This window comes from Dermacentor variabilis, chromosome 3, assembly GCF_050947875.1.
Source record: "Dermacentor variabilis isolate Ectoservices chromosome 3, ASM5094787v1, whole genome shotgun sequence".
Lineage (NCBI taxonomy): Eukaryota > Metazoa > Arthropoda > Arachnida > Ixodida > Ixodidae > Dermacentor > Dermacentor variabilis.
The window spans coordinates 137969989-138114167 of record NC_134570.1 but is presented as its reverse complement, the minus strand read 5'-3'; the positions used below and the strand labels follow the sequence as shown (position 1 = coordinate 138114167).

Below are 144179 nucleotides of genomic sequence, written 5' to 3'. Positions count from 1 at the left end.
ACCCCACTCTAATAGACGTTGGAGCGTACACGCCTTCCTGAGTGTGTGTTACACACTTTCAAGGCATCTCTCATGCTCGACTCGATCGTTTATATGTTTCGACAAATCTTTGGTCTCACATTCACTACTCCATGAAGCCTGTATTTGTCACAGGCCACTCTTTAGTAGCTGTTTTATACAGTCGCCGAATGTTGCGCAGGCTTTCTCTAAACTGGGAATAGTGGAACCTTAACACACAAGTTTTACGAGAGGAAGATATTGTAAACAAAGTGAAAGAATTATTACTCGAGGTAAAACAAAGTCGATCGCTTGCACTGTTTGCTCAACCGGAAATGTTAAAAGGAGAGTAAAACATGAGGCGCGTGCTATTTCATGCGAGTTGTCTAAAAGAAAAAAAAATCCTGCAGAACATTAGCTTTATGATTTGCTTCACAAGCTGCAGGCTTTCGAAAGGCAGAAGCCAGAGTTCTATAGCTATGAGTTAAATACAGTTCGAGCACAAATAGAGAAATATGAGACTGAAGTGTAGAGGAGCAGTGGTGCGTTTACGCCCAACTCGTCTCATAGATGAGAAACCCACAAAAAGGGCTCTCAGGGAGAAAAAGCGGTACGCATTTCGAAGCAAATATTACAAATAAATCTGGTGGTTCAGTATAGACAGAAACGTCGTAAATAGTAGCCAGATTTGAAGATCATTATAAAAAATCTTTTCGCTGCAGTTAAGCTTTAGAATGGTTACGAAGAGAAAGCTGATCAATTTATTTCCGCTATGCAACACACGCAAGATTATGATCGAGTCATAGTTGATGGGTCAATAGCTCGCGAAGAAATTGTTTCCAATTGAAACTCAGCAGAAAAACAAAACGTCTGGCCCTGATGGCATTAGTGCTGAAGTGTATATGCAATTTCAGAAATACCTGTGTCCTTTTTCTTGAGCAACTTTTCAGGGAGGCTCATAAACATGGTGAGCTCCCTCCGTTTGTCTATCAGAGCAGCACAACCTTAATCCCAAAAAGCACTGATAATGAAGCAATAAAGTGAGTAAATGGATATAGGCCGATATCATTATGTACCATCCATTATAAGATATTTGCAAAAGTACTTGCAGATAGTTTACTGAGAGTTGTAGCTAAATTAGTAGGTGACCCTCAAACATGAGGAATTCGAGGACGGTGTATGCAGACACTCATATCGAACGTTCAGTCTCTGAGTACAAAGAGCTTGAGTACATAGAGCTATTAGCATGGATCAAGTAGTTTAGCGTTGATAGAACTTAGCTAAATATATCACTTGTGCATAACCTTTTCCCTGAATCTATGTGCCGAAAGCTGTATCTTTCTCTATTTAGCCAAGATGTCCTTTGCTGTGTCCACAGAACGTGTAAAACAACAGCAGCGAAAACATTTTCCTTTAAGCGGCACGCTCCCAACCTGCTCCGAACAAAAGGACTGCAAAGTGTAGACTTTGCTACCAACCTGAAATAACATAAGATTGCTTTATTCTTTGTCGTAACACATTTTCTTCTTGAGACATTTTACAAAGAACTATCAAATCAGCGCATGCGCAGCCAGTCTCCCCTCCACCCTTCCCCCACTTCTCGCCTCTTGGTTCCACAGAGCCTTCCTCCTGCGCTTTCCTCCTCACTCTTCGTTATTGCCTTTATTTCATCTGCCACTGCACTCTGCGTTCTCGTTCATTCTTAGCGGCGCTCGTTCGCTCGGTTACGCCGACGCCGCCTGTACTCGCCGAAGGCACGGGCTATTGAGAGCTATACTCTGAAAAAACTTCCCTCAAATCTTAACAGTATCCGGTGCCATCATTTCAAAACGCAATCAGTAATGTACCTTGTGATTTGTTTATGTTATTAGGACTCTGTTATCGCGGAGAATCCGCGTGATCGACAGACAAGCGACAGACAGGGTCTGTCTTTCGAGAAGAACCTTCTCAAGTGCGTAGTGTGGTCGGAGCCTTTTATTCCGTTCCTGAGTGGACTTCGAATCTGGACACATGTGCTCGCTCGCCCGATTTTCGTACTTTCATTGGCCTGCGCAGAGTGTGTACATTTGTTTTTCCACTGTGTGAAAATATAATGTGACTGATTTTATTTACACACTACTCATAATTCAATGTAATAAAGCCAAAAGCTGTGGCTGGTTAGCCTAGTAGGCAAGACACTAGGCTTTGGAGCGAGGGGTAATCGGTTCGAAGCGTACCACAGCGAACATTCTTCCTTTCGAATTTCTTGTGTTGATACATGAATTTGCTCATAGGGATTAGTCTGTCGTGTCAGACCGACGGAGGAATGGGTTTCGTTGTTGGGTCGGCCTAGCAATGCTTACGTACTTCAAAATTCTGAGCCTCAGCATGAACGTTCCTGCGTCGCTTCCGTTAGGAGCTTGTACGGTCTGCTATAGCCATCGCAATGTTTACATGTATGTATATGAATGCTATCACCCTGGACTGACCCCACTTACCTTCGTATAAGTTAATTGGGTTTTGTTTTTATATTTAACGTATTTCATTTTACATTTCCAAGATGTATTAAAACCGTCTGAAAGTGAAATAACGCGGATTTTTCCAAAATATCGGTTTTCTTAATGTCTGTGATGCATTTTCTGCAAACCATCCGACTTGGCCGATCTCCACAGTTCTGCGTCTACCGCATCAACTCAAAACAAGTCAGATCAGATCATTTCGTTTGTGGGAAGGAAAGAGCAATAGCAAGAAGGGCAGCAGCAACAACAACTACGGTGAAGACTATACACACGAGATACACATTTGAAACAAGAAAAACAAGATAAGTAAGCTTTAACGTATTTACAAAGGAATTTTAATTTCATTAAGTTATTTCTCAACGCTGAGACGTTACATAAATAAGTCGATAGCGTTGAAACAAAACAAAATACATTAGAATAGCTTAGCAACGTTACAATAAACTGTTAGCAAGGGCTTTCTTGAATTCTTTGGTATCGACCATCGAAACGATCAAAGCGGGAAGGTTGTTTCAGTAGGCGCTTTCTTGTGGGAAAGAAAGATTTGAAATGCAGATTAGTGTGGCAATGTGGGAAAATTAACGCTTAACTGATATGATTGTTTGTTGAAGAAATGTAAAATAGGGGTAACAAATGAGTTGCCTAAAACAGGATTATACTTATACATTCAATAACAGGCACGAAGACGCAAGATCTTTAGACAAAGTGATAGGCTAGGCAAATCAAGGTTGGATTCAATTAATGTGGCACTTGCTGTGAGCAAGTAGTTGGATAAAATAAATGTGCTGCACGGTTGATAATGGCTCCTATTCTGAGATTAAACGAACTGACACGAGAAGAACAAGTTTATTGACTGGAAAACTTGGGCCACTAAGTGCGTGGCGCTGGGTGTGTGCCGCACCTCAAAGAACGTCTTTTGTGCCAACTATGATGGATGTGTATATGCAACTGTGTATGTGCACCTCTTCAACGAATATCTTTGACGCCAACTTGGATCCCAAGGTAAGTTCCAATGGATGTGTGCCGCTTATCAATGACAAAACATTTTGAAATGTCACCGGCCCTGGGCAGCGTTGAACTCGCGTCATGTACAATTACACAATCTCGACTGAATATATATCTACGCCCGCACCACGAGCGGATTTTGCCGCGGCGCCAATAGATGGCGCAGCGTGTTGAATGTAGCAAAGATTAGTGCATATCGATAACCATGGATGTACATGAAAAATATCACCTAGGCGGCGATCACAAACGCATAACCTTAACGCTAGGGAAGATTGCGATGCAAGATAGAAACCAATAGCAACATAATGCTTAAAAATTACGCAGTGGCGTCTAATTTGACGTTTTTTACAATTCTGCAGTATCCAGGTAACCACAGAAAAATGATTATGTGACGTTCACTCGTCTCACTTGTGTGTGGTGCGTTCATTTCTTATACTAGTTGAGTGCGCTTATTTGAGCTCGTTTTGGGGATCTCAAGAGATGAGCGCCAGTGTGTGAAAATTACTCTTTTTTTTTTGCTGCAGGCTGATAATATACATGTTGCAATGCCATCCGCATGGCTGTCAGCTCTGTTGCAGAGGGCGACGTCTTATGTCAGAGCTTCTGTTTGACGAGTAGCCCAGTAGATGGTACTCGTATGCCTATGGCTAATGATCCATGGTTCACAGAGCCGTCTGTCTAAATTTGAATGCTATAGCTATAGTGCAATATCATGTCTTCTATTGTAAAGAACAGGAGGGCAGGAGTAAGCATTGTGGGCATTTTGCAACTCCTGGGACTGTTGTTGATACGTCCGACGGAGAGAACTGGCACGCAGAAAGTTCTGCTTGAGCAAGGCCCTGAACGATTTTCCTCGAGGTGAACGATTACCCGAGCGAGCAGGATCCCTGCCAAAGAATGTCAATAGCATGAGATTACTAGCGAAAAAAATAATTTGTAGATGTTGTTGCGTCCCAATAGGGGGGGCTGGCCGACATAGAACTACATAAAACGTTCCCATTGGAGATTTGCATTCCGAGAGTCCCAGACATGTTTCTAGGGATGCAGCTTGCATTCACTTGATATGCTTCTGGTTAGTTTAAGGCAGTGGCCGCTGTTCTGGAAGACTGTGGCATGGCCCTCTGTTCAAAAGAGCGGTAGGACGCACGAGGCTGAACAGCCTCGCGTGTTGCCTGTCGGCACACGCAGAATGTCCAGGAGAGATGAAAGCTTACTTTCAGTCGAACACGTGGGATCTCATGCATGCACAGACTGAATTTTAGTCCCAAGAACGTATTGTCTAGGCGTAGGGAGCATGCAATGGACTCCAGACAGATATACGCATTGACTGCGCTTTGCAAACACATCCTTAGCACAGAGTTATCGGAAGTCGCAAGATTAAGAAAGCGCTGATTTGCTCGGAATTAAAGATCTGTCCATTTCGGTTATCAATCTAGAGTAAGAAATATGGCAGCCCTGAAAGAAATCTCACAGCCGTCAGCGGCGTTCCTATAAATTTGTTTCTTTTCTTCGCGTTTAAGAACCGCCCTAGTTATACTGGCAGCGCGGAAACATTATTGTTTCAGAGTGAGCACATTGCAATGCGTACCGCATATTTTTCTACCCCGATTCCTGCCAGGTATTACCTTGAAAGCGAAACGAATTCATGCTTCGTTCATGTATATATTTATAAACAATCTTAGTACTGACGCTATGAATGTACTCATTGTGCTGGGTTCGAGCTCAGCGCGCGAAATATTCGTATCTTCCTCGTAAGATTGAGAAACTGAGTTTCTGAGTTTTATGGATGCTACTTCCAACTCGTAATGCGCGTCTAAGCATGGTTATCAATTCGCCGCCATACACAAACAACTTGCTTAATACCGCATTGCACATATCGTTAAGAAATACCTTTTACTGCAGTAGAATTGTAGAGAACAGTCACAGCCCTTCCTACTCTGGTGAAAGAAGGTCGATTAATTATTGCATGTTTGACATTTTAAAGGAATGCGAACGCATACTAATATAAATTCTGGAGTATTTTACGTGCCGAAAGCATGCTATTATTTCGAGGTGCGCCGTAGTGGAGGTCTCTGAATTTTTTTTTTACCAACCGGCGTTCTTTAACGCACACCTAAGCGTACGTACACGAGCGGTCCTGCATTTCGCCTTCGTCGAAAAACGGTCGCCGTGGCCAGGGATCGAACCCGTGACCTCGAGCTCAACAGCGCAACACAATAGCCACTAAGCCACTAAGCCACCGCGACGAGTTTTCGAATGCGTATTCTGAGACACTTCGCATTTTCTCTTAGGTATAAGAGACTACGACAGAATAGAAAATGATCGATAATGTTAGCAGTACCGGTTCGCGACAACGCACTATAGCGAAAAAGAAGAAGTGCCACAAAATTTTTTTTGCATCGTGGCCAGGTGTCGATGCGCAGAATAATTGGCTTATGAAGGGTTCAAAATGTCAAGTATGGTTGTGCACCTAGACCTAGGGGCTGATATGTAAGCTGACGGAGGTAGCATCAAGAGGATAGTGTCGCTAATCGACGCTCTCGCCATGCTAGCTGCCCCTTTTTCTACGGTTGCAGCCCTTGTGGCAAGGTACGCTGAATAATATAAGTTTTAATCATACGGCACTAGTAGGTTAATTGTACATGAAAGGAGTGGACCTATACTTTTGGTGAGAGATGACCACAACGACAAAAGTGCCCATAGCAATGGCAACTGAAAACATTGGTGAATAAAATTTTCATCGTGCTGAAGAAGTCACCAGGAATTCTCGTAAATGAAGAGGAAACCAGTAATTATAAGGTGCAGGCAAACGATGGAGTGGACAGGAAGATCGCTTGTGCTTTCTACTTGAGGGTTTATCCTGTCCTTTTCCTTCCTTGTGCACGAATTATTTTTACTGGTTTCTAGCTGATTTAAAGTATGAGCCAAATCGCTCCACAAGAGACCCTGCTGAACCGTCACAAATTCTGCGGCAAGTATGGGGTTAAAATAAGAAAATTCAATCTATAAGGGCCAGTCAAGCGCAGGATAGAAGTGAATGTAATACAGCGCGGAAAAGCGCAGACTGATTGCTGGAAGTAAAGAAATAGGAATTGGCGAACCGGTGCACGCCAAAAAAGAAAGCGCAACCCCACTTTATTTAAACATTCATTAGCCACAACATGAAATATGTGTAGGCGTAGGTACAGGAACACTGGAATGTTGGAAGATCAGTGCAAGAGACATGCACGTTTCATTTCGTTAACTACCCTTCTCAATATTCAAAGATATGTAGACTTAGTTGATGTGTTTAATGATCTGCGAGGATGTGAGAACCAGCGTATGCGCAGAGAACCATCTGTGCAGCACAGCTGTAAATTCTGGAGCGGAGTGCCTCATGGTAATATGCAAGAAGAAAGGGGGCTAAGTGAGGGACCTGATTTTTATTGGTCATATCATAAGAAGTCAACAAACACAGACACCAAGGACAACATAGGGGAAATTACTTGTGTTTAGTAAATGAAGAAAAGAAACGATAAATTAGTGGAAATTAAAGTGGATGAAAAACAACTTGCCGCACGTGGGGAACGATCCCACAACCTTCGCATTTCGCATGCGATTTTCTACCAATTGAGATATGGCGGCGCCGTTTCCCCACCCGCTTTCTTGGATATGCATGTTTCCTAGTAGAACCCTGTGAGTGTTAGCCAGCGCCCCCACTCACAGACCTTGGTGGCGGACGTGGAACATTCTTTCCGCCGCAGGCGTCACGAGAACGTGATTAATGAATAATGAACGAATAAATTAACGTGAACGTGGTCCTTTATTACGCACAAGTAATTTTCCCTATGTTGTCCTCGATGTCAGTGTTTGTTGGCTTCTTATGTCATGGTAATATGAGTATCACGGGGTCAAGGTTAGTGCATCCAAGTATAGTATCTGGCTTCTGTACCACTGTCCTATCGTTATCACCCATTCGTCTTCGTTTAGTGCAGATAGTATTCAGTGCAAATCGAGAAATGCTGCACGTCACCTTCGTGAGCTTCATTTTGATCCGGCTGTATTAAACCATGCTTCCTAATTCTATCATTAGTTGTCGAAAAGATTATTGTGGACCAGAGTGAATCGGATTGAAAACTGGTTGTAATACAACGGTATTAGTGCATCTCACTCAACATTGAGATGGTTCTACAGTTTCCAATTATTACTTATGGCGTCTCACTGATGTTTTGCCTGATGCGCTATCATTGTGATGGTACAATTTCAATGGCGCAACGATAGCGGTTAAGCAGGCAAAGATAGTGAAATTCCCCTGGCAAAATGCAGCAGTGCCATCCCAACTCAGGCTTGCTTGGTGATTTATGCTTTTGTTTCGGAACATTAAAAGAAAAAGATGACCTCTCAAATTTCAGTTTGGCGTAGCAGAGGGTGGACTCCCTAACAAACGAAGGCGTTGTTTTGGTGCGCTGTAACTCCATCGGGACAAAAGTGCCTTGTGCTTGTTGAGACCAATGCGCGTAGATCGATTTGCGAAAATATGGAAAGTGGATTGCTGGCGAACCACTTACAGTAGCTGAACACATTCTTTTGACAGCCATAGTTTAGATGACTTGAAAGCGCTGTATCGCATATCTTTTCTCGACTGAAAAGACACAAACTCTACCTGTCGATGTCCTCCTGTGATCTTTTTTCCTTTTGTTTTGGTTTTGTGTACTGAGCTTGTATAACCTAGTATTCCGGCTCCCTCATCCTTGCCTGTATCCTACTCTATCTTTGTTTTTGTTTTGGTTCTTGTGTACTGAGCTTTTGCTATGTTGTATCCCTGGTCCCACTCCTGCCTACGACTTTAAGAATAGACCGGAAGTATATAATAAATAAATAAATAAATAAATAAATAAATAAATAAATAAATAAATAAATAAATAAATAAATATCGACAATAACGTTGAGTGGCATCACGTGGAATGTTACAGCAAACGTCTCACAGTGTGAGGTAGTCATAGGTGCTTTATTCTTTTGTTTAGTTAGCACAAGGTATAAATAAACTTTAGCTAACATCATAAATGAAAGTGCTCATCATGCGTAACTATTATCGAGACAGAGAGAGAAGAAAAGGATAAATGAAATGCAGGGAGTCTAACCAAGATGGAGCTCGGCTGGCTATCAAGTTCGCCGATATTGCGATTTATATAAAATAATATCCTGGCAACACATTTAGTTATTCGGCTTGAAAGCGCAAAACGATTCCTCGCGGCATATAGCGGGCAGTTCTGTGTCGTCTCCATGATAATGAATTTACTGTTCAATTAGGATCGACAATTTGTAGTATCACGATTCAGATTGCATAAAGATTTGATCAAATAAAACCACGATGAGTTGTACCTCTCACTGATATATCGCTTCTAGATATAATCGACCAAGTGTAGGTCTTGTTCTTGCCGATGAGCGACAACTGCTCGAAATTAAACACTGAAATTCGCCACAACCTCGCATGTGGCGGTGTGGGCCTTTCGCGTGACCGGTAAGAACCACAATTCATGAAAGAGCTTCACCGCTATGTTTCTTATGTTTCACGTTAGATATATGAGCGAAGGCAGCAAAATGGTACGGGGGCAAAAATAGTTGTCGACACAGATAGAAAAGTCAGACCGCCCTTTCTAACGTAACGCAACTAGTAAACGATGCCAAAATGCATATATTACAGCTGTTGGTTTTGAAAACTTCATCATTGGCCTATACCTAGAGATGTTTCCAACTGTTAAAACAATTGGCGACAAACTGCCATCAAATATTGGACATTTATCTAAAGCCGATATTATCAGGTCAATTTTACATGCAGTTAAAAACACCATGTCCATCATAACAGCTTCAGAACTGTAGACGGTGGAATATCTCTTCCATCATAGGAGTAAAGTGCACTCAAGGAAGTCTTTGCTTTGTGATCGCTTTGTTGTTCCTGCATCATGTTCACCGTGGTCCATTCCGGAGTGCCGGCATCTTCCTGTCGCTGGATCAAAGTCGTCTCCACGAGACTCCATAACGATCATCGAACTTGCACGATGATAGGAGATGGCTCGTCGTTAATTACAATCACTGGAAGGGAAAATAACGGTGCCATGGTCTTATAAGTGACTCATATAGAACTTGGGAAGGGAGGCTATTCTCTCTTTCCTTGAGGAAAGGAGAAAATATAAATATAAAAATGATTCCTCCTTATTATTTGCCGTCTGAAGCGCAGCTTAATGTATAAACGCAACTTGTGCAGCAGGTGAGGCCAACGAGGAAAATGCCACGCTTGCGCTTAAAAACTGAATTCTGAGGTGAAATAGCCACTCACTATGTATGCTACTTTTGATTGATACCTACGGAACACATTTGTACACTTCCGCCTGCAACAAGGCGCACGAAATTAGAAGTGGCCTGTGTTTTGCAACATATACAAAGAGCTTATGAATGTGAGAATGATGCTTTGTTGCACTCTACTACGCAAGTCGCGTGTAATGGTACGCGAAATGTAGTTCTATCAATATTTTTTTTTTGATTCCTGGGTTGCCACAGTGCATAATGTTGGAATGAAACAATATATAAGAATCATGCATAGACAGGTTCATGAAGAGCCGCAATATCAAATTATGAACTGTCTTGTCGATGAGTCATTCTTATTAACCTTCAGGTTCGTTACGTTGAAACTTCTCACCCCTACGTAGACTTTCGCGGACGGACTCTGTCCCAGGTCACGTACAGAGTAGATGACGGTCATTTACTGCAGACACGGGAACGATGCACTTGTGACACTGGACATTCTCTTCATATGGTTGACCCCAGGTACAAGCAATAGATGTTGTAAAGGCTGCTTCGGCCCTCGAAGTCTTCCTTCCTCCTTTCTCCGAATGAATTGGACAATGTGTGTGACGGCTACTTGTCAGAAGGTACTTGTGACAAACAGTGTACTTTTTTTATTTGAACATCTTTTCAAAAAAGCTCACAAACTTGCGCGCATCACGATGTAATGATGGAAAGATATAGCGCAAGAAATCAGGAAAAAAGCAAGGACAAAGGACAGAGCGCAACGTTATCAATGCCTGCAGACCAATCCGCCCGGCAATGCATGTTACCCGAATCACTTCCCGGTATACAGAATAATTATCGGCCCAGGCGGATAACATTTGCAAGGAAAAGCAAAGCAGTCGATCCATTAATGAACTATTTGGCCATAGTGAAATTCTTAGCTATAAACTTCAGGGCAGAAATTTATAATAGAAAGTTGAAGAGGCTTGTCATAAAACCTAGTTCTGTGTTTAGAGACTGAAAAAACAAAAACAAGAAACATACATAATTATCGTCAAATTGTTCGTTTAACTTACCTGATTACGCACGCGACAAGCGGAGCGCGGCTAGCGGTGAAAATCCCCATGTGAGGCAACAGAGTGGCATAAACTGAACCTCGGCTATACGGCGTGGTAAGGCGGTCCATCTCGCCCATGCTGCTTATGGGACTCTGCATTGCAGCGGCAGGTATGCAGAGCGCAATGCAGCCTCAGATTGTGGGAAGAAGGGGAAGGCGACATCAGTTTCATTTACGTCAGCTTTTTACGTCACAGAGAGGTTTGATGGGGCCACCTGTGTTCTTTTTGAATTTAAAAGATAAACACTTGCCGTAAATTGCATGATGAGGGAGGTAATGAATGCACTTAGATTAGTTGGTAAAGAAATAGCTTTGTTTTTTCGTTGCAAATCATGTCCGCTTGGGCAGGCTGTAATTTAGGCTGTATTAAAGCAGGCTGTAATAAATTTAGACGTGTATAAGCAATTTCTTTTATGCAAAAAATAATAAACACACTGCGCACCTATAAAAATCACCTTCTTCTCGACAAAGGACAAGTCGTGTGCTGCCAATTTCGCGTAACTCTGCGAGGACAAGGGAAAAGCGATTGCTAAAATGGGTAGCTAAATACCTTTCGGTGGCTCTTTTTTGATGACAATTGTGGACGCAGAGCCTGATGATGGGACTATTACATTCGTTGAATCCGATGATCCCGTTTGAACAACTATAGTTTCACCTGGTATACAAAGAGTCAGAATATAGAGGCACCAATTAGCGGAAAGTTAAATAATGCTTCTAAACTGGCGATTGAACAAAGATCAGGAATTTAGACTTGTCCCTCAAACACGAGTGACAGCAAGGCATTCACAATATTGAGCATTCTTAAGGCAGCGAATCGTAACGCCTGTGAGTTACGAAACGTCGCCTACACGAGGGGCTCTAGGTGCTCCGAGGCCACTGTAGTGGTCTGCCTCGGCCTATCCGCCTCCAGCCACATGTACACACGCACTCACCCACGGAAACGGGCCAGATATTTCGACTGTGCATATCCACGGAAACGGGCCACATTTTTAGACTGCACATACCCACGGAAACGGTTTACATTTTTAGACTGCACATATCCATGGAAACGGGATACATTTTCAGACCCACGGATACGGACCAGATATTCAGACTGTACACATCCACAAAAACGGGCCACATATTTAGGCCGCACATACCCACAGAAACGGGCCACATCTTTAAGCTGCACATACCCACGGGAAAGTGCCACATTAATTTAGACAATACATACCCACGGGAACGGGCCACATGTTTAGACTGTACATGCCCACAGAAACGGGCCACATGTTTAGAATTTAGACTGTACATGCCTACGGGAACGGGCCACATTTTTAGACTGTACATGTCCACAGGAGCGGACCACATTTTTAGACTGCACATATCAAACGGAAACGGGCCACCTTTTTAGACTGCACTATCCCACGGAAACGGGCCACATTTCCAGACTACATATCCATGGAAACGGACCACATTTATAGACCCACGTAAACGGGCCAGATATTTAGACAGTACATATCCACGGAAAGGATCAACATATTTAGACTGCATATACCTACGGAAACGGGCCACATCTTGAGGCCCTACCTACCCAAAGAAACGGGCCACATTTTTGAAGCTGCGCATACCCACGGGAATGGGCCCCATCTTGAGACTACATGGCCGCGGAAACGGGCCACGCTTATATATTGTAGATACCCACTGAAACTGGCCGCATTTTAGACTGTACATACCCACGGAAATGGGCCTCATTTTTAGACTGCACATACCCACGGAAACGAGCCACATTTCTAGACTACATACCCGCGGAAGCGGGCGGCATTTTTGGACTACATTCCCATGGAAACGGGCGACATTTTTAAGCTTTACATAGCGACGGAGACGGGCCACATTTTTAAGCGGATCATACCGAGGGGAACGGCCCCCATTTTTAGACTGTACATACCCATGGGAACGGGCCCCATTTTTAGACTGTACATTCCCACGGAAACGGGCCACATTTTTAAGCTGCACATATCAACGGAAACGGGCCACATTTTTAGACTGTAAATTCCAAGGTAAATGAGCCACATTTTTAGACTGTACATTGCCACGGAAACGGGCCACATTTTTAAGTTGTACATATCCACGGAAACGGGCCACATTTTTAAACTGTAGATTTCCACGAAAACGGGTCACATTTTTAAGCGGCACATACCCACAGAAACGGGTCACATTTTTAGACTGTACATACCCACGGAAACGGGCCACATCTTTAGACTGTACATTCCCACGGAAACGGGCCACATTTTTAAGCTGTACATATCCCCGGAAACGGGCCACGTTTTTAATCGGCACATATCCACGGAAACGGGCCACGTTCTTAAGCGGCACATACCCACAGAAACGGGCCACATTTTTAGACTGCACATACCCACGGCAACGAGTAACATTTTTAGACTGTACATTCTCACGGAATTCGGGCCACATTTTTAATCTGTACATATCTACGGAAACGGGCCACATTTTTGGACTGTACATTCCCACGGAAACGGGCCACATTTTTAGACTGTACATTCCCACGGAAACGGGCCATATTTTTAAGCTGTACATTCCCACGGAAACGTGCCACATTTTAAAGCTGTACATATCCACGAAAATGGGCCACATTTTTAAGCGGCACATAACCACGGGTACAGCCCACATTTTTAGACTGTACATACCCATGGGAAAGGGCCACATTTTCAGACTGCACATTCCCACGGAAACGGCCACATTTTTAAGCTGTACATATCCAGGGAAACGGGCCACATTTTGAGGCGGCACATACCCACAGAAACGGGCCACATTCTTAAGCGGCACATACCCGCAGGAACGGCCCACATTTTTACACTGAACATACCCACGCGAACGGGCCTCATTTTAGACTGCACATTCTCACAGAAACGGGCCACATTTTTAAGCTGTACAATCCACGCAAACGGACCACTTTTTATGCGTCACATACCCACGGGCACGGCCCACATTTTTAGACTGAACATACCCACGGGAACGGGCCACATTATTAGACTGCACATTCCCATGGAAACAGGCCACATTTTGAGCTGCACATATCCATGGAAACGGGCCACATTTTTAGACTGTACATTCCCACGTAAATGGGCCACATTTTTAGACTACATTCCCATGGAAACGGGCAACATTTTTCGACTGTACATTCCCACGGAAACGGGCCACATGTTTAAGCTGTACATATCCATAGAAACTGGCCACATTTTTAGATTGTACATTCGCACGGAAACGGGCCGAATTTTGAAGCTGTACATACCCACGGGAACGGGCCGCATTTTAGGCTCTACATTCCCACAGAATTCAGGCCACATTTTAAGCTGTACGTATCTACGAAAACGGGCCAAATCTTTAGACTGTACATTGCCACGGAAACGGGCCACATTTGTACCCATATTTTTAAGCTGTACATATCCACGGAAACGGGCCCCATTTTTAAGCGGCACATACCCAAGGGAACGGCCCACATTTTTAGACTCTACATACCCACAGGAAAGGGCCACATCTTTAGACTGTACATTCCCATGGAAACGGGCCACATTTTAACGCGATAGCGTTAAGGAGCTCGTGTCGCAGAAAAGCCGGTGTCGTCGGCGTCGGTGTCGGGTGTCGGCGTCGGCGTCCGCGGCGTTGGCCGTGAGCGATAAATCATGGCAGGCACTTCTTAAATAAAAAGCAACTTCCAAGATGGGCTGGGTGGGAATCGAACCAGAGTCTCCGGAGTGTGAGACGGAGACGCTACCACTCAGCCACGAGTTCGATGCTTGAAATCGGTACAAATGCGCTTTTAGTGAACGCGGTGTTGCCTTAAAAACGTGCCGTAGAATGTTATACTGCGGTGTATATCGGTAATTATGAGCACGTAACTTACAGAAGTCGCATTTACACGAATAGCGAAGTACGTTTCCGCTACATTTCTTCTGCGCTTACCGCACACGCAGAGCCATCTTGCGGCAAACACAGAAGACCCCTCCTCTTAATGTACGGCGCTGCCCTGACAGGTGGCGCGCCATGCGCGCATTGGGGCTGTGCTGTGCGCGGACCGGTGCCAGGCGCGTTGCGGCCCCGACTCCCTCTCCCCTGGCGACGCTTCGCCGTGCTCCCACGCGGGTTGCAGAATCAAGCGCCGTTCCTTTCTTTAGATTACTATCTGTCTATCTCTCTGCCCGTGCCGATCACGACGTTTAGCTGGCGTAGATCGTTTCCCCCTCCGAGACACCGAGTTCTTTAGTTCGTTCCGTTTGCTCAGGCGCACGTTTCGTTGCCACGCAGAACGCTGCGTTGCTCGACGCTCTCCGTGTGATAGGTGGGCGCAAAGTCCGATGCCATCCCTGCGCCGTAGCGCTTTGTCTTACACCCCTTGGCGGGTCGATGGGAACGCTGTCGCGTTCCACTCTTGAAGGCGAAGCTTAAGCGTCCTCCAATTTTGAAGCTTTACATATCCACGGAAACAGGCCACATTTTTAAGCGGCACATACCCCGGGAACGGCCCCAATTTTTAGACTGTACACACCCACGGGAACGGGCCACATTTTGAGGCGGCACATACCCACAGAAACGGGCCACATTCTTAAGCGGCGCATACCCACAGGAATGGGCCACATTTTTAGACTGTACCTTCCCACGGAAATGGGCCACCTCTTTAAGCTGTACATATCAACGGAAAGGGGCCACATTTTCAGAGAGCACATACCCATGGAAACGGGCCACAATTTTAGACCCACGGAAATGGGCCACATATTTAGACTGTACATATCCACGGAAACAGGCCACATCTTTAGCTTGCATATATCTACGGAAACGGGCCACATGTTTAGGCCGTACATAGCCACAGAAACGGGCCACAGTTTTAAGCTGCACATACTCACGGGAACGGGCCACATTTTTGGACGGCACATACCCATGGAAACGGGACACATTTTTAGACTGTACATATTCACTGAAAAGGGTGACATTTTTAGACTGTACATGCCCACGGAAACGGGCCACATTTTTAGACTATACATAGCGAGGGAAAGGGGCCAGATATTTAGACTGTACATAGCCACGGAAACGGGCGACATTTTTGGATTGTACATGACCCCGGAAACATGCCCCATTTTTAGACTGTACATACCCACGGGAACGGGCCAAGTTTTTAGACTTTACATACCTACGGACACGGGCCACATCTTTGGACTGCGCACATCTATGGAAACGGGCCACATTTATAGACCCACCGAAACGGGCCAGATTTTTAGACTACACATATCCCTAGAAACGGGCCACATTTTGAGGCGGCACATACCCACAGAAACGGGCCAAATTTTTAGACTGTACATATCGACGGGAACGGGCCAGATTTTTAGGCTGTACATTGCCACACAAAGGGGCCACATCTTAAGCTTTACACACCCACTGAAACTGGCCACATTTTTGGACTGTACATATCCACGGATACGGGCCATATTTTTAGACATCCCATACCCACGGAAACGGGCCAGATTGTAAGACTGCATATCCATGGATATGGGCCAGATATTAAGACTGTACATATCTGCGGAAACGGGCCACACTTTTAGACTGCATATAACTATGGTCATGGGCAACACTTTTCGGCTGTACATACCCAAAGACACGGGCCACATTTTTAACCTGCACATACTCACGGGAACGGGCCACATTTTTAAACTGTGAATGCCCACGGAAAGGGGCCGCGCTTTTAGACTGTACATACCCACTGAAATTGGACATATGTTTAGACTGTACATACCCATGGAAACGGGCCACATATTTAGACTGTACATGTCCACGGAAACGGGCCACCTTTTTATACTGTAGATATCCATGTAAACGAGCCACATCTTTAGACCCACGGAAACGAGCCAGATTTTTAGATTTTGCATATCCGCGGAAACAGGCCACATTTTTAGATTGCACGTACCAACAGAAATGGGCCGCATATTTAAGCTGCACATACCCACGGGAACGGGCCACATTTTTAGACTGCGCATATCGACGGGAACGGGCCATGCTTTTAAACTGTACATGCTCACGGAAACGGGCCACGCTTCTAAACTGTACATACCCACTGAAACTGGCTACATTTATAGAGTGTACATACCCACGTTAACAGGCCACACTTTTTACTGCACATGCCTACGGAAACGGTCCACATTTCTAGACTGTACATACCCACGGAAACGCGCGACATTTTCAACCTGTACATGACCACGGAAATTCGCCACATTTTTATACTGCACATACCCACAGGAACGGGACATATTTTTTCATTCCACATACTCACGGGAACGGGGGACATTTTTAGACTTTACATACCCACAGAAACGGGCGACATTTTTAGACTGCGCATGCCGACGAGAACGGGCCACATTTTTTGACTGGACATACCCACGGACATGGTCCACATTTTTAGAGTGCAGATATCCATAAAAACGGGCCACATTTAGAGACCCACGGAAACGGGCCAGATTTTTAGACTGTACATAGCCATGGAAATGGACCACATTTTAAGACTGTGAAACCAACTGAAACGGGGCACATTTTTAGACTGTGCAACCCACGGAAACGGGCCGTATTTTAAAACTGTACATACCAACGAAAATTACACACATTTTCAGACGGTATAAGCGAATGGCTTTAGGGTGCTCAACCTTCGGGATCAGCCTATGAAGGAGGCTACGAATGGTAACACGGTGGCATGCCGTATCCGGAAAATTGGGGGTAACTCACAAAGAAAAACGCCGTCTATAAAGAAAGCACGACAAAGTATAATCATGATATGCACAGGGGGAGAATGCTGATGTTATCGTCGTAAATCGGTAAGAGCTTGTCGACAAAACCAGCGGCACGAAAAAGGAATATGAATATTACAGCTCACCTGTCCACGCTAGTTACAAGGAGGATCGAATCGCTCGCTATTTCTTATTTTTTGTGGTGGCAAAGACTGACCAATTCTCACGAGCTTCTGCGTACGTACTAATGGCGTTTGGTAAAATGTGAGAAAAATGCCAGAGCTGACAGGTGATAGCAGTTCATTTGGCCCCGTGGACGTTACTCTGCTGCTTTGCACTTTATACAAGCTGCTAACACCTAAGTCAGGCTAAATCTGCTGTCGCACTCACTGTAATGGCAACTGCAAAGAAAGCAGTCCCGTGCTACACAGTGACGATAAATTGTAATTGCGTTGTGCGACTTTTATAGGCTTTACGTTTAAATGCTCGAGGCTATTTGACCATACTTGTACAAAGCTTTTGTTAAGCTCCTATAACGCCCTTTGGCATGTATGGGAAACTTACCCAGTGCAGTGACAAGCATTGCTGTGAGGATTAGAAGCAGGGATCCCCAAATCATGTTCAATCCAGCGCCTTTCTCCTTATGCTGATTGGCAGCAGAGAAAAAAAATATGTTAACACGCTTGACGTACAGTAATGTGTTTGCGGCAGCGTGAATAAACGAAGAAGCTGATGCCATGGCAAAAATGTGCTTGGAGTGTGCGTGTTATTGTTATCGCAATAAACGAAGAGGTCATGGTGAGCTAAGGGCACCACCCTCCCCATGGAAGAAGTGTCACTCTTGTCGCACTCATGACGGTGTGGTAAAGATCAGATAAAATTAGCCGCAAGAGCTCTACGGCCAGTGCATTTGAACTGCGCGGTTCTCAGAGCTAGCTAGTTTGTTCTCCAGTGAAGCAACCTGAAAATTTGTTGGTTACTGTTGCTACCCCGTTGGACAACGTCTTCTGGAAAAGAAAAACAAGAGTGCTTCGGGAGGAACATAAACATACTTATCGAAAGTATTTTCAAAACTGATGAGAGATAACAAAGCCTGAGCTCACGGTTACCATGACACCAACACAGTCGCACAACCCGAGCACTGAAATGTCACGCTTAGCGCACAACTTCGCACTATATGGCTCACTAACAACGTGTACACAAGTGAAAAGCACTCTTACATACGGTGGTCGTAAGGTATTCCGGTCTACCGGAGGAACAATGCGCCGTTCATATGACGCACAGTCATCGCCGGTCTCTAGAGTCAGCTCCCCATGACTGTACATTTGGCTCTCTCACGCACACAGAAAGTTTTCCGTTGCTTGTCCACTTGGTATTTTCATAACGAAGGCATGGTGAAAACAGTGTACTGTCGGCGAAAAAAGTAAACGGACCACGGCTAAGATGACCAGAGCGGCTGCTGGGCCACGCCGGGGCACTGCTATCTCGCCCCGCGCGCTGACGGCGAGAGTGGCCCGAGTAACACCAGACTTCGCCCTTACTTTCACGCGGGGCCTTGTCACGCTTGATGAATTTCTGGTGCGCCGTTCGGTTGCTCTGGTGCTGACGGTCGCGACGAAGGGGACCGTGCGTTGCCGGTAGTCTAGCACATGGCGTTGCCGCACAGTAGCGGATGGCAGTCGGGCATCAAACCGTGGCACTGAGAAGGAACGAAGACCCATTCTGATTGTTGTTTTGCTTATATACACCTTATCTTTCATATTAGTGCATGTCACCGGCGTCCACCATTTGCGTCCTTCCCACGATGCATGATCTGCGTCACTGCTGATCGCGCTGTATCCGTATTTGAGTATTCCGTCTTTCCGTGCTCGCAGTCAGCAGCCCCGTAGTACCGTAGTTGCGTAGGTGCGTCTAGCTGTAGGCGGAACGCGTGCGCTATCATGCTTGCGTCTTTTAGCAACTTTTCGAATGCCTCTTCATGCACTCTCAAGTGGCGAAGGCCTCTAAGTTACGAAGCGACCAGTTGGCGTACCTGGATCCTTATCGGTGCTTGAAGAAAATTGTAGATTCTTTTTCTTTTGTGAACCGCGCCTTAGAGATTTGAAGGAAGCATTGCCGGACCGCATCATACAGAAGGAAAGGCGCAGCAAGGCTGGCGCTTTTATTCAAGCAACAGTTTTCAATGATTTATTCTACTTGAGGCTAATAATAAGCTGATGCATGGCTGGCTTATCAGAAATGAATGCATGCCAGGAATGTGTGCTTATTAGATGCCTATCCTTGTGCCACTTCTCATGTGCATCGGACTTACAACCATCGTGATTGTTACGAATTGCATATTTGTGAGAGGATCCCTAAACGCTGCACTGTAAACGAAAGCTTGTTCCCTAGATGCTCCCGAAGCGCTGGACTGTGAACGAGACTACGTGACGGATGTGCAACCAACATTGAGTTGAGCTGTAGAATTTTCTTTCAAATGGTTTCTCATTTTTGCACGGGGAATTATCCAGATTTCTATTCACACTAATAATTGATACACTCTTAGCGACGTCTCCAGAATGTACGGGTTGCGGCCGTAGCTGTTCTGTTGCACACACAGGCGAGAAAACAGGATCACATTGCAAACGTTATTTGCAATCTATCCATTCACTATGAAAGAGAAAGGGTGAGGAAAGGCTCGAGAAATCAGACTAACGGAGGAGAAACCTTCGTTGCCGAGAGGAACGAGTCCATTTGCATATTTGACTGACTATATATATATACATACATATATATATATATATATATATATATATATATATATTTGGATACAATGATGAGAGGAGTGAGAATAACTGCGTAGATGAGCGCGAGAAAAACATGTTAGAACTGTGCACTTGCCTAAGGCTAGCCGACAAATAAAGTCCCACAGAACTAAAGAGTCCTACGCCACGGTAAAGATTGTTTGTGAGCATTGACCCAGTTAGCGCCGATGTACTGGCGGGGAATCGGTAGATCCGGCTTCACGATGACGGCAGCAACGAGCGTGGAACGTGTGGAGGGGTCATGGACGGTCGAGGAGAGAACGGCAGGGTAGGCTCGGTGCAGTCTGGCCCCGGATAACCAACAAAATGCGCAGGGCTGCAACTCGTCACGGCCCAGGTAAAGCGGACCGTTGTCTGCAGAGGAAGCAACAGGCACGTGGAGTAGCCCGGCAGAAGGTGGACTTTGGGACCAGAACCCGACGAGCTCTCGCGGCCTGCCACTATTTGTTTCAGTGCCGCTGATGCCACTGATTATGATGATCATGACGTGGGCAGATGTCCTTGGTGCATACTCACGGGGACTGCCCAAGATTCGGGCAGATTTTACGTATGTCCTAAGGAAATAAATTTCTATGTTTGGTGCTTCTCCACGACGAGCTTCTCTCAGCGCTTTTCCCTTTTCCTCATCCTTCGCGTGTAATTTGGCTATTGGCCGAACATGTTCGTTTTTCTTTCCGGTTTTCTCCTTTTTATTTATATCCAGTCCACCAGATGCCAGTTGCATTTTCTCTTTGCGTTCTTCCTCACCTTCGACTAATTTCGCCGACGCACCGCGCAGCACCTCGCGGACCACGCACCACGTGATGAAATCGCGCACAACATGACAGTATTGTACAAAGCGCAATCAGGTTAGATTGGCGTGCAGGGCGAACCCTGCAATTTGGGGCAACCTTACTGACACATCTCCTTGTTTCTTTTATTGAAAAGAAAATGTTCCTTTGATTTGCTATTCTGTTTTTTGTTGTAAAGTGTGCGTTGGCAAAAGGACCCTGCAATTTGGGGCAACCTTACTAACACATCTCCTTGTTTCTTTTATTAAAAAGAAAATGTTCCTTTGATTTGCTATTCTGTTTTTTGTTGTAAAGTGTGCGTTGGCCAAAGGAATGTTCGTTTGTTTGAACCTTTCTGCATGTTCTTGGCCAGTAGGGCACGTATCCAACCATTCTTTTTATGTGAAAATCACCAGCAGATTGAAGCAAATTTTTCTTTGCCTGGAAGAGTGTCGAATTGCCCGTGGCTGAATTATTGGTGAACTTGTGTTGGGTCTTCATTATTCAGCGTATATGGATTATTAGAACATGGTCCGAGTTCATTAAAACGTGCAAATCATTCAATATATGCGCTTGTTTTTTGTTCAGGCGATATATAAATTGGTTTAGCTGACAACTATGCATTGTTTTCAGCATTCCAAGAGGTTTTTGCAGGGTTTGTGAGCTTGATGCAGCTGCAGGCTTCCTTGTAAAATAATAGTCAGAAAATCTCAATTAAGACATTCTAAATGCAGGAATGTCCCATTTTAAATGCGTGAAAATTTTAGGTAACTGAAGGTGGCCTTTTGAGCTTTTAACTCTTGTGCAATGCTCTGCATAGCCTTGAATAAGTACTGACACGTATGTAGGCAGAATAGTGATTGGTGAAGCAATCTTTCAGATGCTGTTATAGTTTACAAGTAAGAGCGAAACTGCATCAAATAGCTGCAACATAGAAAAATCAGCACCACTGTCGTTACTCGAACAAGTTGCAATAGAGTAAAAACTTACTCGGCACTCACTCTATAACCAGCTGCAATACAGGAAAATTAGCAAAACTCCAGTTATTCTCTTTCCACAGAGTAAAGCTGAAGTACTCTTGTGCTACTACCTCCTCTGAAAGAGGCAGTGTTGGGAGTATCTAGAGTAAATGTAAACTAAAAAAAGCGTCGATTTTTGTCAAGCAGCTGCTCCACTGATACAGCAACTCTTACAACTTGAATACGCCTTTTGTTTTTAAAGTGCAGATAGACACGGTGTCAGTAGGCAATAGAAATAGCCATTGCCTATTGAGAAAATGCTTAAGCATTTACATGCCAACAAAAACGAGCAGCAGTGTGATACGCACACAACAAAATATGGAGAAAGATCGCACAGCCCAGATAACCACTGGCGATAGAATCTTCTATTCCATATAGAAGTGATCTTGTATAGCTAAATACACGAACTAATGAGGCGCTTCGCAAATATCTCGGGAATATTGAATGAAAGGTCATCACCAAAACAGCCAGCAGAGGCAGTGAGTGATTGTCGTCACTGCGCTTTTTTTCTCGTGTTATTGCCAAGGTCTGGCTTGAGATTCCTTGAAATCCACGATGTGTAAGCAACGTAACTTGAACGGGCAGTTAAGCTATATATCAACTATATATTGCTGATGTGTAAGCATACACTACCGAATGCCAGTATTTATATGCAGTACAGAACCATGTATAAAAAAAAGAAAGCTATTGAAGCACAAGAAACATATATTTGTAATTGGTCACGATGAATGCGCACTTTTCATTACAGTATATTGGCAAAAGGATGAAAACAAATACACTTCACTTTCAGCAATTGCTTGCCGTGTTTAAACGCACAAATGTATGATCCATGAAATTGAAATTGAATGAAAACTTGAGATAACTCTTTTGCATGAATGATGCTTACGTTGGTGTTTAAAGTACAAATGGAAAAGGAAGTGCTACGTCATTGATTCGATTATGTTTTTCAGTGAACATGAGTGTTGCAAAAGGGAAACTGCACGGGCCCAATGCAAAGACGCGGGCGGCATGATTGAGGGGTTTGATGACACCGAGAAATGTATAAAACAGTAAACGCATACCTCTACATCACAGGAATGTATAGATCGAAGCATCCTTGACAGGTCTTTAAACTAAGTGCCTCGTTGGTTCTTGAAATGCCTATCAAATAACTCGAGCGGCATGTTTCTGGGGCAACAAGTGATCGTGGCAAACTCACCTTCTCCTCCTGGTACTAAGAGCCGGGGGATGTCGCGGGAAAAAATTGATGGTACTTACACTGTTGTCCAACAATATGTGTGCGGACGATGTATGTTAGTCAGGGAGAAAAAGATAGCTGGCCTAGTTTCTTCTTCGGCAGTTATGTCCCTGCGCAAAATACAGGTCAGCTGCTCACTTCTTCTAGTGCTACACCAAGGTGAAACCTTGTGTCAGATAATGCCAGATAATGACGAAAAAAAGTGGACTCGAAAAAGCGCGCTGCGAATAGGTTTCTGTTCCTACAGGGCTGCAGCTGGTGCCGGAGGAGGGTGAGAGAAGGGACGCACAGGATGTGCGAGAGTTATAAAACAAAGACAAAATAAAAGATGAGCATCATGCTTGACGTGCAGGTGACCGGATGGCTTTGTCGCTACGTCTGTTGCATTAGTAGATGGTGCACAGCCTGCCATAAAATGAAGTATAAAATGAGCAATAAGGCTATACACAAGTTGCAGAATGCCCCTGGCTACATGTAGAATAAATCCCCATGCAGAGTTCGCCTGCCTGTTCCGCGAACATGTGGAAAAATCGACTATGCAGGTGGCCTCGCGATGACATGGAGAGAACTGAACAGTGTGTGGATTGAGAGAGCAGCAGCGAGGCACAGGCGTGGAATTTCCCTAGCATTGCATCAAAAGCTGTGCGTCCAACGAGGAAAAATTTGAAGTGCTGCGATACATGCTGTAAGGCCTCTTACAATTGGTTCTCAGAAAGCGAAATGTAATTGAATGTTATATGAAAAGTTCTCAGAGGACATCAGCGTATCTCGGGTTACACTTCGTAAGCCACTTGGGGGACCATTTTTGCTGCAGTGCACAAAAAAAAAGAAGAAGAAAGAAAGTAAATGCGGCCGGACTCCAAGCGTGGATAATGCGCTAGGAATTGACTGGAATTAGGTAACTGCTACATAGAGGCAAATGTAGCAGCTACCTAATTCCCTAATACCTAATATAGAGGCAAATGCTACAACAATAGATTATGAAGCAATACACACACACACACGCACACACACACGTGTGTGTGTGTGTGTGTGTGTATGTGTGTGCGTGCGTGTGTGTGTGTGAAAGCACCTACACACCCTGCAAGAGCCGCATAAATGGTAGAACACTAAAATAATAGAATAAGAAATGTAATTTGTGATATAGTGGGTGCCGCAAATACTGAATTTAAATTTTGCGTATGCTGAAGAGGAAGAAGAAGGCCTCCTGGGAATATGATACAGGGTAAGTAAAAAGGTAAACTATTATTAAATTATAATTTTTACATAAGTAATCGTATATACGGGCGTTTTTTTAGCTGTACCAATCTTTTTAAGGATTACCTATGGCGGGTAGCACAATTCTATTGCTTCATCTACTCGATGAGCCAGTCATTACTTCTACGAGAAATCGAGAGAGAGAGAGAGAGAGAGAGAGAGAAAAACTTTATTGCAATTGCAAAGATATGAAGGAGGGGTGGTCGGAGCCTCTCAGTCCAGGGCCCCACTGGCCTCTGCCGCCTGCCTGACCTGGCTAATTAAGGATTTTTGTCCTGCCAGGTCGGAGCGGGCGAGCTGTTCCTCCCACTGCTCCAAATTCCTACTGGTATTTGGCCTATGAGGGTGCTTAGTGCACTCCCAGGTTATGTGTTTGAAAGTAGGTATGCCACCGCACCAAGGACAGTTGGCCCTATAACGAGTGGGATAGATGGCGTTTAGCAATATTAAATGGGGGAACATCCCGGTCTGTATTTTACGCCAATCAGCGGCCTCTTCCCCGTTAAGTTGTGGGTCAGGCGGCGGGTATTTTCTGTGGACTCCACGCTGATGAGCAAGGATGTCTTTGGGATTTAAATTGGGGGAATTTTGTGAGGGATAGTGCGGGTGGTTGGGGTTAGAAGAGGACGCCGTCGCTCGGTTATAGAACCCTCGAGCTAACGTGTTAGCCTTTTCGTTCCCCTGTGCCCCCGCGTGGCCCGGGCACCAAAGTAGGCGATGATGGTGGTTGAAGGATTTGGGAATTATCGCGAGGCTAGCCGCAGTCACGTGCCCCTTGAGAAACATGCGACATGTCTCCTGGGAGTCCGTGACCACGACCGAGTCCCTTTGCGAACGCTCCGCGTGAGCGAGTGCGATTGCCACTGCTAATATTTCAGCCGAGGTGGGGGATACCACCGTGGCCGACGCGGTAATTTGCTGTTGGCTGATAGCGTTCACGACTGCCAGGGCGTACCTCCTTTGGTAGCGCTGTCCGCTCGCTTCTGCATACACAGCTGCGTCCGTGTAGTACGTGTTGTATCTATGGTTATTAGAGTACGCTGATTGAATGTGTTGTGCGCGTGCTTTGCGCCTTTCTTTGTTTTACTCGGGATGCATATTCTTTGGAATTGGGGCTACTGTAATTTTGGATCTCATCGAAGGAGGGAGAGGTACCGCCTGCTCTGTGAGATAAATGGGGTATGCTGGGATATTCAGTCTAGCCAATATTGCCCTACCAGTTTTTGTGAAGCTGAGGCGCTCCCTCTGTCGCGTCAGGGTGGCTTGTCTCAGTTCGTCGAAAGTATTGTGCACTCCCAAAGCTAACATGCGCTTCGTTGAAGTACATTTAGGCAGGCCCAGAGCAGCTTTGAAAGCGGTTCGGATTATTGTGTTAGCCTGCTTTTCCTCCTCCCTGTTCAGGATTTGGTACGGTAAGCCATACGTTATTCGACTAACCACTAAGGCCTGTACGAGCCTTAGGGTATCGTCTTCTCGCATTCCCGCTTTTCGATACGTCGCGCGACGTATCATTTGGGCTATGTTGTGGGCTGTGGATTTGAGGGTCTTGAGTGTCTGTACTGCTCTCCCGTCGCTCTGAAGCCACAAACCCAGGACTCGCAACGTGGGTACCTTTCGGACACATTGGCCCTCAACCACGATGTTAATTGATCCTCTGGATTTGTAGCCTTTCGCGTGTATCCGGATAACCTCACATTTTTTGGGTGTGCACTTCAGGCCACTCCATCTAGAAAACTTCTCCACCGCTAATACTGCGCTTTGGAGCGTATATTCCTTATCCCCTAGTGAACCTCTGCTCGTCCACAGCGTGATGTCGTCTGCGTAGAGCGTGTAATCTAGGCCGGGTATCCGATCCAGATCGCGCGCGAGGCGACACATCGCCATGTTGAAGAGAAGAGGAGATAATATAGCTCCTTGAGGTGTTCCTTTGTAAGGCATTTTAAACAAATCCGAAGTGATTTGGCCAATACTGATGCTCGCCTCGCGGTTGGAAAGAAACGCTCTTAAGTAATTGTATGTGCGCTCACCACAACCGGCGAGTTCGAGTTCCTCCAATATTGCGGCGTGAGAGACGTTGTCGAAGGCTCCTTTGAGGTCTATTGCTAGGACTAGTCTCTCGTCGTCGTACGGTATATTAGTTAGAATTTCGCCTCTAAGTAGGAGGAACGCGTCGTGGCAAGATAAACCCGTGCGAAATCCTATCATGGAGTCCGGGAACCAGCTCCGTTCTTCCAGGTATCGCTGCAATCTGCTATGGATAACCCTTTCATAGAGCTTACCTAGGCAGGACGTGAGCGACACCGGCCGTAGTGTATCAATCGAGGGATTCTTTTTTGTTTGGGGATCATGATTATTTTAGCCAATTTCCACTCTTGGGGCAAGTCTCCCTTGGACCAGAATTCGCTATTAAAAATCTTTGTGATTTTCGCTAGGGCTACCGAATCCATGTTTCGAATCATTGCATTTGTGATCGAGTCTGGGCCCAGTGCCGAGTTTTTAATTGCGGATTGTGCCACCTCATACACTTCAGCGTCCGTTATATCTTTCTCTAATTTAGGGTTCGCCTCCCCCGCGTATTGTCTCCTCGCGTACGACGACCCCGTGGCAGGTGAGGGTCCTATGTACTTATTCTGAAGCGCATGGACGAGATCTTGGACTGTACCCTCGAAGTTGTCTGCTATAATTTGGAGCTTCTTGTTATTCTCAGTAAGCGTGCTCATCGGGTCTAGCATGCTTCATAGTATTCGCCACGTATTGGTCGTCCCCAGAGTTCCTGATAGGCTTCCACAGAACGTCGCCCATTCATTTTTAGCGAGCTCGTTGGCGTGGCCTTGGGCTTGCTCTGCCAAGAGAGCGATGCGTTGTCTCAGGTGGTTTTTTAGACGTTGTTTTTTCCACCTCTTGGTCAGTTTCCGCCTCTGTTCCCATAGGCTGACCAGGTGAGAGTCTTATCACCGGCACCTCCGCTGTACGCTCAATGGCTTTAGTGGTGTCTCCGTGTGCTCGTCGAAGGAATTCAGTCCATTCTCGCATGTTGGTCGGGGCTGTATCCGACTCCTCCAGCGCTCTCTGGAGTTCTCTATAACGAGGCCAGTCAGTTAATTTAGTCATTCCTATTGTTCTCCGTATGTTGGGCGTGGAGAGCGCTACTCGGATTATGTCGTGATCGCTTCCGAAATTTTCGTCAAAGGAACCCCATTGTGCGTCTCTGATGTTAATTGTAAAGGCACGGTCGGGCGCCGTGTCTCTGCTGACGCTGTTACCGGTGCGCGTCGGTTTGCCGATCTGATTGATTGCCCGTAAGCCCAAGGCCTTTGCGGTGCGCTCGAGTAGGAACCCTTTGGGCGACGTTTTCGCGTATCCCCATAGTATGTGAGGTGCATTAAAGTCACCCACTATCACCGCCTTATCCCTTGTGCCCGCTAAATTTTTTGTTGCTGAGAGAATGTGGCGTAGGTCGTCCCCTTTGCTTTTGGGAGGACTGTACAGATTTGTAATTAGTGTGTGTGCCTTACTTCGTTTCTTTGGCATCACACTGATAACTATGGAATTAGTCTCTCCCTCAGTTTGCGGAAGTGTTAATAATTGAGCGTTTATCGACTTGCTCACCAACGTGGCGACCTTCAAATTTTGAGGATAGCTGTGAATGTAGTATCCCTGCAGCTTGGCCGGCTTGGCCCCGACCTCCAGCAGATATATCGCGTCCGGAGCCATTCCGGAGTTTTTGACAAACTGGTGGAACACTGCTGCTTTCCTGGAGAAGGAGCGGCAGTTCCATTGCCATATCTCTGATTGGTCTGAATTTTGTATTCGTTGTGATTTCTTAGCGTGATTAGCCATTGCCCACTCTTATTTTAAGCCCGTGACGTTTCTGTGTCCGAGCCATCGGATTCTGTTACGCAGTGGCTTATTTAATTTTTGCCGAACCCGTTCCTATCGCAATTGCGCGTTTTTTGGTGGGAACAGCTTTCGAGACTCCCTTAAGCTGTTACGCCACGAATACCTTGTGTTTCTCGAAGTCCTTCGTGCATAGTTGTTGAAATTCCGTTAACCTCTGGGTAACCAACGTCACCATTTCATGCATAAATATTTTCAAGTTTTCCGCGATCATTGTCTGGATCTGCGCTGCCGTTATCTGCGCGTTTTTTGAGATTTGAGTTGTCGGAGACTGCGCGGAGACGGAGTTTACACCTGCCGCCGCTTTCGCTTTGGCTATCTCTTCAGACTGACGCGGCGTGTCCAGCTGTTGTATTGTGCTATTGAAGCGCGCCGCTAACTCTGACATTTGTTTCTCAAGTGATTGTCATTTGCGTTCTTCTCGTGAGAGCTGTTCTCTTAGTCGCGCATTTTCCTTTTCCAATTTTTGAATACGTTTATCATTTTCACCAGTATTCTGTTTTGGAGCAGTGGGAGAAACAACCCTCGCCCAGCTCACCTGCTGTTTTTTAGGCAGTGGCGAATTTGACCGCAGCTAAGCCCTGGAGCTGGAGGGGTCCCTCGAGGTGGTATTGCTCTTCGCTCTGCTTCCATGTGGAGATCTGGATCTCGATCGGTGCCGGTAGAAGTCCTCCTCTTCCGTCGACTCGAACCAGCGCCCCGGTGCCTGTTTGGTGTTCTGTCCCGACCGCTCCCGCGATCGAGACTGGCAAGTCGTCTTCACGCGCTTGGCGGCAATCAGTTTGTTCAGGCACCGACGCGTCTTGTGCCCCGCCGCTCTGCCCACGGCGCACTTCACTTCACATTCGTGTCCTTGTGGGGGTGGATTTTCGAGTCCGCAGCCCCGGCATCTGTTCTTGGGGTTCGGACAAACGTCCGAGCGGTGTCCCTCTTGCATGCACTCCAGGCACGTTTGGATTGTTGACCTGTACTCCGTACACCGCATCTCTACTCCCATGTAGTACACGCATTTGGGGCGCTTGCCTCCCGAGAAGGTGAGGAGAGCGGTATTTGAGCTTCCTAGCATTCGGGTCCTTTTGATGGTGACTCCTTGGGTCCTGACTCGCAGGTGTTGCTGGAGGTCTGCTGATTCGGTGTGTGCTGGGAATCCGCGCACCACCCCTTTGTAGCTATCATCTGGACCCGCTACGTACACGTTGAAGGCGTGTTGCTTGCCTCGCAGCTCCATGCACGTGACGCAACGAATGACGTCCGCCACTTCCAGTGAAGGTGTGGAGACGATGATGATATTTGTTTCCTCTCGGATTCGCAGTATGAAATCCTCTCCAATGATTTTTCGCTGGTTCGGTCCGTTTCCTGTGATTATCGTCCCGGTAGTCCGAACAATCGCTTGTGGTATTTCTGTTCTCAGATATTCCTTGAGCATTAGTCCTTAGTGGGGCTTGAGTATTATCGTGATGTCATTCTTCGGTAATGGTGGCAGAGGCTTCCCCTTCCTCGGGCGCATGTTGCGACGACCGATTTGCCCGTCTCCTTTCGCGCCGTCTGCTGATGGCTGTCCGTTTATGTTATTCTTGTTGGTGGGAGTCGTTTCCCTGTCGTTGCGCTTGACAGCCTGTCGCTGTCGCCGCGATAGAACTAACTGCAATCGAAATGTTCAAACGTTCGAAATCGAAATGTTCAATTGAAGAATTCGTGTAATTACGCTAATTACCTTTTCTAATGAATTACTTTAGGTCACATATTTCAATCTACGAATTATAGCCGCTGAGTTCGCATGGCGTATGTACTTGGAACAATTTCACTGGACAGCACCAGTTACGAGATATTAATTATCACAATGTCCGTCGAAATGCATTGCTGGTCCAGTTACTTTCGTGCCTCAATGTATAAAACAGGGATTTCCTAAAATATAACTGAAACGCCAATGCATTCCGTCGGAAACAACGAAAATTAATATCTCGGAACTGGTGCAGTCCAGAGAAGTCGTTCCAAGTGGACAGGCCGTACGAACTCAGCGGCTATAATGTGTAGATTGAAATATGCAGCGTAAATAAATTAATTAGAAACTTAATTACCATAGTTGCGTTAATTAAGTTACTTATTTGAACATTTTTTTATTTCTCATAAAAGTAAAGGCCACCTCATCGAGTAAATGGTTAGAATTGCGTTATCTACCATAGACAATCTTTAAAAAATTTAGTGCAGCTAAAAAAAGCACCCTGTATATCCGATTAGTTATGTAAAAAACGGCGGTTGTCCTTGCTGAGCCAGGGGAATCATCGGGTTTGTAGGCGTTGCTGTGTGCCGCACCGTTTCGGGTCCTGTTTCGTTTGTCACGTTGTCCACTCCAAAGTGCCAAACTATACGGAGCTTCGTTGTTGTCTCTCGTTGGTGCCCCTCACCTCTACACATTATATATAAGTCAGATATAAAAATGTACATGCATTATTTACAAGAAAGACAACGACACACCAACAAGATGGCTGTCGAGACAGAATTCCCTTCGGCACGACTAATCGTCTTGTGACTTTCGCGACACTCTTGATTGCGCCGTGACAATATCAAAGCTACATTAGTCAATTACGCTAGTGGTGTCTCTCGATAATTATATACAAAAAACAAGGTGTGACGTCACTCGTAGAAACGATACCCCAGAAACAGCATGAAACAGCTGAAAACTGTAATTATATTCAGGGCACGCTGCTTCTCATTATTGTTTTTTTAATACTGTCCATCAGAATGATGCACCTGGTGACATGAAAATAGCAGATGTGCTTCGTGGAAATTTTTGCGCTGTAGAACGAATAAAGCGCAAGAAGTGCCATTTCATCACGCCGGAACCTGGAACATTGTTTGGCTGCGTGACGTCAAGGATGTCAGACGAGTATCTCATCTGGGTATGCGTCACGTTTCCTCACTAGACGGCGACTATGCGATGACATTGCCGAGTTCACGTCCTGGTAAGGTCACGTGTACTTTACACCTAGCTCTTATTTGTGACTGTTTTTATGCCTTGGCAACAACTGCAGTGCAGAAGCTGCACGTCGAGTCTTTCTCAGATGCTTTAACGCAAATCACTTAGTTTACACGTGTTCTGTATAGAGGACTGTTCTGAGCGCCTGCCTCGCCAAAGTGCGTGTAGGTAAGGCCTGCAGTGCATAAGGCGCAATAGGTTAAAAGCATGGTACAAGCTATTTACGTCGTGCATGTGTTACTGGAGCAACTTTCAATCAACTCCCAAGCAAATTTGTCGTTCGAGGGTATGAGAAACTCGACAATCGTATGGTACGTATTCATACTCTGCTACTTTTGATTTATAAGGTACGCACTATTACGAGCGCTTCGCGTGTTTATGCCCTCACAGTATATAGAAACAGCCCCATGTCATAACTTGAATATTTATTTATTTAATTATTTCGGAATAGTGCAGGCCAACAGTTGTGGCCCATGCAGGAGGGGATATACAAGGCATGGAAATGCACTGTGACATAAAAAGAACGAAAATGAATGGCAGTTTAAGAGATTGCCGCTAAAAAACAAGCAGAAAAATATGTATACACATACGCATATACGTATTTATACATATATCCACATATACGCACATATACAGCACTCATTCACTCAAACAAATGCTCTTCTAGAGCTTTAACAAAATTAGGGGACTAGAAAATGGCCCCCGGAAGACAGTTCCAGTCGGAAACGGTCCTCGGGAAGAAACTGTGTTTGAAGGTTTCAGTTTTTTGCAAAAATTGGTTCCAGTAAATGACTTCCTGTGTGATGCGTTCGTCTAGACGATAGCTGTTTAAGTACTGCGGGATGCGAAATGTTTAGCTTATGTGCCAAAAGGTTATGCTTGAACAACGTGAACAACGTTGCATTTTCATTAGTGTCGTAGGTGAATCAAGCCTTCTGTATTTGTTTTAAATAAACCTAATCGCTTTTCTTTGCACCATCTCAAGCTGGTAAATGTCCTTCTTTATGAACGGGTCACATAAGACCGACGCGTACTTTAATTTTTATCCAATAAATGTTATGTATGCAAGACGTTTAAGCTTACTTGGAGCGCCTCTAAGCTTCCGCCTCAGAAAGCGCAGCTTGGAAAATGATGCAGAACAAATGTCTGAGATATGCGCAGACCAGGTTAAACCGTTTGTTATTGTAACCCCTGAGTATTTATAATGTGTGGCCTTCATAATAGAATGATTTAGAAGGCTGTAAGAAAAAGGAGAAACCTGCTTTTTGCGCGAAATTCGCAAGATGACAGTTTCATCTAGGTTAAGTTTCATATTCTATTTAAGGCAACATTGATGGACGGTTAATAGCGAGTTTCGTTAGAGGTAATGATCATTACGCTCATTTATGCTCTTAAAAAGAATGCAGTCATCTGCAAAAACCTTACAGAGACATTTTCGGAAATAGCAGCCGCAAATCATTGATATAAATTAAAAAGAGCAGCGGGCCTAAAGCACTTCCTTGGGGTACCCCCTGACGTCACTGGAAGCACTTCAGATTTACAACCATTAACCTCTACGTACTGTGTCCTGTGTTTTAAATAAGCATTAATCCAATTAACAAGGTAAGTAGGCACGCCAATATTTTCCAGTTTATAAATAAGTTTACGGTGGGGAACTGCGTCAAATGCCTTGCGGAAATCTCAAATAAATACATCAATCTGCCCTGATTTATCAAACACAACAGAAAAAGCAGTGGATTGTTGTAACTAATTGCGTCACAGTGGACATTTCTTTCCGAAAGCCATGTTGCACAGGTGATAAAATGTTATTTTCAGCAAGATAGGAGTTAAGATAACCAGAAACTATGTATTCAAGCAACTTGGAACAAGAGGAAGTGATTGAGATTGGTCGATAATTAGAAATGGTTAGCTTGTCCCCTTCTTTAAGAATTGAGACAACGCGGGCCACCCTCCAGTCCTCCGGCACATCACCCGAAAGTAACAAAACTTGAAAGATCCTCGTTAGGAAAATAGATACCTGTGCTGAAAAACGGTTAAGAAGGGCATTTGGAAGTTTATCGGGACCCGCAGATTTTTTATCGGCGAGCTTACGCAGCATAGACACAACACCGTTCACAGAAATAGTTGGTACGTCACTAGGATCTTCAACTGGAATTCTAGTTATGGTTACCCGTTCCATAAGGAACACGCTTTGAAAATACGAGTTAAAACCTTGCGCTATGATCGTGGAGTCGGTTACAAAGCTGTTATTAACTCGAATTTTGGTCAAGTGGTCAGTTCTGCGACCTAGAAAATTCCCAATTTTTTGGGGATCACTTCTGATAAATTCGGGGAGCATCGTGCAAAATAACGGGGACTTTGCTAATTTTAATTGATAGGCAAGTTCCTCCTTTAGAAACTGGAACTGTTGCGGACAAGGTATTTTTTTCTTCCTACAGCGCCTTACTTTGCGTGTCATTTGAATAATTTTGCGACTTATCCAAGGATTGCAGCGATTAATACGGACCTTTGTAAGTGGATCAGATTGTTCAATATTGTACTGTACTGTATTCCTTAAGTGCTGCCATAAACTATGAAGGTCATTGCTGCACTGATTATCTAACTGTGATTGTAAAGAGTCGATGATTTCGTTATCGTCAGCACGTGCATAGTCCTTGGTTATTTTAACCGGACGCATCCTAGGAACAACTGGCGAAACACAGCAGAACAACAAACGATGGTCCGAGATTCCAGCTTCAACACTAAGCACTCTATCAAAAAAGCTTTGACCAACAAAGAAAAGGTCTGGGACAGATGTCTCTCTGGTGTATGCATGAACAGTTCGCTTAAGGTTTAAAGAAAACATCAGATCTAGAATAATATCACATGAGGCAGACAGGCCATAATGCGGTTTAGACCAATCGATAGCAGGGAAATTAAAATCACCGGTAATAATTAAGTTCCGGTTTTGGTATGGTAGTAAGGAGTCAAATAAACTATACATTAAAGAATCTGCTGCATCAGCTGCGCGATACACAGCACAAAGAAAAAAATTGAGACCATGAGCAGTTACGTGCAACAACAAACTTTCATGCTGATCAATTTGTTCAAGCAGCCCTAAGTTTACTGCTCGCTTCGCAATCACAGCAACGCCTTCACCACGTGAGCCGCGATCTCGTCTGTATATGACGTAGTCCGGTGGCACAATTTCTTCTTCAAGAATACCACCATGTAACTATGTCTTGGAAATCATCAGTAGGTGTGGATCGTAAGAAAAGCGCCGAACCTCAAGGCTATCTATTTTGTTTACAATTCTGCTAGCGGTCAAGGATATCACACGTAACTGGTACGTATCTGGCGATGGGTTGGTCCTGCCGTCAAGAGAACTTGGAGCGTTAATATTAGCCGATGACGGTTTATGCTTAGCTTGATTCGGGGAACCGTGGGCGTAAAAAAAAGACAGTGATTCTGAACCTGTGGCTTGTGAAGCACTAGAAGCATTGGCGCGTTTCCTTCGCGGACGACCGGCATTTTTCCCCTGTTGTGAGGCTTTCGCTACACACACCACTCTCATAGCTGTGATCAATACTGCGTGAAGCGGCATCAGGTACTTTAAACCTTTGATTCGTCATTTCGTCCCACGCGTAGACCTCTTTGTTAATGACTAATTTGTCATACTTTGTCACTCTATCTACAGGCTCCTTACCTCTAGCAGTAGCCCAGAGTAGCTTTCTCACTTTTCTTAGCCTAGGTGAGAAGTCTTCCGAAATGTAAGTTTGGGTTCCCTTCAGCTTCGAAGCATTTCTGAGAAGATCCGCCTTTTCAGTGAAGTCAAAAAACCTTATAATCACCGGACTCGCTTTCCCTACTGCTTGTCTTCCTAGGCGGTGTAAACTTTCTAGGCTCTCTACTTTTATTTCAAGTTTGCCTTCAAAAATTTGCCTTCAAAGACAGTCTCACGTTTGTTGCGGTAATGTGCGAGTCTAGCTTAACTCCGATAGCCTTTAGTTGACATGAAGAAGCTTTTTGATTTTGGAGAATTTCTTCGAGTTGCTCTGCTATCCCTGGGCCTGGATTAAGTTTAACATCTCCGCTTAACAACATTGCAAGTAGACAAAATAAGTCAAAACACCCAGTAAAACATTCAAGTAAAGCGCCTGGGCAAGGTAGCACAACGAAACAGAGGGTATCACTTTAAAATTTACAGGAATTTCAATATCTACTAACCTGCATGAAAAAGACGAACAGGTCTAGCCGTGACTGCATCCCTGGGGTGCTACCTTGCCCACTCTATACTAGTGCACATAAGCTAAACGTTTTATGTGACCCTTAGTAGCAAACGAGGGCTGCTTAGTTGTAAGCGAAGTCTTTCTAAAAAAAACAGCGGATACTAACGTTGAAAGAAATTCTCAATGTAATTGGTTGAGCCGAAATACGTGTGGTTCTCCTGAAGGTACAGACAATTTTTGGCGAATGTATAACTTGGGAGCTATTGAGAAGAATGGCGTAAAACTTGGCAGTGCTAAATTTTCACGTAAGAGAGTGTGTACTTCCCGGTGATCGGCTAGATTTAGAAATATTTGTTAGTATGACGCGTTCCGAAAATAACAGCTCAATTTTACATGTACACCCCTAGAGAGGCCTTAAACATTGCTCAATTAGGCCGGTCTTCGTGGTCGTTAAGGATGCATGAAATGTCACTGCCGACGACACTTACCCCCTTCGCCATCAGGATTTGCTGTAAGTTTTCATATAGGAATGATTACGCCATAGGCTTACGGACGCTGTTTAAGGAATTTGGTTTTTACGATGCGATAAAGTTTACTTAGAGATAGTTTTACGATACGACGCATATTTACTAGAGTTCTAATACTCAAGATTTTTCGTTAATACTAGTAGCATCAAGAACGCGTGAGTCACGAACAGCGACATTCATTCACAGGGAAAACAAAGCCTTTTTTGCAGAACCTTAAGGACAGTCAGTCATTGATAGCAGAATAAGCATTTATTCCCTCGTTCCTACCAGCTATATGGGAGTAAATATAGACATATAGCATGTTAAAATAACAGAAAGGGCACGAAGGCCAAAAACTACATTTTGAGGCCTAATTTCTGCTTTCCATGTAATATATAGTTTCTGCAACGTGATACAGTTGCCTATCTCTTAGATTGATCGATAACTCGAACAATTCGATAATCTTTGGTTGTATTAAACTAAAATTTGATTGAAATTTCTTCACTCAAACATACTCACGCGCATATAATTTTACCTGCGATATAGCAGATTTTATTATTAAAGATTGTGTGTATCTCTGTGGTATCTATTTCGCGGCCAAATGATTATCTAAGTGATGTTACGAATTTACGCCACAAATCACATCCTGAGCACTGACGCAAATGAGTCGTTGTTTTATGTTTTCAATCCTGCATTCAAAGTAGCAAAGAAGAAAAAAATGGTGACTTGTTAGGGACCCATTCTTATGGATGTTGCCCTCGGGTAGCTGCGATGGCTAGTGGTTGTGCATGAAGCAGACGACACCGGTAACGGCGGCGAACCAGCAAGAATCGACAGAAGTGGTGCAAGGGATGAAGAAAGGCTTATTGCGTGTCATCGTTGCCTGTGTTACGCTTTGCACCTGCAGACCTTCCTTGCGCATCCTTGTAAGAGTGCTAGATCTATTCAACGTCTACTATATGGTCTGTGAGCCTGAAGAATGCATCTGGACAGATGGAACCTTCCGTTACTACTATCATCAGCAGCAGCATCATCTCATGCAATCACCTCTGTCTTGCGCAAGCCGATTCCTTTTTGTGCCTACAAACTTCCTTATTTACTTTAACTACCTAATTCTCACCCATGTTCGACTGCGTTCCGCTCCCTTGATACCTATTTTGTAATTCTAGAACATCACCAGTTCTATAGGGTGCTTTTCTAGCTGCATGCATTAAAAAAATACCTGTGGCAGATAAAACAATTGTAATCTCCGACTTAAATTACTCAATGAGGCAGGCATTACTTCCATGAGCAATTAAATGCTTAAATGAATAATTAAGAAACTTTCACAAATAAATTTATTAAACTAATTTACAATGCATACAGCAATTTACGAATTGTAGCTAGTGAAATTGCAAGGCATGTTGACTTGGAGCAAATCATATGGCTCCCGTTTCAAGATACGCACTGCTAAACGTGCGTCACAAATTCATATTTGTGCCACTTGCTTTTTTAAGAAAACGCGGTTTTATCCATTGACTTTAAACTTCAAGCACAAAAGTAATTGGAATGCCAACGTATTCTGTCGTACGATTTGAAAATTATTATCTCGAAACTGATAACCCAAAATTTGTTCAAGTGCATATGTTTTGCGAAGTCACCGGCCACAATTCGCAAATTGGCGTATGTTGTGTAAAGTGATTAAGTACAAAGTTTAGTGGACACATTTCTTAATTAGTCAAGTACGCATTTTTACTTTTCGTAAAAGTAATGTACGCCTCATCTAGTAACTTTGCTATACGATTAAAATTATGCTATCTGCAACAAACAATTTTAAACGAAATTGGTGCAGCTAAAAAAGAAAGAACAACTTCGTATGCCCTTGGAAGTACCTGTGCTACCAGCTTCATTTCTCTCTTTTAATGTCAACTAGAATATCGCATACCACCATTTGCTCTATAATATACAGCGCTATCTTCCTGTCTGTTAACATTACGCGTAATATTTTTCGTTCCGTTGTTTGTTGCACGTTCCGTAAAAGGGTGTGGGATCACTTTGTTTTTTCTTGAGAAGCTCTCAGGTCGCTTCCGGAAGAGTATTGTGCCTCCAAGGAATATGTTACTGAAATAATTTATCAAAAAGACCTAGTACGAGGCGTACACACCACGAGCGAAATGTTTATCCTTCCTCCTCAGCGTCCACCGTCCCGATGATCCTGAGCGGGGCCGTTTACGCTGCGCGCGCGTCTTCGGCGTCACCTGGCTTCGATGTTGTGTTTCTCCTATCAGCGGGAATCGACGGGTGCTGTCGCAACACATTTCCTGTAGCTTTCACTATAGTGAAGTCAGTCGTCGCTTTGCTGCACTACAGTGAATTAGATAGCTGCACGCGACTATTTTCTCTCGTACCATGTGGCACAAATAGCACACTTGCATTCGCACTTATCACTGCGGCAATCTCACAATCTCCTAGGCTTGAACTAAAACGTTGTCTTCGCTCGAGCGAGTACGTCGGAGGCGCGCACATCGGCTCCGCAATGGATGCGGCGATACGTACCGGCGTAATTGGAGAGATTGCTAACGTGACGAGCGACGACCATGGGTCGATGCACGTCGAATGTGTGCAACCCGGGAAGTAGACCAGCGGAGCTGTGCGAAATGCGCCGAGTTTGGCGAAGCTCGGAATCTTCACCAGTTCTGGCGACGTCCCAAGATGAAAGATGTAACGGTACCAAGACAATGTTTGTCCCTCAGCACGCCTCCAGTTTCATTAAATTATCGAGATTCAATTTGGGTGGCTATCATCCCTTGGGCCTTGCCCTATGGGTGGTCGACAAGCTGGGGCTCACGTCGGTGTATGGTCCGTGCATTCTTTCATTTACTTGTCATTGAACCGAGTGCATTGCATGCACAAGAAAGTTAAAAAATAAATGCATTTAGTAGGATATAATTAGTCACCCTAAAATGGTTAAGAAGGATTTTAATGATTACAGGGTGCACACTGAATGCATATTAGACTAATTTGTAATTTTTGTACGTTTCGCATTTTACGACGAGCGAACGTTCCCCTTCTCTGTCCTTTCGATTGGTTGGCGCGGCTCGCAACGTGCTGTCCGCTCGAATTTTATAGTACAGATTGCTGTGGGCCTGGTTTTAGCACTGTGGTTTCAAGAGATCGCTCAGTGGTCGCGCTAAGGTAGCGCTGGGAGATGATCTGAGCATTGGCTAGCGCAGGATTAGTTTGCCGCGCGCTTACCAGGTAAGATCACAGAAATGCAGGAAATTACTCATACAAACAGTAAGAAAAATACGCTTTATTTTCTTTTACTTTGTGATGCACCTCCATACTGGGTAGCACCGAACGATCGTTTTTAACAACCGCAGGGCAAGAATCTCCTTACTGGGTAGCCCCAAGCGAACCATGGCTCCTGAGAAACGCAATAAAGGGTCTTTGCAGTGCACGTGGCCGTTATTTGACTGCCACCACATCCATGCTAGGTGGGGCTGCAATAGCGGTGCGGTTATCCTGTAGCTGTCGCTGAGGAAGTGGCGATTCACTTTTTGACAATTACTTTCAGTAATTTCTTTTGCGTGCGAGCGCCCGTGATGGCGCCCACAAAGTTCACGCGGCGGTAGAATGTCTCCCAGCACCGATTGAGGCTCACCACGTTAGAATCCACTAAATTTGGGAGAGAGTTATATGCGCCCCATTCTTCTGTGTGAATATTGATCCTCGGTTGAACCGTGGCTGCAATAATGGGGCCTAGTGTCGGCGCGTCTCGTCGGTCGACCTTGAAAAGTCGCAGCTATACTGTAGTCGTGCAGGCTATGCCGAAAACCGATGGTCCACTATCTCAAACACGGCCGTAATTTTGGCGGCTCGGCGGAACGTTGTCGACCGTCATCAGGCGGCCTCCATTGTAGGTTCACTTGGCGCGAAGACGGTACGTGTTAATGTGCACTATCGTCCCGGGGCCACCAAATTGAGGTCGTGCTAGCAGCTCGTTCTTCCCGACCACACGGGCGTAGTTCCTCCAGTCGGCGATGGCGGGCTCCGACAAAGGAAACAAGTAGCCGGTCATCTGCTTCAACAGCCACATGTCTATGCTTTTCCTCACGTAGTACTTGAGCCAAATCACTTGCCGCCTGGAGAGGCGGACGTTCGGACGGCCGAGGAGGTCCGTGTTAGTGAAGTAACTTCCTTTGCATCTCTGCCTGTGCGATGCAGTGGTACCGTGTAACTGCGACAGCTAAAAAAATTGAATTAGGGGGTTTTACGTGCCAAAACCACTTTCTAATTATGAGGCACGCCGTATAATGGAGGACTCCGGATATTTCGACCACCTGGGGTCCTTTAACGTGCACCTAGATCTAAGTACAGGGGTGTTTTCGTATTTCGCCCCCATCCTGAATTTGATCGCCCCCCGCGGGATCAAATCCCCCCCGGGATTTGATCCCGCGACCACGTGCTCAACAGCCCAACACCATAGCCACTGAGCAACCACGGCGGGTGACTGTGACAACTGCTTTCGACATCTGTTGCATCGGAAGGCAGCCCGTCGTCCATTGTGTGTCGTCCTATATAATGCGACCACTTCCCCATTTCAGGTTGGTTGTTTCGGGTTGAATCCCAGGTACTTGCAGCTTCCCCTGTTCTCCAATGACGCCACCCGACCTGGCTTGGCGCTGGGGCGCGGTAGACGCACCGCGCTTGAAGCCGGAGCGAGCCGAATTATTTTTACGAACTCTTCGTCCGCAACATAGTCACCATTCCGTGCTCAGAAAGCACAATTTCCCCGCCAAGCTGTCTACGCAGGCCAGGGTCCTCGCCTTACTCGTCACACAGCCAGCGCTATGACGTTCTGGAAAGACGAAAATGACGCTGAACCTCTACGCCGGTCATGTAGGTGAACGGGTCCAAACAGTCATACTGACGCTTGCTGCCACTGAATGCGATGACAAAGGCTGCCGCCTCCATGTTCCCGAGTTCAACTAAGGCAGGCAGAAGGGGAGGGTCCGCGACTTACGTCTTTGGCACGAGTGTGCCTTTGCAGCGAAACCATTGTTCATGGCCCGCGTGAGGCATGAAACTCTCGCGCGCGCACCCACCGCGGTTGGGCCACGCGCAATCTATTCTTCAGCAACAGCGACGCGGTGCTGAGCTGAGAGGCATATCTTGACCGCTGAAATAAAACGCGCACAACGAACTGTCATCGGCGACGTACTGAGCACCACTATCAAAAGAAAGCGTCTGCTGTCGCTGCGGGCTTATGCCCACATCTTCTCCGGATGTGACCGCTCCGCAACACGGTTTCATTCCTTGCATAGTGGCGACGTAGCGCACAACAAATAATTATCGGCACGTCACTGTATCTACTTGCAAGGCGCCAATGCGCCGTGGTGGATGATGATGTTCCCGAGTGTGTACTGTTCTCCACCAACAACGTACTGGAGCTGTCGTTTGGGATGGCTGCTCTGCCTTCGGTTATGTATCGGAGCCGCAGTGTTGCAAACATGGTCAGCGTCGAGAATCACTCGCTTTTCTTTACCCAGGGCGATGGCATTTCTTCATAACAAGCACTGTGCTCTAAGCAATGGCAACACCTTCCTCCGCTCGAAGTCTCATTTCATAACTGCACACAAGAGCTCTCACCTGTTAAAACGCGATTGCTGCTTTGTCGTTACGATATCCATCTGTGATCGCTATTAACTTCAGCAGAGGCAATTGGCAAGTACGTTGGAGTGCACCACACACTCAAATACTGCGTACATGTGCTCAGAGGCACCTTCACTGGGCAAGTAATGACGAGTGATGAGTTGTGTCGCTGGGTAGCAGGCTATTCTTCGCAACGCATCGCGGAGGCTTCGCGCACACAGCTAAAATGGTACATTTTCACTCTGCTGCGCCATTAAGGTTCCTAGAATACCGTACCGTCACTTTGCAGCAACAGCCATTGCTTCCGTCTCTATGGTAGAGTGTCGTTTTAAGTTGGTAAAGCGGCGGCAATAATAGCCTCAGTGGAGCGCCTGCGCTAAGCAGCCATGCCATGGCGCTGCGTTGCCACTCGCCTTAAAGACAGGGGCTGTGATCCAATACCCGCTGTAGACAGCTAAGTAGACGGCTGAGTGGACAGCGGCCATTTTGAGTCTCGTCCCAATTCTCACGAGGACGTCAACGCACACAGCTTCGTGACGACAGCATCGTAGTCAAGAATGATGCAGGTTACTTTCCTGTCCAAACAAGATGGCGGCTGAGCAAGACACTTGGAAAACCGACAGGAAGCTTGTCTGCGCACAAGAAAATGTTCACATGCTATCCTACGTCCTTCATGTAAGCTACCTCGTGTTTTTCATAGGTTAGCAGGCGCAAAGGGTCAAAATGCAGAAATAATTTGTGCTTTCCTCAACTTTTTCTTGTTGCAGCAAAGTGGCGTCACGTCGCAGAAGCATCTTCCATACCTTGTCTAGACGGTTCGGAATGCTTTGCATTACGTGGCCTTGAAGCTGTCTCGGCTGTCACTTTAGTTGTCTGCGTAGGCAGTCTCCGATGCCGGCCAGAATTGGAACACAGTCAGGGAATGGTCCGATCATTGTCATGACTGAGTTTATCGAGAACAGTACCGTATCACCCCTTGCGACTGCTCACTGTATCAAGTCCCTCGTGCGCACTGCCCTGTAGAATGTATCCGCTTGTCTGCTTTCGCCTCACTCTCATCGCTCGCGATAAAAAGGGCAAAATTGAATAATTCGCTCGATATCCATTTGTCATCAGAAATCTACAGCATTCAAAACGAAATAAGGATACTTTAAGACATTTTTTATTATTTTATTTGCTGTATTTTACCTAATTCCATTGAGGGAAGAAGAATGCGCCCCATGTGCTTTGTTCGCATTCAGCCGCGGATAAGACGATAATGCCCGAAAGAGGCGGCACGTCCTTGATGAAACCGAGAATGGCGCGGCATGCGGCTCACGGCGCATGTGCAGATATACAGAGTGACAGTCACGGCATTTATAAACTGCGAGAATACGTTGGCAACAATACGCGGCGCTGGCGCGTTTCGTTGCGCGGCGTTCTGAGCTTGAAACGCAGAAGCAGGGTGTTGCGCAGGGTGCGCTTACGTTGTCATATGCGGCTTTTTCTGGACATTTTTTTTGCCTGTTGTTTTTGCGCATTCCATGCTATCGTCGTTCACTGACTGCCAACTAGAAAACTTGGGCGAAACTCACGCGAACGAGAAACTGGGCGTATCATGCACAACACCCCAAAAATAGCCAGATGTCTGTATAGCAGTCTTGTGTACCCGCGTACACTAACGGGCACGCTAGTTCACTGCTGAAGCGCAGACGCAGTTGTCATCAGCGTAGATGAAGACACTGAATGCTTTCGGTTAGGGATTGAGCGAGCCTGATGAACGTGAAGATGAGAAAGTAGTGGTTGAAGCATCGGCTTAAAGGACCCCATTTCACATGTAGTGCTTGCAAGTCAAGATGTCTTCAGCGAGCGTAAACAAAGAACGGTAGAGCGTCAGTACGCATATCACAGCCCTGCTGTAAGAAGCTGTACCCTCACGTACCCTTTCGCCAGACCGACATACTATCCCCAGACAGATGACAAAATAATGATTGCAGCACACTAGTGTGAACTAAGACGTTTGAGCACAAAGAAAGGATGAAAACGAGACTTTTCCTAGCCTCTTGCATCACCGTAGCATGGTGAAATCATGGAACATGTAAAGCCAACAACCCACAAGCTTCAGTCATCGACAAAAGAATATCTACAGAAGCACTGCACAACTTTTGCTTTTGCAAGAACTTCATTATTCAATTAATAGCAAATGTCACTTTCTTCGTCTGCATGCAGCCAAATTAACCCATAAATGGTGGTTCTGGTTATTTCTGACATGCTGAAGCTGCTTTGCCCGCGCCGCTTAATGTGCCTAATTTAGGAACGAGTTTCCAGAGACGTATGACTGCTCTACACAGCATGAAGCCTACATTGCAATGGCAGCGGATTTTTGTTGACCTCCTAGCAGGATTCCCAGCGCACAACTGCTGCAACCGAATGACCACGGAGTATCCTTAGCAGATGTGAAATAATCTTTAGTGAATACCAGAAGTTTGAGTGGAATATATATGGTGCTACCCATTCTTTAGGAACCAGAAGTAAGACTAATGTGATGCCTTACTACAGCTGTGAAAATTAAGCTTTGATGTGAGAAAGAAATGTTATAGTCCACTGCGTGAAGTGACGCAATAATAATTGAGATACACTTGCCCCTTGCCTTGATGCCACCCTGTTGTGGGCATATATGGGCACCTTTCTTCCCCGGCCTCGCTTACTTCGCTATCACGTGATCCTGCAAAAGCGGTGACAGGGTGCAGGAAAAGAAGGCGAGACGCAGTGTCAGTTTTGATGCTGCGTTTGACTACTATTTACGTTTAACTTCAATAACGGATGAAGTGAAATAGTATTTTGTGACAGTGACCCTTAACATCACCTGTTCAAACATTTTGTGAATAAGGAGAGTAAGGTTATATGAAGCCACACTCTAGTAAATTTTTTCGGTAGTCCAACATAGTCTTGACCGAACAGTGACTGGATGGGAGAAGACAAGAGACCGTTAACGAAACTCTTAAAAAACATTTTGTGAACTAGTAAGGTTTTACAGAATGGCTGGTTTCCTATTGCGGCCCATGCAATGAAGAGGCAAAAGGTCCGCAGATACCGGAGCCGTGTGAAGGCGCGAACGCTTCGCTACAAGCCGAGACGCCAGTGGTGTCGGCCATATCATAATCGCCGACAGAGTATCTAGGCTTCCAGGCGAGTTGTCTTACAAAAAGTGAGACAGGTCAAGGAGAATCGCAGCATGCAGAAGCCCGCTTTGAATGCCATATTGAAACTTCTCCGTGAAGAAACGTTTTACCCAGTTCCGCGGATACCGACCGGGGATCGACATCACAAGCGTTTCTTTTGATGTGTGAAAATGACGACTCAAATGTGCGTGAAAGACATGTCGCACTGGTGTGTTCAAGGTAAATGTCCGGAAAGGGCAGGGGTACACTGACAACTTGCACTGTGGCTAATACAGAAGTGCACTATAATAAATTGCGCGGGTGCATGTGGAGAATGTGTGTGCCTCAATATCATCGGACTTCACGGTTCTTGTCTTCGTGCTCTTTTACGGCGCTGTATATATGGTAATACTTTATGCAGCGGCTGGATGTCTTAGTCACCAGGTGATCTTCCGTATGTTGGAATTATGCTTTATAGGCCTACTAGTTTCAGTACGGTAAAAAAACAAAATACGATATAGCGGCAGAACACAGCATCGGGAATGATTTCCTGATACCGTTTACGTTTTCGAGTGAATTGAGCGTTACCATAGAGGTCATATAGAGGGTGAGGTTATACGTAAAATTGTATGGTATGGTATGGAGAACTTTATTTGGTCCTGAAGGTCAACGTAAAATTGTGGAATAAATTGTGGAATAAATTTATTCAGGATGTATACAAGGCACAATATTTGTGAGACCAAGAACTTTCATGCAGCTGACCGCTTCTAGACTTATCGTTATTTCATTCACGTTAATATGATGTACGCAACATTAGGTTTGACTAGTCAGTGCCGTAGCCAAGGCGATGCGGAGCCTTAAAATCTGGTCCGGTGACTTGCGAAAGCAGAACGTCCGCAAGTGTTTCTTCTAGATGACTCGGCAATAAGCATATTTCGGTGTAACCGCCTTATGATGCACAACTTTGCATTTTTTAAGCAGCAGCGATGTAGAACTCAACAGGCAGATATCATTGCTCAAGGACCATTGAACACATGTAAAAGAATTCTGGAAGGTGATTGCTGATGTCTCTGACTTACAGAGAGAGAGAGAGAGAAAAAGTTCCATTTGTTTACCACTTCCACACCGTCTGTGACGTCTTTGTGATAGGTGGAAATCTAACTGCAAAAGCAAGCACAGTCCATTTACTGAAGTCAAGGGTTTGACGAAAACTCCTCCATTTACTGTGGAAATTGATTGAAAACATCGCATAATGTGACGACTGATGAGTTCAACAAAGTGCCTTATATGTATCATGTAACCAATGATTGCCAGGTCTTCACCGCGGGAGCCGCACGCTCAGGTCCGCAAAAATGTACGAAGCGGCCGCCCATAGGGCAGTGCAGAGGTCCAGTTCGTGGCGGTCCAGCACGCTCATCGTGTCCGCTTCGGTGTGGTGGAAGTAGAAGTACTTCTCATTCGCCGTGCTCAGCGACGCGCCGGGAACGCCCTCTTTGATCCAGGACGAAAGGTCTGGAGCCGAGGCGCCGAGCGTGAGGCGCGTCGCGTTGATGGGAGCGAATAGGCGAAGCACTTCGGCCACGATACAACGAGCAAGCTCGTTGGAGCCGGAATAGGAGAGGCCCAGGGGACGGAACGTTCCCGAGTCCGATTCCATGACGAGGTTCATGAGGTGTTGCTCGCGCGAGAAGTGGCGGCGGAAGTATTCCATCGCTCCGGCCGTCTGCAACTCCTCTCCCGTCCAAAGGACGCAGCGCAACGTGCGGCGAGGCTTGAGGCCCAGCCTTCGCAGGACAGCCAGAGCCCGCCACGAGATGAAGGCGCCCGCGCCGTCGTCCATGGCACCTTGACCGACGTCCCAGGAGTCTAAGTGACCGGATAGCAGAACAACCTGCAAGTTACACGAGAATCGTACAGGCAATGTTCAATATTTCGTACGTTCCACTTGTGCGAGTCAGTACAAGTAAGTAGCCGTGCGATTGAGGAATTAGTTCTTGCAATCTGTCAAAATTGTATACACGACTCTGAAAGTGTAGCGGTAGGTAGCGGGCTTAACAAAAATAAGTTACGTCAGTTTTGTTTAAATGTAGTGTGCGATTTTCTTTTGAACAAAGAGAACGGATTCAGTCTTACCAAATGTGCGACCCAAAAACAGGAACGAATGAGGAAATGGCGTATATGCGTCACGAGCGTTACGAGTGACCGAACAAGCGGTTGGTGCACGTTACCTCCTCCGGTATGCTGTCGCCGCGAATTTCCGCAATAGTGTTTCGAGAGCTTGCAGGCGGCAGCGACTTGGCTCCCATCACCAGCTTCACGACGGGCTCGCTCCCTAAGAAAAAAATAATAAGTAGGCCAAATGAGCGTGTATTATTAGCACGCGAATGTCAGTACAGGAGAAGGAACTCTAGCGCTAGAGATGTGAGGGCTAAAAAAAAACAGAAAGCATTTGTAAAAACTCCTTATTTCCAGAATAACTTCTTTTTCGTCGAGTTGGGGCTCGCTTAACACAATCTTAGTAGAGCAAGAAACTCGAAAATAAAGGATAACAGTGACAGGAATGAGCAGCAAGGAAAACCGAGAGTTACGAGCGCTTTTGCTCCGTCTCAAGGCATAAAAAGCGTCCGAAAAGAAAGCGTCAGTGCTCTGAATTGATCGCAGAAAAGGTGCTATAAGTAATGGTGGCGTTTTGACTTATTGATAGTTCGTACTGCAAGTCGAAATATACTTAAAGAAAGCAGAAAAGTGTGACACGAAAAGTTTGTGCTATTACTTCAGCACTCCTTTCCCTAGTATAAAGTGTTTCAGCACTTTCCCTACATCTAAAGCGTCCACGCTTCTGACCTAGTTGTTACAATTGTGGGTTGCGCAATTCACCACGTGACAAAACAAAATCGGCGCGCAATAAGAAATAGTAAAGTTACAGAAGGTGTGCCGAGAGTGCAGACAGTCTCGCCTCTCTAATAAAGTAAGAGTGCGAAGCTTTCACGGAGAGCCAGAAAAGAATCACGAAAGCTGTGATAAATTTCGGAGCGAATAAAGGAAGTAAGCTATTTGTCGTAGAACGTTCATATTGTGCCGATACATTTATAAACACGTCTTTGCGTGCAACCTAGCCTGCTGTAATTTTTACATCCCCATGAAAAATAAACAGGTTAGGATACTTTTCCAGTGTGTCGAAATTTCCTGGAAGAAGACCTAGCTCTTTTTTTGTCTTTCTCAGGCTTTGAGATTTGCGAAAATTTGACATGACTATACATCACAGATATTATCACTTTTCAAATTAATTCCTAAATAAATATCCAGACGGAAACTTGTAATTTTTCGACCGTTTGGGTATTGCCAAAAGATTCCCGTAGAGCAGCTACGGCTATCACTGCAGTGACACTGATGTTAAATACAAATACAAGCAAAATCCGAGTAGGTCTCCGCTCCTGATCAGCGAGATTAGTGTAGGTGAAGAACAACATGAAAGCCGTAAAAAATTATGCAGATCCCACGCACTGTGGGAATCGATGTAAGCGAAGCTTTCTGAACTGTTTGCTTTGGGTGACGATAATTAGTGGTGATGTTGACGGCGAATCTTAAATTTTTTGAACATTTTGTCTAACACAAGAGTGGTGAGTTGATATCAAACGTTTACCTTGCATGCACCACTGCTGTTTGTCGGCGTAGTACACAAAACACAAAGGGAGAGGTATTTCCTTGAGGCGTTGTTGTGCGCCATATTTCGTAACCTCTGAGAGGGTTGAGCATTGTCATTGCCTCACATAGCATATCACATCGTGGCACAAGCATTAAACTTTAAATGGATTATGGGGCTGTGCGTGCCAAAACGACAATCAGATTATGAGACAGGCCGACTTAATTTTAGCACAGTGGTGTTATTTAACGTGTCCCTAAATCAAAGTGCGCAAGTGTTTTTTATTTCGCCTCCGTCGAAATGCGGCTGCCTCGGTCAAGTCCGCGACCTCGAGCACTGCCATAGTCGCATAGGTATCGCGGCGGGCACAGAAGTGTTGATTTGACATGCGATTGCTTCCGTTGTGTCGCCTAGACCCTGTGGTGTCCTTTAATCAACGCGGCTCTGCTTCTGCCCGCCCTGCGTAAATTGTCCGCTATACATATTTCATAGTTTTATTTTTCAGAAATAGCAGAAAGGCACGTTACTGTGCCTTGAACTGAACTTTATCTAGCGTTTCCTTGCCTTCTCACGTTGCCATTTCCCTATCCCCCCCCCCCACACACACACACTCTTCTTGTATTTGTATGGGAACTGCGAGTGAAAAGTTCCAAGGCTGTTATTCACTCTTTTCGCGACTTCGTTGGTTCTACCCATTCTCTGCGCCCTCTCCCCTTCCAGTCTTCCGTTGTATGTAGCTTCCCTCTGGACTTACACGCTGGTAGATATGTAACTGCTCTCGGGGGCTCACGGATAACTACAGCTGTCAAGAGGCTAAATGGCGACAACCCGTGAGCTCCAGAGGGCATTGTGCACATTCGAAGTGGTGCGGTCCAAGCGAATTCTTCGCGTCTCTTTTCTTCTCTGCCACGCTCCTTGAATGTATATACACATTCTGGACCAGCCCCGACGCCGTGTACCGAATAGCAGCAGCCACAGCAGCAGAAGCAGCAGCACAGGAATGTTGAAGGAAAAGATTAAGAAAGCTTCGCTTTACTATAGTTCCCGCGGTGTCTCACTGCTGCCATATAGGGGGAACGAAAGCAGTAAAAGCGCCACTGTTGAGTACTTCTTATGCTCCAGCCGTACTAAGGGCATTGTGTGCCTTTTGACCATTGAACATAAATTGTAAAAAGCGAGAAAGCCAGGTTCTTATATCATAGCTTTATAGGACGCGAGAATTATGGTGTTTACGGATGCCAGACTGGAAGGATTACTTTCGCACAATTTTATAACTTTTCTTTTCCCGCACCGTTCAAGGCGGGCCGATTCCCGTGATAAGTTCAGCACTGCTCGGGCCGCTGATGAAGTGCGAAAATGGCATTACAATACAATCGCAATTATTCTGGTAGAGGAGGCATAGTACGCATATATTTGAACATATATGTCCCTTGAGATTTCGCAGCGACTCCATTAAAATTGGTACACATAATTTTGGAGGCAATTGCCCACCTGCACATTGCGCATTCAGCATAAGAAGAGGATGATATGTGGAGTTTTACACCGCAAGGGCGAATCATGGCTGAAGCGCGCCAATAAGTACAGGAGAACGTCCCGGAGCTGCACAACAAGCGAATGGATGAATTCTGGGCTTTTACGTGCCAAAACCAGTATTTGATCGTTAGGCGGGCCATATTGGGGCACTCCAGATTAATTTTGACCATCAGGGAATTTTTAACGTGACCCCAATGCACGGGACACGAGCATTATTGCATTTCGCCCGCATTTAAATGTGGCTGCCGTTACCGGGATTTGATCCCTCAACCTTGTACTTAGCAGCGCAACACCATAGTCGCTAAGCCACCGTGGCGGGTTACAAAATTCATCATGCATATCAGTGGGCTAAGGAAAATCAGTTTTGGCTGAGGCCATTACACAAAGGGAGCTACGGCGAAACCGCGCAACAGTTCACAGCTGTGAATAAGAAACTGGTGCGGGCATTGCAAAAGTGGTGCTCTGCATAATAGTGTGTGGCATTTTTTGTAGTTGTAACGCATTCATTTGGTCGCTACTTTTATCTTGTGGTGATAACAGTGCACGAAATGCCGGCGACAGCATCAAACACGGCCTTTGCCATGGCTCACGCTACATGTACCAAGTGGGAAAAAATCCTGCAGAACCCATCTTGCGATGACTGTCTTCATTAATGCGATTGACATTCAAGCAATGTTGTGACACAGAGTATTGCTGAAGATATATTTAATTAGGAACTGCATGGGACAATCTGTAATTTCTTTTCTTTCGGCTATATGCAACTTGCAATTAAGTCCAGGATCTGCGCATTTCGCTTTGACACTTGATCGCCAAGGTCAGGCAGGACCGTGACAGCATGACGACGGGGAGGGACAAGGATGGAATGACATCGACGGAACTACCAAAGCATTACGACATCGACGCGACGACAGTAGGATGGCGATTCTGAAATTATGACGAAGATGTAATGATGGCATCGGGACGACGACAGCACGAAAATAATGGGATCGCGACGAGTGTATGACGAAGATGGCGTGACAACGACTGTTTCAGGATAAGGGGGCCACAACGATGGTAAGACGAAAAGAAAATCAGATGATATATATATATATATATATATATATATATATATATATATATATATATGCGTGTGTGTGTATTTGTTCATGTCGTGGTCTTGATTCCGCCCAGCACCGGATAAATTTTACAGAACTTTTTTTTGTCCCTGAAGAGTTGAATATAAGCAATGGCACTTATACACTAACCCAAGTTGGGGTCTAAAGGGTTCATTGAAGAGCAGAACATATCCAGTGACTCATCTTCAACAACCCTAGTAGGCGAGAAAGAGATTCATTGAAGAGCGACAAATACCGAGCGGCAGATACTCAGTGACCCAAGTTTGTCCGACGGTTAGTTTCGAAGCCTGCTCCACCTGCAGGAGAGCCCAATGCCCTAGCACCTAAATCATGTACTACTGAATGACCCAAGGTGGCGGGTAAACAATTGAGACCCAGCCCGACAGAAACACAGCCCCTCAAATCTGCGCGAGGTTTCCAAAGAATTTCCATCGCAATAAAATTATAAGAAGCCAGCAAACACAGACATCAAGGACAACATAGGGAAAATTACGCATGCTGAATAAATGAAATAAAGAAACAATAAATTAATGGAAATGAAAGTGGATGAAAAGGCAACTTGCCGCTGGTAGGGAACGATCCCACAACCTTCGCATATCGCGTGCGATGCTCTGCCAATTGAGCTACCGCGGCGCCGTTTCCCCCGTACACTTTCTTGGGTATTCATGTTTTCTAGTAGAACTCTGGCAGTATTAACTAGCGCCCCCACTCACAGACCTTGGCGGCGGACGTGAAACCTCCTTTCTGCCGCTGGCAGTCCCACAACCTTCGCATTTCGCGAAGGTTGTGGGACTTATTCCGACTCATTGTGGGAAGGTTGTGAGTTGTGGGACTTATTTTGCGATTTATGATATGACTAATAAAAAACGGGCCCCTCGGTTAGCTGCCTTTCTTCTCGTTCATCGCAATAAAAGTGAGATAAATCATCCTTCCGACAGCATAAATGCGCTGACATACAGGAATATCCAGTATCGCCGTAAATACCTCAAAAATGTGTCGTGAAAAATGTGACGCTTTTCACGCAAGGTATTTTCACGAAATATACCGTGCTAACGCACATTCTTGTAGAGCCTTGCATACTAAATTGTGCAAGAGCTTGCTCTTACACATAGGTCCAGATTACTGCAAGAGTTGGCAACTTTTCGTTTACGTTTCAGGGTTCTTCGCGAAGGTAAATGTCCACGAGCAACGTGTTATATGGGCATACAACGCTCCCGGCGGGAGTTTACGAGGGGTGTAGCTTTTCTTTACTCTACGCAATCGTTATCGTTCATATTATCAACTTTTATTTGATAATCTTGGTGTCGCTTAATCCATACACCGAGACGCTGCGCATGACGCCGTCAGTGAGTCAATGATACGTCGGCTCGTAATTTTTTGTCTTTGCACTCGATCATTAATCACCTCGTTTTTCCTACTATATGTATGTCACTCTGTATTTATGTAGCTTCTTACCTCGTTCTTGCAGTCGAGCCAGAAGTTCGGCGTCCTCGACGGTGATAGATGCAGTCGGTATCCTGGTGACGTTTTCGTCGTACTTCATGTAACCCGTGTGCGGGCTGTTGATCGACATGGGCGTCAAGGAGCGGACGAGTGCGGCCACGGCGCCTGCCTTCGCCGCTGCCGAAGCTCCCTGAACGCGGTACTTGAGTGTCTTTCCGTAGGTGACGAACTCCTGGTTGAACACCACTATTTTGCCCTTTGCCTGCAGCGAGAATGCGGAATATTACAAATGCACGTGAGTTAGGTATCGCACATTCGTGATCACCGTCAAAGTCTGCGATTGCCTGAGCTGAATTCATTTAAAGTTAAGCGAGGTGATTTAAAACCGTCGTTGGCGATATATCATAATCAAATAAGAAATCGTTTCACAGTTTGTGAATGTCCAAAATAGTAGTGCCGCCGGTGAGCGGCTGCAAGGTAACAAATGTGATTATAAAATGACGTTATTTCGACAGCTGTAGAAGGGCCGTACGGAGAGGCCCGACAAAAGTGAAAAAGAAGCGACGAAAAACAAAGAGTAATGAGATGAACTGCCTGGTTGGCTACTCTACACTAGGGGAGAAAGGAATGGGTACGAAAGATGAGGAGAAAAGAAGAAGAGGTGAAGAGAATTGGTCGGCAAAAGCCCGAGGAAAGCAAATGACAGCCACCATCAAGCTTTTTACTCCGTCATGGTTGTTTTAGATAGAACACCAGCGCTTTTAGAGCAACGCGAACTGACGTCGATTGTGACTAGGGTTGAAGAATCCTATTTTGTGTAAGAAGTGGTTGTCAAGATCGTCGAGCGTCGTGCCGGCCGCTTTTTCTGTGCGTTAAGATGAAGACAATCACAAAGGACCAAAATCTTCTCTTTGCACGCGCAATGTTCCCATTTGACACTTCGGTGCATTGCGATGAGGAAGGCTTATGTATTAGTGAATGCTATTCCGAGCAGTCAACGACAAACCATTGTTACGTCACGTTATGGTCAGCCTTGCGGAAGGTGCAGCTTTAGATCGATAATCTAGGCTATCGCGCACGCACCTTAATGTTGAGAAATCCATGAAAAGCTGGAAGATAGCCAACGCTGCCGAAATAAAAGCACCTACAGAACTTCCACAAAGGTAAAGCTAAATAATGTTGGCATGGTCGCACATGTGTGGCGTTGCTAACTTCTTATGGACTTTCTTTTCACTTTTTTTAACAACGCCTTGTTTTGTTAGCACGTCTTCTTTATTTTGTATCTTGTCTTTGTACCATGTATTATTCAATATTTAAACAGAAAAGGTTTCTAAACGATGCACCTTGTGGTTCCCGCTAGCAGTCACGGAAACATGGAAAACAAATGACAGGAATACAATTGCAAAATACATTTCCCTGACTGGCCTAACACTCTATTTTTTTACTCAGGTATTAATCTACTATAATACCTAGGCGGATCTCACTTTCTGTATTATGTAAATAACCGTAAATTTCATTTTCACCCTGCAACGCGAGATTTTCTGGAAGCTCGAAATAATCCTTCGGATATTACGCATGTATGACCTTGACTGTGAAGACTTTAATAAGTTGCATGTATTCTCTTGACTTCTACTTCTCCATAGCTTACATTTGTCGATTTGGAGTTAAGAATGGTAACTTCGAAGTGTTCGTTCCGGAGTGTGCCTATCGGCTGCGAATGAATTGACGTCATGCGTGTGGTGTTCTTAAAGGTACCTCGCAACATTCTTTTGGACCGCCTCCTGTAACACTGGGAAGCGCTTATTATAGACTGCTGAGATGAAGACAAAAAAGAATGTTAAATAAGGAGCAAGGGAACTGAAATTATTCGTCTTCAAAGTTCAAAATCCGAGCAGGTGACCAATGGAAACCTTAACTTTCGCATTTCACTCTCCCAGCCACCTTGCTCGTTGCCTCCAGTTACTGTACGCCTCTTATGCGGACATGCCAGAAATCTCGCCTCATGGTGGCCTTTGCAAAGCTCTCTGTTCATCGGTGTTGCTACCGTGGCTACAGCGACGAACGTGTGCCGCACTATACCAAGTTAGCAGATACTCAATTGCCTGTGGTGTACTGTCGACTGATTGCAGATCTTGTCCCAATCGCATCTCGTCGTGTGAGCCCGCATGCCTGCAGAGAGTAGCAACATGTCGACACTCTTGCAGTTACCAATGTCAGTGCATGGGCGCTATGGGGCGTTTTTGGGCTAGAGATGGTTGTCGACATTTTAATCGGGAAGAGTGAGAACTTCCTCCCTGGACCGTGGAGTCCAAAGAGACGCCCTGTAGCGCTTGCAATAATTATGCGCGCCGGGGTTCACGCGCAATTAATACAGGCCAGAGGGAATTATAGCGATGCCCAGAGTCTTCTCATTGAAAAGGTCCACGATGCAAACCAGAGTTACAGAGTAGGGTCATGCATCCAATCCCCGCTCTACAGTATTCCACAGACCAGACAACCGGCTAATTCCCCTCTGGTTAACTTCTCGCAATAGTGAGAGATGGACTATTCCCACTGCTGGAGTGGCTGAGCTGAACCATTCCATTCCTTCGATTCCAGTAAATGAAACGCTTTCTCTATAATTGCTTACCGCATGTGCTTGCGTGACACGTAGCAAAAACGTACTTGTGAAGTCTCAATAACGTTACAAATAATAAAACCTTTATTTTATTTCGCACAAAGAACGTGTTAGCGGCCAGTTTTCTCTATCAGGGCGTTGTCCGTAATCTCTTTAATATCTACTGGTTTGAAGCGAAGCTTTTCCGCGAGGACTCCCGGTCTTTCCTAATCGTGGCTACTTGCTGATGTCGTCCTAAATAGCTTGCGCATTAAAATAGAAGGAATCTGAATTACTCGCCCATATTGAGATATAGAACTTCGGTCCTCTCGCACTGCAGCTCGAAGCGATCGAACCATTAAGCCACAAACACACTTTCTTTTTCTATTTTCTTCGTAGAAAAAATACGTAGCTCCATACAAGCAATGAGTTTCACACATAGTTAATACACAGGCAAGCATGCATCTAACACAGATATCCACTTAGGCTGCGGCTCTTCAGCCGCGTACACGCTATGCACATAAGCTACTCTTTCCCGAAAAAAAAAGGATTTCGTTGACCCTTCTTCAGGGTTCTTTGTAGGATGTCACAAAAAGAATTGCACTCCTGCAGCCCATAAATGAATATTCTACTGTCTCTTCACGCGAAAATAGTCTGCAGTTTGTTCCTCATGAGAGATAGCAAACTGTCACCTGAAACCGCGTCTTAACTGGGATGGTTCTTGCGCGAAACTTGAAGAAAAAGGATTTGACGCCTGATGTAAAGTGCATTCGGCGGAGGCGTTTGCACAGACCTTGGTATCCACATTTGAAATAGGGGACGCAATAAAAAGGTGTAGGAAAAAGCTAGTCTGCTACTGCGGCAGACAGTGCTGTTGTAAAAGCATTAAAATTACTCTATGCTGAAACGAACTTTCAACAAAAAAAGCGGAACCTCTAAACAACCTTAAAAAAAACGAACCAGGGGCAGCTGGTACATGCGCAAATGTGGATGGCACGATTAGGTTTGGAAGGTATTGGAGAAGTCGAAGCTGCAACATCTGCGCGGGACACCAGCTGCCTTACAGAAAGAAGGTGGACCAGGCTTAGGCGATGAAAAGTAAAAGAAAAGACATTGTCCTGCGTTACTGCAATCGCGCGTACTATTTTATAGCGTCAAGGCGCACTAACTCTTTTCAGACGACCACCGCGTGTGTCACACTGCGCCACACGGATGCGCGAGAGTACGTGCGGAGGCGCCGGTTTCCTTTTTTTTCCCAAAAAGCAGGAAGGAAATGGGCAGATTTATAGCATTTGATCAACCGGTTCACGAAAGCTTCGCTTCACCTGCATTCCTAGATGTCCGTTGGATGGCCCTACGTTTATTTAAAAAAAAAAGAAGCGTTTTGTGAATTTTAGTTTCCTCAAAAGTACATTTGCCTATGTGTTGGGAAAATGGTCACTATAGGCCTCAATATAATCAGTCCGCGAACACTCAGATGGCACAGCACCTGCCTGGTCAATACAGCATGCGTACACCGGGGTGCCTTATTTGACAAACGCATGTATAAGATATGTACTCAAGGCGATTACACGTGTACTTTGACTAGGCAAAGAAATATATGAAACATTACACTCATTTTATTGTCTTGCTTGTCAAGTAGCGTCAAGAAACATGTTATCTGCACCGATTAGAAGTGGCGAATATGTAATGTGACAGCAACATATATGTTCAGTTCTTGCGATCAAAATATCTCCGAACCATGCCACTTTGTGATATGGTATGGTTTCGAAAGTGGCCCAGTATATTACATGCCTTTACAAGGAACAGTACGTCTCGTCCCGTTTAGCTCGTTTCTCTTCAATTCAGGATGAAGCCACGCATGTCACTGACATCATGGTCCGCCAATTTCTCTAAATAAACACTTAGTCTGCTGCTGCCGATTTGTGACAGCTCTGATAGCGACTTGCGACTTTACCTGCACACGTGCTAGGCGGTTCACGACGTCCTCGCGTGATGCGACACCAAGCAAAGCACGCGTTTTAAATCAGTCCCACTATTTACAAATATCTGCAATTCTTCCGTTGTTCATTTGCTTAAAGGAAAGTAGAAAATAATCTTACGCCGTTGCATATGCCATGCATCCAGCTATCATAAGAAACCAACAAACAATGACACCAAAAAAAAAAACCAGGAGAAATTACTTGTACTTACTAATTGATTTTAAAAATTTTGAAATTAATGGAAAAGAAAGAGGATGGAAAAACAACTTGCCGTAGGTGGGGAAGGATCATATGTCTTCGCATTACGCGTGCGATGTTCTACTAATTGAGCTACCGTGGCGCCGTTTTCACATTCACTTTTTCGGGTATTTATGATTATCTCCTAGAACCATGGGAGTGTTAGCTAGCGCTACCACTCACCGACCTTGGCGGCGGTTGTGGTACATCCTTCTTGCCGCAAGCGTCATGGGTACGTGATAATTCTCTGGGTGAAGGCGACTGGCCAAAAACCCACATATGCTATCTGAAGGCATCAATGTTGCAGCATTCAAGACCCTCTTTACGTAATAAACAATAAATGAAAAGAAAGGGAGTTGTCCGAGGGGCTTGATTTTTATTAATCATTTCATAAGAAGCCAACAAACAATGACGGCGGGGAAAACATAGAGGAAATTACTTGTGCTTACTAATTGAATTAAAGAAATAATAAATTAATGAAAATGAAAGTGAATGACAAAACAAATTTCCCGTTTTTTCATCCACTTTCCTTTCCATCTTTTAATCGTCCTTTTTATTCAGTCAGTAAGTACAAGCAATTTCCCCTATGTTTTCTGTGGTATCATTGTTTCTTGGCTTCTTATGTATGATATGATTAATAAATATCGTGCCCCTCGGTTAACCCCCTCTCTTCTCGTTTAATGCATCGAGCTAGGTTATTCGGCAACTTTGGTGACTAACATAAATGTAAAGCGCATTGGTATAATTCGTCGGGGTGGTGTTTTTTGTTTCGCAGCTGCTGGCATACTACCGGGACAAATTTTTTTTTCCAGTACACCTCTATGACCTCGTGTTATCACACTTTCCGGGTACTCGACAGCGTGAGAAAAGCTGCGGCAGGCGTTCCAAATCACCGTAGAGTCCTGCAGGGTAAACCAGTTTGAGCAATCGCTCTTGGCCTCCATCTTTGTGTGGTAGGTCAACTCTGCTCTTGCAGAACTGAATTCTGTTTCTTGACAACTATGAGTAGCTGTTTTTGAATCCACTTCATTCTCGTAAAGCAGAAGTGTCTCCGTCGTTTTCTGAAGTTTAGAATGTGTCGAATCGAGTGTTGTTTATATTTACCGCGGCAAAGGTAGTCACATATAGGTAGACACTGAAAGAACTCGTAGGAAAAATATACTATAGTGTGCCAGCTTACTTCAGGCCAAATGCCAAGTTTACCTGTTTCATTGTTTCGTTCAATATCAACATTTAGGATTCCAAAACTACGCACTCATTCTGTTCCAGCTCCATTCCGAAATTTCGTACTCTCATTCCTTTCCCAGTCCATCTGTCCCACTGGTGCCATCGTTCTATTTCCATTCCATTCTGGGTGTTTCAAAATGCGGAATGATTCCGGCATATATTAAACTCCGGAGTTGCCCCTCCGCACCTCTGGTGCAAACCAAACTTGTTTTTCAAGGTACATTATAGTGCAACGTGATATTTGCTGTCATGTTGAAATTTTTTTTGGAAAAAAAATGGTATTCAAAAGCAGATATACTTTGTGGTTGATAAAGCATAAAACATGGTTTTACTAGTATTTATTTAAGCGCGTATTGGCGTGACTTAGCTGGACCCCGAAAATGTTAACTGCAGCATGGCGTGTCAACCAATCGAAACGTATAGCCACTGGGCAAAGTCACATGCACCATGCCCAACTTCCGCTGCCAAAATTCTCCACTGCGAGTAGTTGTGGTCGGAGCAGGAGGCGGTTTCTCTGGTCAAATAACATAATAAATACTTTCGGCGTTTCCGCTGGCGCTACGAGATGGCCGCATCCCATAGTACCAGAAGAAGCGATGAAAACGACATGCCTAACTTGTGTCGCAGGGCCCCTCTAAGAACGCATGCGCTTTCTTGCTTCTCTGCATAAGCACATCGACGCGTCTGAAGTGCGAATACATTCCACCGATTCAGTGTTCAATTTCGGCACATAACGAGATCAGAAGAGCCTCTTAGCACCATACATTTCAGTGCAGGGAAGTGCTTTTTTACACAGAAATCGACGTTTCTTTGCTGCTGGTAAAGAATATATATTATGCGCGAATATTTTGAGCTTAGAGGCAATACACCTGGAGCTTCGCTCTACAAAGATCGGTCCAGAGGACGTTATGACCATCTATTTTATCAATGATAGAGTTTTACTGTTTGCTCTTCTTTTGTCCAGATAAGTCACTAAACTTAGCTAAGTGAAAGTTTTATCTTGGTAGAATAACAGTTTTTTGGTAAAGGGACACGGCTGGATGTATAAGAATTGTATGCTGCGAAACAGTGTCGGAGGGTTCTCGGTAACTTATTTTGTCTTTTATCAGATTAGAATGTCATGAATGGAGACTGGTGACTATAGAACCAAGCTTTAGCCCTTATGTACATTTCATTTGCAGAGCACATGTTGTATTGTAACAGATACAGTGTGAAAATAGGAGAATATGAAAAGTTGAAGAGACCATAGGGAGCTTGGCCGGAATAATCTGCTTATGAGGAAGCCGTGAAACTCTAATGATAATGTGTAGAGTTGCAATATTTCGAAGGTGCTTCAAAATGTCAGTGGCATTTGCGTTTGTTACCGGTCCAGAAAAGACGGAGTTATATTTCGACATTAGTGTTCACACAATCCGCTACCTGCCGATATGCCTTGACGGACATTATTGAACAGAAAACAAGTCATTTCGTGACAGACATACGAGACATATGTCAGTATCACGGCCGTAGAAAATTATTTCACCAAGTGGCACTATATTCACGGTAACTCCCATCCCGTCTTGGAGCCGAAAAGCTTGTGCCTATGTCGCTTTGGACATCATAAAGCACTGTTACCTAATGAATATGAAGGTCAAATGGAGCAAAAGCTAAACTTCTATATGACAAAATAAAAGTCAAAAATGTCCTTTATGCGTGGAATGAAATCACTAAAGAGTGCTATGAGTGTCAAGCACGCCCTCAGGATGACCATGCTTGAATTTTCGAAAGCGATTCCTTCAGGATACTGAATGTTAATGCAAGCAGCATACTAAATAAGGTCGAGGATATCGAAGCTATGATTATAGAGCATGATTCGAATATTACAATGATTAGTGAGACGGCTTCATAAAGGTATATTAGATAGCGAGGTAACTCCAAAGTCTTATGTAATGGCAAGGAAGGACCGGGATGGTAGAGGTGGTGGGGTTGCGTTAATGATTCGCGATAACATTGACTTTATTATACTTCCTGTCCCCGCTGATATTGAGGCAGTTTGGATTAAGATAATTTATAAGAATCGTTCAGTCCACATAGGCGGTATATATAGGCCACCAAATTCACCAGTCCAGGTTCTTTCTTCTCTCCGGCACTTTATGTAGTGCAATATACAAGGAGACAATATTATACTTTTGGACGATTTCAACCTACCTGGAATAAACTGGAATGCTTACTCTCCTGGAGATACAGAAATTTTGAATTGCAATGAGCTTCTTGATCTTGTTTTTTGTTTTGGTTTAAACCAAGTGGTGACCGACTATACTAGAATCAGTGCTCGTTCTTCGTCTATCCTTGATCTTGTTTTCGTGACTAATGACCTGTTGCCTTTACCAATAGACTGTGAGACCAGTGATGGCATCTCTGACCATAAACTTGTAGAACTGTCTTTGAGGCTTTCCGCCAATACTGTAAACCATCCCCGCAAAAATGTCGTGTTAAACTTTGCTAGAGCTGATGATGTTCGGGTTCTAGAATAGCTAGAGGGCACTTATGAGAGATTCTCTGAACTTTCCATGCATAATCAGGGTTCTTATTGTCTCTGGAAGTACTGTGCTAATTTGGTCATGTCTTCTATAAAACTGTATATACCTAAGCGTTTAAAGAAAACTAGCAATAGAAGCCCTTGGATAACTAGAGAAATAATACACTCAAAGAGGCTAATAAAACGAAAACGTAAGAAGTGTAAAAAGAATCCTAGCACTCAGACTCGTTCCACCATTCAATGTCTTGGAAGGAATCTTAAGATGCTTGTGAAAGAATCCAAACAAAGGTTCTTTGGGATCACAATCCCAAAATTTCTAAAAGAAGCACCGGGTAAACTTTGGAGATATATGAATCCATCATCGAATGTTCGCTCAACGACACAATCTAATGAACATCCTTCTTCCGAGAGTTTCAATGATTATTTTGCATCTGTGTTCACAGAAGACAACGGAATTATGCCGAGTATTGAAACTCCATCTGACAGGCCGCCTATTGCCGACGTTGAAATTTCTGAACAAGGTGTGCTCTACCTTTTGCTTCGTTTGGACATAAAGAAAAACCCTGGACCCGATGGCATCCCTAACGAGTTTCTTTATCGATATGCCGAATGGAATTCTAAATATCTTCCATAAATTTTTTGGTCTTCACTTCAGAGCGGTATTTTACCAAAGGTATGGAAACAAGCTAAAGTTATTCGTGTCCTCAAAAGCGGCGGTGCTAATAATTTAGCAAATTTTCGCCCTATATCAATTCCTAGTACCTGTTCAAAGAAGCTTGAACATATCGTCTCGAAACATCTGTTAACTTATATTAATGAATATTATTTGTTATCTATCCACCAACATGGCTTTCGTCAAGGCCTATCCACAACATCTCAGCTCATCGAATTAGCCCATGATCTTTCAGAAACTATTAACTCCCGGGGACAGACGGATATGATCTTCATGGACTTTGCGAAGGCATTTCATAAAGTGTCTCACCATAAACTACTAAGAAAAATTAATGTTATGTTCAAAAATGCTGCGTTTACTCAATGGTTCTCATCCTATTTTCTTTCTCGCGAGAAATATGTCGAAATTAGTTGTACAAGGTCTCAGATTTCATGTGTTAAGTCGGGAGTTCCCCAAGGCAGTGTTTTCGGCCCCCTTTTATTCCTCTTATTTATACATGACCTCCCGAATGAAATAGATGTTTCCATCGGGCTCTTCGCAGATGACTGCATTATATACAATAAAATTGACGCAGTAAGAGACCAGGCTAAATTACGAGCAAATTTACAGAAAATAAAGAAATGGTGTGATGAATGGCAAATGGTGCTAAATCCGTTAAAAACTGTAGTTATCACTGTCTTAGAAAGTTAAATTTCTTAAACTACTATTATTTTATTAATAATCATGAACTTATAAGGGTTGATCAGCATAAGTATCTTGGCATGATTTTAAAAAGTGATCTTCGCTGGAACCACCCTATAGATTATGTGTGTGCCTAGTCTAACAAGTGTTGTCTAAGGCGCAATTTACCATTCGCAACTGAAGAAGCAAAATTTCTAGCTTATAAAACACTAATTAGACCTATAATTGAATATTCCAAGGTTGTCTGGGACCCTTACACTGCTATATATATATCAAAAATCGAACGAGTACAGTGTCTGGCAGTCAGATTCATATTCAATAAATATCGGCGGACGGACTCCCCTTCTCAACTTTGTGTACAGGCAGACCTACCGGCATTACAGTGTAGATCTAAATATGAAAGACTTAAATATATTTACCTAATAATTCATCATCATGTTCATATTAGGCATACAGACTTATTTGAAATTCTTTCTGGTGAAACCACTAGACATCGTCATTCAATGTTTATTCGTCCCCCTGTTATACATACCGATTGTTTCAAGTATAGCTTTTTTCCAAGAGCTATCAAAGAATGGAACTCCCTGTCGGAAGAAGCCGTTTCATCCTCATGAATTGATTTCTTCGCAAAACACATTGGAAATATCCTAGTTTGTAAATAATATACTTAATTTTGTGTCCTTGTTATCTTCAGCGGTTTACGCTGTTACCTCTTGGTGTTATTAAGTTTAATTTATTGTCCCTTTTTGTGTTTCAGTGTACAATTTTCCATTTACAAAATATGTGATATATAATTGTTCATATTCCTCTCCTGTTATAGCCCTGTGTAAGGGCTGGCAGTATCTGTAAATAAATAAAATAAATAAAAATATGCGTAACGACAATTCATTGCTTCCTTCTCTATCGTTGGTTTGCTTACTTCCTTATTAACGTCATCAGCGCTTTTACAACATTTTCTCTAGCAATTCTCGAATTAGAACCAAATTCCTTCACTTCTGTAGCAGTTCGTTAGTTGACAGAAACGTCATTGTAACAAGAACATTTTCGCTACAAATTTCTATCCTGAAATTTAGCATAAACAATTTCAGTTAGGGTAAGGGGGCATACATAGATTACGCGAATGTGGTAGGAGAGACGAAGCAATAGGAGGCACGGTAGGGGGGTGAATTAGACGAGTGTTCGGATTACTACTGTGGAAGGCTGGCGTGTGGTAAGGTTAAATAGGAGGGGAAGGGTAAAAGAGAATGAGTGAGCACTGCACGCACGTAAGATACACCACACGAACTACAAATAGCCACTCAGGATGGCTAGCGACACAAAATGCCGCCATGGCAGTGCATTCACCATTCGGCAATTGATCCAAGCCCTTATTACCTTGCTCGAATTCTCCTCGAGTTCGTCGAAGCACCCAACGACCAGCACCGGAGCCGTGATGCCTCCTGGCGGCGTAGACACACTGTTTCCCAAGCCCAGGATGTCCATTCGCTTCAACCTGGGCTCCACCATCCACGCTTCTTCGTGACCCCTCTGCCAGTTTACCACGCTCGCGTTCTCAGTATGCACGAAGTCTAGCCCCTGGCCTCGCAGCATGTCGAACATGTAGTCGATCGAGTCTTCCAAGCTCTTACTGCCAGATGGCCTCGCGCCGAACGTGTCCACGAACTTGGCCAGCTCATCGTACGTCACATTTTGTTCGTCGCCGTACACAACGGTGTCTATGATCTTGTCTACGATTGGCTTGTATTTACGGATCTCGCGGACTAAACGTGGAGGAAGCGTAGTGTCGCTGTCGCACGCATATTGCTCTTGGGATCGCGATATTACTGCAGCATGAATCACAAGGAGGGTGCAGGTGAAAGCGTAAAGCCAGGCCATGGCTCCCCGCTTGCGACAACTACTCACCTGCAAAGGAACAAGGTATTGCATAAGTATGCGATCATCATTAAGTCTTTGAAATATTGAAAGGCGATAAGAAATAAAGATACCGCAGAATCTGCAAATAAAGATTGCATGCCCACAGGAATTGCTACGATGTACTCACAAAGTTCCATATAATATCTTGCATGTAAAGGAAATATAAGGAATAAGTTATGAATATAGAAATATTCACAGTGCCCTACTATTAAAAAAATTATGCAGATTTAAGTCATAAGTGATACTCGGTGTTACGCGAAATATTTTTCAGGTATCCGGTATTCGAAGGACGAGCCCACCATTGGTCAAGCATTTCTTTTTTAATAAATATCCCCTTAACAAGGCCAGGAGAGAACCTACTTTAGGCACAGTGCCTGGAATGAAACAAAGCGCGTTTCGCAATAAAGAGTGACGTTTAGACGTGCAACGAACACGATCAATTAATATTAAGAACGTTCCTTCTAAAACGGGGTAGCGGCGAGCCTCCAGTCACCATCGCTATTTATTGGCTGTGCCGTTATGCTAGCGAGTCTAAAATTGTGGGTTCCCTGGGAGAGGTGGGCGTGTTCCGAAGGGAATGGGACGTAAAAAAAGCTCATCTATTAAAGGTGAGTGTGGATTATTGAGTATTACATTGGTCCAAGTTATTACTATTGCCTCTACTGCGTCGTCTGTCGATGCCAAACCTACCATTGCGGTGTCCCTCACAGGCCAGGTGTTCCTTAGGGACATTAAAATCCACCAAACCATCAGTAGCCGCTGTATGGCGTCTTGCATTATATTAGGGTAAACATCGCTATACATCGCCATGATTCCTTCATTGTGCGTTCTTTTTCATGCTAAAATTAATCGCTAATTTTCCAATTCTTACCTACCTGCGTCCGTTGCATCCCCTTTCGTGTGTGCTCTGCACGATTGCGGAATGCCTTTATTAGGCTGTACCAATAGCCGCATTCACTAAAGGATGCGTGCCACGACATTCAGGCAAAATATGTTGAGAGATTCCGAAACGTGATACTCTTTTCCGCTGCCTGGTGAGCAACACACATTTATGAAAGAGTGACAGACCAGTGCCGCAAAACGTTATTCTGCAACTCCGGAGAGTTACGGCTCCCAGGTGGGCTTCTATACGCCTATATGTATCGGCGCCGCAGACAATGGGTAAAGTTCTGTCTTGTCTTCATCGCCTATCTTGGCTAGCAATAACTGAGTCCAACACTTGATGGTGCCGCGTATAATATCATTTTTGTTTAAGTATTTATATTTACGGCGTTTATTTAGAAGAAGTAGTGATAATTGGAACGACTCCGTGAATTTTTCCTAAAAAGGCAAAGTTCTGATTAGGACACGAGTAGTTGCACGGAACTTCATAATGCCGCTTTCAACCTACACAGGTCGGAAAAGGTGATAGTAAGGCACCAATAGCTCAGCGGTTAACGCGTTGCAGTTGAATGTTTGGATGAGACCCATGTGAGAGGTACTGCACAGAACTAGAGGTGAGGTGAAGTAGGTTGCTCAGGGAGTTGGTGCACGTTCATGGATACAAACTGATGAGCACGAAGTAGAATACGCTAAATGAAAAGACCAGAAGGCCATATTCGTCATATGGCATATCCCTATTTCCTGTTAGCCCACTTCTCCATCACCGTACTTTCGCATTCGTGAACTTCAGGTAAATGTACTGGGCTTCGAGTTAAGGTTGTTAACCCCGCAAATTAAGCGGGATAGTGCGACTTGTGAGTAAAAGTTTTGAATCCCAGCTTGACCCAGACAGGACAGCCATACTTAGCTTGATACCTAAGGATGCCTGCTTGATGCCTGATCAGGATGCCTGCTCCTTAGCTTGGTGACACATTCTCGTCTTTTGTCTTCTCTTTAATTGTCGTAATCATAGGGATGGTTTCATTTTCATTGTGGCTCTAGTACGGCTGTAGACTCTAGGTACGAGTAGAGATAAAACCACGCGGGAACTGCTAGAGACATATCACATTCATCTCAGTGGTCAAGCATGTGTTATTCAAACATCTGTTTTGTTGTACCGTGCGGAAATTGTTGGGTTTGAAACAAACACGATGATTTGTCGCTTGCTCTTTGCTGCTCCTGATGTCGAGGCTGTGCGCGGCAGGCACGCACCCAAGGGAGGGGGGCGTCTTTCGTTGTCTCCCTTCGTCGCCAGCAAGTTTTCTTCATAATGTGCAAGCATTTTCGAACGACATCGTGATGGCGACGTGCAGGGCCAGGCCTGTCGGATTTTGTGTCCGGAAAGGACTGGTTCCTTAAGAATTTCCCACTCAGCTCGGACCTGTTCAACCGTCATGGCAACCCATCAAAGGGGTGAGCAAGATTCTTCGTTGCGAACTGTGGAGGCAGATTCGACTTTACTATGATTGGCTATGCATACTTTGCTTCAATCAAGACCCAGAGTGGCTGGCTTCTAAAAAAGCTGAAAAACTTCAGACGCAACTTCCACCAATTGGCTGAATCGTCGTGCAAAACTACTTTGTTTCAACTAATGAGGCTCCATGCAAATACCAAGTTAAACAAACAGCTGGACAACAGGCTTCATGTCTTCGGCAACGCCCCCGTCCCAGAAGATATCGCAACGTGGTACAAAAAGGATCTAAATATGGACTTCAACCAACGACTTCAGTGCAGGACTTGGGAGCAATGAATCATTCCATAGCAGGAAAAGTAGATGCAAAACAACGTGAGAGGTGTTTGCTTCAAGGTGCTGATTCCCTGCAGAAGTTTGCTGCGAATCGTAAGCGCCAAGATATCGCCCATGCAAAGTATTATCAGCTATATTAAAGCCAAAGATTTGTTTCTCTTGCAAGCCAAAAAGGAAGGGGGTTTTGTCATCCTGTCGAAATATACCTGTCAAGCAAAAGCGCGTCAGGCCGTAAACCAAAATTTTACACCCCAAGAAACTCGGGTGCCGCGCGTGAGAAAAGACTTTTTGCGTTTTCGTAAAGATATCGCTTTAAATACTTTAGCAAAATATATAGAAAAAAAGCAAGAAAGGCTCCCCCACAGTTTTCTTCAGTGCAAAAGCGCACAAAACAGATGTTACGTTCAGGGCTATTGTCAGTGAACGTGACACATGACAACTTCAGGTCAGGAAGTCCCTGTTAAAGTGCCTTAAGAATCTGGAAGTGAAAGATCCCCTCCTTGTTCCTAACTCGGATGCAATCACATCCTTTTTTCGTGACAACAATGTTCGCTTGCCGTTCTCTATTGTATAGAAGACCTGTTTTATTCCATACCGCACCGTGAATTGTTTGCTGCTCTAAAGACATGTATTGATGACTGAGGTGAACCCGAGTTTCAGAATGGTGTTGGTCTGAGTGCTTGTCATATTTAACCTTACTGGACACCTATCTGAGTAGCGCTTTTATCCTTTTTGACAACCACCTGTTCTTGCAAAAAAAAGGCCATTTGTATTGGTTCATGCGCAGTACCTTTATTATGTGACGTATTTCTTTTGGAATGGATAAGAATCTCGACGACTGCCTTAAAGGGCACACATGTGTTAAGAGTTTTTAGGTACGTAGAATACATTTTTTACAATGGACCAACAGTATTCTTTAACATGCCGTGACGAAATTAACAAGTTATTGGATATTTTTAAACTCCATGGTCAAGGCCTATCTTTTACGCATGTTCCTCCAACTTATGATCAGTTGCAATTTTTTTTTAGATTCAGGCATCAGGTTTTTAAATGAGCATGCTTTTTGACGCTATTGTCCGTCAGCACAAAAACGACTATTGCCCATAGGACTCTGTCCACTGGAAAATTGCTAAAAGAGGTATAACGACACTCTGCTAGGGCCTGCGCTTAGAAGGACGTGTGTTCACCAGCTCCATCGAGCGTGAGGTCTAGGGGCGTTTAAATGCCTGATTTCCTCGTTCGGTCATCACCCCGGTGGCACAAACCTTGCTGCAGAAGCTCAAACGTACAAATAATTCCAAGTGGAGTCCATGAGGTGAGCCGGATCCCTGAAGAAACACCCAGGTGGTACCTTATTACCACAAGGTGAGCCAGAACCTCCAGAAGGTGGCGAAGAGGCATGGGGGTACGTGCTGTGTTTTTCAGCCCGAACAAACTGGTTCGCCTATGCCCCCAAATCGCAAGGTATGCAGTGCAAACGTGCAAAGTCAAGCACGCAAAACGCTACGTGGAATAGTGTTCCACTGCTGTGGTTTGCCAGATGCCGCAAGTTGTGGGAAGACCTACGTCGGGCAGACTGGCCGTTGTGTGAACGACCGAATGAGGGAACATGCACACATTTCACAAAAGCCTATGAATGCCCATTCTCTACGCATTGCAGGTCGTGCTGTTGTAAGTCATGTTTTTCTGAGGTAAGAATTCTAGGTAGGAGTATAGATAAAACTGCGCGGCAACTGCTAGAGGCATGTAACATTGATATCAGCGGTCAAGCATGTGTCAGTAAAACATCTGTTTCGTTACATGATGCGGAAATGAAATTGTTGCACTTGACACAAGCAAGATGACCTGTCGCTTGCTCTTTGCTGCCCGTGATGTCGAGACTGTGCGCGGTATATATGTAGCAAGCTTCGTGCCTAATAAACAATTGTGAATGTAGCGCCGTATTTCTTTCCCTTCTTTCTGTCATTTAGAATATCTTTTTCAACTTTTTTTGCCCCCCAACAACATGTAGTTCGGCAAACACCAACTCCCCCAAGAAAAAGTTATTTTGCGGACCTTGATAATTCACAGCATGTCTATCTGCACTTGAATTTGTGTCAGCCAGGCAACTACTGCATCTTTCTTGATTTAAATTGCAGTATAGTACGACAAAAGAAAATTGGGAACATTGTCGGACGTGCCAACTCGCAGCTCTTGACACTGACAAGATCAGTGTCATTCACCACCACAACAATAAAAGTAAGCGCACTAGATCAATCGCGTAGCAGCGAAATAAGTGACATTTGGACGAACTGGCGCTAGCGCATTCTGTGGGCAGCGCTAGACGCACACTGAACATCCTTGCGAAAGAAACAGAAGAAATCGTAGCTAATCGGAACCAAAACGAGCGAGGCGCAAAAAAGAGAGGTCACCTACTTCAAAAGTTGCACTGGTCCGGCTTCCAATGCTGCAGAGAACGCGGCGTGCAAGTTCTGCATGCAGAATCAAGAGAAGAAGAACGTGATTTGAGCACGTAGAGCAGGCAGTCACGTGGGTGCACTTGTATACCGGCACGAGTGAACGCGAGGAGAACTATACTTCGCGTGGCTTCACAGCACAGTGATTTGAAATAAGTTTTTTCTCATTCTAGGCAGAAACTGCTCGCCGTGCCTTGAACACACGCCACGAAACTGCTTATTCGAGTCACGCAACGAGCCTTCCTGCCACGATTCTTCCAAGGGCGATCACTGATTACCGCCCCGAGGTGGAGAGCGCAAGCAGTACGCAACAAGGACAAAAAATAATCAATCGCGAAAGAAAGAAAAGCTGCGTGCAATAGTGCTTCGAAACTGCGGTGAGCTGTGTTTGTCGTACCGCATTTGCAATAACCGCGTAGAGAAGCGCGAGGTCAAGAACGAGTTGCATCAGACAGAATTTAATGACGGGCGTTAAAGTCCCTAGGGGTATGTGGCAGGATTCACAGGAACTGTGAGAGACGCCATTGCGGAGGCCTCCGGATTAAATGTAACCACGTGGTTCTCCTTAGCGTGGCCACAAAGTACGGTAGAGGAGCATTTTACATTCCTCCCCCCTAGCTAGGCGACCGCCGCGATCTCATTCTGACTCGTGCCCGCGTGCGTAGAAGACTAATATGAAAGAGGCCGCTGCAACCGGCGAGTTGGAAAACAAGGCGAGCTTGTCCGCATTAGGTTTTCATACACGCTTTCTTAATATTTGGTCCATCTATCTTAGACTCGCTTTCCCATTTTTATACATGTAATAACCCCACGTGGCAAGTCACCGTCGAAAGAAACACAATAGAAGAGGCCCCGACGTCGCGTTCTGGAAGCTCGAAGTGCAGTCATCTTGGTGCGCCATCTGTCTTTGCATTTTCTATCCACTCCCCGGTGTAGATGGGCGCGAGCTTCGAACTTGCATTGTGACGAGTCGCCGGAAGTGTGCGCTGCTGATGTGCCTCAGAATGAGACCTACAAGATTTCTCCAATAGTTTTACCAACGCTGACGCGCCCCTATAGATATTGTGACACTTTGAAGATAAAGTCCCTAGATACGTTTTCGCTTTTTCATTAAGTAGCGAGGCGCTTTGACGCACCGCTGACAAATCTCATTGGGCGGCGCTCATTTCTGGCAGCCATGGTCTTCCTAACGCTGTTCCCCCGCAGTCGCTTACACGCCGCAGTGAGCGAACTTCAGGGTAGGCTGAAGAGGCATTATAGTGAGCTGTGATTCTGTGCGCGTTTATTTTTGTGTCTTTTCCTTGTGCGAAGGATTTTCTGCGGTAGGTGCGATCGTAGCAACGCGGCAGGCGTCGCCTTAAGGATGAGTTGAGAACGGACACCCTCAGCAACCACGGCTCATAATTATGGCGACAAATTTTGCGTTTGGCCTGAACAGAGCAGTGCTTAGTCACTTTTGGGTTCGTATTTGATTGTCTGGGCCCATGCCTGAAGCTTGTATATCACTCATGTGGTGCAGCAGCTGCTGTTGACGGTCGGATGCTATCTACGCGGGTACGCTGCTTCAGGAGGTTAGCACGAACATGGCGGCCTTAGGAAGCTGCGTGAGAGGAGATGCCGCTACTTAAACAAGAGCAAGAAATCTGCGGATTTTAGTTGAAGAAGTCGACGAAGATCGGCGCTCTGATTGCGTGGTGGCCTGTTTTGCTGGCTGGCGCTCACACTCGTAGCTCACAAACCCAGCACACAATTTTCAAACTCACACACCACTTTGACCCTACTTACATCTTGCCTCGCGAACGGAATGTGCTTCGAGAGAAATCCGGGATGAAAACCTTGATCTTACTTTTCAGACGCCCTGAGCAGCGAAATCTTCACGGGCGCGGATGCTACGGAAACGAGGATGTTTGGACCGCCAGTTACAGCGCTCCTTTGCGAAAAACAGCATGCGACTTTCGCCACACTCTCTCAAAAACTGCCTATCTGGCCTGGATAATTCCTAAGCTTGTCTTCCACCTCGAGACAAATAAACGAAGCTTTAGTGAGTGGTTCAATGTTTATGTTGTCGATTCGGAGTCATATTTTATCGACATCCTTCTAGTTTAATTTCAGGAAGGCAGGTAAACGAACTTCGGGATGGAATATAGTTTATTTCATTTAACGTTAAGTTACCATGTGCTTGATACAAGCTACAATAGTGGCCTGATCGCGTTCCAGCGAATTCTGAAGGCTGAAAAATGTAGTCGCAGTAATCATCGAAGGCGATTGAAAAGTAAACAAAAATCTCAAGCTGCAGGAAGAAAGTTAATGGACGCACTAAACGCACTACCGAAGTCTACTGTTGATGCCAATTACGGTGTTTGATGGTAGCACTACAAACTATTGTCGAAGCGTTTTGACATACGCATGAAATGAAAGCGTGGTGACGACGCAGTCATGACGACAACGGAATAATGGCAGCGTTGCAACAAATGCGCATCGACAGCTGCATGACGACAGCTGCACGACGGCAACGGAATGACGACAGCTTGACGGCGGTGGCTTGAAAAACATTGCGCGTCTGCGCTTTCTTATCCACTTGTTTAGACCATGGTGGCCAGATACAGCTCCGACTATCTGATTTAATATTATGCAGATCCCAAGCACCGTCAATGAGCTTGGTTTAGACTGGCTTAATTCACTTAATTCTTAATTCGGCGCCCCGCAACTGTCAGTCGGAGGCGGAGAAGCGTGACCCGGAGCCATGACCTACCACAGCATCTAAACTTTCAAATGCTACGAAGCACTCGCACGTCAGGCCATTCGTCTCAAACACCCAGTTGGCGTTTGGCAACAACAGCATGTGTATCGTTACAAAACACTACATTTAATGGGATTTGCCGCTTTCTCTATTTCTATTGAGCGCGTTTGGCGTTTTCAGAGCAGCTTATGGCAGCCGACTTATCTGCTCCAAACGCTATTCCTAACTCCTGTCACCCATGTCTCACAATCAACCCCTCTTTCTTCCGTTTCTCAGTGTATACACCAAGGCATCCCACGGGCATGATCTCCCTCTTTGACCTTGAAGTGTCAAAGCAAAATAATATTAAGTGTTGAGTGATATATGGGCGTTGGAATATGTCAGGAGAATACGTCAATAAAAGGTGCACGCTTGTAGAGAAAATATGTTCAGTGGTACCTGTGCTGAATGGATATCACAACTTGCGAAGAATCACGCAAGGAGAAGCAGCAGAAAGACCCGAGTAACAACGATGGCAGTGACAGATCACATTTAGGAATGTTTGTGCACCTACTGAGCGGCAAAGTAAGTTGAAGATTTTCGCTATTAGATGGAGAGCGCGGGCAGGTCCGCCTTCGTCTTGGAGTGAATGTAAAAGTGGGCCGATTATGTAGCCCTCCTCTCACGAAGACTGTGGAGGCGGGCGCCCAAGAATTTCTTACGGTGTGTGAATGAGAGAGCATTACTTGTCGCTGACTTGCGTCGCTTAGTTTAGTGTTGCATCGAAATGTTGCTCAGTTTATTGCGCTGCCGCGTTATGTCGCCCAGTGTAACTGTTGCTACTTATGAAGCAGCAACCACGCAAGATGGCAAACCGGCCATATTGCGATCTTTCAGCTGAGTTTTATTTGCAGACTTTTCGTTAGTGTTTCACGCACATTGCGTTGAGTAGTCTTTCTCGATGGCGCCACTTTTCAGCACGGTGACACCACCTTGCAGAGCGATGACAGTACTTTTCCGAGCGGCACCATGTTGCTCACACTACATTTCTTCGCCGGGTTCGTGGGCGAACTCCACCTGATACTCTGGGGGAATGTAGCATTGGTCGCCCGACGGGTACCTCGAGCGCGTTGTTTCTTACTCGTCGTAGTTTGCGCAAAGCGTTAAAAACATCTCAAAAACATGCTCGGATTGACGTCTAATTTCTCAGGAAGGTTTCTGTAAACAAAGTAAATTGATTTCTTTGGAAAGAAAATTTCGTACATTTAGGTCTTGCTAGGAATGAAGCCCGGGCCTCCGGGGTCTTCAATGTTCTGGTCGATCAAAGGTGTGCCTAGTGCTTGCGTTCTGAGCGCGTGCATGTGTGCTATGAACGCGTTCATGACGTTCCAAGGTCTACAAACAGTATAATGCTTTCGCATTCCGGCACGTAAGTTGTCTTAAGTGTCTCTGCCAAATTTTTTTAGTTAGCTGAAGTGGATGTAATTTGTGCGCTGTTTTCCTGCAACGGCTTTATGGTGACGGTGGGTTCGCACAATGAGCCAAGTAATGTTCTCGCATTGACAATCAAATTGAAGTAAACTGAATGAGAAAAATTACTGCAGAAGCTCCACTGGAGTTCTCTAAGTATGCGTAAACAATGTGCCACTTGCTCATCTACACGCAGGACGGCGGAATTATGAATATTATCCATATTGAACCGATCAGTATAAATCCTTATCAAACCTTAGTGGTCGTTACCTACCTTATCGGACGAGATCCATCCCTTATAAGCCCTTATCGGTTTTTATCATCTGACTCTATTCGAACCTTATCAACGCTCAGCGGTCGTTATCAACCGTATGGGACATGATCCTTATTAACCTTATCAGTATCGATCTGACTCTTATTAACCCTTATTCGTCCTAATCAACACTATCAGAATTGCTCGGATCATTGCAAGCCCTTATCGCCTTTAGCACCTTATCCACCTGCGTAGAACCGTTACCAACCGTGATGAGACACATAACCCCCCATCACTACATATCAACCTTATGAACTCATGTCGCATCTGTCAGTGTTGCGCGATGCGAAGAGCTTGAGCCCTCAGAGATCGGTAGCATTTCGGTCGGAGAAGGAACGCCCCAACTGAAGTCACATCCTGCGACCACCGAAACACAGTGCAAGAAAGAGGTGAGGCGTGCAGACAGGACACAAGAGTAGGTAAGTGGACAACACGAACGCCGACTGTCAACTCAAGGGAGCACCATCCCAAGGGACCACCGTGGTGATACCATTCCTCAGCTTGCGCAGATGAGTTTTGTGTGTTCTTTCTTTTTTCGCCTCAGTGCTCCCTTCAGTCGATAGTCGGCGTTCGTGTTGTCCACTTCTCCATTCTTGTGTCCTGTCTGCACGCCTCGCCTCTTTTTTACATAATAAATGCTTACCAACCGCCTCAGCTTTCTGTCGTTCTAAACGCCGAAACACATCGGGGATGTGGCGTGCTTGGGGTAAAATTTTCCTACTACTACTACTACTACTACTACTACTACTACTACTACTACTACTACTACTACTACTACTACTACTACTACTACTAATAATAATAATAATAATAATAATAATAATAACAATAATAATAATAATCAACCTGGTTGCGCCTACTGCAGGGCAAAGGCGTCACCCATACTTCTCCAACTACCCCGGTCATGTACTAACTGTGGCCATGTTGTCCCTGCAAACTTCTTAATCTCATCCACCCACCTAACTTTCTGCCGCCCCTACTACGCTTCCCTTCTCTTGGAATCCAGTCCGCAGCCCTTAATGAACATTACTTACCTTCCCTCCTCATTACATGTCCTGCCCATGCCCTATTACATTTTCTTGATTTCAACTAAGATGTTATTAACTCGCGTTTGTTCCCTCACCCAATCTGCTCTTTTCTAATCCCGTAACGTTACGCCCATCATTCTTCTTTCCATAGCCCGTTGCGTTGTCCTCAATTTAAGTAGAACCTTTTCGTAAGCGTCCAGGTTTCTGCCCCGTACGTGAGTACCGGTAAGACACAGGTGGTTATACACTTTTCTATTGAGGGATAATGGCAACCTGCTGTTCATGATCTGAGAATGTCTGCCAAATGCACCCCAGCACATTCTTATTCTGATTATTTCAGCCTCATGATCCGGATCCACGGTCACCACCTGTCCTAAGTAGATGTATTCCCTTACCACTTCCGGTGCCTCGCTACCTATCGTAAACCGCTGTTCTCTTCCCGAGACTGTTAAACATTACTTTAGTTTTCTGCAGATTAATTTTGAGAACCACGCTTCTGCTTTGCCTCTCTAGGTCAGTGAGCATGCATTACAATTGGTGCCTTGAGTTACTAAGCAAGGCGATTTCATCAGTGAATCCCAAGTTATTAAGGTATTCTTCATTAACTCTTATAGCCAATTCTTCCCAATCCTGGTCCCTGAATACCTGCTGTAAACACGCTGTAAATAGCATTGGGGAGATGGTATCTCCCTGCCTGACGCCTTTCTTTATTGGGATTTTGTTGTTTTCTTTATGCAGGACTTCGGTGGCTGTGGAGACGCTATAGATATCTTTCAGTATTTTTACATACGGCTCGTCTACACCCTGATTCCGTAATGACACCATGACTGCTGAGGTTTCGACTGAATCAAACGCTTTCTCGTAATCAATGAAATCTCTATATAAGGGTTAGTTATATTCTGCGCATTTCTCTATCACCTGATTGATAGTGCGAATATGGTCAATTGTTGAGTAGCCTTTACGGAATCCTGCCTGGTCCTTTGGTTGACAGAAGTCTAAGGTGTTCCTGATTCTATTTGCAATTACCTTAGTAAATACTTTGTAGGCGACGGAGAGTAAGCTGATCAGTCTGTAATTTTTCAAGTCTTTGGCGTCCCCTTTCTTATGGACTAGGATTATGTTAGCGTTCTTCCAAGATTCCAGTACGCTCGAAGTCATGAGGCATTGCGTATAGAAGGTGGCCAGTTTTTCTAGAAAAATCTGCCCACCATCCTTCAACAAATCTGCTATTATCTGATCCTCTCCAGCTGCCTTACCCCTTTGCATAGCTCCCAAGGCTTTCTTTACTTCTTCCGGCGTTACTTGTGGGATGTCAGATTTTTCTAGGCTATTCTCTCTTCCATTATCGTCGTAGAACTCTATAGAACTCCTCAGCCACTTGAACTGTCTCATCCATATTAGTAATGATATTGCCGGCTTTGTCTCTTAACGCATACATCTGATTCTTGCCTATTCCTAGTTTCTTCTCCACTGCTTTTAGGCTTCCTCCTTTCCTGAGAGTATGTTCAATTTTATTCATATTATACTTCCTTATGCCAGCTGTCTTAGGCTTTTTGATTGACTTCGAAAGTTCTGCCAGTTCTATTCTAGCTGTAGGGTTAGAGGCTTTCATACATTGGCGCTTGTTGATCAAATCTTTCATCTTGTGCGATAGCTTACTGGCATTCTGTCTAATGGAGTTACCACCGACTTCTATTGCCCACTCCTTAATGATGCCCATAAAATTGTTGTTCATATCTTCAACACTGAGGCCCTCTTCCTGAGTTAAGGCCGACTACCTGTTCTGTAGCTTGATCCGGAATTCCTCTATTTTCCCTCTTAACGCTAACTCATTGGTAGGCTTCTTATGTAGCAGTTTCTTCCGTTCCCTCCTCAAGTCTAGGCTAATTCGAGTTCTTACCATCCTATGGTCACAGCAGCACACCTTTTCGAGCACGTCCACATCTTGTATGATGCTAGGGTTAGCGCAGAGTACAAAGTCTATTTCATTTCTAGTTTCATCATTCGGGCTCCTCCGCGTCCACTCTCGGCTATCCCGCTTTCGGAAGAAAGTATTCATAATCCGCATATTATTCTGTTCTGCAAGCTCTACTAATAACACTCCTCTGCTATTCCTAGAGCCTATGCCGTATTCCCCCACTGACTTGTCACCAGCCTGCTTCTTGCCTACCCTGGCGTTGAAGTCGCCCATCAGTATAGTGTGTTTTGTTTTAACTTTACCTATGGCCGATTCCACGTCTTCATAAACACTTTCGAATTCCTGGTCATCATGACTGGATGTAGGGGCGTAGACCTGTACGACCTTCAATTTGTACCTATTATTAAGTTTCACAACAAGACCTGCCACCCTCTCGTTAACGCTATAGAATTCCTGTATGTTACCAGCTATATCTTTATTAATCAGGAATCCGACTCCTAGTTCACTATATTTACGCACTCCCGGGCATCTTCAAGCCAATTTCAGCCGCTTTTCATCTGACTATCGTGGAACAAAATTTTGAAGATGACAGTTTTTATTTATTTAAAGAAAGATCGATTGATCACTTCAACAAATTAGTAAAATTACAAAAGCTGAGACCGCATTTTGACGTATTCTACAGCGTTGAATCAAACATGCGCTTTCTCACTAGGATTAGATTGAATAAAGGGATGCCCTCAAAAACGGTATATTCCAGGTTTCAGCTTTCTGGAAAAGCTGTTTCCTGGAAACGCTATTAGGCAGGAAATATATGAAGTGTGCCTGTCAATCAGGGGTGAAATAAATATTGATATGCCCTCGTTTTCGGCCTGTTTAGATGCATTAATGAAAGACTTCAAAAGTTTACCCGCCTGCTTAGGAAGGCAAAAATTGCTAGAGGTTTGATATTTTGAACAATAGGCAACATTTTATGGGTGACGCGTACCTAAAGTTTGAAGTGTGCAGATTAATTAGGTGCTTTGAATATAATTACTTAATTCTCTCCTACTGGTTTTATATTTTATACGAGCAATGTAGTTGGGCTTTTGCGTTTTCGTCTGTGGACTATAGAAGATATGGTGCTTGTATTTCATTGAAGTAGGAAGAATTTGTCATGAGTGATACAATTTTTGTCTGTTTAGCTAAATTACAGCCTTTGTAGAAAATTACTTGATCGAGCTTTCCAGGTTGCCATACAGGCATTAGCCGCAACGTTTCCCAGAGTCCTAAAGCAACCAACTTTACATTCGGTGAAAATAAGGAAAATGATACGTCTATTCTGTGGCGAACCATTCACGTTCCTGCTTTAAATACAAGCGTTCTACAAAATTACTGAACCCTCGTTTCTTCCCCATTCTCCTGCGTCATAAGGGGTTCGCACTTAATTATGTCTCCGGTGTTCTCGGTGAACTGTGAACTCAGCAAGGCCCCTTTATATTTGAAATAAATGAGAAATATGGGGAACGCTATAGTAATTTGTAAGTAAAATTAAAAGCGTGTCGGCGGCTTTTGCAATGAATTAGACAGGTAAGTGCTCTGCGGCGCTGTGATTGCGTTTTATGATCGGTGCAAAATTGTGCCCCCTTCCCTGGCAGAACGACAAAAGCCACCAAGATCAAATTTTACAAACTCACAAATTCGTTTCTGAAGTTTATGCTTGTGGAATAAATGCAGCTTTTGGGGAAAGATATCCTTTAACAGTTGCTTGAAAGCGTCCTATGATCATGCTACGCTACGTTCTTCAGCGCCCTGAAAGAACCCTGCCTTATCCAAAGTTAATATTTCGCCAAAGTAATTGAATTGAATAATGCGGTTTTACGTGCCAAAACCACTTTCTGATTATGAGGCACGCCGTAGTGGAGGACTCCGGAAATTTTGACCGCCTGGGGTTCTTTAACGTGCACCTAAATCTAAGTACACGGGTGTTTTCGCATTTCACCCCCATCGAAATGCGGCCGTTTGGGCGCCAAAGTAAGGGAAACGTCCTGCATTATATTATGGTGAATTTAGATGTGTTTTGTTTAATTACGGCCTGCTCAGAAAAACACGTATGCACGTGCTCCTCGAGGTGTGCGATTATGCGGTACAAAATTTAGCGCGCAGGGCTTGCCAATTTAGCACAAGGGTTTGCCAAGATGAAACTTAGAAAAACGGAGCTGACCAGTACGGCAGATCTGTGTGGGACGTTAAATGTGTGGGAGTCAAATACCGCTTTTGTAAACAATTTGTTAAGCAAGTTTTGCAAAGTCTTGCGCTGTCATCATCAGCTACGTTTGCCAATGTTCCGAGAGAACGAGAGGAGAATTTTATTAGAATGTGTCACGAAATACTAACGTTCCCGCCTTAATTAGGAGCGTTGAAATCACATTTATCGCTCGTTTTGATGCGTCATACGGGGTTTGTATTTAGTTTCTGCGGTGGGCTGGACAAAATAAAAAAATACACGTTGTTTATATTTGCAGAAAATCAGGGGCATATTATAGGTAATGTAAGGGCGAAGTTCAGCGTGTGTAGAAATAATGTGACGTTTGGAATAATTTACGTGTTAATGAACTCCCCAGCGATATGAGCTTATTTTACGCGTTGCAGAAAATTTCACCCGCTGTCCTGGCATAACTACGAATGCTACTATGATCAAATTTAGTGAATATGAAGGCAATGTGCCCAATTTGTGCATGAAGTGAAGTAAACGTGAGTCAAATACAGCTTTTGTAAACTATTATTTCACCAAGTCCTCCAAAAGCTCTAAATGGCAATTTTGCGCATGTATAGCAGTGGGCCGAGATAAGTCTACGTTACGCAAAGTTTGTGTAAGCCTAAAATATCAGAAACGTTATGGGTTATACGTATACAAAATTCAAAGTGCTTCAGTTAATCACCGCTTGTGCAACAAAGTAAGTATTCAAGTGCTCCAGCGCTTTGATTGCCGAGGAGAGAAAAATTAGGACGCAGCCTGACATAACTACAAATACCAGCAAATTCAAGTTTAGCGGAAATTGGTCAAACCACTATGACGAATCTGTGGGCGAGAATAAATCCGTGCTCATCGAATACTGCTTGTGAAAAAAACGAAAGGAAAAAAAAACATAAACAACTCTTGGAAAGGGCATCCGTGCCGTTATCAGCAACATTTTTCAATATCCGCAAAAAACACTGCGTTACACAGTTTATACCTCATAGAAATGCAGGCGATCTGAAGCGAATATCTGCCATGAAATTTTAATGTTTCTGGCCATGATAGGAGCGGTACAAATATTTCTTGAACCCGGTAAAGAACCAGTGGAAACACACGAGGAACCAGATGAAGAAGCGTGACGGGTCCAGCCAGTCAGTCGCCTTCATCACCTAGTCCCTCGTGTATTTCCGCTATTTCTTTATGTGTTTTACAACGTTCCCACAAGTCCTATTCAACGTTTTGCTATTTTATGAGCCCTGCTTTTTTTCGGCATTTTCATGCTTTATAGGGCATTTCCCGGTGAGCGTGGTCTGCTAAAAGAAGCACTTTGTTGATGTTTGATGAAAGCAAGGACCAGCTAATGTGTGGTATGTAGGCAAATTTCAATGTGGGTAGGGTAAAATGCGGCCTTTGCAATAAATTACATATGGCAGTGCTGCGGGTTGTTATGAGTGATTAGGAGCGAGCAGATTTCGGCCCTTTTCCCTGACGGCACTAAAAATGTTAACCGCATAAAATCTAGCTAAACTGGGGTGAAAGCTATGCAAATTATGGTGCAAAGAGATGTGCGTTCGCAATAAATACGGCATTTGAAAAATTCTCACCGAAGTGTTTAAAAGTGTCGTGCGGTCGGTATCAGCTATGTTGAAATTTAAATTTATTCCGCAAGAAAGATGTTGCGAAGAGGACAGGCAAAAAGCTCTAAAAACTGCTTGAGGAGTCCTGACCTCCCAGCATACAAGGCAACCCAGAGGCGCGCGTCGAATGCGACCCACATCTGTACAGAAGGAGGCTCATTTTCGATCCAAAAGCAAGAAGAAAAATATACAGGGCAGAAGAAAAAGAAGAAAAAGAGTGCATTATTATACAAACACGGCACGCAGTCGCCCTGATGAAATTGTGGATATCTCGTTATTTGTTTCCATAAAAATGTGATTTTAACCCGTCGGCAATGACTATTTTAACATTTGTTTCCCATAGTTGCTTCGGCATTTGGTGACGCACCAGGGTTTCAAATAGCGTACGTTACAGTTGGTGGTGTTTTTCTGCAATCAGGCTAGGTCAGCCAATGCATCATTATCTTGTAACATTCCTAGTTTGTAAAGACGGCATGTTGTTAAGTGCGCAATAGGAATGATATTGTGTTTTTTGAATAGGTCTGCAGTATGGGAACAATACGGAACTTCAGAGAGGAGGCGTAAGACCTTTTTCTGCAATATTAATAGTTTGGTAATGCTTGTAGCTGTTGTTGTGGACTATAATAAAAGGCATAGTTTAGTGCAGAAGAAAATAAAGTATTATATAAATGTACAATAACTCAAGTAGGAAAATTATAACAGTGGCGGCGAGTGATGCCAATAGTCCTTAATAAGTTTTTAACCATATACTTCACGTGTTCATCCCATGTCATATTTTCTTAAAAATATACACCTAGTGATTGAAAGGTCTTCACTATTTCGATATTCGTGTCGTTTAACACAATGTGCGGCATTTTGATCTGCCTCTGACGCGGGTAAAATAGGACTGTTTTTCTTTTACCAACCTTCTGAGATAACTCTACGCTACACCAACTCTACGTACGCTGGAAACGGGGTCACGTTAAGTGAAATATCTGTGGACGTTCCTGCCACAATTAGAAGCGTTGGAATAGATACTGGACCCGCCGAAGTTTATCCTTTTTATGCGTTACACAAGGTTCATAGCAGGCTCTGCCGGTTCCCTGAATGAGCTAAAAAGGCATCTTGATCACATTTCTTTAAAATGAAGCGCAGGTTATGGATAATGTGTAGGCGAGGTTTAAAGTGTGTGCAGAAATAACGGCATTAGCAGTAAATTACGCACAAGAACTATAAAGAGCGTTATGGCTGTATTTGCGAAAGAAATACACAATTTACCCTGCAGCCCTGGGGCAATTACTTTCGCTAGCGAAAACTGGGGGATCATTATGATCAATGTTCTCTCGATGAGGGAATTACTGCCTTTGTGGAAAGTATGTAGCAAGTGTTCGAATATGTTCGATAGTGGCAGGGTTTCAACCGGACTAATCATATAAGGTCAACATTTTAAAGGACGTGAGTTCATTACAGGCAACTCTATTTCTTATTGCAAGTGCTCGAAATAAACACCTTCGCTAGAAACTGCGTTGTCATTCTGCAAGGTGGCACAGGGTTGGTGTGTTTCCTTTACTATGCTTTCATTTCAAAATATACTATGCGACTTAAGCTACAAGATGGAAAAGAAAAAAAAAACACTGTAATATGCTCAGCCCGCTTTGTTTCGAATAATTTAGGCTGTCAGCACCAATAAGTGAAGGTAGCAAGGTGAAATGATAGCGATAATAAAAGCCAAATGTAGGTATTCCTTTTGTTCTGTTTACATAATCAGAAGCACTCGATACACCATATATATTTTTGGAAGCTGCGCTGAGCACGAAACATGGACCTTTATTCAGAAGTTTTGTCCAAATTCGTTCATCCGTGTACTGCTCTCCGCGTTCTGCGCCGTTCATCTCCTCTCTGGATTTGAACTCTCTAATAGCACAACTACCAGCAACTTAGTGGTGTCTACACTAGCCTCAACTACAACTCGCTATTCCGACAATTAAGAAGAAATATCGAGCACTGTTGTAAACTTTACAGCAAGCAACATTACAAGGTGTGTGGAATGTGCACCTAGAACGCGGCAACATATGTACAGAGATGATTTGGTGTAGCTCAACAACGCTGGGGCTGCAGTCATCGTTTCGGCAATATCTGCTGAAATAAACTGAAGACACGACTTTGTGTAACCACATTCCTGGCTGCTGAATGCCTTGGTGTCCATGCTGCACTTGCATTCATTAGTGATGAGGCATCCCAACAATGGAACCTTTCATGCGACTCTAGGGCAGCTCTCCAAAGCACAGGAAACGCAGTGCACACGGACTTATTTAACGACTGGTCTGAACGATCATCTACACCGTGAGAAATAACACAATATACTTTTTCAGTTGCTTGCGGCAGCCCGCGATATTAAAGGGAATGACCCTGCCGACGAAGCCCCCTGATCTGAACATGAGAGCGCTCGATTTGCTTTAACCCGCTTTCGCTATCTGATGCTGCAGCTGAGCTACGCTACAGATGTTCCGTGAATGTGCATCGCACCTGTGGGACTCGAACGTGTTTACCATGCGTCGTTTCAGTTCGTTGCACCCTGAACTACCGCTGCGCCTACCACCTAATTTACCCACTGGCGAATTGATCATGTGGCTCAGCACTGCATTTGCTCCATCTTTCGAATGAGATGAATGACAGGAAAACCTATGAAAGTAGCTTAGACGAGCTATCCACACATTTATATCGTCATTTGCCCACCCTGAGTCAAGGGAGTGACGTGAAAAATGCTCGATACACGGGACAATCGTCTAGTATTATACCACAAAGTTCTACGCCAGTGCTCCTAAGGGCAAACTGTATTGTCGCTGTTCAAGTCCCCGAGGTCTATGGGCTTACATGACATATTTTAGGAAAGCTGCCTGCTACTGCAGTACAGTATGCGCAGTTTGAGTTGTCATGCTCCTCTCCCTTTACCTTCTCTCGCGCTCTATATATCTGTATCCCCGTACCCCTTTCCTCTCGTGCCCGCCAGCCAGCCCTAACTACTTTTGGTCATCTTTACAGTCTTTGTATACCGTAAATCCTTTCTCTTTCGTTATTGTTGTATTTATGATCATTCAGAAGAAAGAATTTTGACTTTTGCGGCAATGTTCAGAAAGTTGAGTCCCATACAACCCCCCTGCATAACTAATGAAAATGAAACACCCCTCTTCCTATCTCGTCACTGTAAGACAGAAATCCTGTTGCTACCCATTTTATGTGCCTTATATCTGCATCTGCATTCAAGCTGGCCAATGGGAATGCGAGTAGACACATACGCCTGGGCCAGGGCTGCTGTCTAAGCGTCGGTAAAAGTGCTGAAACAGCAAGGAAGAAAGCATTGAGTTTCCGTATGGAAGCATTATTTTGTCAAATATATTCAAACCATAGCTCAAGATTACCAGGTATGTAATTGATGATTTAACCTTCTCGCATGATAGAATAAGTGAAATTGAGACTTTTGATGGTGCATGCACTCTGACGACACCATAGGCGAATACAAATTGGCAAAGGAGGGCACTAATCAAATGACTTGGAAGCGATGCACCCACGCACACGAATCGTAACATGCAATCAACCTTAGCTTCTCACGGACGTCAGGGACAATGCTGATGTTCTAAGCAGCCTCGTGCAAAGATAGTCCATGCGCAATGAAATGTTCGCTGGGAACGTTACAGCTTAATGCATCGTGTGGGCGGTGTAGTGTACACGCGGAAAACTAAGGGACGTAGCAATCTTTACCAAACCAACCAGAATAACTATGCATAGAAATTACTCTAACCGAGTAAAAAGGGACAGATAAGCGCACGATGTTAGAAAATATAAACGTAAGCCTAGAACGCTTCATTAAGACCAAATATGGAAAATTTCGCACACTTTTTACGGCCATGGTTTATTTCACCGTTGTAGCCGTACCCCTATTCGCACTTCGTCATGCGGTGGTTTCACACTATAGTTTAATGCGGCTGTCATTGTCGCCACAATTATGTCAAACTTGCGGCACCGAGCTTATTTCTTTGGTGCATCGCTGTAATATTTGTGGACGAGTGATACGAAATAAATTAACCCTTGGTGACCCAGACTCATTCGTGCCTGGTAGCAAACTACTGTGGGGGCTTTCAAATGTCGAAACGGGACCCGTCGCATGAGTCGAAAACAAAGCGAAGCCACTCAGGGACAACAAAATATTGGTACGTATTCTTTTCAGTATAAATAAAAAAAGGCTTTAGGAGAAATCTTAGCGCTGGCGCGTCGAATGTCATGCCTGCCAGCAAACGGTGCTTTCGACGCTCTTTCTATATAAGAAAATTTAATAGGGCACACAGCAATATGGATTGCTAAAACTCATTTATTCGCCACAGAGATGCTGATAGCAGTTTACAACATAAAAAATAATGAAAAGAAAAACAGCGTGAGAAGGCACAGGTACAGTGGGTCTTGGCGCTTGCAGCACGAGTACATAAAACTCGACGCCGCGATCGCGCCTATTCACCATCACGCTTCACTCAGGCGAATAGGCGCGGACGGTTGAGTTTCTTCCTTATATATTGCTTACATCTTTCATGACGCTCTTTGCTGAATTGGACGAAACGACCAGTCATACGTAGATGGAGACTTTTCGCAAATACACTTAGTATTACTGGGAAGGCTTTCAGCGGGCGCGTAGTGATGCGCATTTGAATAATTAGGCTACACGAACACCCACATGCCAACTCATTAGCCCATTGTAGGTATTTCTGGAGTTTAGTGGTGGCTGGAAACAGTCTGCGGAATTTAAAGCAGAATGTGCCTTTCGGCTCACTTTGTAGACTCGACGATTTTTTATCAAAGGAAACTGAGCTCGACACATTCAAAAGGGGGAGCTTCCAGCAGCAGCCGCTAGGAGCGCTGATTAGCCAGAGTCCCTGAAAGCTGGATCCTTCGCTATCTAGGGCTACGCCTCCGCAAATGTCATCAGGTTTATGATACCTAATTAAATATTGCACCCATATGTGTATCATCCGGCCAGCTGTGTTTGTCCAAGTTGTCAACGTTTTTCGGAAATGGCGTCGGCCGTATTACAGAAAGAAAAATAATGGTGTCTTTCCCGGTGGTGACTACCGCGCTGCTGTGTATTCTGCCATATACATTGCACACAGACAATGTGAAGCGAAGTGTACGGACACGATGGGGGGTGGAATGGTGGTGCAATAGTGGAATGCATGCTTTCAATAAGAGTGGGCAAACCCGCACAATAATAACTTATATCTACAATTCTTTTTCATCTCTTGCTGTAGTCGTAACACTACCCCACTGCCAGGAACTATGCCCAAGAGTCTGATTTCAGCAGGGCCTATCAATCAGCGCTTAAGAATTGGGGTGGGTCATCTGGGTCTGTGCAATTACTTCGATACACTCATCAGACAGCTTCAAAACAGTCATTTTAGTTTGTGGGAGGCGGCACGAATACGTAGCCGCTGTAGCCGCGGTTTATTTAGACTGGCGAGCCATGGTGCCACGGGATCATGGGAGCGACGGACGTCGCGGCCGCTCAGGCCCGGCCGGTACCCTAAAAATGGGGACGACAATGGTGGTGTCGGCTGCGGCGACGGTACCGCCTTCTTCGCAATGGCGGCTGTAAACACGAAAGGAAAGACTATGAAGGCGGGCTCTGTAAGGACCAGATCGTCGTAGACAGAGGAAGAAACGTCAATCGCATTGGCTGTAATAAACGGGTGGCAACAAGACAGAACAATAATCAGTGACTCCAAGATGGCCATTAGTAACTTCACAAAGAGCTCCGATCCTATCGTGGTGCCCAAAATCCTGAACCGCAGAGCAGAAGAGTTCAAGAATGGCAAAATAACACCCAAATACCTCAGATGGACCCCGACACACATGAGGGAAGTAACCACAGAGGACCCGAGCACCTCTCCCAACCTTATGTAGAAGGCCCACGAAGCCGTGCGAGAACTAACCCACCGCGGCTCGGACAGTGCCGGCCCAACACCCCGCATCTCCGCGGAAGTGGGGAGCACTGCGATGGAGGCGATAGAGAAAACGGAGGCGACGACGACGACGATGTAGCGATACAAGACAACAGGGATAGACTGGTCACGTACCACGACATGCTGACACGCTATACGGAACAAAGAGAAGCATACCTACAATCGCACAAACAACCCGACAGGTCCCAAGAAACAGATCGGAGAAGGTTGCAAACCAGAACCTTCCGAAACCCAGCACACTTAAACAGAATAAATTCCAGAAAATACGCTGAAGCGAGCTGCAAGCTCTGCAGGCACGAACATACACACATGGCGCACATCTTATGCATATGCACAGAGATCAGAGCAATAAACATAGAGGACAACATAGAATCGGTGCTTCTCGAGGAGCGATGGCTAAACGCCCTGACCAGCTCGGATCTGCACGACGAACTATGTGCCATTCAGTGGGCCCGGGCAGCGGTGAAAAGGCTATGCCTCATCGCACATAATGCTCGGGTGGCCTGAGCTCGGGCTGGCAACCTTCGCAGGTTTCTTTCTCAATAATTTTTTTTCTGTCGGACGGTCAGGTCGAGATCAATTGCGTGTTCTATTCTCGCCCTACCTGCATGTGATCCCTTTTCTTCTCCGACGGATGTGGAGGCGATAGTCACGCCTCTACAGGGCCCCTCTCCTAGTGCGAAGCGCGATTGAAATTAAGTCCCATGCAAAAGTCCAAGTAAAGAAGTCCAGCTAAAGTGTGCAGATGGTGTCGTCATTGGTAGTGTCGGTTTGTCGAAATCCGGGAGGGATGCACCAGGCAGCACCGGTAGCGTAGGTTGCAAGCAAGGCGCAGCCGCAGTGGTGCCGTAGTGCGAAATCACTACCTGCCGCAGGTTCTCGGGCCTCTAGAAGTCGGAGCTCCAAGAGTACACCGTCCGGCAGCTCGGGATTTGCGCAGAGATAGCCCAAGTGCTGCTCCGTCCCAATGTAGACTTAGTATTGATGCTCGAGCGGAAGAAACCAGATTGCAGAGCTTCTCCTGTAAAACTCTGGTAGGCCATGCATCCGCGGAAGCTGTGAGTATAGAATATCAGAAAGCTGCTGGTGCTTGAGGCTAAATCTCCAATGCTGATGGTATCAGTGTTGTGGTGGTCTCTGAAGGCATCGCGAAGGTTGTGCTTGTGGCGTCCCGTGCCTGCGAGAGCGAAATTCGCACGTACTGGGGTCGGTGGCTGACCCTCTGGATCGATGATGAATGAGGTGCCCCCGAACGGAAAGCGCACAGCTTGCGGGGACGTCCAAGGAAGGAGAGCGGCGGGCCGTAGAATTGCCGTAAACGCTTACTTTTGGCCCAGTGAATTCCAGTGACACGTCGCCAAGGGATGCGGTGTGTCTTCTATCGATTGTGATGCCCGTTGTGATCGTGAAGGGGACGGCCTACGACATATGTCCGTCCACGTCCTGTCCTTCCTTAATATCGTGTTTGTAAAACTGAGCGCAATATAACCATGAATGTTCACCAACTAGCCCCCTTCATTGCTCTACTAGACATATGTAGGCCTGGCAGCATCATTTGTCGCTTTACTTGCTGTTATGTGGCTTGCGTCGAGGCCAGAATGGCGTAATGGTTGTGCACAGGGACTTTTTTATCGGTGGAGCTTGAGGGGTCCTGGCTGGCAGTCAAGAACGGCGTTGTCGATCTTTCTCATTGGCCTTTAGCTACGTAGGAAATGTTGTGTAAATGATATCATGACCATTTGTTTGGCATAGACCGCCTCGAAACGATGCTAATGTTTAAGGCTAGATGGTGTCGTCCTTGTGTGGGTAGGGGCACGATTACTTCATGTTTCCCTGTCTAAAACAAGAGTAGCAGTACACAACGGAAGGCTTGAACGGACGCGGGCGCAGTACGCGGCCGTCGTACAGGATTGGTTCACGAGGGGGATTATGACCTTGAAGCGTGATGAGACGCGTACGATCACTGCCTAGGTAGCGAGCAGCCGCGATCTTGCGCTGGGGACACGATAGTTCCTGCAGGAACTTTTTGGTTTCTTCGTCATGGCCAATGCCATTAACCATATAGCGCCTTAAATCAGAACTACTCTCGAGCTACGCCTGGTCTGGAAGGACCCATTATTCTGAGACTTGTATCTGTTGCAGTTCTTCGAGCTTATGAACTAGTGCCACAGCAGAGACATATTATACTCTGAGACTGTATTGGTAGGTTGCATAGAGCGAAACCTTGAAATCATGAAGTCTTCACGCAGGCGTTCAGGGCTGTTTGAATGATGAGGTTAGGCAGAGTGGACATGTCGTACCTAGCACGAGGCTTGATAACCACTTTCTACCACAATGTCTTTGGCGACATCGGAGACGTATGCCTTGGTCGTGCGGGCAGGCCTTGTGATGAGCGTGGTCGTTGTGGCACCGCTGGAGCTATATTTTCTTTCGGTGGAATGCCAGAAGCTTCCGTCATTCTCTTGGCTGAGGTGCGCCGTGACTGCAGAGCTGTTGTGCTCCATGCAGGTGGTATCCATCCTCAGGGTACCATCTACGCACGTTGTACTCGTCCCCAAGAATGAGACACTCCCGGCTTAGATGGCTGTTGCATCGGCAGCATTCTACTCCCTCGATACAGAGGACGGAAGTTTTGATGTTCCACGCCGACGCGGCGAGCGTAGATACCGACTAACCCTGTAAACAGGCGCCAGTAATGATTATGAACCGCCAATGCGGTCCATAGGCACCGGGCGCGGGTTGCATTTGGACCGGTGGCACCTTCATGCGGCGGCGCCACAAATGTAATGGCATGTGACGGCCAGGCAAGGCTCAGCAGGCGTTGCCGCCAGCGACGTCGATTTAACATGTTTAGTCGTCTTTTCTGTTTGCATTGCCGAAATACCATGTGAAACCAAATGTCATCAAACATGTTGCGTTTTTGAGCGCAGGAACAGTTAGTAAAACATTGCTGAAGGTGGTTAGGCCATTAACTTCAATCGGTTTTTAATCGAGGCCTCACCAGATGGGACCACGGAAAGACAGGTTACGCACTCTGTGTAGGCAAGATTACGTACAGTATTCAGCAATTGAAACGCGATACCGAAGCGCATGGCTGCCGGCGCTTCCTGCACCGATTGAAAGCGCTGGGGACGCTGAGCTGATGCATCAGGGTATAGCGTAAAAGTGAGCCCTTTTGTGATGCATTGTTACTGAGTTTAGTCCCACGGCGCTCAGTTGAGCTAAATAAAAAACACGGTGGCCGTGGCGCGTTCCGAATATTGCGTTTCAATGGATGAGCACTGAAGATTTCCGATGCTGCTTTGCTATGGTTTAGTAGTTGTAACATTAGTAAAGAATCCGTTTAAATGCAAGAGCTTCGTGTCCCATGGGTATTGTCGGTCTTCCTCTCCGCCGCTGTAACATCTCCGGAGCTTGGGCTACGAAGGCGTACACTCAGATATGTAGTCACCGTTTTGCCGTCTTATCGGATCATCAGTCTTGCTTTTACGGTACATTTTCCTTTCTCGCGCTTTCAAACTCTGGTTGTGTCCGGCACATGACTGTTTGCTGCGCGTCAACGGCGATCGAAAACTCACCGGCGTGTTCACGCTTGCCGCCAGCGATGGCTCTTGTCGCGTTAAGCAGTGTGAATGGATCATGACTGAAGATTGGACTAGCTTGTAAGACACTAAGAATGACGAAGGGTTGCAAGGATAAATAGAATTTTAATGGAATGAAAAAGGGAGTTAACGACACATGTGCGAGCAGCGAAGCAGCCAAAGAACAAAAAAAAAAAGAACAGGAGACCTACGTCTCCTTTTTTGTCCTTGATTTTAGAGCGCAGCTCTTAGGCGCCCGTTCCTGCATTGAGCGTCGGCGTACCCGAGCGAAAGAGCACAGCGGAGGGTGAAATAGCGAAAGCGGAACGCAGCGCGGCATGAAAGACGGCGATATTGAAGAGAACACGAGGAGGAAAGTGGAGGAGGGTATGGCGAAAACGTGAGAAGAAAAGCGTAGTAGTGTGCAAGACAGGCTCCGCGGCGACGACCGCTCCGAGATGTCGCCTAGTAGCGCGCCATCGTCTGTTCCCCGATGGCATGCGGAGAGCGCGTCTGCCTATACTATATATGCAGGATATATGATCTTAGGCAGTCTTACGTAGGATAGTCGAGACAGCCGTGAAGGAGGTGCGTCTTCCTAAATGACAAGGACCATCGCGCAAGTCAAAGCCACATGGAAATCGTCCTCTTTCTCTGCTGCGTTCCGCAGTATTCGTCCGCAGTTCCGCAGTATTCGTTCTAAGCATGTGTCTATCATGCAGGGAAATGCATGATAGACAAATGTAGCGCCGCCGATATTTTTATCGGCGCCGAAACAAGGTTGACCGCTGATATCCCTAGCAATCAACTATCCCTCCCGAGTACCTTGAAAGTTTTTTGGCAAAAGTTGGAGCGATTGCAAGGAATGAGGTCTAATGATCGCTATATGGAACGATTTTCAGTCGTCACCTCTGCCCATTGAAACGCCGCTTGAACTACTGTATGTTATCTTTAGACATAAAGGCATCGCAGGTGCGTGTTACCGCCCCTCTAGCAGCCAGTCGGACTTTATTGATGGTTTGCATAACTCAATAGAATACGCGTTCAACCTGCATCCCATAGTGCATTCTAGCACTAGGCGGCAATTTTAATTACCCCGGTATCAATTCGACAGCGCCTTCTGTGTCACGAGTGTTCCCACGTTCTTCACACAATAAGCATGTTTTATTTGGTCCAGCTGGTACACGAGCCGTCTAAATGCAAACGTATTCAGGATTTGCTATATTTAAACGCTCCTGTCAAAGCTCGTACAAATGTACTTCAGAAAATTAGCGACCACAGACTCGTTTACTGTTTCCTTCTACTGTCCCTCGAAGCAAAATCTACTGTCACAATGCAAATACTAAACTATTCCAGAGCTTACGCCACTCAAGTGAACCGAATGTTGGAAGAGCTTGCCCCCATGTTCGACGTCCCATTCAATACCCGAACAACAAATGAGAACTGGATCGCCTTCCGCTAAAGAATGAGAGAAATTAAATTTACTTGTGTCCATAAAATAACCATTAAAACCACAACAGATGCGAAGTGGTTCACATGATTTGTTAAAAAACTCAATAGGAAAAAGTGAGCATACCGAACAGCGTACAATACAAACGCTAACAGTGATCAGCAAAAGTAAACAGAGGCGCGCGCTACTGCTGAGGCAAGAAATAATGAGGCTAAAGACAATTCCTTTAGTTATACGTTACCTAACTTATTAAAAACTAAGGCTGCAAAATTGTGGCGAGTGATTAATGATAAAGATGAACACACACTTCCATTATTAAACGACGAAAGCGGTAACGCTGTCCCCGCGGAAGCCACAACCGAATGTCTTTAATTATTACTTTTCTGAAAATTTCTCTAATGAGTCACCATGCCAGGTTATTCTCGAGGACAATAATTCAGCTCTTCGTAAGCTATGGGCTGAAATAACCATAAGACCACCAGGCGCAGCCCGTGCTATTGAGCGGTTGCCACTTAAATCAAGCCCTTCCCCTGACAGGATCAACGCTAAAGTTCTGACAATGACAGTGCAGGCTTCATCCATTTTACTGTCGCTCATTTTTCAACAGTCCTTAGACTGCGGGGGCATTCGAGATGACTGAAAAAGGGCACATGTTATTCCCATATTCAAATCCGGCAATAACACAAGTCCTAATAATTACTAACCAATATCCCTGACTTTTATTTTCAGCAAACTTTAAGAACACAGGCTTTTCTCATACATAATGACTAATCTAAATGCAAATAACTTACTTTCAGACACGCAGCATGGCTTCAGGCACAAAAAATCTTTTCAAAAACATTTGTTCGAACTAGTTACTGACATTCACGACTACATACATGAGCAAACATACCCAGACGCATTATTCATTGATTTTTACAATAGCTTTTGATCGTGTTGCGCATAACCGATTGATCAAGAAGGGCGATAACCTAGGATTAGATTCTAACACAACCCGTTGGATTGCCGAATTATTAACTAATCGATACCAACGACTTGTTCTTTAGGAGCATACATCTGGAACCGCGTACGTCATCTCAGGAGTGCCACAAGGGTCAGTTGCGGGACCATTGCTCTTTCTTATTTATATTAATTATATAACTGGTAACATAGGTTCTCAAATGAGACTTTTTGCTGGCGACTGTGTCATTTACAGGCACATAGTAGCTCCCTAGGATGTCACTTGCTCATAAAGGGGCCTGGTGTAACTCAGCCAGTGGTGTAAGGTCTGGCATATGGAGAGAAACGCAGAAAAGACAAAGCCTATTACATTTCTTACACTTACTAATATTCATCTATAAACGCCTACACAATAAACATTACAGGTATAAAGAGAGTGCAAAGTTTCAAATACCTGGGCGTTTATTTAACCACAGATCTAACTATGCATACACACATAGAATATGTAACCAAGAAAGCATTTAAGAAATTAGGATTAATCGAACATCGTTTCTATTCTGCCAACTCAGAAACGAAGCTTCACGCTTAGACATCTCTCACGCCGTCTTTGTTAGAATATGCATCAATAATATGGCACCCAGGTACTGTCACGTTGCAGAACCGCATCGAGTCAGTAATGAATAAGACGGTAAGGTTCATAATTTCCTTGTATTCACCCTATACGAGTGTATCATTTTTAAAAAGCAGCATCAACATTTCCGTTCTAAACACCAGTCGCAAATATTCGCATTTAACATTTTTTTTTCATTCTTTATATTGCGGCGAGTCCACATTTGCAACCACGCATTAAACCAGCACGTCACATTTCATCCAGGCGCGCTTATGAGCACAAAGTGCAACCCATGTTCACCTCTAGTGCAGTCCATAAACAGATGGAACGCGTAATCAGGAAACATTGTCATTTGCACTGATGTAGCTAGTTTTCAAAGGAAACTTCTGGAGCATCTCCATGAATAAGGACTATATTTATGTGTATGCGTTTTTTCGTTTACTCATGCACATTTAAACGTGTCACTCAACCGACTGTCTCTCCCGCGCCCCCGTCGAACCCGCACCACTAGATACTGACGACGATTCTGGTTTTCTTTGTACTCTTCCATCTTTAAACCTAGCTCAACAGCAACGCCAAGATTCCGAGCTCCAGCCCTTGATTGAATACCTTGAAGGAAGCCGCCCACAATCCCCACGGCAGTTCGCGCGTCACCTGTCCTCTTTCTGCCTACGTGGCGACATCCTATACAAGCGGAACTTTCACCCTACGGCAACCGTTTTCTTGCTCGTTGTTCCCGCTACTCTCCGCGACGATGTTATACGTGCATGCCCCGACGAACCATTGTCCGGGCATCTTGGTTTCACGCGTACTCTCGCGAGGATCAAGCACAAGTACTATTGGCGAAAACTCACAAAAACCGTGAAGCAGTACGTCAGAAGTTGTCGAGATTGCCAGCGTCGCAAAGTTCCACCACTGAAACCAGCCGGTCTGCTTCAGCCTGCCCGACCTCCTTGTTCACCTTTTGAACAAGTCGGGATGGATTTACTCGGCCCAATCCCCAAGTCTTCGGCTGATAACCGCTGGATCGTTGTCGCCACCGATTATCTCACTAGATACTGCGAAACACAAGCCGTTCAGCGAGCTACTGCTTCTGATGTTGCTAACTTCTTTATCAAAAAATATCGTCCTTCGACATGCTGCTCCCGCTGTCGTCATCACAGACCGTGGTACGGCCTTCACTGCCCAGTTGGTCCGAGGTATTCTGCAGCTGAGCGGAACAACGCACCGTACGGCAACTGCGTATCACCCGCAGACTAACGGTTTAACTGAGCGTCTCAACAAAACGATTGCGGATATGCTTTCCATGTATGTTGCCACAGATCATAAAAATTGGGACGAACTGCTTCCGTATGTGACATTCACGTACAACACTGCCCTACAAGAAACCACCGGGTTTTCTCCTTTTCGTCTGGTCTACGGACGCGACGTCACCACTATGCTCGACGTGATGCTCCTACCAACTTCGTCTTAACCTACCGCACCAGATACAGACGCTTTGTTCAGCGTGCCCAAGCAGCGCGGCACCTTGCGCGGCAACGAATTCTATCCCGACAAAGTCAAGATGCTCGTCGATACAACATATGCCATCGAGACGTCACATAAAACCCGGGAGATCTTGTATGGGTTTGGACCCCTATACGTCGACGAGGCCTGTCAGAAAAATTATTGCGCCGATACTTTGGACCCTACATAGTTCTGCGTCGTCTAAGTCCTGTCAACTACGAAGTTATTCCAGCCGACACTTCGCACCACTCCCGTAGACCACGTTCCTCTGACATTGTTCACGTTACCAGGTTGAAGCCCTACCATTCGCGCTGACTCTCATCCACAAACTTTGTGATGCGGCCCCTGTCGTCACGTCCGATGTCTTTCACATTTCTTTTATTTTTTCCTTGTGGCATTTACTATCTCCCCAACTTTTAATATCATATTTAAATGTAATAATATTTTAAATAATAATATTTTTTATTATTTTATTTTGGAGGGAGGGGTAATGGCACGCACTAGTAACGCTAGATGTCGAGAAAGAAGAAGTGTGCGTGGTAGCTGCTGCAAAAACGAACTGTAAACGGCCGTTCGCTTAGAACTGACTGACTGGCTTTTCCTCTCGTGACAATATTGTACTACAGTGCTTACCAATTCCGAGGTTCATTTCAGCATTCCTGTTATCTATGTGCATAAGAAATTGCGTAATATTTCTCTAGTTGCGCCGGATTAAATTATGAATAGCATTCTGAAAGGGTCGTTAAATTTCCTTTATACCACGGTGTTTGCTTTTACCCACCTCATGTCTTTATTTTTCTTCTCGTTTGTTCCGGTGTTTCTATATTTGACGCAGTGATATTGCATTTCGCTCCGTCCCTCTCCCTATGTAATGCCCTTCAGGGCCTTTAGGGTACCTAAATAAATAAATAAATAAATAAATAAATAAATAAATAAATAAATAAATGTGGAAATAAAGCACTGCATGAGCAGAGGTCTGTGTGCGGCGGCTGTTGTGAATCGCGCCAACGCCTGATCTACGCGCTGCCTTTCACGATCTCCCGATTAGAGAAGCAATCGCGTCGCAATTCTCTTTATTCGGAACGTGTCGCACGAGACAGATTTTCCGTGCCAGCCGATACATCACAAAATGAATACACGCGTGGATTTCACGTTAGGTTCTCTCGTATTTGACGGCAATTTTTTTTTTTACTTCAGACGGAAACGGTACGACCTAGGCAGAACCCGAAGGCGACAGAATGTCTCGCAGCGTTTTCGTAGAGTTCCACAACGAGGAAAGGACTGGGGAATGAGAGCCGATCCCGAACGGGGGGGGGGGGTGCAATTTAACACACCGTCCCAAGGCGTTAGCTGCTACGAGGCGAGAATGGGACGGACATACCCGCACCCCCTCGTAACGCCAGAAAGAAAGTCCTCAATTCTAGAAGACGAATGGACGCTAGAGCGCACACAAGGGCTCTTGCTCGAGCTATATGGGATGTGCTGTAAACTTGCCAGTCGTGCTAAAGAAGTGTAATACAGTCATCCGCCTTCATAACGAAGTGCTTGTGACCTTCGAACACCTTCGTTATACAGGTCGGTTCATTGTAAAGATCGCGCCGCGCACAGCTCACACAAGAACAGGAGCAGAGTTTTTCCTTCCTTATACAGGACATTCCATTGTAGAGGAGTCCGTTGCAGACGTGCCCAACCGTAATTTGCGTTAGCATGAGAGAAGCATGCGTACGGTTTGAACAGTCGCGCTGCCGTGCCTGCGGCGCGTCAAGGTTTCGATCCAATCACATATACGTGCGAGACTAGCCCTCCGGAGTGTTGCCATTGGAACCGAATAATACCTGCAGAAGCCCACGTGCCATCGGTCAAAGCCACTACAGTTACTCTGGCAATCTTTGTAGCCTTCTGACAAATGCTTCGTAATTATTTCTTTAACGCAAAAAATGACACCAGTTTACTTCGGTAGTAGCAAAAGCATTTTACCTTAATATATCATATGCGAAGCCTTAAAGAGTACAAAGGCGATGCTGGAGGTCGTATAAGAACGCACTTCTTGAGAGCCAAAAAAGAAAGAAACAACATCGACGTCAACCCTCATTTGCAAGCAAAACAGAATTACTTGAATGTCACAGTGTAGGTGTGACGTCGCTGTGATACTTCCAGTGAGCGCAGTTGCCGTCAAAAAAGTTTCATTGTAGAGCTGCAGATGCCCGCTGGCCATTGGGGCATATACCCAGTGGTATGTATTTTACTCACTTTTCTTACATGGGCAGTAAATTCCTTTCTTGTTCTACTCCTATTTAGATGATGAAGTACACGACAATGTTAACGTGCACAGCAAAATAACATCTGGAATATAAATGCTCGAGCTCCGCGTCTAAGCTTACCGCGGCGAGCTTTGTTGCCGGGGTGCATTTGCCTCCCAATTTCCACTGATTTTCTACTTAATATATTACCTGCTCGCATGATTGTGGCCTGCCTCGTACAAGTGGCGACTTTAATGAAAAGCAGACACGAGAAAACGCGTTTTGCGGTACGTCAGGCCTTAAAACCAGCAATGCGAAACCATCGGAAACACCGCGGTAACGTTCGTCCCGTCGTCTGCTTCACGTGCCAGTGCTCTGGCTTCTGCCGTTCGCGGCACTGTTCGCCAGCACATCGCTGACATGCCGCTGGCGTCTTACGGCGGTCGCCTTGGTGCCTATAAACAGGGTTTCAGTAGCGGGGAAAAACCAGCAAACGTAGCTCCGGATTTTGCAAATCCGGAGCTACGGAAGAGCACGTCGAGCAGAAGGCGCGCTGGAAAAGCCCCATATTTACTTTGAAGCAGCGCGCATGTATGTCGTTTCTGTGCACCTTTCCTTATCGGATTTTTAGAAGTAACCTAATGAGCATGTCTTGCCATGAAGGTCATATGACACACCTAGGAAGGCCGTTTTTTTTATGAGCGTGCACACAGCGTTCACAACTTCGCCTCGTTAAACTGAAAATAAAATTTCTAAAGAGGTCCCATGTGCGGACAGTGACAAACGTAGCAGCAGTGACGCAGAAAAGCGCCAGTACACTCAAAATGGCATACAACTGAGTGCTTAGGAAACGCGTCGCTTACCGGGTGTTATTAAGTGATGCCCGCCGGCATAGGTTCTGTTTACTCCATTGTACCGCTAGATCAGCATGCTTTGAATCGAAGTGGTCTAAATGTTAATAAGCAATGCTACAGAGACAACGACTCTCTTGAGAGGTGTGTTACTTGATGCAGAGAATATTACCAAACAGGTAAAAAATTTAATTATGGGGTTTTGCGTGCCAAAAAGACTTTCTCATAATGAGGCACGTCGTAGTGGAGGACTCCGGAAATTTCGACCAACAGGGGTTCTTTAACGTGCACCTTAGTCTAAGTACACGGGTGTTTTCGCATTTCGCCCCCACCGAAATGCGGCCGCCGTGGCCGGAATTCGATCACGCGACCACGTTCTCAGCAGCCCAACACCATAGCCAGTGAGCAACCACGGCGGGTAGCAAACGTGTGGTATTCAGTAGGTAAAAATAAGACTAATTCAGCGCTGAAAAATTCCCTATCAACTGTGTTATCGCAATCCTTCCAATAGCTTATTGAAGGCATTCAGTGGTCGAGGCACCTCGAAATGTTGAGATTAGCTTCAACTTTGACATACTTATTGACACTGACTCGCTTATGGTATGAAGAGCTTTATTTAGGTCCTAAGGGATCAGTCTGGGACTGATGCGGGCCGCTCCCTCGTCGGTACAGAGAGGCCGAGCCCCTCTGCCGTCACACGGGCCCTCTGGGCTACCCTGAGTTGGTCCGCCAGCACTTCACTGTGCAGCATCCGCTGCCATCACTGTTCACCTCTAGAACCATCACCGGCCAACGCCAAGCAGCACCAAAGCGTGTGTTCTAAATCGAGCAAACCCCCACACTTACTACAATAGACTAAAACCCCGTAGTACAGATTAATTTTATTCATGATGACCGGGTTAGCGTATGTTCGTGTCTGCAGAAGCCTTAATGAAACCGCCTGTGGCCTATTTAATTTGGTATGTGGCAGGGGGAATGCCCTGCGCCTTATGTAATAGTGCTTGGTGATTTCGTTGTAGGTTAACAGTTGGTCCCTGTACTCAGGAGCGGGAGATCCAGCCCCTTCAGGGAGTACACGGCACACTAATCTTCGTGCCTCCCTGTGCGCCACCTCGTTGAGGTTATGTGGGGCTCTCTCCACTGTCCCCATATGCGCCGGGAACCAAGTAACTGTATGCGAAGTGATATTCCTACCCTGCAGCAGTCTGTTAGCCGGTTCCGCAACAACTCCTCTCGAGAAGGCTTTAATCGCAGATCGCGAGTCACTAAACACCAAAACTCTTGAATCAATTAGTGCTAGAGCAATATCCATCTGTTCGGCAACCCCCGATCTTTGGTATAAATGGAAGCGGCATTTCTAACGCTACCTTTGCCATCTACCACCACCAACGAATAAGCATTTTTACCATTAATCCATGCGGCGTCAACAAACGCAGACTCCTCCTCCTGATCCTTTGCCTCTCGCAACAAAGCCCTAGCTCTCGCGACCCGCCTCCCTACATTGCGTACTGTGTGCACATCCCGCGGAAATGGACGAACCATGATATTTGCCCTCATGTTCACGTTCAACTCGTGTAGGGGCGCCCTATCGTGCGACACAGCCACCGATTCTTCAATTGACTTTAAGATATACCTACCGGCTGGTGTACCTAGCAACCGCTCCCTCTGTGCAGTACGCTGAGCCTCGGCAATTTCATCTAAAGTATTATGCAAACCAAGTCGGAACAACATATCGTTTGACGTAGTCATAGGCAGACCAAGCGAAGCCTTCCCGGCTTTTCTGATCAATGCTTCCAATTTATTTTTCTCCCCCCTATTCCAATTTAGCATAGCTGCTACATACGAGAAATGACACATAATAAATGCGTGAACTAAGCATATCGCACCTTCTTCTCCTAAACCCCTATGCCTATTAGAGATCGTTTTTATAAGTCTTATGCCTCCTTCGTCTTCTTGGTAATACGCTGAATGGTTCTAATTTTCGATCCGTTCACTTCAAGTACAAAACCCAGGACCCTGATTGCTTCAACTTTGGGTATCACTTGAGTTTTTCACTTGTGAAAGATTGTGTGACAGCGTTGCAATACTGATGCTAGCACCTGTTTCATCATATTTGTTAGCAACGTCCGTTTGAAAATACATTGGTGCTTCACTCAGATTTGCCGCACATTGTTGGAATGTTTCCTTAAAAAAATCTTTACTGGAATTCCAATTCCAAGCTGATAGGGTTCGACAAGGCTTGAAATAGGACTAATTGGTACGGCATTTATCGGTTTACGGCGCAAAATACAGCTGAAAAGACATAGACAAACAAGTGCAAAAAAGTCGGTAAATATTTCGTTGTGTAGATAGCTTTCTCATTTGCTTTCCATATGGCAAGCTTGTTCAAGTGACTGTGACAGGAACTTCCGAAATTTTTCCTGCGCGCACCGAGGCCTCTAGTTTGCGTTACAAATGCAACATCTGCTTTCAGTGTTTGCACATGAAGTTGACATTCAGTTTCACTCACACATGTTGGGAGTACAAAACGAATACAGAAAAATGTTTGCTTTCTCGTGGTTCAGAGAATTAAAAGTTACTATATACAGCCATTTACCCCTCGTGCACTATCTAAGCTATAACCAAATCATATGACCGCTAGGTCAACACTAGCCTGCGGTTGGAAGTAATGAAGCTAACGCACAGTTGATGTCTAGCCCCCTTAATGACATCTATTTCCCCTAAAGATTCGAGTGATATTGGTAACAAAAAGAAGACAGCTAAAAGGTATGAAGCTTAAGCATGACAACTTTCAAAGTAAGCGTGATGAATAAATAACCTTCACAAAATTTCACATGCCACATAACACATTGGCGAAAGGCACGGTGTAAAAGACATTATTATAGCACTCTAAAGTTGAAGGTGCTATGCATGAAAGTGAATGCTCTCAGGAAAAAACTAGCTAAGAATAAAGCACGCAAATAAGCTCATGAAATGCATAGACAACGATGTGTGTGAATTCCCTTTCACTTGCGCAGAATCGTAGATGGAACTCACATGCCGCTGCATTACCATGAGTTTAAGGGAAGTGCAAATATGCAATAAAAGTACTGTAGTCACCAGAGAATTTGGTGGCACACGACGCATGGTGCGGTTGCTATCCTATCTCTAATGGAATGAAGGCTTTGGTTCGCTGAACTTAAGTGCGAGAAATCTTGGAAGCATACTGTTATAGTGTAGCACGCCATGCCGCATGTGTACTGGGCGGGCTAACTGCCATGACCCATGTGACGTCACATAGCGGTACACACACACACACACACACACACACACACACACACACATATATATATATATATATATATATATATATATATATATATATATATATATATATATATATATCCGGGTAGATATCCGGGTCGAACCCGGATATCTTTCCCAGTGGCGGCATTTTCCCAGAAGTACATATATCCGTTACTCATCGGTTCGGCGTGTACTTGCTTGGACGCGCTGCTAGCTCCAAGCCCCGTTGTCGTTCCTTGTGGCCGAACACTTCCTGAGCAGGGGTGTTCCGTAAACGGTGCCGTACTCCGGGAGCACGTACAGCACTTTGAAGCTGGACGAAAGCTCCGCTCGCTTGCTTCCGTTCGTGCCTGTCCACCCGTGCAGGCCCACGGCCGTCGCTTACGTGGGTAGGTAAGACGCTCGTCGCCAGTTGTTATAACGTCATCATGCAGCCAAACCGGGAATGGAATCAGTTTATTCAGGGCCGGCGTTCATATATATATATATATATATATATATATATATGAACACCGGCCCTGAATAAACTGATATATTATATATATATATATATATATATATATATATATATATATATATATATATATATATATATATATATATATATGAACGCCGGCCCTGAATAAACTGATTCCATTCCCGGTTTGGCTGCATGATGACGTTATAACAACTGGCGACGAGCGTCTTACCTACCCACGTAAGCGACGGCCGTGGGCCTGCACGGGTGGACAGGCACGAACGGAAGCAAGCGAGCGGAGCTTTCGTCCAGCTTCAAAGTGCTGTACGTGCTCCCGGAGTACGGCACCGTTTACCGAACACCCCTGCTCAGGAAGTGCTAGGCCACAAGGAACGACAACGGCGCTTGGAGCTAGCAGCGCGTCCAAGCAAGTAAACGCCGAACCGATGAGTAACGGATATATGTACTTCTGTGAAAATGCCGCCACTGGGAAAGATATGCGGGTTCGACCCGTAAACGCAAAACTTCGAGTCGTACTTAGAGAGTTTTGAACATGTAACGGCTAATGATACTGTTGACGCAAAGCACCTTCCCGTTTTTCTGGCAGTCATAGGACCAGAGGCTTACGAAGTACTGAGAAGTCTTGTTGTGCCGGCAGCCCAGGGAGAAAAGTCGTACGCAGAAGTTAAACGCCTCCTGAAGGAGCACAACAGCCCCAGGAGTTCCGTAATAGCAGAACGATGCAAGTTCAACCCGCGCGTACAAAAAGAGGGCGTGGAAGGGTTCATCGTGGAACTTAAACATTTAGTCAGAAAGTGTGACTACGGTGACTTTTTGCAAGACGCCCTGCGAGATAGGCTGGTTGATGGCATACGGAACGAAAAAACCCAGCGTGCTCTGTTTGCTGAACGAGAGCTGACATTTGATGGCGCTTGCAAAATCGCCCTGGATAGAGAACTAGCGGCGAGAGACACTGAACAACTGCGGTCAAGAGAACGAGAGGAACCCGAGCTGGTCGTGAAAAGCCGACCACACCAGTATCAGAGACCAGCTAATCCTATGCATGTTGAAGCCCGCAAGAACGAGAAATGCGCCAGGTGCGGCAGGGGACACTCATCGGAAGAATGTTGGTACAAAAAATTTATTTGTCGCAAGTGTTCGGCTGTAGGTCATTTGAAAAGCATTTGCCCAGTTGCTAGACCGAAGCCAAAAAACATGCATGCGCTCGAGTGTTCTGATGAGGACTCGGAGCAGGAACTGTACCATGTCATTATCACCAACCACTCATCTTATGAAGTGAGTGTGGAAATTGAAGGGCGTACACTGAATATGCAAATTGACGCGGGAGCGGCTGTCCCAATTGTCCCGGTGCAAGTGTACCTGTCTGAATTTCCACACGTAAAATGTGAACCGTGCAAAATGTCGTTTCGCACGTATACTGGGGAACAGATACAGCTAAAAGGGCAGTGTGACGTGGTGGTCAAGTACAACAATCAGTGCATGACTCTACCAGTAATTGTTATAAAAGACAACGGGAGGAAGTCGCGTGTGCTAATGGGGCGAAATTGGTTAGAACGTTCGAGTCTTGACTGGCTAGAAATCTTTTTTTATTGCGATAAAGACTTGCCCTTAAGGCATAATTCTTGGTGCGTATATGTATATTATGTGTGCTGTGAGGCCTGTGTTGTGTATGAATTTGGCTAGAAATTGGCCAGGTTGCAGTTGAAGACAGAGTTGCGGTGCTAAAACAGAAGTACCCTTCCGTGTTTTCTAAAAACTGGGGACAATACAAAACTTTGAAGCAAAGATTGTTAAGAAACTGGGTACAGTTCCTGTATTTTGCCCCGCTAGACCAGTTCCGTTTGCGTTGCAGGAAGGAGTTGAGCGGCTGCTGCGAGAACATGTGGAAACGGGCATGCGGCGTCCTGTAATGCGAAGTGACTGGGCTACGCCACTTGTCACAGTTGTGAAGGAAAACGGCAGTGTCCGGTTATGCGGGGATTATAAGACTACAGTAAACCCCTCTCTCAAAACAGGTCATTCCCCCTTCCCACACCAGAGGATTTGTGCCCTGCCTTAGCAGGAGGAAAGGTGTTCATTGTATTAGACCTTTCTTTAGTGTACCTGCAGCTGCCACTCACTCCGGAGTCACGGTCATTTTTGACAGTAAACACTAGCCTTTGGTTCGAATTTCAGCGCCTTCCTTACAGAGTGGCAAGTGCACCCGCTGTCTTTCAGGCAATGATGGACGAGGTACTCCATGGCATCCCACATGTAGGCTGTTATATTGACGACGTTATCGTCACAGGGGCAGGTATCGGCGACTTCCAGGAGACACTAGAACGTGTCTTGCAACGCCTCGGTGAATACAACATCACGCTTACCCTAGATAAATGCAGTTTTTTTCCGAAAATCAGTTACATACTTGAGTCGCACAATGACTGAGCAAGGCATTTACCATACCGACACAAAGAGCGCGATCTTACAAGCCCCCGAGCCCACTACAGTTAGAGCTTAAGGCGAATTTGGGAATGTGGAATTTTTACTCAAAGTTTCTCAAGAACGCTTCGACAGTAGCAGAGCCGCTTTATCGGCTATTAGGAAAGATAAAAATGGTCGTGAACAAAGGAGTGCAGCACCGCGTTTAAAGATACGAAGCACTTGCTAACAAGCAGCAAGCTGCCCACATTCTATGACGTCAAGAAACCACTTGCAATGCTTTGCGATGCATCGTCATATGGCTGGGGAGCCGTTATCTTTCACAAGACGGCTGAAGGTGAAGAAAAGCCAATTGCTTTTGCTTCGCGTACACTGTCGGAAGCAGAAAAAAAATACGCGCAGTGCGAACGTGAGGCCCCGGCGTTAATTTTTGGCCTAAAGAAAATTCACCGGTACCTGTACGGCCGAGAATTCACTATATATATACAGACGACCTGCCACTACTCGGGATACTAGTGCACGATAAGCGTATCCCGACTATCGCTGCCACGCGTATGCAACGCTGGGCTTTAACCGTCGCAGCTCACAAGTACCGGCTGAAATTTAAGAAAGGAAAAATTCGGGAGCGGCAGACGCCTTGTCTAGGCTGCCCCAACCAGGACCGGTGAAAGACGAGCCTTCAGATTGCGTGTCAATCATTCAGTGTCTCCCGCTGACAGCAGAGGAGATTCTAAGGGTCTCGAAGCGAAGCTTAACTCTATGCCGCGTGGCGCAATATACGCTAAACGGGTGGCCTAGACAGCAGGCAGATGAATTGAAATCTTACCATGTTCGCCCCGATGAGCTGTCACTAGAGCAGGGCTGCGCTACATGAGGCGTAAGAGTCGTAATTCCGGAGCCGTTGAGGAACCGCGTGCTAAACATGCTGCACGATGAGCACCCTGGCACCAGCAGCATGAAAATGCTTACGAGTAGTTTTGTATGGTGGCCAGGAATTGATTTGGCCATTGAACAGTACTTTCAGGGGTGCAAAATTTGCCAAGCCGTTCAGCCAGCTTCTCGGCCGGTTCCTCTTCACCCTAGGCAATACCCCGTGCAGTGTTGGTCACGCGTCCGCGTAGATTTTGCACAGAAGGGTACGAACGTGTTTCTGGTATTGGTCGACTCATTCTCGAAATGGATCGAAGTATGGCCTATGTCGTCAACCTCTGCACAAAAAACAATGGAAAAACTTCGGGGTGCTTTTGCCGCTTATGGCTTGCCCGAAGTATTGGTGAGTGACAATGGGCCACAGTTCACCTCAGAGCAGTTTGCAGAATTTATGAACACCAATGGTGTAAAACACGTACGTATTCCTGCTTATCACGCATCGTCCAATGGTGCTGCAGAACGAACGGTACAAACCGTGAAAAAGGCCTTACTGGAACAAGGTGCTCGAGCGTGAGGCCTCGGGTAAGCAGCCGACAGTACAGGAAGGTATTGATAGTTTTCTCATGGCCTACCGGAACACACCGAGCAGTGTGACAAGCAAATCACTAGCTGAACTATTTTTGAGGCGCCAGCCAGGCATAAAGCTTTCACTGCTCAAACCTGATTTTGCAAAAATCATGCAATACAAACAGAAAAAACTGAAAGAGCAGTGCGATTTGTTTCGTGGGCAGGAGCGCAGCTTCGTGGTGGGGGACCGGTTGGTTGGTGAAAACTGTGCGTGGTGAACGCGTTTCGTGGGAAGAAGGTGTTGTGATCCAAGTTGTCGGTGCTGCGACATATATGGTGAAAGTGCGCGATCATCTCCCGTTCACACACGCCGATCACCTGCGTCCTGGACATGCTGACCCCGGCGAGACGCCCCCGCACGCGGGGGTGGGTGTGAAACAAACACCACCAGAAGAGCCACTGGCAGACGACCACACTCCGACACCAAGACAACTGCACGCAGACCAGGATGGTCCCAGTCCCCTGGGACGCCGGCAGACGCCAATCGCGGAACAATGGAGCAAGACAAATTGGTACCGCCAGCCACAAAGCAGCCTGTACCGCCAGACCTGGCGGAGTCGCTCGTGCTAGCGGCGCCAGCTGCACGCAACTTGGAGGAACAGCCACCACTACGTCGGGGTGCTCGTGTGCGCCGGCAATCGGACTGGTTTAGATCTGAGGACTTTAAGTAATTTCCTCTTAATTAGTCATGTGGTAGTGTTAAATTGTTAAGTACACAGTACCTACTCTTATTGGGTGTTACTCTAGTTAGTTAACCCATGTATTTAATTGAGCAGGAAGGAGTTGTGATAGCGCAGCATGTCATGCCGCATGTGTACTGGGCGGGCTAACTGCCATGGTCCATGTGACGTCACATAGCGATATCTTTATATATGTGTACGCGGCACTGAATAAACTGATTCCATTCCCGGTTTGGCTGCGTGATGACGTTATAACACATACTTTATGCTTAAAAAAGCATTTAAGATAACCACTCAAGGACACATCCACTGGTGGTTAATGAAAGCTTATTTAATTTATGCACAAAAACTAGGTTATACTAGTGTGGTAATTAGAAAATGGAGTTGCTTATATCACGTTCATTTCTCCGTTTATTTTTTTGTCCGTTTATTTACATTGAGTGGCCATATTTTCTTTTATATATATGGACGTGCGCATGCAAACGATAAACTTTGGGAGCTTGTGTACTAATGCGTCTTTTTCCTTTGCACTATCTCTCGTGTGAAATATCAGCTCCGAAAATCGACAGATAGCTAATAACATATGGCTAGACTCGCCTGCGTCACGAGGGTTTGTCTATAGCGCGTGTTAACTGCAGGAAAAGCTCACTCATCAGCTGTATGACTAGCTGTGTCAACAGCTGGTCATCATGCTAGCCAGTGTTCAGTTTCAGAAGCTGTGAACAAAGAAACCGGCCATTAATGAGTTGCCTATCCGTGGCGCCTTGTGCACGTGCTTCATCCAATGGCTTGCTTCCGCCCCCCCCCCCCCCGTGGCTACTAAAAGGCCCTGGGATACAGTTCGGCCCCAGCCAAAACTACGATGTTGTCACTACGTTTGTCCACACTTGAATATGCCTGAAGAAGACCGGCTTGAGTAGGTAAAAAAATAAACGAGTCAGACAAACTTGCAGCGCATAAAGAGGTATTCAGGGATAATAAGGACACCCTACAATAGAGATTCTCCCACCACGTACAACAAGGTCACGCAACTCTTTTACCTTAGTAGGAGCGACTATCCGTTTCCACATAAGGGACTGACCAAAGCGCAGACAATCGCCTTCGGACTTTTGCAGGCGGTGATATAGCCCAACCTACTTTTATTACACTCGATCAATCCAGACACCTATACGAGCAATACCTGCCCTCAGTGCGGCGATTCAGCCAACTTCGAACAAATATTCTGGCGGTGCCCCTCGTTACGAGGTACATGCAGATCAAGCAGACCAGTCAAGGTGGAGTACCTCGCTGTAAAGCCCGGACTACGGCGACCAAATCTGAGCCGTCCAGAGAGCCCACGATGCGGCGACCAGGCTCGGCCTGCCCGCCCCAATGTGGGAGAGGCCCACGGCGAATCAGGCATCCCAGGACTGTGAATAAAGTTTTCCCATCCATCGAATTGCACCGTTACTGTTGTCCGCCATAGCTGCATGCTTTGGTTTCTTATCTTGTCCGACAACAAAAATTGTTATTTATCCTGCGTGCGTTTTTATTTCTGACGCACGAATATAACAGCTCATCATACCGTTTCTGACAGAAAAGTAACGAGCAGGGCTTTCTAATAAGAAAGAGTCCTGCCCACAGTAACTACAGGTAATTCGGGACAACTCAAATGGGTGTAGGATACCTTTTATAGTGTATGAGTATCGTACACTGCATTTTCATTCAAAGTTTTGCCAATTCCAATCGAACCACCTCGGGTATCAACGGCATGTGTAATGCAAAACTGTGAGTTTAAACTGTTTTGTTTAACGACACGTGCATTACGACACGCCCGACTTCCGACGATGTTATGCGCGTTTTGTGTATTTACATAAGACCACATTTAAGCAGTCATCTCTTAGTCAGTAGGTTGGCTCTCTTGTCCTAAATATTCTGTAATCATTGCCACACTTTCCTGTGCTCTCAGTCACAAAACTGATGAAGTGCACTAGTTGCTGATTATTAAAAATATTGTAGGCGAGTGAGAAAGTGCAATCTTTGCTGTAGTGCACGTCCTGCTTTCTTGAGCCGTCTTTCTCTCATTTAGGGCATTTCTCAGTGCTAAAGATGCTACATTCTATGTTTGAGTGAAGGAAATCTACTCAGGGTAAAATATTGACATTTCATGCACAGCAACACTTTAGCAAGGACAACTAACAGGGCAGCCTCAGGTAGCGGTTTTCGGTAAAGGACCGCGTATATGTATAATCCCAAAAACCTTTCCAGGCTGTCAGTTTTACATTGCGAAGCATTGTGCAATTGGTGAGAGTAACTATTGTACCTGCAGTGTAACCAAGTGCAGCTGCCATTACTATCATGCGAGCGTAAACAATTGTTTTTGGTTGCAGATTCTGAGTAAGTACCTTTCCTACATTTTTTTTTGTTTTGGATATTTGGAGAAGAAACAGCCCTTCTATTCGCTCAGAAAACTTTGCTCACATGAAATTAAAAGCGGTGATACGAAGCTAAGCATGGATCTAGTGGCAGCAGCATAACAAGGTCGCTTTGAATGTGGCATCAGAAAGCTTCCCATTAAAAATAGTCATCTTGCGACTGCAAGCGAGGTGCCATTTTTTTACCACCATGCGGAAGAACAACAAATTATCGCGCATCATGTTTTCGCACAACCAGTCGCAAAGAGCTTCTTAGAGTTCACCGGAAGCTACTCACCAGACAGCTTGTTGCGAGGCGTCAAATCTCTCCCACTTCACCAAGCGCGTCGGCCGGTTGCAGGCAGCTGAGTATCATGCTCGCGACTGAGGGATTCGTAACGTAATCTGGGCGTAACGCTGCCCCTTCGCAAAGCTCACCGCACACAAGCACGCTGGACGGTTTGACGGTCGCGAGAGCGCTAGCTTCGAAAGAGAGGCGGTACGAGGACAACCCTTATCGTTGAAGATATGATATCGCGGAAAGGGACACTACCTAGGGCTCTTCAGTAATCTATTTTCAGTACCTGTTTGCTTGTTATCGTGCATTTCCAAGGGATATGCGTACAGAAAAGCAGCGTGCACTGATTTTCTAGCACAACCCAGGAGACACAGTGATTGTTGGTCTTTCTCCCATTTCACTGCGTCAAAAGACTTATATTGAAAATCCATGTTAAGCACAGCACGCGCGCATCGCGTTATCATGACGTGGGGGCAGGTCGCCTATTTGAAACAAGCAGCAAAGCGGCCCGACAGGGAGATAATTCGTAGTCAGTGGGTAGATATGAAGTTTTCGATCGGGAAAGTTATCTATGGAAGGAAACGACTGCTGATACGACGCCCAACGAACAGAGTTAAGGAGTGCTCTGCGCGTGTTTTAACCATTCTGCTGCATCACATTTTCAGTAAACATGAAGACCGCAAGATTTCATGCAGTGGGCTGGATACATAAAGGGTGACCATTTTTAAGTTTCATGGTATTTTCAAAAATAGCCTGTTGCGGATGAACTAATACTAGTCCTTGAGCTGTGTTATTCATAGAGGCGGACTTTGTTTGAACGAGAAATTGAAACACATTCAACTAATTAACAGAGATTCAGCAATTACCTTCCTCATTTATTACGTTACGGCACATTTTGCAATGTACAAATTGTAGCCGGTGAGGTTGCAAGGCGTATTCACTTAGAATGAATTTCAGAATGACGCCAGTATTGAGATGTGCGCCACCGTACTTTCCGCAAAAATGCGCTGTTCCGCTTACTTTTTTTTAACAAAACACTCTTTTATGCACAGAAGTAACTGGATCGCCAATGTATTTCGTTTCACACTTTGCGAAACTATCTTTAAACTTCATTTATAGTGGATACGTCTAGCAAGCTCACCTGCGACAATTCGTAAATTGCAATATGTGTCGTAAAATAATTAATTGAAGAAGTAATTCCCGAATTCTTATCCATTAGTTATTTATTTTTCGATTTATCATGCTAGTAATGTCCACCTCTTCGGATAACCTAGCTCAAGGATATCAATTATGCTATCTGCCACAAAGGATTCTTAAAAATTACGTAACACTTAGAAAGGATCATCTTGTATAATGTGTTTTAAAATTAATAAAATTATTAATTATTATACTGAATCAGAAATATCGCTTATTGTATCGAATACAATTGTCATACTTGAGCGGGATTTTTCGCAGAGGCGCGTCATAGGTGCTAAGGTAATCCAAATCCGCATTTCACTAACAAACAAAATCTCACTAATAATTTCTTTACCTATACTTTGCTTGCTCTGACGTGGGGTAAATATATTTCAAGAAATGTAATTTAGGGAAGCCGCGGCGCTTCTTAGATTTAAGGACATTGTTTAGCCTCATATGAATCAGACCTCTAATGTTTCTTCACGGCCACTTTATTCTAGGCCCTATATTGCAGCATATGTACAGAACTGCATATGCATATGCACATATGCAGAATATGTATATGTGCAGCATCCCGCCAGATCAATTAATGGGTTGAAATTCTGGCCGAGCTGATATTACGAACCATCAGAAATTAACATATTAAATACAAAATTGAGAACAGTGCAGTGTGGGAGGAATTGAATGGCGGAGCCAGAGTTGTCGATTAAGGCGATTACAAGTTAACGCTGAGCATTCTTGCGACAATCATCATAACCTAATAGCATGCCGGTTCCGTTAGCAAAGGAACGCGTTTTTTTTTGTTCGCATACATTTCAAGAAAGCTATTTTTCTACATTCCATATTTAGGGTGTTGACCTAAAATGGAGGCCTGCGTAAGTTCCCGTTGGTGCGCTAATTACATTGCGCCACGTGTGGCCATGTACAGGCGCCGACAAAACTGGTATACTCGACGCAGCGGGAGCCGGAGCAACGGCAAACTACATCGCAACGCCATCTACAGGTAGCATATGGGATCGAGACAGCCAATGGGTGCCCTTTGTTATCTGCAAGCATGTCACGTGACTCGTGTCAATGTTTCGTGCTTCAGCTCGCGAAAATGCCGAGCGACGCCGCTGCAGTAGCAATCTGCGTGGAGTAAACCACTTTTGTTGGCGCCTGTACATGTTGTAGCCATTGAGTTCATATAAGCCACATACTCTTGAAACGAGCTCTGAGGATGACATCAGTTTCGAGGAATGCCTTCCCAATGTGTGTGACAAAATATATTGAAGTCCAGATTATTTGTGTCCTGCAATGCGGAAAATTACATTTTGGCAACAAGGCGAGTCTAATAATAGTCTATTTTACTGGAAGATATATTGCGCTTACCTGAAAACTGCGTTACTTGTTCCGATGGGGCATGCCTTAAGATGGCACTGGCTGAAGTTACTGAGCTGCATTATGAGATAGGTCCATCAATCGAAGCGTCGGCCAGACTATTTGATGCGGTGGGTAGATGGGTACCTGTGCGGACCGGCGTTGTCCACTGCTTCGCGTCGTCACAGCAGGAGTGGCGCTGCGGTCACAGGCCGGTCGTGATGCGCGCGCCGCCAGCTACTGAATAAGTTGTTCTTTCACGCCTGTCATAATTAAATAATTGGTTTTCACAGTAGAACGTGCTGAGTACTTACTTTAAAGCAAAACGTGCTGAGTAATATTCAAAAGCGGTCATTTATATCGTCTGTTACCACGCTGACGGCATGGTGCGCTGCGATCGTAATCGCGGTAATTCTCCCAGTTCCTGTAACTTAATTAGAAGTTTAAGGAGTGAAGTGAATTATTTTGGGTGAGGTTAGTGAATGCGAAACATTTTAGGCTTCGCGACAGAGTCAAAGTGTTCCTGCACAGAAAGAAAGCTAGCCGGAGGTGCAGCGCTTACTTCGTATCGAGTCATACGTCCAGCTACAAACATGTAAGCCACGCGCTAAAATACCACTAAATTCGACGCCACTAGACACAGAACTTCGCGAGAAATGTGAGCTTGCACGTCTCCGAGCTGAAAAATCGTTTCAACCGCAATAATTGTGTGCGAGCACTATTTCGAGGAGCATTTATTGAGCGTATTGCGCAGATTCCGAGGGTGGATCTACGGCTAAGAAATGGCTCCGTTCGTTTTATGCTACCCGACACTCCAGCTCAAGAAATCTCGAGCAGAAAGAACAAGCACGACTTTGACGGGATGCTGGTCACTAAAATAATCCTGAAGAGACAGTGTGCAAGACTTGCGCACGCGCTTCAAGCAAATAGGATGCGAGTCAAAATGAAGAAGTGAACAAAAAGTATTTTTAAACAGGGGAGGAAGTGAATCTGTTGAAAGCCGGTCGACAAAATGATGCTGTTTGAGAAGGCTGAAGACGTTTTGGGAAGTACGACAGCAAATATCAACAGCCACATAGCGGAATAAAATTCAGCTTCAAGGGCGGCTGTTCACAAGAAAACCACTGCGGCGTGCACTGCAGCTGTACGATTTTTCTTCTTTTTTTCAGCTCAAGCCTCCTAGACTGAACGCGTGTGAGCAGCACAAGCTTGAACTTTCCAATAGCATCGTCGATCTATTCCATTGCTCGTCGGCACTTCCTTGTGACAAACAAGAGCTTGGCTCCTGAGTGTACACCAGAAAGGCACCTTACGCTAGGTTACATTTATTGTGAGCGCTTTGATACCATACCATGCTAAATTTAAGGCTATAGTTAGCTGTAAAAGCTTGACATTGTTAGCCTACGCGTTAGATTTAAGAGTTACCTCATTATATTCATATAAATATACGTATGCGACCGTCCACTGTCCCAACTATTATTATTATTATACTGCTAGTCTTCTCACACATCATACCGTTAATCATAAATCAAGGTAAGGGCGAACAAGCTAAGGTAAGGGCAAGGGGGAACAAGGTGAGGGAGAACATGGTAAGGGAGAGAGAAATATAATAAAGTCATTTTCTGAAACGGTAACCCGATTCAGGACTCGGTTCACCCTAAGTGGGAGGATTCCTGATTGCGACAAATCTCTGGCGTCCGCTGCGTCCTTGGCCCGGACGACCAGGCTGCATTGTTCGTCCATTTCGTCAGAGGAAAGCTTGGCATCGCACGTTTCAGTGGTGGCACAGCCCCGCGGTGAGTTGGGGTGATCTTCTTGTGCTTCTGTGGGGCGTCCTTGTTTGGAGTCGTCTTGTGGATCTTCTGAGGGTGGGAGGGGGGTGCTGCGGATGTGTCACGCACTGGGCCATACTGGACCATGTGTTGCAGAGTGTCTGGGGCATCGAAGTGGGTGCATGTATACGAGTACTGAGTAGGATAGTATGTGTGTAAATTCCGTGTACGCAAGATACGGAAGATGACTTCTTCCCTTTTGCTGAGAATCTCGTATAGTGAAGGGTACATTCTTTTGCTGAGTCGGTGATCCTGCATAAGCTCGGAGTGCTCTAGGACAGTGTCATCAACGTTGGTGGCCGACCTGGCGTGGGATGGCAGGAAAGCCCGGCTGGTATGCTCGCGAACCGCGGCGTGTGCCACCTCATTTCCTGTCATCCCCTGACGGCGTGGAATCCAGTTGATGTGAACTGTTTAAGGATGACGGGCTTATATCTAATGGCATAATAAGTTGTTAATCTATATTGCAAACATGTATTACCATGTATTTCGTATATAATAGCACCCAAAGGGACAAATAAATAAAGCCAGAACGCTTATTTGTGCGTTTATTGATATTTACTTGGTCGTATATTAAATTACTTTAGTAATTTTCGTGGCGCATTTCAAGGTATTACAATAACTCCTGCCCCAATTACGTTTGCATACAGTACTTAAATAATGATTCCTAAAAAATAGTTTCATGTCTAGCTCTCCCTTTAGAAGAACTGATGAAATGCTATTTAGCCCGTGCAGAATTTGTGCTGCTCCTCGTAGACACAACTTTAACGTTTTTGCGGAACAAAATAGCGCTAAGAGCTCTATATTTTTGCTTTTGAAACCGAGAAACAAACCGCTGATCGGCAAGGCAAGTACAATAGATCATAAGGTTTCCTACAATATACTAGAGGGAACTCTGGCGCTAAAATCATTGAGCCACCATAGGAATGATGGGAAGTACATGAATTTTACGGATATTCGGGCTTGTGGATTCACACATTCATGTGGATTCGTTTATTACGTGTTGTATGCCTTCATTGTCGTAAATTTCAGGGCAGTCTATACTTTCCAAGTGCAGAAGAAGCTGCGAACACGCACAATAGCTACTAATTGTAACGTTTCAGCTTGTCGAGGTGACCAAATCAAAACGCGTCAAGCGTCTCAAGGCTTGGCTGCGATAAATTCATAACGAGGTTGTATGTCGCTTGTCGATACCTGCGTTCATGGCATAATGATTTCAGTGTTGGGCGTCTGTGATAGTGGTCCGGTGTTCGAATCCTACTATACTCCACTTTACTACCATAATCCTACTGTATTCCACGCCACGTTACCTTCGCATGTGACAGAGCTCCATTGCATTCAGAAATCTGCAGCTTTCTATGGTTTTCTAGATGTGCTTGAGGGCGAGCTAGATGGTACGGATTATTCATTCATTTTTTTATTCACACGGACAAGGAAGAGCACAGGACCAGCGCTGACTGCCAATAACATATTTATGGAAGTCTGTAGAATTACGTACTATTCGCTATGGGTTGAAAGAGAGAAATGAAAAAAAAGGAAGGTGAGTCATCGTCAATCAACTCCTGCGAATGCGTCACAAACATAAGACTATACAAATGCAAAATACACATTGTGGACACAATCGAAACTAATTAACCTCTAAGGAACTTAAGTTCCTTATCGCAGAGAGCTATAGAAGGAGTGCTTAGGCAAGTGGCTCCTAGTTCAGAAATTAAAAGGCCTCAAAGCCCTCCCTGGTAATCTGATCGATGTACCTTTGATCGCTATACGCAACATCTGTGCCGTATGATCGATAGATATACACACGTGTGCTGAGAAGGTACTGAGAAGTTTCCGTTGTCGGTGACCTTCAAATGGCATTGAGTCAAAAGCCAAACCCGGGCACTCAAACGACATCCCGGCAAGTTGCGAGAACAAATAAAGGCCATCCAGGCAACCAGTCAAAACTTAAGAAAATGTGGTTTCTGGCCCCCAATCGTTTGTACAGGCCTGCCTTACATACGTTAGTTACTGCCCAAACAAGTTACACACAAAAAAAGATATTGCTTCCGAGTTCTTCCTAATCTTTGTTCACAATATAATTCACGCTGTAATTCCTCGTACGCTGACGCTTTGTTTGCCATTTCCAATAGGGCGACGTTCAAGAGGCAGATACACTTCATTGTCATCTTTTGTTGCTGAGACAGGGTTGCCTGGGCTCTTTTGAAGGCCAGCGGTCCGCGAGTTCCGTGGTGCAGGTTTTGCACCGCCTCGACAGATGGCGCCAGGTGGCGTGGCCCCTTATTCAGGCGATGTTCTTTTTCTAGCTGGGCAGCGCGATCTGTATACCTGGCGTCTTTCGCTGCCTATGGTGCCGCCTTCCGCCCGTTCATATGGACCAGTACCCATTATGGCGTGGTGCGGTGTGGTGTGCCGTTGCGAACATGCATTACATCCATTTTAATATTGTGGCTAGTATCACATCCAACCAATTTGCGTTTCCGATTGCCCTTTCACGCTTGCATCTACTCTTGATTACGGGAGAACTAGCAGTTTTTTTCAAGCTTGAGCATAAACGACTTTCAACACCAGGCACACGGAAAGACAGTGCACACGGAGACAACAGTCATCAGGGCTCACCTATGTTTTGTGCCAACCGCAGATTACCACCAAGCTAAGCCGTGCCATGCGCATCTATTAGCGGCCTATCGGAGGGGACACGCGCCCACTTCCCGCGCCCTCTATTCGCGCGCTTAGTCACATGACCTTACACATTGTACACACAGGAATACGGAGAGCATAAAGCCACCCCTAAAGTTGGCACAGAGTTAGTATGCTGACTCTGGAGGAAAAGCTTGGCAAGTAAAGTAGCAACCGCAAGGTCGCCGCCCCGTTGCTACCTCTTACTTTTGTAATGCTAAGAATATTCAGAATAAGATACAAAAAAATAAACATTTACACGTAGCACGTACGTATGAACAATGTTGAAAATTAATTCCCTATGTTTTTTTGAAAGATCTGATGGCTATTTATAAAAGTTGGATGTAATATTTACGATGCGTGAAATGATGCATTCGCAGGCGCCTGAACTACATAGCGCCACCATACTGAGGGACGCTTGGGGTTGCGTTGATTGCACGTCTCGTCTCAATCGAATCTCGTCGTCCGCGCCGACACGCCTGCACAAAATGAGAAAATGGCTGCGTCGATGCGATTGCCGATTTCAATGCATCACCCTTTATGGAGCTCCTCAAGAGTTATCTAAATTAACTCTATAAAGCCATCTTCCGTCTCGGCTATACATCGCGCACTATTCAGAACGGTCACATCATACAGCATGCGGGATGAGAGGCTATCGCTTCATGGCTTTAAGCGGTGCGTCACGGCGACTATGACGGTAAAAATTTGCCTAGGGTGTCCATATAATTGCTCACTTTAAGTCGTTTTAGTCGTTTTAGATATTAGGCCCACGACGCTTAGCGAGTGATCAGTCTATGTTCCTGACCTCAGAGGTCCCCATCGCGATCGCTCCAGTAGCCTGCGCGCGCCGCCCAATTTCGAAGGCCGCGCTGTAGTAAAGGTTTAACCGTCAACGTTGTCAAGCAACAGCTAACGTAGGCAAAACAAAGCTGCCTCTCCATTGTCGACGCTCCTAGCAGACGACGTTTTCGCTTTGAAAATGACTGACAGGAGCACTACGTGAAAATTATTTTAGGCCGTACCATGCTGCCAGTGGTGACAACTAAAGAAGACAACAATGACCCCAATTCTTACGAGCGCTAGTGATGTTCAAGGAGCTTACTTTTGACTGATATATTGGCCCAACTACTGGGCGAGGACAACGGTACACGGCCACTTTGCTGAACTGGCAAGATTGCAGTTGATAGTTAAAGAAGACGTAACAGATGTTGACATCCTTCTGTGATTGCGTAGCAAATATCCCTTTCTTACTTCTTTCTAGTTATTATCATTTCAGTTTCCATGATCTCAATCTTGCTCTTCTTGCCTTCGCTCTAAGTTTCGCAGATGTTATGTAAATTTAAACCCCTCAAATCACCTTGATCCGGGCACCCGATTCGCCGCCTGTCTCCCAGAGTGGGCATGTGCCACAGTTTTTGAGGTCATCACTGCCATCTTCGTGCTAGATCGGTGGTGGAAGAAGAAAAAGAAGCAGAAGAAGATCGGCGAGAGGCCAGCAGCCATGGGAGCCTCAATGTTGAAAGCGGGTCTGGCCGACGAGCAAACGGGCATGACGGACCGCGAGAAGAAGCTGGTGCGCAGCAGCTGGCAGCGGTTCTGCGACGTGAACCACGACTACGGAATGCTACTCTTCATGGGCATGTTCACAAAGCACCCCGACTACCTGAAGCTGTTCAAGCAATTCAGGGGCCGCGACCTGCGCTCTCTGCACACCGACCCCAAGTTCCGGGCTCACGCAAGCGCTGTAGGCCACCAGCTGTCTGCGATGGTCGAGTGCCTGAACGACCCCGAGGTACTGATCGTGCTGATCCAGAAGAATGCGCTGAGCCATACGGCAAGGAATGTAAAACCGGCGAACTTCGAGGGACTTTTTGAGGCCGTCATTGAGGAGATGGCCGCGAGCGAGAAGTCGCTCATGAAAACGGCTACCGTCACTGCCTGGGAGAAGCTCTTCGAGGTGAGAAACGAGGCGTCGGTTCTGATGCAGAAGAAAGATGGTGCAGAAACCGTCGAAAATGTCTCTCAACGTGTCAAAATTACGTCAAGCTAAAGTGATAGGCTAGTGCTCGAGAATCTCTAAGGCGTCAATATTATCGCGAACAGAGTCTTAGTAATCGAGAAATGAGGTGAACTGAGGACACAATTAGAGACTCCCGCGGGACATTCAAGTACTTGCCCGATGACGAAGGCACTGCTCATTTACATTTTCTCACTAGTACTCAACCATTCGTTATTAAAACATCGTTGTATTGCATTCTAGGACGAAAGGAAATGCAACTTATCCAGTTTTATTTCTATTATTTCATTTTCTTGGGAAAAAGAACTGCTTGACATTATCTTTGACAACGACGCGAGCAGTTTAAAGGTTTCGTTGTCGCTTGACTCGGCCGTCCGTGGTTTGGCGTTTCAGTAGCTCGGTTAAAGCGTAGCGCCGCACTAGTTTTGCTGGCTCGCGAAACTAGCAGAAACTGCAACTGGAAGAGAATTCCACTTCCATGTCATGTCGCGGGGTGCCAGAATGGTCCATGCCACTTGACCAAAGGCAGCTCGAGCGGCGAGTCCACCCCTCTCTCTTGACCCTTTTCCTCCATAGCCGCGCGTTTGAGTTTTCACAGAAAATATATCTGTCGGGCGCCGTTTTACTCACCAACTGCAGTGAATTGCAGTGATAGCATACGTAACGTCCCCGCTCCCCGCTTGGGGCTGGGAGATTTGAATTGCGATGTACAGGTATTCGGACCCTTCAGATAGAATTTTCTTGTAAAGTAAGTCTTTTATTGGCAGAAAACAACCGCTGTGAGGTTTCTGGAGTGGTATTTAAACAGTCAAGGTCGAGTTAATACTTTTGCCTTTAGTGTCCCTCCTATAAAAGAACGATGCGCTTAAAGAGGTACATTAGTTGCAGTGAGGATACACTGGTCATGTTGTTGTTTCACTGCGTGATTGCGCAATGAAGAGAGCCGTTGGCCTGCAGATATGTAGTGGTAGTATAGGCGGCTAGTAGCCATAAGTCTGAGTGGCGTCTTCTCGCGTGTGACGTCAGCTTGGGTACTCCGCTGGTACGCCACATGTACTCGAGGCGTAGGCTGCTGGACGCGGTTGGTCGACCAGTGCTGCTCGAGTTCATAAAGGGGTTGTGCTGAACCACTTTTTATCGAAGTCGGGAATGGAAGTCGGGAATGCATTTGACCTTAAAACAGACTCTTTCAGGAATGATTTGCTGCAAAAAGTACTTCAATGCATTTTGAGGAAGTGGAGTTATTGGCAATCAAAGGCCGCGTGCGATTGATTCCCTTCGCGGTGCTCCCGGTCCTCTTTCAGTGCCTTGCGCTCGAAGAGCGTAGCGGTGCCGACAAAACTCCGCTTAGTGACCGTCCCCGTAGCGCCCACTTCAATTTGATTTTGGATGTTCAGATAGACGCCACTACTGTTGATTTCTACGCTTACGACTCGCCAAACTTGGTGGTTATTCCTGCTCTTGCGGTTGAGTTCGCGGTGTCTCATCGCCTTGCTTTGCTTCGGTATCTAGATAGCTACGTGCTGCTATTCTCGCAGCGAGTGAGGTAGTTGCATATTTCCTTTCGCCCTTTTCCCATTGGCAGTCACACAATTTCGGAGGCTCGAACAAACCCCGGCTTCATGTTTGCTCGTGCAAATATATCAGCAGTACACACCTTGGATAAGCGATGGATGCCGCACTCCAGACTCGCGTTGAAAGGTTACCTAACGTAAGGAGATTCGACACCTCGAGGGTGTGCAGGTCGGGATGTTGGCGGTCGGAGTCGTCAGATGGCTCGTCAGATGTTGGCGGTCGGACCTTGAGTCACGTCACCCACAGATACCAATCATAGCACGACGTTATCGAAGCCGCAGTAAGTTTAGCAGAGTGAGCGCGCTCGTCGCGGTACCCGCGGCCGCCGAGGAACCTACGCTACGCTGCAGACCCATCTACATGCATCTATAGTGCCTGACTATGTGCGCGACAGGGTAGGAGTGCGCGCTCACGCTCAAGCACGGACCGACTTTGCCCTGCGTCAACTTGAGCGACGGATAGTAGCCATATCCCAATTGCACATTTTGGAGAGTTATTAATAGTGAAGTATATAAAGCGACGTTTGCAAAGATGTCTAGCCACGAGTGGTCTGGAGCGAGCGCGCGCTGGCAAGCGCACGTCTGGTCTGACCTTAAGTTTCGCATCGTTTGAGGCTAGTTGACTGTTCAAAACTCATTGAAGTTAACGAGACACGATGGCTACGACACTGGTAAGCAGTGTGACCGAAGTTTTCTTTGCGGGTGGCCGCGACCGAGCATTACCAGAATATAGCCGCTGATGGTACGACTGCTGTACATTCGGAAGAACGTAATTCCTATCAAAATTGGGAACGCTTATTTTCGCTTACTGCTGCCTGTTTAATAAACTGCGTCAATAAATATACACAGTAACAGTAGGAAGAAGTGCATGCATCCAAACACATTTCTTAATTGATATAAGCTACTGGCCAATAGCAGCTGCTATCGGCGTGATCATTTTTAGGCTATTCAGAATTTTTAGAACTAGTCTATTGCAGGTGATGTAATTCTAGTCCTTGAGTTGGATCCGTGAGAGACGAACGTCACACGCACGAGAGGTGCAAACAAACGTTAAGTTACTCAACACAATCATTAAACAACCCCCTAATTATTTACTTTACGGCACACATTGTAATTTACGAACTGTAGTCGTCGAGTTTGCAAACCGTATACAATTGGAAGAAATTTACAGAAGCACACCCGTTTGAACATCATCATCATCATCATCATCATCATCATCATCATCATCATCATCATCATCAGCCTAGCTACGCCCACTGCAGGGCAAAGGCCTCTCCCATACTTCTCCAACTACCCTGGTCATGTATTAATTGTGGCCATGTTGTCCCTGCCAACTTCTTAATCTCATCCGCCCAAATAACGATCTGCCGCCACCTGCTACGCTTCCCTTCTGTTGGAATCCAGTCCGTAACCCTTAATGACCATCGGTTATCTTCGCTCCTCATTACAAGCCCAGCCCATGTCCATTTATTTTTCTTTGTTTCTACTAAGATGTCATTAACTCGCGTTTGTTCTCTCACCCAATCTGCTCTCTTCTTATCCCCCTTAACCTTACACCCATCATTCTTCTTTCCATAGCTCGTTGCGACATCCTCAATTTAAGTAGAACCTTTTCGTAAGCCTTCAGATTTCTGCCCCGTAGGTGAGTAATGGTAAAACACAGCTGTTATACACTTTTCTCTTGAGGGATAACGGCAACCTGCTGTTCATGATCTCGGAATGCCTGCCAAACGCACCCCAGCCCATTTTTATTCTTCTGATTATTTCATTCTCATCATCCGGATCCGCGGTCACTGCCTCCCTAAATAGATGTATTCCCTTACCACTTCCAGTGCCTCGCTACCCGGAGGTAGGAACTATAAAATTCTCCATAAACATCCACTGTTGTTCCACTTACTTTTAACGCGACAGCGTTAAGGAGCTCGTGTCGCAGGAAAGCCGGTGTCGTCGGCGTCGGTGTCGGCGTCGGCGGCGTTGGCCGTGAGCGATAAATCCCAGCAGGCACTTCATGAATAAAAAACAACTTGCAAGATGGGCTTGGTGGGAATCGAACCAGGGTCTGCGGAGTGTGAGACGGAGACGTTACCACTGAGCCACGAGTTTTTTTTCTTTATTACCGACATGGCAACAAGGCTACAAAACAAGCCATTTTAACAATACACAACGGTCATGACAAAATCTCTGCCATTGGTTGGCAGTCACAGGGCTAAAAACGCTTGAAATTCGCTAGCTCAGTCATCACACTGAGCCATGTTGGTTTTTCTTTTTGCAAATTATACATTTCCTTAATGTGACAAATGCTTTCAATGAAGTATTCTCTAACAGGCCGGGCATTGACATCGTCATGTCTCACGGCCATTCTAGTTTTCCATAAGCTATGTAAAGACACGAGCATGAACATGTCATAGGGTACTTTGTCTTCATTTAGACTAGGCAAGAAACTAATCCCATATGGTGTAATCGGAAAGTCCTTCTTTAGTGTTCTCTGTAAGATGTCCCAATGGAACACAGCATCCAAGCAGTCAAGAAAAATGTGTTCTACTGTTTCGGGTTTCCGGCATAGTAAAGAGTTCACGCTCCAAGGCACGGAAAGGCCTTTTTCATCTAGCCACGGTTTCACAGGTAACTGAGCCACGAGTTCGATGCTTCAAAGCGGTACAAAAGCGCCTCTTGTGAACGCGGTGTTGCCTTAGAAACGAGCTGTTTCTAAGGCTCAGGCGTGCGTCGCTTGCTCAGGCGTACGTTTGGTTGTCGCGCCGAACGCTGCGTTGCTCGACGCTCACCGCGTCCGATGCGGGGCGCGTAGTCGCTGCGCCATAGCCCATTGTCTTACACCCCTTGGCGGGTCGACGGGAGCGCTGTCGCGTTCCACTCTTGAAGGCGAAGCTTAAGCGTCCTCCAATTTTTTTTAACAAAATATAATTTCACGCATTCAAGCTCGTAAGTAAATGGAACACACATGTATTTCATTCCACATTCAGGGAAATAATATTTAGAGGCTGGTTTAATCCTTCCTCGAGTATAAATTGAACTGGATGCGACTTGCAAGCTCACCTGCTACAATGCGTAAATAGCAATACGTGCGATACGTGGATGCGAAAGCATTCGATGGCTCATTGTGAGAAAAAGCTGGCGTCGGTCGTACGGACCAGTGATAAACGGCCCCTACATTTCCATTTGCTGCGACGTCGCGGGCGCGTCTCGATGGAGCAGAACGGGCGAAAGGGGACACTTGCTGCCGCGGTGGCGTGAGGATAGAGGGCATCGCCGCGTCGCCACGTCACCGTCGCAAGCGTTGTGTTATCCGGGCGTTTCTTGTCTGTGCGAGATCTCGCCCGAGTTCTAACTTTGGCTCGGTAATCGCTATAAAGAAAGTAACGCAGTGAAAACAGAATAAATTCGAAAGGAAAAACGTTCATGGTAGCGAGTTTCGTACTTAGGATCCCACACTCAGAAGCCGAGTGTATTGCCCAATGGGCTACGACCGTGCCTACTAGATGGCAGGCCTGTGCACGCTTCTTTAGGGCACCATGATTCTTGGACCGGAATTTCCATGATCAAGCCCGGCGTGAGGAAGTCCCTTCCTTTGTCAAGCCCTGTCTGAGCGAAGCGCCGCCGTTTCCATAACAAAGCTTACCAACTACCACTGATGGGCATGTGTTTAGTGGTTCTTAAATATGTAGAACTTTTGTTAGTATAGGACGAGCGAAACAAATGCATAAGGCAGACAAAGTTACAGAATCATGAGGCAGCTCTGCCGACTTGGTGAACGCCATACTGAATAAGCGTAAACGTCACATTAGAATAATGCTGTATCTTGTGTGGGTCTAAATATATATTCCGTGACGTTACACCTTCCGCAAAAGGAAAACAAACACGGTTTGGATACATCGAAATTTGTATAGGATTTATTACCCAAATGAAGCATCGCTTCGCATAGATTCGAACCGGCAATTTGAAGCTGCATAACTTCTTTTTTGTAAGTGCGTCAACTGTGTTACGAAACATATAGGGCAATAACATTTAGAAGGTCGAGCTTGTTGATTTGTGGAGAATTAACTTAAACGCTAAACAGATGTGGACAGAGAAGGGTATCACCACAAGTCCAATAAAAATGTTATAAGCACTAGACCACCCTAACAACATGTTTTTCTGCGTTATCTATTCTTTCAAGCAAGGAAATATCCTGATTTTTACGCTGACAAAGCGATACCTTGCCACTTGTTTCATGCTTTCCAAAGGGGCATTGAAGAGACGCACTTCCCTTATACTAACCAAAAGGAACATCAAATTTTCAAATTGAAAATAAAATTTCTATCAAGGAAATCGATGTAAACCATGGTTGGTGACGGCGAAACCAGCTAAAACCTAGTACAACTACTGTTCGAAAGGAAGCGCTTGTGACTGAAATTATGAGATTTGCAGGTCAAATATAGCTTCAGTTACTTAGCACCAAATGAGCGGAATTGTGAGTGGAACGTAAAATTTGCGATTGCTTTTGCGATGTTTGCTTTTGCGCCTTTGCATCGGCTGCAAGAGTGCGGCCTGCGTCGACCACCGTGAAAATGGACGAAAGAGACAAAAAAAGCTGTTCGCTTTAATAATCGAACCCAATTCGCAGGAATTTTCGCTGCGAGATTGAGCACAACATTGAATGAGGAGGACTACGAGAAATGCGGGGTCTGTACCTTGCCTCTTTCGTTCTCGTCCTTGCTGCGTCCAGCCTTCAACTTCCGATCGCCTTTTCTTTTTTCTCGCGTTGGTATACCCATCATGCGAATCTAATACACGGCTGGACTGCAATCGCAGGACTCACCAACACCCGCCGTGGTTGCTCAGTGGCTATGGTGTTGGGCTGCTGAGCACGAGGTCGCGGGATCGAATCCCGGCCACGGCGGCCGCATTTCGATGGGGGTGAAATGCGAAAACACCCGTGTGCTTAGATTTAGGTGCACGTTAAAGAACCCCAGGTGGTCAAAATTTCCGGAGTCCTCCACTGCGGCGTGCCTCATAATCAGAAAGTGGTTTTGGCACGTAAAACCCCAAATATTATTATTAGGACTCACCAACGCGCACATAATGCGCGGAGCGTAATTTTCTACGCCGTGTTTTGCAGACGGTGAACCTCATAACAAGATGCGTCTACGACGAGGTTGCCGCGTCTTCAGGGGCCGCCGGGTCAAGCGACCTCCGCCAGAACGAGACGCCATCCAGCACGAAGCCCAAGAAACGCATTTCTATCGCAACTGCCGAACAGCGACCGCTGGCCATTAGTAGCCCTATCTATGACCCGTACGAAAATCAACGCGATGCCCCCAAGGAGACCCCGACCAAAGACAACGCCGCGAGAAAGGACTCGAAGGCCGACCGCCGAAAATCGTGTTCCGACAATAAGCAGAAATAGTACCTTCTCGTCGCGATCCTGTCTAGTTTCCTTACGTATATGCGAACTGGAAAGAAAATTCGCACGCCTTAATGTGGGCGCACCATCTCGCTGATTTATTTTTAGCCGTTTTCGCGCGACATTTTCTTTATTGACGAGCAGTGCAAGTGTCTCTCAATTAACGATGTTGGCATATTTGTCTAGCACTAGTTCCAACGCGTAAGAAACAACCAGCGCCATAACTGATCGCGTAGTTTTGATTGAACGCAAAACAGACGAGAGATTGGATTCGACTAAAAACTAAAGTTGCTCACATGTATATAAGCGAAACGTGCAAGCCAGCATGTCCTGCTTAATCAGCTACAAGATGCGCAATACGATCGTAGCACATGTGGTCAAGCTCTCATGCTCGTGCGCGTCGCGACAATGCGTCTCGCCGCGCTCTCGCACGTAGACGTACTTTAGAAATTTAAGCCTTTGCGCTGAGAACGCTAACCATATGCTTGGCAAGGGAATAACGACATCCAATATGTCACTTAAACTCATTTTGCAAAGTGAAGTGCGCGATAACCGTTAGGCGCGTTCACAAGAACATAGTGATTGGTTTTCTTTGTTATTATGAAGTTTCAATCTGCTGGCTCAAATTATACCTATTGCCCTATCTAGACCACGCCTTTGTTAATTGCGACAGAGCTCACCATCATTGCCATAACGTTTTTACTACTTCGGAATATGTACGGGCACCAGACCCACGTGAAGGAAGCAGATAAATCCTAGAAGTGGATAACCAGAACCTTCGCAGTCGCTAAGTGTGCTTCACCCACATCCTAGCATAAAAGAAACGAAGTCTGACGCATCAAAACTTGATTCCACATGCGATCGCGTTGCAGCCATGATGTGACTGTCATTTCTTTACTTGCTGCTGCCTCTTGTTTCTACTAAACACTTATTTTGTAGCTTGGAAGTTGTAAGTCATCAGATTTAAAGCAGCGAGAAAAAGAAAACTAATTGTTTTGTAAGTTCTGCAGAGTGCCATATTAGCAATACATTTTAGAAATAATGACAGCGGCTTCACCCAACTGGAGAGTCAACATGATGCTTCAGTTTACTGCGAAACTGTTAACGGAATTTTACAGCTGTTGTCATGTGGCGCTAGAGGTCAGGAGCGGAGGCGTGGTCGATAACAATTAGCAAAGCAACCTGTGTCGGAAGCTCGATTTTTGCCTTGGAACGTAATTATCCGCGATTACAAAAGAATCGTTACCGGTCGTACACCTCACGTGAATCGACACCTTGGGCCCTATAGCGTAAAACTATTCCAATATGTCTTTATTCCAATATCCTGAGGTCAAATTTGCGTATACCCACCAACGCAAGCACAGCGCGGTGACCCGCAGGGTTCTCTGAAGAGACCAATGAAATGCTCTCCTGATTTATAGGTGGCCACTTTTGTTTGATTTAAAAACAAATAATATTGCGTACACTGAGCGGGTTGTCTTATCTAATTGGTTGACAAGAGGGGAAGAGTACGCCCAAGTGGAGAGGGATTCGATAAGGTCGAGCTACTGCATTGAAAATCGATAACCGGATGAAGAGGGTCGTGCCAGTGTCTGCGATTGGTCCGGTTTCCCTTAGTTGCAGTGGCTGGTCGAAAATCGCGGCGGCATGCAACGAATGGTTGAGAATGCTGCTAAAACGAATCTTCAGCAAAGGAGAGTTGGCAAGCGAGGTCGTAAACATGCCAAAAGTGCTCGAAAACGGTACACCGCCACGCAGAGTTTTATCGGACGCAAATAAACCCATGCTCTCGGGCAGGTGCGAGTAGCCGGTGGCCGAGTGATCGGCAGCAGCCATATTTTCTTCCTTTTAGAACGCGGCAGCCTGCGGCTATTCAGAAAAGAAGTTCCGTTTTGTTCGGCATATGAATGCATCTTTAGTGCGTACACGTCACTTTGCCGCGGTGAATTTTTGTGTTTTTGTGACGTCGTGTGACAGGCAGGTGAAGTGAATGCAGCCCTAAGCCCTTTGACCAATAGCCGAGCTCTAATGGCGAATAGGCTTCGAATCAGAAATAACTATTTTTATTTTGTTTGGTCCAATCATGCATTATCAATGTGTACACGTCATATCAGATAGGGAGCTATCACGGTTTTCGTGACGCCGCCTGACAGACAGGCCAAATAGGGGTGGTCCTTGAAAGTTATTGACCAAACGCGGAGGGCTCTTTGCTGAATTGGAATTGAAAAGTTTGAAACAGCTTTACGCTATATCGCCCCTTATTTGAATTGAAAAGTTTGAAACAGCTTTACGCTATATCGCCCCTTATTTACGTGTTTTCTTTTTGTTCCAAGTAAAAGCGTGCGCAGCAATGCAAGCAATGTGCCAGATTTCAAGTGTTTTCGTCAAAGACGGTATTTCTTATCATAAACTGGTTTTACTTTGTGTAAAGAAAGCCAGACGCTCCAGACGAAGAATTCAAAGAAACCAACTATCTGTATCAGAGATTATAGCAACGCGGACGATGTTAGCGTCTTGGACTGCCTTGAAATGCCACTGTACTCGTTCCATGGGGCGACTGACGTCAACATATTGTGCAATAGGTTTAGGAATACGGTGATCTACTGTCTGGAAAAGTTCGTGCCAAAACGAATCTAGGCAGCAAGAAAGCGCAATCCTTGGAATGACCGCAATATATTACAGCTTAAACGAAGAATAAGATGCAGAAGTAGGAATAAAGAGAGGAACAATATGAAGATTTCGAAGCTTTCCCAAACCCTTAAGCACATGCTCGTAACGGCAAAGGAACACTTTTACTCGCAGACGTTACCCAATTTCATGAAAGATTCATCACAGCGTTTTTGGCCTCATCTTGCCCCGTCACACGAACAAATACAACATGTCTGTATTGATGACAACATAATTAACGACTGTGCACAAGTTGCTGAAAAATATAATGAATATTTTCGTTCTGTATTCGCTCCACCGGAGCCATCTTCCACCGACCTTGATGAGAATCGCACCGAGGGTATGTTGCCTATGCCGGACATCGTTTTCTCTGAAGAGGGGATATATGCACTACTTCTTAGCATAGACACAAAAAAATCAGCCAGTCCTGATGTCATCCCAAGTGTATCTTTAAAACGATATGCGGAATGGATATCTAAATATCTCTGTATCATTTTTAAGGCGTCCCTAGAGCAGCACAAATTGCCATCTGACTGGCTGACAGCTAGAGTTGTCCCCATCTAGAGATCCGGCAGCAGACACAGCAACGAGAATTATAGGCCCATTTCAATTACCTCTCCATGCTGCAAGAATATGGAGCATGTAATATGAAAAAGCTTGTTCAATTACTTGGAAAATACTAATAACTTTCTTCCTAACCAACATGGTTTTGGGCAAAAATTGTCAACTGTTACCCAACTCACCGAAATTATACATGATTTTTCAAGCGTACTTAACGAGAAAGGCCAGTTAAATGCTGTTTGCCTCAATTTCTCAAAAGCGTTCGACCGCGTTCCACACCTAGAACTTCTTGATAAACTGCTTAGTCTCGGCGTTAACATTAACATTGTCAAATGGATTCAATCATATTTAGTAAGCACACAGTTCGTGGAAGTGAATGGTGCGACATCCCGAGTGTTGCCTGTAACGTCAGGAGTCTCTCAGGGATCGGTGCTGGGCCCTGTCCTTTTTCTCAGTTATATGAATGACATTGCAGACCAGATTAAACCCGTTATCAAAGTTTGACATTTTGCGGACGACTGCTTAATGTATACCGCCGTATCCAGCCGCCATGACCAGATCGTCCTAAATTCCGCATTAGAAAGAATTAGTGACTGGTGTAGTAAGTGGAAAATGAAAATAAACTACAACAAGACTAAAGGCTCAACCAGACGTACGCGTTCCAATGCGTCCGCACACGCCGCGCTGACTCGACGTCGCGTCGCGCCCGACGGAGGAAGAGGGCGCGCACCCAAACGATGCACGAGTTGCCGCGCGTAGCCGCGCGTCTCGTCGCGGCGGCGCAGTGTTGCTAGCTTGCCATGTTCAAAACAGTCTAGCCTTCGCTTAACGGCCACGTTAAACAATGTGTTACATATTGCAAGAAAACACAATAATTTTAGCTTAAAATTTGTTTTTATATTTCAGAAACATATTTTACGACTGCTTGTGGGTCATTCAGCTCAACTGCGACCTAATATGAGTATTATGAGCCCGGCGAAACCTGCAGCAGCATCGGCATAGCATCACCAGGTACTGAAGCAGCTACCTGAACATCGCCCCCGAGTGCTCCGTGAAAACTGCGCATGCGTCAGCTGAGAGAAGGTGAGAAAGGAGAACAACTCTTTTTCGCAGGATGTGACGTCACATTGTTGCTTGTTTTTACTTTTTTCAAAGAGCTACTCTCGAACGTAGATTAGCCATTGCCGTCGTGTCGGCTGCAAGACGTTCTGCGCGCGCTTGGCGTGCTTTTGTGCGTGTCGAAAGCGTTTAACGTGCGCGATATTCGTGCGAGCGCAGTTTGACTTGAGCAATCGTGGGCTTGGACTCCGTGACATTTGCTTTCGTCATATGCGAGTTAGGGGCTTGCCGACAGGTAAACCGCCGCTGTACTTAGGTGAATACCTTGTTTTTTTGTGGTCCTGAAATAAACAGCGCGTCGCTGCGATGGTGACTTCAATCGAGTGCGGTAATTGCTGCGCATTACGGGCGATTTAATTGCACAATACGTGCTGCATTATCGGTGTAGATAGAGAAACCTTATCCTATGAGCCTTACTTCTGTCAGTCAGTCGGTTACATGTTTCGCTCTTATCCAGTGCACATTGCTTGATATCCACTAACGATCTGCTTCGAATATCGACGAAGTGTCTATTCATCGTGCAGATGTTCTTTTTTTATTTTTTATTCACACAACTAGCGATGGGCAGCAGCGTTACGGCCGTGAGTTTTCCTTTCGAGCAAACCTTTTCAAATTGAAGTTTTCGCTCATGTTCGCGAGATAGCAAATTTAAGTGTTACACGGCCGCTGCTGTATTTTTCGATTCCATGTGACCTAGATTTAAGCTGCCTCAGGTTGTATTAACGCGCGCAGAGGCTTTTCGAAAAATAGTTGTCACCTGAGAAATCAATGCAGTGTGCTAGTTCTTTTGGAATGGTGCTATTTGTGAAATTGATCATATTTCCCCTAGTCATGCTCAACTACTTACTGGTCAGATGCTTGAACTTCCGAAGAAGTATTTGTAAAGTTTCCCTTCCAACTCAGCGTTGTAACCGAGGCTTCTCGGAAGTATGAGTGGTATTTGCCCCTGCAACACTGCCATGAGTTCAAGTTCAAATTGTGCCCACCGACTGTCTATCCGGGTGCCACTAGAAAGCAAAGAACTCATTTTTCAATTGTCGCAACATTTCTTTTTCATTCCATCTTCAAGAAATTTGTTTACTTCTTTTCCTGGTCATTGTGGACTTGCACACATTGAAGTTTTGGATAGTTTGGCAAAAGCATTGCATAGTGGGCCTGTAGGGAGTTTTTTTTTTGTATTTAGCGCATTCCCCTTCTGACTGGACAAATTAAGTAACTGCATTACAAATATTTCACTTCCTTGGAATGTCTGTTCCATGTGCCTCATAACAGTACACGGTTGAATTTGGCACATATATGTGCACCTTCATATGACCAAGTGTAGGTTTGTATTGCAATGGAAATAAGAACATGAGTGCTTCAATTGTCTTCATCACATTGCTGATGCCTTCAATGTGTGAAAATGGCTTGTAACAATATTGTTGCGTTTCATGTGAGGATATGGAATAGAATAACTTTCTTCTTTTATGCTGAAGGTATTCACCCCTTTTGCCTGTTGGGCTTCAAATCTTGTAGAAAATGGTGTGAGCAGCCTGGGGTGTGCCTGAAGAGCAATGCTAGTTTGTGCATGATCATATTGTTGCTGCTGGGAAGATGACATCTTAGGCACATTTTTTTCATACAATTAACACAAATGTTTCCATCTTTCCCCTTGTGGCTCAATCGTAGTAGACCTGTTCGTTTTTCAGTTACTTTGTTGTTTATTTTTGTTACATATCAGTATTATGTACTGTCAAGTTAGTGGGAATATAAAGCTATTTGATGTTGTATTCATGGGGAATCCTAGCCGATCCCTCGTCATGGGTATGTGCCATATGTCACAGGCAACAGTCATTCTAGTCTCTCTTCTTGTGGTAAAAGTATCCCAAAGCCTATTTTGTATGCTTGCAGATGAGATGAGATTTACACACCAATGCCAGCTCACAAAGCATCTAATATGGCAATCAGCCAGCCACCTCCGCAGATGGAGAATTCTGCAGTTTCCAATCATACTGTTTCTGTTGTCCTTGGCAGAGATGTTGATTGTACACAGAGGGCAATAAGAATAACTTGTCATGACAAGGGCAATATATGGTAGAAATTATAGTAGACTATGACCAGCATTAGCGCAAGCCCTGCGGTATCTAAAAAATGAGTAAAGTGCTGGTTTTCATATGCTATAGCTGCTGTGTGCATTAAGCTCAAAACTCCCTTCTTGGCAACATAACCCAGGAATGCGCACTCCAAACACTCTTGCACATGCACTTTGACAGCATCTGCTTTGATCTACCTAATTGCATATCAGTAAAGATGGGTCTAGTTCACTAAAGACTGACAATGCTGCATTCGTATGGAACCAAACTGTTCTCGAAAAGTTCTTGAAACCAGTCAAGCAGGTTTTTGAGAACTTTTAATCTGGCAAAATGACAAAATGAAAGTTATTTGAAATAAGTGATGCAATGCTAATGAGGTTTGGGCATGCATTTCAAGGTGCTTGGCCTTCATCATCTCTAATCACAGTGAACCTGCCAAATTGGCAAGGATCTTGAATGAATTCTTCACTAGGCCCAACTATTTTGTTGCTGCCCTATATTGTCTCTATAGGAAGAGTGCACAACAAAAATCTTGTGGCTTCCTGTTATCATAACACCCTATAACTTCCTTAGATGTAGGGCCATTTGATATTCACCAATAAATACTTACACAGGATTTAGATGATGCCTTTAAAGATGTGTCCCTCATGCTTACATGTAAAGGAGCACTGACTTTAAACTTCTGGACTGAATTTTTTTATATTAATCTGGTTCCAAATGGCAGCTTTTATGACCACACCATGCCACTGAAAGCTGCATGTGCTTTGAGCGATTCTTAATGTGTGCTAAAACTTGCTTCACTAAATAAATTTTCTTATGACTCTTCTCAAACATCTAAATTAAAATTAATTTAATTCTAGTGTTCTATAAGTCACAACCGCGATACGATTACGAGGCATGCCACAGTTGCGGACTCCGGCTTAACTTTAATCGCCTGAGGTGTTTAACATGCACCCACTCCCCGGTGTGCACCAAGACAGAAAGGAAAGACCAATGTTGTGCTGCATAGTGGTCCTAACATGCTCAGTTTTCAATGACCTAATAATGGCATGGCTTACTCATGAACAACTGCAGCATGCATCATTTGTTTGTGACCTACCATGCAATGTTGTCACCAGATTATGTGGCCACACTGCCTTTGGCACATGTTTAAATGTTGGCGTTAAGGATATATTTGTTGCGCATAGAAGGAATTTGACGTTTTGTAGTGTAAAGTGAATGACAGCTACACACGCATAAGAAAAAAATTGTGCCAGGACTACTTAAACTCTGCAGTGTTTGAGTTTGACCAATTCTAGCATTTGCACATTTCGGATGACTGAAGGTCATTCATTACAGTTATACCAGCTTTTGTACTCTTTAGACATGCTGTTTGCCCCGGTTTTATACAGTGATCATAGATAGCCACACCACACGATGCCGGTAGAAGAATTCAGAATTTTAGTAAAATGGGGTTGCTCCATGTTGAGGTGCACCAGCATGTCATAGTAAATAGAAGCCAGAAGCAGCAGCATTTTAAGGTATTGTGCCGCACCATGTAACGTCAAATTATTGTGCCCCCCTCCACTCTACTCTCGCTGGCAAAACCTGCTGGTGAAGCAATGCGAGCAAGCTTTCGAGGTACGCTGCGCTCTTTCCAAAACAGCGTCCGAGGCAGCCATCTATTTTGCCTACAGGACGAAAAGTCCCTGGCCAGGAGTGCATCGAACATACGGAAATAGCTGTCAATTGTGCTGCTGAACTTCTAGAGATTTATAGTTTTGACCTCAGGTTGCAGAACACAGCAATGCTATAGCAAGCAGTGTGGTGAAAGCTGTTCCACGGCTCTACCACGGCATAGCCAGCACTGCATGCATATACTATACACAAGCATGAGGTTTTAGCAGCAATACTTAACAGTAAATTGTATTTGTACAACTTCACTCTGTCTAACACTGCAGGGCTTTAAAATACATGAGAAGAGGTCACTGTCTTTCATTTGATGTGTTTATACAAAAAAAGTGTGTGCATGGAAGGGGTTAAGGCTCCTTTGTCAAGCCAAAATGCTTTATGGCATGATAAAGTGAAGCCTTGTGCATTTCAGTCTGCAGTTGCTCACTGCACTTTCAAAAGTGCAATCAGCACAAAGAGCACAAGAAAACACACAAGCAATGGTTCAGCAATTTATTTGAAACAAATGCAACTTTGTTTTACAAAGACCACATTCCAAAAAGCAACCACATGCTATGCAGACAATACAGCCAACTTATGTTAATTGTACAGATGTTAACATGCCCTGCCTTTATATGTGGAAATGTTTCAAGTCTCAAAGTGTGCCCCTACTTTGTAGCTTGTCCTTGGAACAATGAATGATTCAAACAAATGCTAAATTTAGCACCATTGCCACACTGATAGAAGAAAACTACATATTAAAATGGCAACTTCTTGGAGAACAGAAAAAGGTGTATAGTAAACTTCCAATAATCTGACTCCGATTAATTTAATTTTTTCAGTTAATTCGAACCTGGCCAACGCCCATTCATTTCTATGGGATTAAACATTCATCATTTCGATCCTAAAACTGGCATTCGCCGGGTAATGCGAACTTGACCAGACCCCAATAATGACCCCTTTTAGTGGCAGCGCATGTCTCAGTAGAGCTTAGGGGACAGTGAATGCATTAAACAAATGCCATCTCTCTGAAATGCCTATTTTTGACCCACCCGAGAAATATTTTCAAGCAGTAACGGTAGCTGACAGTGTCCGGTTGTGGTACTTGTCTGATTCTAACGAACACTTTTTGTTTTCGAAGGACATTGAGACGAAAATTGCCTAGCTGTGCAATCGATTGCGAAACTAAAACCGTGGTTGTAGCATTCATATGCTTTACCACATATCATGGCTGTAATATGGCGAAGCTGGCTTTAGAAAATCAGCTGCCATTCTAAAAAATGAGGTACGCGTAGGTTTCTACTTTGGTGTGGAGTTAAGTCATTTCTACTTTAGTTTTATACTGTGGACAAATAGATATTTGATGCACCTTCGTTTCAGAGGCGTGTTACTCAAGCACATATTGCCAAATGAATCAACGGTGCTTCAGCAGGTTTTTGCATCTTAATTCGAGCCATCAGTCTCGTGAGGGTAGAATTAATGGAAGTTGATTGTATAAATTGTGTGATGAAGCACCAAGAAAGTTACCTTGCTCAGGTAGTGAAAAAGCATGGAAAAAGTGCTTCACACAACATCCACTGATGTTCTGTTGCAGATGCAAAAGCTGCCTCCTTTATCTGGAACAGAATAAATTCCTTTCGAAGGCAAAATAAAAAACTGAAAGAGAAGTCATCAACGCATTCCACATCCATCTTATTCAGTCTTTACAGTGTTGCTACATCACCATTTGCTTAGCCTCCTATGCCAAAAAAAATTGTCGAAAATAAAATGACCTGATTCCCATGTTGTTCACCATCCAAGCAGTGTTTACTGCCAATTATTACTGCTTTCTGTAACCTCACCTGTAAATACTGTATTTTAACCTGTATGTAAACACTGAGCTATACGATAAGCTTAGTGAAAGTTAAAAAAGAATACTGGATGTTCATTTCTGTTTCTTTAGATATAAGAAGGGGTGCTTAAAAGCGAGCCACATTTGCAAAATGCTTGAATAAACAGCAACTACCCTGGTCATGCGCTAATTGCAGCCATGCTGTCCCTGCAAACTTCTTAATCTCATCCGCCCACCTAACTTTCGTCCGCCCCTGCTACGCTTCCCCTCTCTTGGAATCCAGTCCATAACCCTTAATGACCATCGGTTATCTTCCCTCCTCATTACATGCCCTGCCCATGCCCATTTTTCTTGATTTCAAGTAAGATATCATTAACTCGCGTTTGTTCCCTCACCCAATCTGCTCTCATCTTATCCCCTAACGTTACACCCATCATTCTTCTTTCCATAGCTCGATGTGTCGTCCTCAGTTTAAGTAGAACCCTTTTTGTAAGCCTCCAGGTTTCTGCCCCGTAGGTGAGTACTGGTAAGACACACCAGTTATACACTTTTCTCTTCAGGGATAATGGCAACCTGCTGTTCATGATCTGAGAATGCCTGCACAACGCACCCCAGCCCATTCTTATCCTTCTGATTATTTCGGTCTCATGATCCGGACTCGCGGTCACTGCCTGTCCTAAGTAGATTTATTCCCTTACCACTTCCAGTGCCTCGCTACCTACCGTAAACTGCTGTTCTCTTCCGAGACTGTTAAAAATTACTTTAGTTTTCTGCAGATTAATTTTCAGACCTACCATTCTGCTTTGCCTCTCCGGGTCAGTGAGCATGCATTGCAATTGGTCCCCTGAGTTACTAAGCAAGGCAATATCATCAGCGAATCGCAAGTAACTAAGGTATTCTCCATTAACTCTTATCCCCAATTCTTCCCAATCCAGGTCTCTAAATACCTCCTGTAAACATGCTGTGAATAGCATAGGAGAGATTGTATCTCCCTGCCTGACGTCTTTCTTTATTGGGATTTTGTTGCTTTCTTTATGGAGGACTACGGTGGCTGTGGAGCCGCTGTAGATATCTTTTAGTATTTTTCATATGGCTCGTCTACACCCCAATTCCATAATGCCTGCATGACTGCTGAGGTTTTGACTGAATCAAACACTTTCTTGTAATCAATGAAAGCTATGTATAAGGGGTGGCATTAAAATTAGATCTTTCGTCTCCTGCGATAGCTTACTGGTATCCTGTCTTACGAAGTTACAACCGACTTCTACTGCATACTCCTTAATGATGCCCATAAGATTTTTGTTCATTGCTTCAACACTAAGGTTCTCTTCCCGAGTTAAAGCCCTATACCTCTTCTATAGCTTGATCCGAAATTCCTCTATTTTCCTTCTTACCGCTAACTCATTGATCGGCTTCTTATGTACCAGTTTTTTCCATTCCCTCCTCAAGTCTAGGCTAATTCGAGATCTTACCATCCTATGGTCACTGCAGCGCACCTCGCCGAGCACGTACGCATCTTGTATGATGACAGGGTTAGCACAGGGTATGAGGTCTATTTCATATTTAGTCTCGCCATTAGGGCTCCTCCACGTCCACTTTCGGTCATCCCGCTTGCGGAAGAAGGTATTCATTGTCCACAAATTATTCCATTCTGCAAACTCTACTAATAACTCTCCCCTACTATTCCTAGAACCTTTGCCATATTCCCCCGCTGACTTTTCTCCAGCCTGCTTCTTGCCTACCCTGGCATTGAAGTCGCCCATCAGTATAGTGTATTTCGTTTTGACTTCACCTATCGCCAATTCCACGTCTTCATAGAAGCTTTCGACTTCCTGGTTATCATGACTAGATGTAGGGGCGTAGACCTGTATGACCTTCAATTTGTACCTCTTATTAAGTTTCACAGCAAGACCTGCCACCCGCTCGTTAATGCTATACAATTCCTGTATGTTACCAGCTATATCCTTATTAAACAGGAATCCGACTCCTAGTCCTCGTCTCTCCGCTAATCCCTGGTGGCACAGCATGTACCCGCTTTTTAGCACTGTATATGCTTCATTTGTCCTCCCAACCTCACTGAGCTCTATTATATCCCATTTAATGCCCGCTAATTCCTCCAATAGCACTGTTAGGCTCTCCTCACTAGAAAACGTTCTAGCATTAAACATTGCCAGGTTCAGATTCCAATGGCGGCCTGTCCAGATCCAGAGACTCTTAGCACGCTCTGCTGCATCACAGGTCTGACCGCTGCAATGGTCAGTTGCTTTGTAGCTGCTGGGGACTATTGTTCTATTCATATAGAAGGTTGTGGCCAAGTACTGCACCAAGATGGGCAATCCTGCTCTGGTGAGGGAGTGCATTACCGGTTCTGGTCACCGGGGTCAGGCCACCAGGACTGTTTATACAGCTGTATCAACATGTGGATTTTTTTTATCCACCAGTGGAAAATTGCATGGCACCGGGATTTGAACCACAGTCCTTTTGCACGTGAGGCACATGCTCTACCTCTACGGTATCGCATCAGGGCGCATGTAGTAAGTAATTGTACAGAAAGCGTTTTATTTACTGTAATTGGAGGATTGGAGTAGATTAGTTCGACCACTCAAGGAGTGGGAATGGTTCAACTGTCAGAACTCCGACAAAAGGACTGGAATCACATAAACCACAACTCTGAAGGAATGAAGTGGTAATAGAATGGAGCGCCCCCACTCTGCAATTCTGCACCATGCCAATATATCCTGTTCTTGGGCAATGCCAGTGCAGCTCTAGAACCACAAAGACGACCGCACTACCAGGGTGAAACACATCGAAGGCCCGTCAGCTGCTGCATGAGCACGTGCTGCCAACGAGGAATCCTGCACAACACACACACACACGCAGTGCACAGACTGGTACCCTACGTAGGGGCTAGGACTCGCGAAAACTATAGTGTTCTCCACAAATGTGACGAGTACCAGGCCGCCGAACTCCTTGCCCTGTGCACGTTGTTGTCTATCTTCATGAGCCTAGATCCTGATGCAACCACTGGTGCCACGCTGCTATTTTCAAAGGCCACCACTAGGTGAAGCGCCAGGGACCGCCCAGGCCAGGGGACATCGGCTTGGTCCGATACACAAACGACAGTAAACTTCGAATTGACAGGACTACGAATTGGATTAGTAAATTCTTAACTAACTGGTACCAATTTGAAACTACTGATTAACTTTCTTCTCTGCGATCGCTAGTAAGACCTGGTGTGCCACAAAGCTCTGTATTGGGACCAATTTTATTCCACCACAAACATGGCTCCACACAATAGTTTTGTTTGAAAACATATGTGAGTGCATATGCTTGTATTGGACAGCGAAAATAATTAAGAGTCAGTAAGCAATGTCAAATACATGCAATCTGGCTTACAAAACAAAAGGAACTGGTCACTATTTAGTAATAGTTTTCCGTTAAACAACTTCATCCTTGAGAAGTTCCTCATTCTACAAAGGTTTATATAGTGAAATACAGAAATATTTGGATGCATTTGAGTTATCACCTGGCCCAAGGAACTTCTAGTGGCAGCCTGTCTCGATCTCGCAATTCCTGGCACTGCCCAATATACAGCATGCCTAACTGCTGCAGTGGTCAAGTGCTCTGCAGCTGTAGGAAACCGAAGAATAAAAGTTGATTGCACAATTTATGGCATTTCCAAATCTTTAACTTAGTACCATCTCTATAGTATGTCGACACTATGCCACTAGACCATTGCTGTGCTGCAGTCATCATAATATTAATTATTCATCGTATACACAAGCTATACAACTGTTTAAGCAAAATTTTAAACTGCGCGAGGAAGACAGAACGTGAACTGAAACATAGACACACACAAAGCACAGGCTTCCAACTGGTTTTATTTTGTGAAAGCAAAGAATATATAAGGTACTTCGATATAGCAAAACAAGGAGCAATTGCAAATAATTTGTGCACGAGGTATTGACGAAAAATATCAAGGCCATGTCTGCATTAAGAGTGCAGGAGAGTCTTAATGTGCCCATCTAAGACTTTAATTCTTTCCTTGAGAATCTCCTCTTGCAGCGCAGGAGCTGCGACAGCGAAAGCTGCCTGCCTTATGAGGAACAGAATAAATTCCTTTCGAAGGCAAACTGAAGAACAGAAAGAGAAGTCATCAAGGCATTCCACATCGCTAAAAGGTGTGACAACTAAGTTAGCTCACCCGCTTGATCCCTATCAAGGAAAGAAATAGAATTCTTAGATGGGCACATTGGGACTCTACTGCGCTCTTAATGCACAGGTGGCCTTGCTATTTTTTGTCACTGCCTCGTGCACAATTTCTTTGCGAATGTTCTTTGTTTTGCCATTTTGAAGAACCTTATAAACTCTCTGCCTTCACCAAACAAAGCCAGTCGGAAGTCTACACTTTGTGCATGCATCTATGTTTTTGTTCATGTCCTGTCTTCCTCGCAGAGTTTAAAATTTTGCTGAAGCTACGAGCTGACTAGCCCAAAACATGCCTTACTTCAGTGTACAGCTGGGCTTGTTGGTAAAGCTACACAATGCAGCTCAAGTGTGTGTCTGCTCTTCCGTGTTCTCATAATGTGGCTCAGCCTTCAGTGCATGTGTAGTTTCAATACTGGCTACTATATTTTAACGACTAATATAATTTCAATCTTCAACTTCCAGCCAGACAGAGTACCTCATACTACATTCTGAACATTGCTGCAGTGTAGCAGGATTTCTGTCTAATGCATTGGCCTCTACCACCAAATGCCTGAGAAATTAAAAAAAAAATTATGTAGATTCCAAGCACAGTGGGGATTCATGTTACAGGAGGCATACTGCAGGTAAATGGCTACATAGTGTTGGTTCGGGTTCTTCCAAACATTGCAGTGTTGACCAATGTGTTTGTGTATGGTGAGTGATTGCATATATGACACAAGCTTTGTGAGGAGAGTACGAATGCAAAGGCATGGTTTCTTTGCCTCTTTCCTAACACTTTGTGGCGGCTGCTGTTTTGACAAGTGGAAAACTTGGCTTATGCAGTATGCGCAAATGGGTTTGAGACTTTTAAGACCAATTTCCTTGAGGCAAAGTTTAGCATGGAGCCAGTTTTGTCACAAGGAAGTTATTCCTACTCACACATGCCTGTTTTTTTTTCATTTAGTTTCAGGTCCACCTAAATTATTGCCATCATGACAGCCGTCACATATAATATGGTAGCATCAATCTTTGTATTAATCATTCGAGTATTGAAATCTAAAAGTTTGCAGCAGTGTAAAAGGACAGGAGGACAAGAGGAGAGAGAAGAGAGGTTGCAGTGTAACAGAAATAGGCAAGCACTAGTTGAGCGACAAGACCACTGGACACAGGAAAAGCAGATTTAGCTGAAACACAGCAGCCTGTAAGGAAGAGACGGAACATAATTCTTTGTGATGCTTAGTCTGCATCACAGTTTTATATACCATCGGAGATCATGAACATGCCAGAGGCAAAGCATACTGTTACGGGGATGTTGGGAGTATAGAAAGACTGTATTTACAATATATATTGTCACGTGGTAGTGACGGTTGAGAAGGCAGCAAAACTATGATTAACGAAACAAGCGTTTTATTGGGCAAACTTGTGCCCTCAAAAGAGGCTACACTCAAAGAAGGATGGTAGCGGCGAACACGATCGGCGGTCGTCGAAAATCTGATGAGCGGGTCAAGCGCGTCGGCTTTTATACATCTGTCGTCGAATGTTCCGGAGCAGTCACTGGGACCTGCGTGCCTTCCACAATGTTCCACATTATTCGCGTGGCGCACACATGCAATCAGATAACACAAGTTGCGGTCAAAGACAGTGGACGGAACCATCGATAACATTCCAGAAACTTCTTTTACGTGCAGGCGCGTCCTGTGCTGTGGGATAACATTTGTTAGGCGGCGAGAAGTGGTCGCCCAATAAAGATAAAGTACACGTGTCAATATACAAGATGAGGCAGAGTAGTTAAGACGGCTGACCACCAACAGCACGCAGCAGCCAGCATGCTGCGGTCTTCTTCCTCTCTTTTTTCATCCTTCCGTAACAGGACCCCCAGGTGGTGAAGCGCCGTCTCGGCTCATGGTAGGCAAAGAATCGCGAACGAAGTATGGCTTCAGCCGCGAAACATGCACGACGTCAACATGCGTCAGACTTGAGGATGCATCAAACTGAAGTGGCGAAATCTCATAATTTATGTCGTTAACTTGACTTAGGACTTCATAAGGCCCTGTGTAGTGAGACAGAAGCTTCTAGGAGAGGCCAACCCGACGACATGGTGACCAAAGGAGCATCCAAGCACCTGGTGCGAACTTAACATCGCGATGGCATTAGTCATAACTCTTTTGGTATATGCTGCGGGGCTAATAAACGAGATCGGGTGACTTGACATGCCCTGTGAGCGCGATCGATGACTTCATGAGCATGGTCAGTTGCAACACGTGGCACAGAAGGGATTATGATGTCAAAAAGCAAAGTGGGGTTGCAACCATACAAAAGATAAAAGGGTGAATATCCTGCAGTGTCACGTCGGGACAAGTTATACACAAACGGCACATAGGCCAGCGTGGTGTCCCAGTCACGGTGATCGTTGGAGACCTACATCGACAGCATCTCTGTGATTGTTCGGTTGAGACATTCCATAAGACCGTTTGTTTGTGGGTGGTAGGCGGTGGACAGCTTATGCTCAGTGGCACAAGAGCGGACGAGGTCGTCGACAACTAGAGACAAGAATGAGCAGCTGCGGTCTGTAATAACTGTCGAGGTGCACCATGGTGGACAATGACGTCGTGGAGGAGAATATCGACGACGTCTGTTGCACAACTAGTCGGCAACGCCTTTGTTATCGCATAGCGTGTCATGTAATCAGTAGCGATGGCAATCGACTTGTTAGCTCTAGTCGTCGTCGGAAAAGTGCCAGGTAAGTCAAGGCCTAAGCGAGAGAACGGTTCACAGAGAACTTCAACTGGATGGAGTCATCCGACAGGTGGTAGGGGAGGTTTCTTCCGGCACTGACACAATTCGCAAGTTGCGACATAACAGTGCACAAAGCAGTAGAGACCTGGCCAGAAGAACCGGCGTTGTACATGATCGTATGTATGCAAAACTACAAGGTGTCCCACCGTCGGTGCATCGTGAAGTTGTTCAAGAGCAACAGATTGCAGATGACGAGGACGGCCAAGGAGCAACTCAGGGCCATCAGCATTCATATTGCGGTGGTAGAGGATGCCGTTGCGCGGCAAGAACATGCGGCATGTGCCGTCAGTGCTGTCAGAGTGATTGCACTCCGGCAATGATGGACTGTAAGGACTCGTTGCATTGTTGTTCGGTGCGCATGTCAGTGAAAGCCATCACGCAGGTCACCGGATCATGCACAGAAGGATCGAGTGGATCCACGGGGTGACGAGAGGCAGTTAGTGTCCTTGTGGAGGCATCCAGTCTTGTAATTGCCAATAAATGAAAATTCCTGGAGCCACGAAGCCCAGCCACCAAGCCGTCCTGTCGGGTCCCGGAGGGAAGACAGCCGGCAGAGTGCGTGGTGGTCTGTAACGACCGAAAATGTACGGCCGTACAAATATGGCCGGAACTTGACGACAGCCCAAACTAAAGCGAAGCACTCCCACTCGGTGATGGGGTAATTTCTCTCGGCAGGTGACAGCAGGCGGCTGGCGTAAGCTATCACGCACTCTGTACCATTCTGTTGTTGATCGAGAACAGCGCCGATGCCATGGCCGCTTGCGCCAGTGTGGTGTGGGCTTTGGTCGGTGCAGATGGATCAAAGTGGGCAAGTATGGGGAGGGTGGTCAGAAACCTGATGAGAGCGGCAAACGCATGAGCCTGCTCCGGGCCCCATGAGAATGTAGTGTTCTTCTTTTTGATCTGTCAAAGGCCGAGCAATGTTGGCAAGGTTTTTGATGAAACGATAAAAGTAAGAACACAGGCCGAAGAAGCAGCGCACGTCAGAAGCAGAATGTGGCACAGGGAAACTCCGTATGGCACGAACTTTTTCCGAATCTGGTTGGACACCGGATGCGTCAATGAGGTGCCCCAACACGGTAATCTGACGGCGCCCAAATTGACACTTCGTGGAGTTGGAGGCCAGCTTTTCAGAAGACCGCAATAATGGCAGTGAGTCGGGTAAGGCAGCTGCCCAACATGGGAGAAAAAACAGCTTCGTCAAGGTAACAAAGACAGGTGGTCCATTTGTAGCATCGCAGAAGAGAGTCCATCACAAGTTCAAATGTCGCACGAGCATTGCATAGGCAAAAGGGCATGACTTTGAATTGATATAAGCCATCCGGTGTGATGAGGGCTGTCTTCTCCAACCATTTCATCAACCGAAATCTGCCAGTAGCTGGATCGAAGATCGATGGACGATAAGTATTTAGCTCTGTGCAAGCGGTCCAAGGCGTCATCGATGCATGGTAGCGGGTAGACGTCTTTTCGCGTGATGTCATTTAAGTGGCAATAATCGACGAAAACGTGCCAGGCACGATCCTTCTTTTTTCACACGGACGACAGGCGTAGGGCTGGCTGATGGCTCTATGACCCCTTTGCGGAGCGTTTTGCCCGCCTCTGATTGGATGGCTCGATGTTCAGCATGCGATGCACGATACGGACGCTGACAAATAGGATTTGTGTCTCCAGTGTTTATATGATAGTGAACAACAGATGTTCAGCCTAAAGGCCTGTTGCCGAAATCAAAGATTCCACTGTACGATTCAAGCAGGAGACGTATGTCCCTGGCCTGTGCAGAGGTGAGGTTAAGTGCGGTCATTTTTGCAAGGTCGTCCGTTAAGGAACTAGAGCTGGGCGCTGCGATTGGCACTAATAAACCACTCTCAGAATTCAGACTCTCAATATCAAATTCAGAACCACTAGAAATGCTGGCCGGAATCACTTGAGGGCACAGGCTGAAATTCAGAAGAGGTAAAACAATGTCATTA

General features: G+C 45.2%; 2 protein-coding genes across 6 annotated transcripts; both read right to left on the bottom strand.

The window, feature by feature from the left end:
• Positions 1-8465: 8465 nt before the first annotated feature.
• LOC142574220 (uncharacterized) lies at positions 8466-18650 on the bottom strand. The gene is made up of 3 exons (XM_075683365.1): positions 18207-18650; positions 11432-11536; positions 8466-9569 (listed from the first exon to the last, which is right to left on the bottom strand). The coding sequence occupies exons 1-3, from the start codon at positions 18379-18381 to the stop codon at positions 9520-9522; spliced, it is 330 nt and encodes a 109-aa protein (XP_075539480.1). The 5' UTR covers positions 18382-18650; the 3' UTR covers positions 8466-9519.
• Positions 18651-45782: 27132 nt separating this feature from the next.
• LOC142576308 (carboxypeptidase Q-like) lies at positions 45783-109454 on the bottom strand. Of its 5 annotated transcripts, XM_075686382.1 has the most exons (7): positions 109288-109454; positions 107880-108005; positions 69737-69792; positions 64114-64641; positions 52838-53087; positions 47320-47423; positions 45783-46982 (listed from the first exon to the last, which is right to left on the bottom strand). In XM_075686382.1, the coding sequence occupies exons 4-7, from the start codon at positions 64612-64614 to the stop codon at positions 46410-46412; spliced, it is 1428 nt and encodes a 475-aa protein (XP_075542497.1). In that variant the 5' UTR covers positions 64615-64641; positions 69737-69792; positions 107880-108005; positions 109288-109454; the 3' UTR covers positions 45783-46409. The 5 variants fall into 5 exon arrangements, with proteins under 5 accessions (XP_075542497.1, XP_075542496.1, XP_075542495.1 ...); XM_075686381.1 differs by lacking the exon at positions 107880-108005; XM_075686380.1 differs by lacking the exons at positions 69737-69792; positions 107880-108005.
• Between the last annotated feature and the right edge of the window lie 34725 nt (positions 109455-144179).

Bases quoted from the DNA above. Each gene is read 5' to 3' on its own strand.
- LOC142574220 (XM_075683365.1), bottom strand. From the start codon at position 18,381: ATGGCATCAGCTTCTTCGTTTATTCACGCTGCCGCAAACACATTACTG. The intron at 11,537-18,206 runs GTAAGTTTCCCA...TTTGTATACCAG, and splicing joins AATGCTTGTCACTGCACTGG to GTGAAACTATAGTTGTTCAA. The intron at 9,570-11,431 runs GTATTTAGCTAC...TTTCCCTTCCAG, and splicing joins CAAAAAAGAGCCACCGAAAG to TGATTGTAATTAACGACGAG.
- LOC142576308 (XM_075686382.1), bottom strand. From the start codon at position 64,614: ATGGCCTGGCTTTACGCTTTCACCTGCACCCTCCTTGTGATTCATGCT. The intron at 47,424-52,837 runs GTAAGAAGCTAC...TTTTTTTCTTAG, and splicing joins GGCTCGACTGCAAGAACGAG to GGAGCGAGCCCGTCGTGAAG. The intron at 46,983-47,319 runs GTAACGTGCACC...TGTAACTTGCAG, and splicing joins GCGACAGCATACCGGAGGAG to GTTGTTCTGCTATCCGGTCA.